This window comes from Oncorhynchus kisutch, linkage group LG11 (assembly GCF_002021735.2).
Source record: "Oncorhynchus kisutch isolate 150728-3 linkage group LG11, Okis_V2, whole genome shotgun sequence".
Lineage (NCBI taxonomy): Eukaryota > Metazoa > Chordata > Actinopteri > Salmoniformes > Salmonidae > Oncorhynchus > Oncorhynchus kisutch.
The window spans coordinates 47,673,347-47,803,862 of NC_034184.2; the positions used below are offsets into that span (position 1 = coordinate 47,673,347).

The 130,516-nt window shown below is 41.3% G+C and overlaps 5 protein-coding genes across 10 annotated transcripts in view; 2 read left to right on the plus strand and 3 right to left on the minus strand.

Annotated features, from left to right (window-relative positions):
- Positions 1-10,727: 10,727 nt before the first annotated feature.
- LOC109899062 (proto-oncogene tyrosine-protein kinase receptor Ret-like) lies at positions 10,728-39,100 on the plus strand. 2 transcript variants are annotated; one of them, XM_031835880.1, is made up of 20 exons: positions 10,728-10,930; positions 29,393-29,638; positions 29,999-30,280; positions 30,543-30,781; positions 30,881-31,076; positions 31,280-31,479; positions 31,574-31,865; positions 32,251-32,382; positions 32,516-32,626; positions 32,740-32,853; positions 33,044-33,300; positions 33,402-33,549; positions 33,735-33,842; positions 34,295-34,512; positions 34,758-34,880; positions 35,629-35,699; positions 35,895-36,032; positions 36,295-36,394; positions 36,819-36,966; positions 38,130-39,100. In XM_031835880.1, exons 1-20 carry the CDS (start codon positions 10,867-10,869, stop codon positions 38,285-38,287), a joined length of 3,345 nt encoding a protein of 1,114 aa, XP_031691740.1. In that variant the 5' UTR covers positions 10,728-10,866; the 3' UTR covers positions 38,288-39,100. The 2 variants fall into 2 exon arrangements, with proteins under 2 accessions (XP_031691740.1, XP_031691741.1); XM_031835881.1 differs by having other exon boundaries at positions 36,819-38,244.
- A 2,058-nt stretch (positions 39,101-41,158) lies between these two features.
- Positions 41,159-58,208, plus strand: LOC109899584 (chondroitin sulfate N-acetylgalactosaminyltransferase 2-like). 2 transcript variants are annotated; one of them, XM_020494944.2, is made up of 9 exons: positions 41,159-41,287; positions 46,713-46,791; positions 46,959-47,672; positions 48,372-48,588; positions 48,679-48,780; positions 48,991-49,169; positions 49,351-49,445; positions 55,798-55,879; positions 55,973-58,208. In XM_020494944.2, exons 3-9 carry the CDS (start codon positions 47,021-47,023, stop codon positions 56,263-56,265), a joined length of 1,620 nt encoding a protein of 539 aa, XP_020350533.1. In that variant the 5' UTR covers positions 41,159-41,287; positions 46,713-46,791; positions 46,959-47,020; the 3' UTR covers positions 56,266-58,208. The 2 variants fall into 2 exon arrangements, with proteins under 2 accessions (XP_020350533.1, XP_031691742.1); XM_031835882.1 differs by having other exon boundaries at positions 46,962-47,672.
- A 2,396-nt stretch (positions 58,209-60,604) lies between these two features.
- LOC109899583 (SEC23-interacting protein) lies at positions 60,605-74,661 on the minus strand. 2 transcript variants are annotated; one of them, XM_020494939.2, is made up of 17 exons: positions 74,318-74,661; positions 69,218-69,738; positions 68,902-69,112; positions 68,321-68,514; positions 67,935-68,024; positions 67,449-67,659; positions 67,065-67,206; positions 66,524-66,732; positions 65,932-66,032; positions 65,664-65,825; positions 65,113-65,208; positions 64,716-64,883; positions 62,619-62,774; positions 62,220-62,322; positions 61,889-62,077; positions 61,617-61,785; positions 60,605-61,223 (listed from the first exon to the last, which is right to left on the minus strand). In XM_020494939.2, the coding sequence occupies exons 1-17, from the start codon at positions 74,448-74,450 to the stop codon at positions 61,142-61,144; spliced, it is 2,937 nt and encodes a 978-aa protein (XP_020350528.1). In that variant the 5' UTR covers positions 74,451-74,661; the 3' UTR covers positions 60,605-61,141. The 2 variants fall into 2 exon arrangements, with proteins under 2 accessions (XP_020350528.1, XP_020350530.1); XM_020494941.2 differs by having other exon boundaries at positions 65,664-65,822; positions 74,318-74,658.
- A 7,612-nt stretch (positions 74,662-82,273) lies between these two features.
- LOC109899582 (phosphatidylinositide phosphatase SAC2-like) lies at positions 82,274-121,258 on the minus strand. Of its 2 annotated transcripts, none has more exons than XM_020494937.2 (20): positions 120,899-121,258; positions 117,470-117,550; positions 106,698-106,834; positions 105,080-105,208; positions 104,705-104,872; positions 104,432-104,488; positions 101,070-101,268; positions 100,750-100,929; positions 100,466-100,533; positions 100,207-100,331; positions 99,200-99,277; positions 98,915-99,035; positions 98,573-98,701; positions 95,149-95,266; positions 94,289-94,487; positions 92,692-92,763; positions 92,527-92,600; positions 92,150-92,278; positions 91,933-92,020; positions 82,274-91,733 (listed from the first exon to the last, which is right to left on the minus strand). In XM_020494937.2, the coding sequence occupies exons 1-20, from the start codon at positions 120,993-120,995 to the stop codon at positions 90,623-90,625; spliced, it is 3,360 nt and encodes a 1,119-aa protein (XP_020350526.1). In that variant the 5' UTR covers positions 120,996-121,258; the 3' UTR covers positions 82,274-90,622. The 2 variants fall into 2 exon arrangements, with proteins under 2 accessions (XP_020350526.1, XP_020350527.1); XM_020494938.2 differs by having other exon boundaries at positions 106,698-107,348; positions 120,899-120,929.
- A 3,333-nt stretch (positions 121,259-124,591) lies between these two features.
- The window catches only part of LOC109899581 (BAG family molecular chaperone regulator 3), a 6,724-nt gene continuing 799 nt past the window's right edge, over positions 124,592-130,516 (minus strand). The window contains exons 2-4 of one of the 2 annotated variants that reach the window (XM_020494936.2): positions 127,656-127,994; positions 127,086-127,451; positions 124,592-126,684 (exon numbers count right to left, since the gene is read on the minus strand). In XM_020494936.2, the coding sequence (XP_020350525.2) occupies positions 125,827-126,684; positions 127,086-127,451; positions 127,656-127,994 (1,563 nt within the window). In that variant the 3' untranslated portion in view covers positions 124,592-125,826. The remainder of the gene's footprint in view (positions 126,685-127,085; positions 127,452-127,655; positions 127,995-130,516) is intronic. The other variant, XM_031835883.1, reaches the window with a different exon arrangement.

Sequence of the window (130,516 nt, forward strand, 5' to 3'; positions counted from 1 at the left end):
GTCAAGTTCTTCCACACCGATCTCAACAAAGCATTTCCGTATGGACCTCTCTTTATGCACAGGGGCATTGTCAGCAAAGTTGCACAGAATCATCTAGATTTCCATTGTATGCTGTAGCATTAAGATTTCCCTTCACTGGAACTAAGGGTTCTATCCCGAACCATGAAAAGCAGCCCCAGACCATTTTTCCTACTCCACCAAAATGTACAGTTGGCACTATACATTCAGGCAGGTAGCGTTCTCCTGAAATCCGCCAAACCCAGATTAGTCCGTCGGACTACCAGATAGTGAAGCGTGATTCATCACTCCGAAGAACACATTTCCACTGCTCCAGAGATCAATGGCAGCAAATTTTACACCTCTCCAGCTGTTTGGCATTGCATATGGTGATCTTAGGCTTGTGTGCGCGGCTGCTGGGAAAACCCATTTCATGAAGCTCCCAACTAACAGTTATTTTGCTGATGTTGCTTCTAGAGGCAATTTTGGATCTTGGCGCTACAGCACTCAGCAGTCCCATTCTGTGAGCTTGTGTGGCCTACCACTTTGGGGATGAGCCATTGTGGATCCTAGACGTTGCCACTTCACAATAACAGCACTTACAGTTAACCGGGGCAGCTCTAGCAGGGCAGAAATTTAACAAACTGATTTGTTGGAATCATCCTATGACGTTGCCACGTTGAAAGGCACTGAGCTCTTCAGTAAGGCCATTCTATTGCCAATGTTTGTCTATGTAGATTCCATGGCTGTGTCCTCAATTTTATACACCTGTCAGCAACAGTTGAGGCTGAAATAGCCGAATCCACTAATTTGAAGGGGTATCCACATACCATTGTATATATAGTGTATTACTAAGGCCAGGTTAATGTTTCATGCATGAGTTACTAGCCATTCATTTACTGTAATGTGTAGCCGATAGCCAATTGGGTTATCAAATCAAATCAAATCTTATTAGTCAGATGCGCCAAATACAACACAATACCTTACAGTGAAATGCTTACTTATGAGCCCCTAACCAACAATGCCGTTTCAAAAAAAAATAAACGGATAAGAATAAGAGATAAAAATACCAAATAGTTAAAGAGCAGCGGTAAAATAACAATAGTGAGACTATATACAGGGGGGTTCCAGTACAGAGTCAATGTGCAGGGGCACCGGTTAGTGAGGTAGTATGTACATATATGTAGAGTTATTAAAGTGACTATGCATAGATGATAACAGCTAGGGGGGTGGGGGCAATGCAAATAGTCTGGTAGCCATTTGATTAGATGTTCAGGAGTCTTATGGCTTGGGGGTAGAAGCTGTTTAGAAGACACTTGGACCTAGTCTTGGCACTACGGTACAGCATGCCGTGCGGTAGCAGAAAGAACAGTCTATGACTAAGGTGGCTGGAGTCTTTGACAATTTTTAGGGCCTTCCTCTGACACCGCCTGGTATAGAGGTCCTGGATGGCAGGAAGCTTAGCCACAGTGATGTACTGGGCCGTTCACACTACCCTCTGTAGTGCCTTGCGGTCAGAAGCCTGAGCAATTGCCGTACCAGGCAGTGATGCAACCAGTCATGCTCTCAATGGTGTAGCTGTAGAGCCTTTTGAGGATCTGATGTCCCATGCCAAATCTTTTCAGTCTCCTGAGGGGTAATAGGGTTTGTCGTGCCCTCTTCACGACTGTCTTGGTGTGCTTGGACCATGTTAGTTTGTTGGTTTCTTGAAGCTCTCAACCTGCTCCACTGCAGCCCCGTCGATGAGAATGGGGGCATGCTCGGTCCTCTTTTTCCTGTAGTCCACAATCATCTCCTTTGTCTTGATCACATTGAGGGAGAGGTTGTTGTCCTTGCAAGAGGTCTCTGACCTCCTCCCTATAGGCTGTCTCGTCGTTGTTGGTGATCAGGCATACCACTTTTGTGTCATCAGCAAATGTAATGATGGTGTTGGAGTCGTGCCTAGCCATGCAGTCATGAGTGAACAGGGAGTGCAGGAGGGGACTGAGCACGCACCCCTAAGCGGCCCCTGTGTTGAGGATCAGCGTGGCGTATGTGTTGTTACCTACCCTTACCACCTGGGGGCACCCATCAGGAAGTCCAGGATATAGTTGCAGAGGGAGGTGTTTAGTCCCAGGGTCCTTAGCTTATTGATGAGCTTTGAGGGCACTATGGTGTTGAACGCTGAGCTGTAGTCAAGGAATAGCATTCTCACATAGGTGTTCCTTTTGTCCAGGTGGGAAAGGGCAGTGTGGAGTGCAATAGAGATTGCATCATCTGTGGATCTTTTGGGGTGGTATGCAAATTGGAGTGGGTCTAGGGTTTCTGGGATAATGGTGTTGATGTGAGCCATGACCAGCCTTTCAAAGCACTTCATGGCTACTGACGTGAGTGCTACGGGTCGGTAGTCATTTAGGCAGATTACCTTAGTGTTCTTGGGCACAAGCGCTATGGTGGTCTGCTTAAACAGGTTGGTATTACAGTCTCGGACAGGAAAAGGTTGAAAATGTCAGTAAAGACACTTGCCAGTTGGTCAGCGCATGCTCGCGGTACACGTCCTGGCAATCCATCTGGCCCTGCAGCCTTGTGAATGTTGACCTGTTTAAAGGTCTTACTCACATTGGCTGCGGAGAGCGTGATCACACAGTTTTCCGGAACAGCTGGTGCTCTCATGCATGTTTCAGTGTTATTTGCCTCGAAGTGTGCATAGAAGTAGTTTATCTTGTCTGGTAGGCTCGTGTCACTTTGCAGCTCTTGGCTGTGCATCCCTTTGTAGTCTGTAATGGTTTGCCTTGCCTGGTTTGCCAGCTCAAGCCTTTAGCTCAGTGAGGATGCTGCCTGTAATCCATGGCTTCTGGTTGGCGTATGTACGTATAGTCACTGTAGGGAAGACGTCATCGATGCACTTATTGATGAAGCCAATTACCAATGTGGTGTATTCCTCAATGCCATCGGAGGAATCCCGGAACTTATTCCAGTCTGTGCTAGCAAAAACAGTCCTGTAGCTTAGCATCTGCTTCATCTGACCATTTTTTTTTATTTACAGTGCCTTGCGAAAGTATTCGGCCCCCTTGAACTTTGCGACCTTTTGCCACATTTCAGGCTTCAAACATAAAGATATAAAACTGTATTTTTTTGTGAAGAATCAACAACAAGTGGGACACAATCATGAAGTGGAACGACATTTATTGGATATTTCAAACTTTTTTAACAAATCAAAAACTGAAAAATTGGGCGTGCAAAATTATTCAGCCCCTTTACTTTCAGTGCAGCAAACTCTCTCCAGAAGTTCAGTGAGGATCTCTGAATGATCCAATGTTGACCTAAATGTCTAATGATGATAAATACAATCCACCTGTGTGTAATCAAGTCTTCGTATAAATGCACCTGCACTGTGATAGTCTCAGAGGTCCGTTAAAAGCGCAGAGAGCATCATGAAGAACAAGGAACACACCAGGCAGGTCCGAGATACTGTTGTGAAGAAGTTTAAAGCCGGATTTGGATACAAAAAGATTTCCCAACCTTTAAACATCCCAAGGAGCACTGTGCAAGCGATAATATTGAAATGGAAGGAGTATCATACCACTGCAAATCTACCAAGACCTGGCCGTCCCTCTAAACTTTCAGCTCATACAAGGAGAAGACTGATCAGAGATGCAGCCAAGAGGCCCATGATCACTCTGGATGAACTGCAGAGATCTACAGCTGAGGTGGGAGACTCTGTCCATAGGACAACAATCAGTCGTATATTGCACAAATCTGGCCTTTATGGAAGAGTGGCAAGAAGAAAGCCATTTCTTAAAGATATCCATAAAAAGTGTCGTTTAAAGTTTGCCACAAGCCACCTGGGAGACGTGGAAGAAGGTGCTCTGGTCAGATGAAACCAAAATTGAACTTTTTTGGCAACAATGCAAAACGTTATGTTTGGCGTAAAAGCAACACAGCTCATCACCCTGAACACACCCCATCCCCACTGTCAAACATGGTGGTGGCAGCATCATGGTTTGGGCCTGATTTTCTTCAGCAGGGACAGGGAAGATGGTTCAAATTGATGGGAAGATGGATGGGCCAAATACAGGACCATTCTGGAAGAAAACCTGATGGAGTCTGCAAAAGACCTGAGACTGGGACGGAGATTTGTCTTCCAACAAGACAATGATCCAAAACATAAAGCAAAATCTACAATGGAATGGTTCAAAAATAAACATATCCAGGTGTTAGAATGGCCAAGTCAAAGTCCAGACCTGAATCCAATCGAGAATCTGTGGAAAGAACTGAAAACTGCTGTTCACAAATGCTCTCCATCCAACCTCACTGAGCTCGAGCTGTTTTGCAAGGAGGAATGGGAAAACATTTCAGTCTCTCGATGTGCAAAACTGATAGAGACATACCCCAGGCGACTTACAGCTGTAATCGCAGCAAAAGGTGGCGCTACAAAGTATTAACTTAAGGGGGCTGAATAATTTTGCATGCCCAATTTTTCAGTTTTTGATTTGTTAAAAAAGTTTGAAATATCCAATAAATGTCGTTCCACTTCATGATTGTGTCCCACTTGTTGTTGATTCTTCACAAAAAAATACAGTTTTATATCTTTATGTTTGAAGCCTGAAATGTGGCAAAAGGTCGCAAAGTTCAAGGGGGCCGAATACTTTCGCAAGGCACTGTATCTAGTCACTGGTGCTTCCTGCTTTAATTTTTACTTGGAAGCAGGAATCAGGAGTATAGAATTATGGTCAGATTTGCCAAATGGAGGGCGAGGGAGAGCTTTATATGCGTCTCTATGTGTGGAGTAAAGGTGGTCCAGAGTTATTTTTCCTCTGGTTGCACATGTAACATGCTGATAGAAATGTGATAAAAACGGATTTAAGTTTCCCTGCATTAAAGTCCCCGGCCACTAGATGTGCCGCCTCTGAGTGAGCGTTTTCTTGTTCGCTTATGGCGGAATACAGCTCATTCAATGCTGTCTTAGTTCCAGCCTTTGACTGTGGTGGTATGTAAACAGCTCTACTACAGATGAAAACTCTCTCGGTAGATAGTGTGGTCTACAGCTTATCATGAGATATTCTACCTCAGTCGAGCAATAGCTCGAGACCTCTTTATATATCGTGCACCAGCTCATATTTACAAAAATACATAGTCCGCCGCCCCTTGTCTTACCAGACGCCGCTGTTCTATCCTGCGTATAACCAGCCAGCTGTATGTTGATGGTGTCGTCGTTCAGCCACGACTCCGTGAAGCATAAGATGTTACAGTTTTTAATGTCCCGTTGGTAATGTTCCATGTAGCTCATCGACTTTATTCTCCAAAGATTGCACGTTTGCTAGCAGAATGGAGGGAAGTTAGGGTTTATTCGATTACCTACGAATTCTCAGAAGGCAGCCCGCCCTTCGGTCCCTCTTTCTCCGCCTCATCATCAGCAGATCATGAGGATCAGGGCCAGTTCCCGAGAAAGCAGTATATCCTTCGCATCGGGCTCGTCAGAGTCGTGAAAGGAAAAAAGGATTCTGCTAGTCCGTGGTGAGTAATTGCAGTTCTGATGTCTAGAACTTATTTTCAGTCATAAGAGATGGTAGCGGCAACATTATGTACAAAATGAGTTAAGAAAGTAAGTTACAAACAAACAAACAAACAAACCAAAAAACACAATCGGTAAGGGGCACTGAGGACGTCTGCTTTCTTCTCCGGCACCAGGCCATTCAGGCTGGTCTGATGGTATTAGATTGTACTGTATTCTAAGGTATAACTTGACTCTCTAGAAGATGTATTTTCAACATTGGGTGCATGTACTGTTAAGAGGACCACATGTTAGGGTCTCCTTCCATTTGAAGCACTTGCTTCAAACTATTATATGCACTGGAGAGCAGCACAAAGTATATTTGTTATGTTCATGTGGTGGGTAATATTTGATCTATATGCATATTACATACATGTGACTCGTAATAAGACTAGTCAATTAGCCTGTTCAAATGTTTATCTGACCCCATGTAAACCATGTGCAATTAAGTATTATGCGTTTAGCTCACTAAGCTCAAGGAATGGTCATAAGGAGTGAATATCAAAGCAAGTATTATTTAATGAATGGATTCACATTCAAGGCATAAAGCATAAGTCACGAGGCAATACTGACATTAACATTTCATAATTCTAGGCATGGATCATAGCCTCGACAGCACCCCCTCCACAAACATCTTCCCACAGCCATAGACTGGATACAGGATAAGAGAGAGAACAAAACCATTTAATTCCATTTAGAATATTTGAAGGTGTAACTCCTTCAACCCAAAACCAACCACCACTGACCAATCAAACGATACCAAGTTTACAGAAACCTGACCACCAGGCCCAATCTCCACAGGGTGTCACAGCATCTAAAGGCTTGAGTAGGGGATAAGACCAATGTAAATAAGACAGGAATTCTGAGAGGAACATAAAACCCCTTTGAATAGAGTAATTTAGAGTACACCCTGTACTGAGATACAAGTCACCACAGAGATCATACATACATCCATACGTACATACATATAGCTTCAGAGTCCTCTTTAGGAGACAAGTTTCAGATAGATACTAGACATGGATTCTGTAGTATTATTCTACCACACAGTCAGTAGTCAGTCCTCTAGATACTTTAACAGATACATTTTGTCCCCTCAGAGGAGGAATGGCTGACTAGACCTGGGGCATTATGCTTTGTGCTTTCCTTGTGTTTCTGGATCATTTGCCATGCAGCTCCAGGTGACAAGGAGCACATAAATGAATGCCGAGCCTACATTAACAATACACAAATAATGTGATTTAAATGACTGTGATATTGAACATGTTGCGTTGCTTTTTTGAAAGTCTTGCAGAAATTACTTCTTGTAGTGTGTGTGTGCATGTGTGCGTGTGTGCGTTTGTGCGTGTGGTTGGGCATGCGGGCATGTGTGATTCTCTCTGTGTGTGCATTTGTCTCTGTGCCTTTCTCTCTCTCTGGTGTTTGGCTGTACAGGCGTTGATTGAAGTGATTGTTGTGTGATTGACTGGTGTGCTGCCCTGGGGCAGAGTAATGCATCACTCCACAGAAACCAACCGAAAACAAGATAATCCGCCAGCCTGAGAGTAATCCTAGACTAAGACAAAAAGTTTTTAAATTCAGAAACACCCCCCAGTCTTAGGTTAACAAGGGCCAGCTCTCACTATAACCCTTGGTTAGGGCCTGAGCTACACAAAGCACAGCTCCCATTCACAGGCTTGAATGCTTTGTGTAAGAAATGCCTGTTGGTTTAAAACAATTATAATTGTTCTGTAATGCCACCAGGGGAAATGTCCTAATAGATTAAATCAAGGTAATCATCACCATCACTGCCTAGCACACCTCATATAAAATATCCTTGAAGCAAATGGGAGTCTTTTTTTATTGGGCCCCCAGTGGAATGGATACATCAACGGAGGACTAGGCGCCTTGGCACAGCATCCAGCTAAACCCTGCCATCCACATGTTGGCAGAAGTTCAGTAAGTGTGCACACTCACAGAGATGACTGGTTATCAATCTATGGTGAACAGATGGTTTGAAATGCTCAGATATATAACTTTCAAGGTATTTTATGATGGCAATACAGTATTTTCAACAGACCTACTTATCTTTTCAACAAATTCTGCCATGGGGCAGAGAGAACAAAGTGCAGTTTTATGTTATTCTACTCATTTTGTCATGAGTCTTGAAATGTTGATGCAAGGAGTCAGGAAGCAGGTGGAGCGTTTAATATAAACAAACACGTAACGATACAAAACCAAGGAATGCATCTGAACATGGAAACAGAGACAATACCACCTGATGGGAAATAACAACTGAGTGCTATATATAGGGGGAGTAATCAAGGAAGTGATAAGGTCCAGGTGTTCCTGATGATGAGGCACAGGTGTGCGTAATGAAGGGTTGCCAGGACCAGTGGTTAGTAAACCAGCGAGGTCGAACGCCGGAGGGGAGGAGCAGACGTGACAAGTCTGAGAGAAAATGTTGCCATTTTAAAGCTAATTTCCTACAATTCTACACATTTTGCCATGGGGCAGTCAGAAACATTTCCTGTTTTATAGCTCCTCTCATGCTATTCTTCACATTTTCCTATGAGGATGAGAGAAAAGGTTGCAGTTTTAAGTAACTGTCCAGTGAAAATAGAACTTTTAAATGTTTGTCTTCTGGTAACTCATACACAAATACTCGCATTTGGAGAGAAAAACACTTCATCCTCTATGAGGAAATAGCAAGCATTGTTTAAATGGTCTGTTTGAGATATAAGTTTGAGATGCGGTTTTTAATGTCATCCTCCTGAGGAGGATGAGCTGGCCAATCAATGTTCTACTCGCATTCATATTTTTTATGACCGTTATACACCCACACCATTCTGTTGTTGGGGTAACGCCCACACCATTCTGTTGTTGGGGTAACGCCCACACCATTCCAAAACAGAAAATCTGCTTTTAAACATACTTAATTCAAAACATTTGGAAGGAAAACTATTTCACTCATATTGTAACTAATTATAGGGAATATTTCACAGAAATCTGGAAACACTGGACAGTTACTTCAAAGGTCGACTTTGGGCAAAACACAAAACAATTGCTTTAAACTTTGTAACCGATCAATGCACCATCCTACCGGGTAATGTAACGCTTAAAAACTGACTGGATTAATAAGATATTTAGCTACAGAAGTGCCATTTCTTTTATTTATTTACATTTTGGGGGGTTCTAACCACCAACCCCCTCTTCGGAGGATAAAAATAAACTATATGTCACTTTTTTACTTTTTTTACAGTAGTTACATAGCAAGAATAAATGAATTTGACATTTTATATACAGTACGAGTCAAAAGTTTGGACACACCTACTCATTCAAGGGTTTTTCTTAATTTGGACTATTTTCTACATTGTAGAATAATAGTGAAGACATCAAAACTATAAAATAACACATATGGAATCATGTAGTAACCAAAAAGTGCTAAACAAATAGATTTTAGATTCTTGAAAGTAGCCTTCCTTTGCACACTCTTGGCATTCTCTCAACCAGCTTCATGAGGAATGCTTTTCCAACAGTCTTGAAGGAGTTCCCATATATTCTGAGCACTTGTTGGCTGCTTTTCCTTCACTCTGCAGTCCAGATACAAAACCATCTCAGTTGGGTTGAGGTCAGGTGATTGTGGAAGCCAGGTCATCTGATGCAGCACTCCATCACTCTCCTTCTTGGTCAAATAGCCCTTAACACAGCCTGGAGGTGAGTTGGGTCGTTGTCCTGTTGAAAAGCAAATGATACTCCCACTAAGTGCAAACCAGATGGGATGGCATATCGCTGTAGAATGCTGTGGTAGCCATGCTGGTTAAGTGTGCCTTGAGTTCTAAAAATATCACTGACAGTGTCACCAGGAAAGCACCCTCACACCATCACACCTCCTCCTCCATGCTTCACAGTGGGAAACACACATGCAGAGATTCACCTATTCTGCGTCTCACAAAGACAAGTCAGTTGGAACCAAAAATCTCAAATTTAGACTCATCAGACCAAAGGACAGATTTCCACTGGTCTAATGTCCATTGCTAGTGTTTCTTGGCCCAAGCAACTCTTCTTCTTAATGGTGTCCTTTAGTGGTGGTTTCTTTGCAGCAATACGACCATGGAGGCCTGATTCACGCAGTCTCCTCTGAACAGTTGATGTTGAGATTTGTCTGTTACTTGAACTCTGTGAAGCATTTATTTGAGCTGCAATTTCTGAGGATTGTAACTCTAATGATCTTATCCTCTGCAGCAGAGGTAACTCTGTGGCGGTCCTCACGAGAGCCAGTTTCATCATAGCGCTTGATGGTTTTTGCAACGGCACTTGAAGAAACTTTCAAAGCTCTTGAAATGTTCCGGATTGACTGACCTTCATGTCTTAAAGTAATGATGGACTGTCATTTCTCTTTGCTTATTTGAGCTTTTCTTGACATAATATGGACTTGGTCTTACCTAAATAGGGCTATCTTCTGTATACCACCTCTACCTTGTCACAACACATCTGATTGGCTCAAACGGATTAAGCAGGAAAGAAATCCCACAAATTAACTTTTAACATAGCACACTTGTTAATTGAAATGCATTCCAGGTGACTACCTAATGAAGCTGTTTGAAATAATGCCAACTGTGTGCAAAGCTGCCATCAAAGCAAAGGATGGCTAATTTGAAGAATCTAAAATATAAAGTTGAATACTTTTTGGGTTACTACATGAGGGGCTCTACTGTAATTTTTGCTTATTCATCCTGAAACTTTCACTTATGATTGGCGATTATGGGGCCAACGTGTGGTTTCTCTCTGGGAAACATCGTTCTGGTCCTCCTGCTGTTGTGTGAAGGTAAGGGTCAACCTCAATTAACCTTTGTGTTATTTCATAGTTTTGATGTCTTCACTATTATTCTACAATGTAGAAAATAGTCAAAACAAAGAAAAACCCTTGAATGAGTAGGTGTGTTCAAACTTTTGACTGGTACTGCACATATCACATATATATAACTTATAATATATAAGGGGGGGGGGGGGGGTCGACCTTTTCTGAATATTGGGGAGGAGACATATCCCCCCACCCCGGTGGCAATTTCGCCTATGCCAGAGATGGTATTGGTTTATGCTGCTCTGGCTGGACAAGAAAATACATCGCTGCATATTAGCTTGATTTGAACCTCCCCCTGCTACCGCCGGCAAGCAGCAAAAGCTGCAGAGACCAGCCTATCAATGGGACAGGGACGCCGTCAGTGAGTGAGGACTTCATTGTTTGCCCGGAGGAGCTGCGTGCGGGAAAACTGATTCTTTAATCTGGTTTATCCATAAGGTCTCTACGTGTGATTTTTGCTTATTCATCCTGAAACTTTCACTTATGATTGGCGATTATGGGGCCAACGTGTGGTTTATCTCTGGGAAACATCGTTCTGGTCCTCCTGCTGTTGTGTGAAGGTAAGGGTCAACCTCAATTAGCCTCTATCGCATTTCATGGTTTTCTGGAAATAAAGTTGAAATCTAAATAACCATATCTGAATGATTAACATAGCCTAGTTTGCATGTAGCAACATGTAGTTTACACCTTTGTTATTACTCAAATGAGTTTCACTTTACAGAATAGGTGGATTTATTGTTTTTCCAGATGAAATCAAATGGAAATGTACGTAGTCAACCGAAACGTTATTGTCGCGGTGTATTCTATGAATAACCGTGCGTAAAACGTGCGTAAACGCTCTTTGAGGCTGAAAGTTTAACTATAGGGACGCAAACAAACCTGTTCTAGGTGGGGTGTAGCCTATCATTGTTTGTCCTCTCCTCAGCATCAATCTCATGGCATCTTTTTGAGTTAATGGTCCAGATGATATTTGTCCTACTGAAATGTATGTGACGAATGGCAATTCGACTAAATGTGCACAAAATTCAAAATCTCTTTCTGCTAATTCAAATACAGGACGCTAGTTCCTAAAACATTACAAAGTTGTGAGGTCATATGACTTAATACTCAAAGCAAATTCAGATAGCATATTTATGGACTAGAACGAATATTCAATTTGGTTAGTTTGGGGATTTGAATGGAATTCAGTCAGTAAGTAGCCTATTTATAACAGTAAATTGTTATAAGATGCTATAGAAATGCTGCTGGCATACAATATACATACATTGTCCTTTAGATCGTGATATGCATGGCATGGTACATGGTGTCTGTGAGTATAATGCATACAGCTATATATCATAATAGTATAATCCCATTCACAATCCCACTGCCCAACTGTACTAACACTCTCCCCAACCAGACTATATTTATAGTCTATGGCTCAAGGTTTTGTAAATCGCAGTGTGTGACCAGGTCTCTAACGGAATGGTAGTTCAAAGGAAGACCATTGTGTAGAAGTAGGCCTTTTGATTGAATGAAAAATATATTTCTGCTAATTTAGAGCACATAAAATGGAAGGGGGTGGTGGGATATCAGCAATATGAGACAGGATAACCAGTTTTAGCTCTATTTAATTTACTTTTGAGAGAAATGAATACATGTGCTACGATATCTCCCTTTGGAGAGTTGAGTACGATAATTAAATACTTTAAGTTGTCATAGTTGTGTAAATGTTGTTTGGTTATTTTTCATGGTGGCAGCAGTAGGCATCTATTAACGCTCTTTACGTAATTTACCACTCTGCCTTTATGTTATTTTCAGTCCGCAGGGGATATCTGTGAAGTAAACTCGCAATAAGCCACGCCCAAATGGTTTTGAGGGCCTGGAGTAACGATAAGTGGCGTATATGACCGATTGGAGTGTCATAAAATGTGCAGATTGTAACAGAAATGGCCCTATAGACTCCATTGTTTTGAACCAACGTCCCCACGTTTTTTAGGCCTATGAAATGATGTGTTGTTTATCAAGTTGAGTAGGCCTAACCTAGATTTCGAGAGTCATTTATCAGTTATTTTGTAGGCCCTAGTCCTAATTACAGAGGCGCTGAAAAGACCATCCAATGCTACGCGCGCATTGGTTGGATTCTAGACATTGCCAGGTTGTCAGAACAAAGGCGGGTGCCGGTCTGACGGCAGGTGTGCGGCAAGTGCTCCCGTCTCTGGGTAAACAGTACATGTTTGTTTTCCGAATAGAGAATATAGCCAGTTAAACAACTGAATTCCACCATTCTAATAGCAAATTATGCCTAAAACCCAAACTGAAGACAGGGCAGCAAAATATTTTTTTTTTCATGATGGGGTTTTTTCTTTCAAATGTATGGTGGTCAATGGCTAGGATATGCCTCTCTCTGGTGGTCACAACAATAAGGTGAGGTGAGGCCCTTAATTAAGAGAGCATGACTGTAACTTGGCAAACAGTGGAGAGATGGAACTACAATGTCTTTTGACTGAGTTTGCCTGTATTTATTTGTAATGTAACCCCTGAAATAGGCCTTTATCCAACTTGTAAATTAGATTACATTTTATACAGGTAGAAAGTTATCTTTCAAATGCAGATAGCAACTATTTTAGATCATAATGAAATAAAGACAATTCAACAATTAACTAGCCACAGCAATAATAGCTTTAATTGAAAATAAATATATTTATATAACTTCTTTTGATCAATGCATCTGTACAGGGACTCTGCTTTAAAGGTGCAATATGTAGAAATCGTTCTGCCATTTCCTGTTAGCTACATTTCTAATAGTTTGCCTAATTTTAGAATGTGACAAAACAAGCAATGTATAGAAAATCATTGTACCTTCGAAACCACTGTGAAATATCTTTTCAATAACCAAAAATATTGTATTTTCAGCTGTTTGAAGCAAAATCGAAAATAAAAGACGAAAAAAACTCTTAGGAACAGGAAGCAGAGAAATAGTGGACATAGAATCGACCTAACACTTCTTAGACATGCTTCCAATGAGAATGACAGAGCTATAACTCACATTTCTATGTGAATTTGGTCAAGTCACCCAAAAAGTTAGATATTGCAGCTTTAAATCAAGAGCCATTGAAGAGTTTAATAGTTTGACATTAAACAGTTATGTTCTTATTTTTGTAATGATACCCTGGACAATATGGCCACCCCAAGTAACCAATTACTGCTAATCTACATGCATGTTTTCAGTTTATTAAATCAAACAAAGGAAACTGGCGATCAGTGCTGCTGCAATGGCTATCAGTGTGTTGAAATGGTGGCTGGTTGGAGAGTTTGTGCACACATGTACCACAGGAGGTGTGCAGGAGAAGCCTGTTCGAAATAAATATTTTTTTTAACACAAGTTACATGGTTTGAAGAAGGTTAAAATGGTATTTCTATTCAGTCACTGGCAGAAAAAAAATTTTTTCTCTCTTTGTTCATATGTATATTTCCATGTGCGTTAGGAAAGCAGTCAATGTACAGGTTGCCGAAAGATCAACACCATTTGATTTATCAGGCAGACCAGTTCTGACATGGTTGTGGTCATATAATATATAATTTAGATCAACTGACTCATTTCCATGTGTCACGATCTTGGAAATGAGCGGACCACATATTTTTTTAAGTGAAACTAACAAACAAAATAGCAACACTTACAAAGACCGTGAGGACGTAGTGCCCAAACACACTAACAAACAATAAATATCCCACAAAACCCAGGTGGGGAAATAGCTACCTAAATATGATCCCCAATCAGAGGCAACGACAAACAGCTGCCTCTAATTGGGAACCATATTAGCACCGACATAGAAATAGATATACTAGATCACCCCCTAGTCACGCCCTGACCTACTACACCATAAAGAACCAAGGGCTCTTTATGGTCAGGGCGTGACACCATTTTTGCTAGCATTACTGTGTTCTCTCTCTTGTGTACACTTAGCTACCAGAAAGCCTATTAAATATGTTATTCTTCTCAATTTAAAAATGTACTGTATTTCCTGAACAAACAGCTCCTATACTATGGGAAATATGATATACCTAGATATAATTTCAAATGTTTTCAAGTTCAAGTTACCAAGATCAGCAAAATTGAGAATGTTGGAGCTTCATCTTTAATGAAAGCCAGGAAGTGTAAAGTGATCTGGAGAATTGCCAAACCCTTTCCATATCGTCCTGAGACCCAGATATTAATTTTTGTCCTCTCTAGTGGTCCATATCTCTGAGGCCATGCAAGCCAGTGTATTAAATCCTGTTGTCCCTTTGAGAGGACATTCTGGGCTTTTCAATGATATCACATGTGGGGGTGTGACCTTGACAACTTTATCTTCCTAGTTATTAAAAAAATGTATGCAAATATCAGGGTAGTTTGAAAAGAAGTGTGTGTAATTGTTAATTATAATTTTTGTGAGTTTAATATTAATATGGTTTCTAGTAAGTGAATAATATTTTTTTAAATTTTTACATTAAATAAGAACTTATCAAGAAATGTCTTACTGTACTCATTGACTGTAATGGAATTGTTTTCCTATTAACGTCCGAATGACCACTACAGGGGACAATTTTGCACTAAAAGATCAATATGTATTTTTTATATATTTTTTATAACATATTTTACTTTCACCCCAAACAATTATGTAAAGTGTCTCAGGAGAATAATTTGACAACAATTCTCTGGGAACTGAAGGTAGCCTGTTATGACCAAAGGGTGGATCTCTCTCTCTCTCTCTCTCTCTCTCTCTCTCTCTCTCTCTCTCTCTCTCTCTCTCTCTCTCTCTCTCTCTCTCTCTCTCTCTCTCTCTCTCTCTCTCTCTCTCTCTCTGCCACATATTGTTATGTTACAGCCTGAATTTAAAATGGATCACATTTATATGTGTTTGTCTCTGGCCTACACACAATACCACATAATGTCAAAGTGGAATTATGTTCTTCAACATTTCTACAAATTAATTAAAAGTCAATAAGTAGTTGAGTCAATAAGTATTTTTTATGGCAAAGTTGCTTAACAACTGACACTGTTGGTATCAGACCTCATAACATTTTTGTCATTTACAGATGCTCTTATACAGAGTGGCTTACAGTAGTGAGTGCATACATTTTAATATTGTGTTTGTACTAGTTGTTGCCCATGGGATTCAAACCCACAACACTAGCATTGCAAGTGCCATGCTCTACCAACTGAGCTACACAGGACAACACCGTCTGCCTGACGGCAAGGGAGTCAACAGCTCGTGGCTGGGGTGTGTGGGATCCTTGATGATGCTGCGGGCCTTCCTCAGGCACCGTTTTGAGTAGAGATGTCCTGGATGGGTGGAAGCACGGTCCCAGTGATGTACTGGGCCGTCTTCACCACCCGCTGGAGGGTCTTGCGTTTGTGGACAGTGCAATTCCCATACCAGGCCGTGATGCAACGCTCTCGATGGTGCAGCGGTAGTATTTGGAGAGGAACTTGGGTGGCATGCCGAATTTCTTCAGCCGCATTAGATAGTAGAGACACTGTTGCGCCCTCATAAAAAGAGTGGTGGTGTTGTTGGTCCATGTCAAGTCCTCGGTGATGTGGACCCGAGGAACTTAAACTGCTGACTCTCTCAACTGAAGTCCCATTGATGTGGATCGAGGCATGTTCCCTCGTCTGCTTCCTGAAGTCAACAATCAACTCATTTGTTTTGCTGACGTTGCGGGAGAGGTTGTTGCTCCAACTTGATGATGGAGCTGGTGTAGTGCAAAGCCACGCTGTCGTGGGTGAACAGGGAGTATAGCAGAACGCTGAGGACATACCCCTGGGGAGGCCCTGTGTTAAGAGCCAGTGTGGAGTAGGTTTTGTTGCCAATCCTCACAGCCTGTGGTCTGACCATCCGGAAGTCCAGGATCCAGTCACATGTGAGCACATGTGAAAGCAATACATGAACACAACAGCAGCATGGGGACGACTAAGGTAGAAAAGCATCGATCTGTGGATCTGCTGTTCTGAAGGTATTACCCTTTTTGTCGCCCTGGGATGACCTCTGACCCTTGTAACCCTAACCCAAGTGGTAGTGATCAGCCCCCTCCACCTCCCACAGGACATTTTGTTAGCAGCTGGTTAACCAGCCTCTCCTCCTTGCATTAGCGCCAGTATTTTCATCAGCATCCACCACTTTTGAGAAGGACCAGACCAATAAATCTAATTTGATACATGACACTATTTGATTTAGGCCCTTATTACATTTTATGATTTAGTTAAGCTTGTGTCTTGGGTTCCTTATGCAGACATAAATGTTCTAAATGTTTCACTCTTGCTGTTTTCTTTTAGTATAATTGGAAAAACATGAAGTTATTTGCTGGAGTGTTACCCCATTTCTTTCTTTTTATTCCAGTCATAGCTTGGTTTATGTCTATTTTTCTTTGGTGAAACTCTACAGTACTGTACGTACACTAGGAGAAAAACACAAAACGTTCAATGTCAGTTCGCCACATCAACAAACGAGTTTGAGACGAAAGCTCAGCTGTGCTCTACTCTTGGGTCAGTAACGACTTTGCCCATAGGCAGTAGGTCGCATGTGTCATAGGAGTTGATACACTGTCCTCAATCTCAGTGTTAACACTGTTATTTCATCACATTTGCACATGGCGGCAACACACAATTTAGAGATTACCTAAATGTGATGTTCTATTGACATTTTTGGTTTGGCCATAGGAATTGTTTATAAGCATAGATCATTTTTAAGGGGTGGCGGTGTTTTTCCCAAATTCTCTGGAAGTCTCTTCCCGATAGCAGAAAATCTGAAGCTTCTGCACATGTGCAGGATTTTCTACTTTAAGCACAGTCTCCGCTCTACTTGTTCGGCTGCCCAGAGAACAGGCTACTCCGGCGACTTTCAATGATGAATGGAGAATAGCGCTTGTTTCAAAAATGGTATTACTTTCAGAACCGCAGTCTTTGTTTTTCTATAGACTCCAGCTTTAAGATGTGATCATCCACATCATATTTACTGTATTAATATTGTGTAAGTGAACTGTTTTTGTCATGGGTAAAGTCATACAATTGGTCACCCAAAAAACACCATAATGATTTAAATGTGCTTCTCTCTCGAAGACAGAGGTACACATTGGATTATACTTAATTGGTTTATTGCCATATGTCTACATTATGAGAGACCAAGCCCAGTGTCTATGTATGTTTAAGGTAGTCTACTGCTACAACTACCTTTCCCTACTCTGGCACTGTCTCTGATCCTTCAGAGAGTTACGGGTCACATTTCCAACCCATTGCACGGGCACAATCTAATTTGCTTTGGTTGAAGGACAAGAAGACATTGATTGAAATTGTGTCCTCGGGGCATTTAGTGCTCTTTTTTTTCACATGGGTCTTGACAAGTTATTTTCCTCTGGTCGGTGATGCGTGCTGTGTTTAACCAATCATTTACAACAATGAACACCACAAAGACTAAAGCTGGGTTCGTGTTAAGCCTCTTTCTCACCATCTCTTTGACAAGCCAGGGTAGAGATGGGTGTAGGAGTGGCTCAGCGCTGCGACGTCTTTGGCAGTGGCATTTTGACCCTTTGGACTAATAAGATTTTGTATTTGTTTGATGAAATTATGGATCCTCTCTTTATGTTCAGGGGAATTATGATGACATAAATGACATAGATAGCATGCCAACTCGATTGAATATGCAAGGCAAGCCTGCATGTAAGGCATTTTTTAAACAATAGTATGGAACACATTGATATATATTTTGACATGTAAATATTTAGCAATATAATTGCCCCATAGAATATCAACTGACTGTTATTTTAAAATACAACATACCAGGTATTTAATAGCCTGGTTGTCAAAATCAGTGACCCATCGATAAGGAAGTTGCTGTTGCTGTGACCAAGCAAGCATGAATCTTGAGAGGTGGTAAATTGTGAGAAAATGCCAAGCGGAGGCAGAGCAGTCATTGCTTATGATGTTGACACAGACAATGTGGAGGCTACTATGCAGATATCAATAAAACAATCAATAATCAATAAAACATTTGTATTTGTATTTATTTGAGTCATTCAGCAGACACTCTTATCCAGAACGACTTACAGTAGTGAGTGAATACATTTTCATACTTTTTTCGTACTCAGTCAATAAAATGTATTTATAAAGCCATATTTTACGTCAGCTGTTGTCACAAAGTGCTTATACAGTAACCCAACCTATAGACCCCAAAGAGCAAGCAGAAGCAGAGGCACATTGGCCTGGAAAAACTCCACAGAAGGAACAAACCTGGAGGTTACTGTAACATAAGGTTATTATATGTCAAAACAGCATAATTGCATAACAGTATATTTTTGAAACTGGCTTTTCAACAAGCCACGGTGGTGATACTGTATCTGGACATTTCACGTAAGTGGCCTGATGATAATGAAGACATCACAAGAGATGTTCTGCTGCATCATGTATCCTCTGTTTACCTTCTAATGTCCTAGTCATTCCCAGAGGAATCCTTCAACTGAATTTGTAGTTGTAGCGAGGCTAGCTAATCCCTAAGGAGAGGTTATATTAGATTTATTGATGACTTATGAACATGGAACATTGCATTTCGGTTCTTGTAATCTTTGAGGCTAATTGGGCTACGTTATGAGGATAATTGGTTATTATATTACGATACAAGTTAATCTACCTGCATATAGTTTATCTATGTGCGTCAAGCAAAGAAATTGGCTAAAATAGTCAAATATCCCCTTGCTCCTTACTAACTCAATTTCTTATTAAATTGCAAAGCCATCACAGAGAGAGGCCACAGAAAGCAGTTCCAGAACACAATAGCATTTTTGCATATTTGGTCTACAGAAATCATGTATCTGTGCTTACTGGACACACTGCCTCATGATGTGGTTATACTGCTTGTAATGGATGCATATTAATCCATTAATTAGCTCCATGGACAAAACAAATTCGGTCTCAAATTCAATCCAATATCCAGTAACTTGAACCCAAAACACTCATGGAACCAAAAACAGCACTGTGTCTGTGTCATGCTCATTCTCATGTGTATCAAATGATCACTTTACATTGTTATGGTTCTTGAATTGTTTCTCAGTTTGAGGTAGGCCTATCCTTATCACTAGTATGTTGCTTCATAGTGAGATTTAGCTTATTTGTGTTTTTTTTATGTTCAGTGGCATTGCTGTCTCAAATCATATAAAGTAAAATATTATCATTGTTCATTACTTTTGAATTACACTAAAACAATAAATAATCAATAAAACATTTGTATTTGTATTTATTTGAGTCATTCAGCAGACACTCTTATCCAGAACGACTTACAGTAGTGAGTGAATACATTTTCATACTTTTTTCGTACTCAGTCAATAAAATGTATTTATAAAGCCATATTTTACGTCAGCTGTTGTCACAAAGTGCTTATACAGTAACCCGACCTATAGACCCCAAAGAGCAAGCAGAAGCAGAGGCACAAGCTGGACTCCACAGTATTCTGAAACAATTCTGTATTTTGACAATGCAAACCAAAACCATTATAATCAATTATAACATTAATCAATTAAGTTATTGCATGATTTGTTTTGCCTTTTACTTAATTGGATCTTGCATAGTCCTTAGTAATTATTCTCATTACTGTTTTATATTTGGAAACAGAGTGATCACGACAGCTTTCAGAGTCTTTATGACAGATTCATTTGAACTTTGAATTGGATTTATATTCTATCATTGTTGATTTCTATGCTTACTCTGCATGGAATGATGGGTTATACACAAGCAGATCTGTGAGCATGATGAGTATGATCCATATGACTCTATTATAACAGACTTTCAGATTCCACAGTTGTAGTTTTGGTTTGGACAAAAATATACAGTGTATTGTATATAGTATGAGGCAAAGAGCCCTATTTTATGTCGTTGGAAATGGGTTGATTATGTTTCCACTTGCAACTACATGTATTCAATGCTTATGTATTCCTATTGGTTGGTTGAATTTGCATATGGTATGCCATTGGTAATGCTTGCAGATAGGGGGAGATCTCGAACGTCCATTTTTGCCAGTCTGATATTTCTATGCAAGTGGTAGGTCACGTTCTGAAATACTATTTTCTATTTTCATATTTACAATGTGTACGAGTTCAGTATGTATATTTGATGTGTATATATAGTAGGCTATGTGTACGGTACCTGTTAGCTTTGGGACACAACATCGATTCGGGAGTCTGTGTATTGGTTGGACACCCTGAGTTGTGCATCGTTCTGGTGGGTTGTGATGGAAAAAAAAAAACTATAACACCCCAAAAAAGGTTTCCCGTCATATGTATAAGAGGAACTGTACTTACCAGACATAATGTGAAATGTGTCCCTCGCTATCAAATTAACATCTGAATCCAACTTTTGTCCATATTGCACCATATTCCTACTATGTAAGCAGTGAGTTAAGAACAAATTCTTATTTGCAATGACAGCCTACCCCGGCCAAACCCGGACGACGCAGGGCCAATTGTGCGCTGCCCTATGGTACTTCCAATCACAGCCAGATGTGATACAGCCTGGATTTGAACCAGGTACTGTAGTGAGACCTCTTGTACTGAGATGCAGTGCCTTAGACCACTGCCCCGCTGCCTAACTTGGTTAGTTATTTCCATTCTAACAGGCTAATGATGAATCTACAGCCATCAACATACTGTTGTCCTGCACATCTAATGTGCTTCCTTCTGTCAATCGTTAGGTACATACAGTATATTTATTGTATTTTGTACTATTTTTGTCAGTTTGACTACAAAATGTTTTGTCTGATAATTCTATGCAAACGACAAATCACAAATATACAGCCATCAATGTACTGTTTTTATTTTATTTAACTAGGCACGTCCGTTAAGAACAAATTCTTATTTACCCCGGCAAAACCCTAACCCGGACAACACTGGGCCAATTATGCGCCGCCCTACGGGACTCCCAATCATGGCTGGTTGGGATACAGCCTGGAGGCGAATCAGGGTCTGTAGTGATGCTTCTAGCACTGAGATGCAGTGCCTTAGACCGCTGTGCCACTTGTCCTGTACCTCTAATGTGCTTTCTTGTGTCTGTCGTCAGAATAAACAAAAATCAACTGGGATCGCTGGCTGGGCATTCCTTTCTTTAAAAACACAACATAAGATAGTTACGATGTACGATCACATCTGTTACACTGGTGCCGAGATCTGTCTTCTTGTCTTCGTGGGACATCTGTTACACATGCAATGCTAAGCTTTTCTGTAGCTCATTAGTTAAAGCAATGAGCATTTTGATTAGTATTGCTATTGATTGGCCCGCTGCCAGATGCTTGACTTTCCAATGGGTCATTTCTCGGGTACAGATTTACGAATTAATGTTGACCTTGGTAGAAAGGGCATGGGCTTTGCTCATGTCACAGTCATACAACAAACGTATTGCCCAGTCTCAAGACCCCTGCTAGACCCACATATCTTCAGACCTGGATTCAAATAGTATTTTAAATCTTTCAAATACTTTAGCTGTTTAAACTGCCAACCCCTCCAATCTGGAATTCCATGCAGGCTCAAGCAAATGCTTAAAATACTGTTTGAACCCTGGTCTGCTTCTATTGCCGAGGCTATCCCCAAGGTCAGATCTCATCATCTGCACAGAGTTTGTGGAGAATTTTCAACGTGGAGCTCTGGGTGGTAGATAGATGCCCCCCCCCCCCCCCCCCAAGCCTCCCTGTGCTTGCCTCCTGTTCAGTTTTGTCCTCACTCCTCAGGCAGATTAGTAAACAGAGAACTGTTGGGGCTGGGGCTCTTTCTCTAGTTTAGCAAATGAGCTCATAGATGGTAAATCTCTCTGGCGATGTGCGTCGTTAGATAATTGAGTTTCTGTCTTTGTCCTGGACGTCCCCAGTCTGTCTGTATGTCAGACTGGTCCAATCCTAAGCATCTTTCTTATCTGTCACTGGTGATCTGAGCATGCAGACATGTTTACAGTTTTTTGTTTATGTCCTGCAATGGATTATTGTCTTTGTCTAGGCTTCGATTAAAGGAGGAGACAAGAGAACCAATTCATTCATGCCCATAGCATGTCATGGTTATGAAGGCAATATAAATAAAAAAGTTTACCATAATGATAGTGCAATTGTAGTGTTCTTAAAAACCTTTAAGGAATGGATGAAAATGAGAGGGAAAAAAACAATTCTGAGGAATTTCTAATTGATAATGCTTTACATTTATGGTGTATTTTATATGGTGTTTAGTTCTGTGCATTTACATGGGGTAACTCACCCCATCCAACACAAATGTATAGCACCCACCAGTTTCTGGGGGTTATGAGACCAAAGTGTTGTTTTCTAAAAGTCAGACCTTCTGGCCGTAAGTCTTAGCTACGCCTTTGAGCTGGAATCAATATGTCCCTATTGCATCTCTGCGTTTGCAGTCATAATCCTTGTCGTGGTTATGAGAGGTCAAAGCAGTGAGCACATCTGCTGGAGTGACTGTGGCTAACATTGAATTTCTCTGGGTTTTTGATCATCACAGTGTAGCATTTAGGGGTCCCGAGTCACTCCAGTAGAAAACTGTCATGGTATCACTGAACAAAGAAACCTATTTGCTCCGAAGTGTGCTTGATGCATTCAATTAATTAGCTTTGATATAAACTGCTTACTTTTCTGTTGGCTTCCATCCTGGAAATAAATCGAATTTTGACTGATATAAACCAATTGAGTAGCCAGCATATGGTTCACCCACCATGGCCAGTCTCGGGCCACAGTCAGCCCTCACTACTGAATTCTGTTTTCACAATGATGTTGTTCCTTTGTGTAAACATCGCTCAAGCATTAAGGATCAGATTTTTTTTTAAGGATGTTCTAACACTTTATTTTGCAGTGTTATCTACACCGTTATCATGTTCCTTATTGCCTTGGATTTCAGGGCAGGGTAACTGATTTAGTTGTTGGATCTGAAAAAGGGAAATGTCTCCCTCTGATGGTCATTGGATAATGCTTGGATTTGGATGCTGGACGCTGCAGGATGACACGTCACATTTCTTACTATGCTGTCCACCTGAATGATATGATCAGTGGTACTTGTTTTCTTACTACTTGATATTTTAAGAATATAGTTTATGATTATGTTGCTTTGCAAAAACTGGAACCTCTTCACTTTCTTAATCCATGACCGAATTCATGTCCAAATTCATGTCCAAATATTGTGGGTTCTACCTTTTTCAAGCACATGCTATGACTGGCTTTTATTTGAATTGATCTTTGTGTTGGATAACGTTCCCCACTAAACTTTGAGATGTGGAGTGAAATCAAGCCCTATAGCAGAATTGTATGAAGGGATATCCAGGCCAATATGAAAATGCAATATGAAAATGCTTTTGGGCAGAATTTGGCCAGGATTTTTCAGACAAGTGGACCACTTAGCACTGCTGTTTGTTTTTGTTTCAGCAAGACTTTTAATAAAGAGGGTTGTAGCTAGGCTGACTGTATCTCCATCCTTCAGGAAGACTGGCAACATTTTATCTATCAATCTGACCTCCTGTCATCCAAACACAGTGAAATTAAATTAATGTCTGAAACCAGAACCAAGGCCTCAACTGCACCAACAGAAATAGAAAATCTAGTTTCGCTGTCTGCTGATGACATTAGTGCGTTCCCTAAATGGCCACCCCCACCAACGTGGGACAGGAACGCAACAGGAGATATAATTACAGGCCGAACACTCACATCTCCATTTTCCTGTAAAATATGCATAGCCTGCTATTGCGCTTTATAGATTAGCCAACATTGGCCCCAACCCCCCCTCTCGGCTGGCAGGTAATGATTTATGATTCATTTCTTCACGGTATCATGTTAGTCCCTGTAATTAACCTTCCCAAGGTGAAACCAAGGAGAAACGGAAACCACATCCTTATTAACCATGTGAGAAATTCATTAGACAAGCTGCGTGGGTGACATTTGAGACATCCTTTTCAATTTCCATTGACGTAGGAATAAAAGATATACAATATATGTATTGTATGCATACAGTCTCATTAGGTAGCTTAAATACATGGATGTTATTTTCATTTGACATGTATAGTGGCATAATTTAAATAGGCCTATCAGGGAGGAGATGTCTGATAGTTGATAATGCTTTATGTGCAGGCACACCCTCAAATTAGGCAGTTAAAGAAAATGTCACAGCATTGCAAAATTCACTGACATGGTAGGTTTAAAGGCTACATTCAGAATATGTTTATCATGGTATGTTAGTATCGGGAAAGTGAGAAATAGCCTATTACATTGAGCATATGACATCAGGGGTCATGGTATACTTCAACCCAACCAAAGCAAAACACTGTCCTGATAAATATATCTATTGGCTCTTGGATTGTACAAAAACTGTTAAGTTACAGGTCTTGGGGCGACGCACAATTGGCCTAGTGTTGTCCGGTTTAGGAAGGGTTTGACCGGTAGGGATATCCTTGTCTCATCGCGCACTAGCGACTCCTGTGATGGGCCGGGCGCAGTACACCTTAACCAGGTCGCCAGGTGCACGGTGTTTCCTCCGACACATTGGTGCGGCTGGCTTCCGGGTTGGATGAGCGCTGTGTTAAGAAGCAGTGCAGCTTGGTTGGGTTGTGTTTCGGAGGACGCATGGCTTTCGACCTTCATCTCTCCCGAGCCCGTTCGGTGGTTGTAGCGATGAGACAAGATAGTAACTACTAACAATTGGATACCACGAAATTGGAGAGAATTTGTTTTTACAAAAAAAGTTACAGGTCTTGGCTGCCACTGACAAAGAATATCCCTAGAACACTGAAAAATCTGGGAAACCAGGCCTGGTATTCACAGCTGACTTTGAAAAGCCTTTTGATAAAGTATGACTGCAATTTATATATTTTATAATGGAGAATCTCTTATACAATGGGTTAAAGTTATGTAAAATAACCCTAGGTGTAAAATAGTAAATAGTTTGGCACAAAGTATTAAACTGTCAAGAGGAGTAAAACAAGGTTGTCCACTATCGGCATATCTATTTATTAGGGCCATCAAAATGCTAGCTATTAAAATCAGATCCAACAATAATACCAAGGGGATAGAAATCCAGGGCTTAAAAACAAAGGTGTCTTTGTATGCTGATGATTCATGCTTTCTTTTAAATCCACAACTTGGATCCCTCCACAGCCTCATAGAGGATCTAGATCATTTTAAAATATAAATATACTAATTGATCATTTAAAAAAAACATTGTTTGAGAAAAAAATATATAAAAGGGTATAATCTTTGTAAATCATATCATAAATAGGACTGGTGGAATTATGTCACACATGCAGTTTACAAAAATACATGCAAATGTATGCTCTATCCAAACTAATTGCAGCATAACTGCAAAGATGGAAGAGGCAAGTGGAAGTGAAAGAAAGTAAGGAACTTGTCTGTTGGCCCTGCATTTAAGACCGGACTTGGTTAAAGAAAATCATGATCAATAAAAAAGTATACCAGTTTAATTTAAGGACCCAAAAAATTGACTGCCGTGCAATACAGATGACAAAAAAGTTGGGAAGAGATTTTCAATGTACCGATTCCATGGCACATGGTTTACACGAAACGACACCGGATTTAAAACATATAATTTGTCTATGTAAATTATTATACAAACTTCTTGCAACCAGTAGAATGTTACATATATGGGGGATACAACCACCCCAGCTCTGCAGATTTTGCTGCAAAGAGACAGAATCATTAGATAATTTGTTTTGGTACAGGCCATATGTAGCATGTTTTTGGTTGCAGGTTCAGGAATGGCTGAAGAATTGCAACATTTACCTGGAGCTAACTCTGCAAATAGCACTGCTGGCTGATTTGAAAAGTCTTAGTCAATCAATCAATAACACTCTTAGAAAGAAAATGTATCTTTCATTTACAATCTGTAGAAACAATGAGAATAAAAAAGATTCAGAACTTTTGTGGAACATCACAGCACAGTTGAAAAATATATGGCAAATAGAAATCAAAACTGGATGGTCTTCAGAGATAGATGAGATGGGTTAAGGGTAGCTGAAGGATGGGACTAAAAACAAACAAAACATAACTAATGTAAAATATACTGTTTCCGTAAAATGTATATAGTATGTACAGTGCCGTGCGAAAGTATTCAGCCCCCTTGAACTTTGCGACCTTTTGCCACATCTCAGGCTTCAAACATAAAGATATAAAACTGTATTTTTTTGTGAAGAATCAACAACAAGTGGGACACAATCATGAAGTGGAATGACATTTATTGGATATTTCAAACTTTTTTAACAAATCAAAAACTGAAAAATTGGGCGTGCAAAATTATTCAGCCCCTTTACTTTCAGTGCAGCAAACTCTCTCCAGAAGTTCAGTGATGATCTCTGAATGATCCAATGTTGATCTAAATGACTAATGATGATAAATACAATCCACCTGTGTGTATTCAAGTCTCCGTATAAATGCACCTGCACTGTGATAGTCTCAGAGGTCCGTTAAAAGCGCAGAGAGCATCATGAAGAACAAGGAACACACCAGGCAGGTCCGAGATACTGTTGTGAAGAAGTTTAAAGCCGGATTTGGATACAAAAAGATTTCCCTGCTTTTCTTCAGCAGGGACAGGGAAGATGGTTAAAATTGATGGGAAGATAGATGGAGCCAAATACAGGACCATTCTGGAAGAAAACCTGATGGAGTCTGCAAAAGACCTGAGACTGGGACGGAGATTTGTCTTCCAACAAGACAATGATCCAAAACATAAAGCAAAATCTACAATGGAATGGTTCAAAAATAAACATATCCAGGTGTTAGAATGGCCAAGTCAAAGTCCAGACCTGAATCCAAGCAAGAATCTGTGGAAAGAACTGAAAACTGCTGTTCACAAATGCTCTCCATCCAACCTCACTGAGCTCGAGCTGTTTTGCAAGGAGGAATGGGAAAAAAAATTCAGTCTCTCGATGTGCAAAACGGATAGAGACATACCCCAAGCGACTTACAGCTGTAATCGCAGCAAAAGGTGGCGCTACAAAGTATTAACTTAAGGGGGCTGAATAATTTTGCACGCCCAATTTTTCAGTTTTTGATTTGTTAAAAAAGTTTGAAATATCAAATAAATGTTGTTCCACTTCATGATTGTGTCCCACTTGTTGTTGATTCTTCACAAAAAAATACAGTTTTATATCTTTATGTTTGAAGCCTGAAATGTGGCAAAAGGTTGCAAAGTTCAAGGGGGCCGAATACTTTCTCAAGGCACTGTATAAACTGGAATTAGAAGCCTAAGTGTTGTTGTCCATTTGTTTAAAATAATATATATATGTAGAGTACCAGTCAAACGTTTGGACACGCCTACTAATTCAAGGGTTTTTCTTTATTTTTACTATTTTCTACCTTGAAGAATAACAGCGAAGATATCAAAACTACGAAATAACAGAATTGGCATTATTTTAACCAGTTTCATGAGGTAGTCACCAGGAATGCATTTCAATGAACATGTGTGCCTTGTTAATTGTGGAATTTCTTTCCTGCTTAATGCATCTGAGCCATGAACAGCTCAAATAAGCAACGAGAAACGACAGAACATCACATGAATGTCAGTCAATCCGGAAAATTTCAAGAACTTTGAAAGCTTCTTCAAGTGCAGTCGCAAAAACCATCAAGTGCTATGATGAAACTGGCTCTCATGAGGACCACCACAGGAAAGGAAGATCCAGAGTCTGCAGAGGATAAGTTCATTAGAGAGTTACCAGCCTCAAATTGCAGTTCAAATAAATGCTTCACAGAGATCAAGTAATAGACACATCTCAACATCAACTGTTCAGAGGAGACTGTGTAAATCAGGCCTTTATGGTCAAATTGCTGCAAAGAAACCACTACTAAAGGACACCAATAAAAATAAGAGACTTGCTTGGGCCAAGAAACACGACCAATGGACATTACATTTGAGAATTTTGGTTCCAACCTCTGTGTCTTTGTGAGACGCAGAGTAGGTGAATGGATGATCTCCGCATGTGTGGTTCCCACCGTGAAGATAGGAGGAGGAGGTGTAATGGTGTGGGGGTGCTTTGCTGGTGACACTGTCTGGGAATTATTTAGAATTCAAAGCACACTTAATCAGCATTCTGCAGCGATACGCCATCCTATCTGGTTTGTGCTTAGTGGGACTATAATTCCTTTTTCAACAGGACAATGACCCAAAACACATCCCCAGGCTGTGTAAGGGCTATTTGACCAAGAAGGAGAGTGATGGAGTGCTGCATGAAATGACCTGGCCTCCACAATCACCTGACCTCAACCCAATTGAGATGATTTTGGATGAGTTGGACCTCAGAGTGAAGGAAAAGCAGCCAACAAGTGCTCATCATATGTGGGAACTCCTTCAAGACTGTTGGAAAATCATTCCTCGTGAAGCTGGTTGAGAGAATGCCAAGAGTGTGCAAAGCTATCAACAAGGCCAAGGGTGGTTACTTTCAAGAATATAAAATATAAAATATATTTCTTTAACGCTTTTTTAGTTACAACATGATTCCATATGTGTTATTTCATAGTTTTGATGTCTTCACTATTATTCTTCAATGTAGAAAATAGTAAAAAATTAAGAAAAACCGTTGAATGAGTAGGTGTGTCCAAACTTTTGACTCGTACTGTATATTTACCCCCCAAAATATATGGGGGATTGGAAATGATCCCGACAATTACATTGATAGAAACTACAATCTATCTGCAATATTAAAGCTGATCTACCCTCTAAACAAGATAAAAACAATTTAAAAAATATCCCTGTCTGTTTTTGCCAACACTGTTTATTTGTTTTTTTCTGCAATCGATACACCAGTTTGTTTATAAATGTTCAATTGTTAGTGACAAAAACAAAAATGAACAAAAGGTCATGCGAAAACAAAAAGATATTCAAACAAACGCAGGATGACCTCATCGAGCATTCCATGCACTCTCAGCATCTGCCCCAGTTGCTGCTGCCCTCTAGAGATGAGATGTGGAAGTGTGCTGTCTGCCTGTGCGCCTAAGCTCGAGCTACCTCTATTCCTAACACATGGTATTTCTTTCTTTTCGCAGGGTCAGTTGGGCTCTACTTCCCCCAGAATCAATACAAGGAGACTGTGTATGTTGGGCAGTATGCAGGCACACCCGTGCTCCAGGTTCACGCCATGGTGGAGAGCGACTCTCAACAACCCCACTTCTACCTGTGGTGGAACACCCTCCTGAAGCCTCCAACCTATGCCCCATGGTTCCACCTAGATGAGACCACAGGGATACTCTCCATGAATAAGACCCTGGAGTGGAGTGACTTTGACTCTCGATGTGAGTTAAATAGAGACAGAAATATGTATTTAATGAAGTTGACTGTGCAGTCTATTTACTTTGCATATACCAATTGTCAATTGAACACAACACTCCAACATGTTTCCAATATAAAGGTATATTTAATATTATAAAATGTGTGTGGGGAAATTATTTAAGTTGCTCAGCTTGCACGCTTTGTGCATACCAATAATGTTGAGCTTCACAGTGATACGTCATGTTCAGGGATCTGCTTTCAGAATCAGGACAGTAATGTAATTGCATAATAGCCCAGAAAGTGCCCAGTCATCAAGAACAAAATGCACTGTGGGAGATTAAAATGGGGGCCTTTGTTTCTGCTTTGGTTCTCTTGCTGATCAGATAAGCTTTGGATACTGCCGCTGACTGTCAAGGCGGCGACCAGACCCGTGAAGAGTTTCCTCCATGGCCTCCCTACCGTACGGGTCAGCCTGACCTTCATCAATGACACAGTGCCACCGTGTGGCCAGACCAGACCAGAGCTGGAGAATCTGTGTTTCCCTGACAAGGACCTGAACTCCCGCATTAAGGAGAACAGGTTCCCCGGGGCCATCCGCCAGCTCAGACAGCTCACCAGGTTAAATGTCTGCCCCAACTACACCATCTCCTACAGTGTGGAATCAGGTTAGTCATGCTACACTCCCATCCACCCACACTGTGTCTGTGCTTGATATTATGAGAAACATCAGACTCTTGGCAGGTCCCTACTAACCTTGTATGGTGAGGTTACCCCATGTTCTTACTCTTACAGAAATGTTTCTATTTTCAATTACCTTTTTCCTTGCTGCTCCAGTAGCTCAGTGAATATGAGACTACAAAGTCTGGCAACATGAGATTAACACGGTATGTTGTTTACATCCCCTCTTTGTGTTCCTTTTGGCTCTAGATGTTCCAGCCCCATTTGCTATAAATGACAACACCACTGAGTTGATAGTGACCGCTCCTTTGGACCGCGAGGAGAGAGAGACGTACAGTCCCGTGCTGGTCTGCACAGTGCAGACTGACACAATGATAGACAAGTTCTTTGTTACACTACATATCAACATCTACGACGAAGACGACAATGCACCTTATGTCAATGAAACAGACACAGAGGATGTGGTGCTTGAGTTTGATCGCATGGAGGTGACTTTATTTAACTTTACTTTGCTTTACTACCATACTGTATATCAATAAATTACTATAAAATGTATAATTGATACCACTGTTGTTGTTGTTTTTCAGGGAAGTTCTTTTGGCAATTTATTTGTCTATGATAGAGACACAACACCCAGGTATCCCATAAACCAGAGTCAGAACAGATTTGTCGGATATATGATGACCAATGACTCATGGATAAATGAAATGTTCACCATAGAACACTCTTTCAAAGAAGAGAAGGCCATTTTTGGCAACGTCCGAGGCACTGTTCATGAGTTCTGTGAGTTGTCCAGTTACACAATCATTCTTAGGGCTGGTTTTCCGGACATAGATTAAGCCTAGTCGGTTTTCAGTCTGCGACCATGTTTAATAAGTGTCCAGGAAACTAGACCTTAATGTGACAAACATTCACAAAATCTTTTGATCGATTCATTAAATAAACAACCCCCCCCCCCCCCCCCCCCCCCTTTGTGTGGTATCTAGGGCTTGCACTAAAGAAGCATTTGTCTGTAACCGAGAATAGGACCCTCCAGCTGGATTACCTGGTCAATGACACCACATACCCCGGTCCAGAGGGAACTGTGATGCTGCACTACAATATCACCATCTTACCTGTCCCCATCCGCTTCACCAATGTGACATATCTCTTCACCACAACACGTAGAGCTAACGTCTTTGCCCAGGTACCTATTGTTGACATAGCCCTCTTTGCATGAGAACAGGGATACTGCTAATAAAATGCAGTACCCGTATGATCAATGTTCCTTCTCATTTTAGGTTGGTAGAATCTGTGTGGACAACTGCCTGAAGTTCCGGGGCATCAATGTCATATACCGGCTAGCGGTAACAGACAAGACAGACAAAAATGTGTCCGGCGACATACAGTCATGCTTCACGGCGATTAGCATCGCACAGAGCCTCAAGGACATGGCGGGGGTGCTGTATGTGAACGACACAGAGGCTCTCCGCAGGTCAGAGTGCCAGGACCTGCAGTACGTGGTCATTGCTCAAGAGCAGCAGAATCAGCTGCAGGCTAGCACTCAGATCCTCATTGTGCTCGATAGCAATAGTAAGTACACTCCTGAGATAGTATGTACTTTCCCAGCAATGCTCAAGACTGATGCTGATTTGGCCACAGAGATTACCAATGAATGAGGAATATGGCATCCATGTTTGGAAGTCGTCAGTTCTGTCTGACCTCCTGATATGGATGTCGTAGTGTTGCCCCTTTTTCAAGGCTCATTCCTCATAATATGAGACATGTTGTTGTATACTTCTCTAGAATTATGAAAAAGTAGCAGTGTAGGGAATACATGTCAAATTATGTTAGCCTTATCCATAGCTTTTTTTCCAAGTCTGAGACTGGTATGACCTTGCTTGACAATTGCATCATAGTGAAGGATACAGTGAAAAATGTGTGTTGTCTTCATGAACTTTGTGTTTATGTTGTGTAGTTGATAAACAGGATACAGAGAACCATTGGTTCCTCTCCTGTGCAGAGGGGCGACAGCGTGGGGACTGTGAGAACATCAGAGGCCTAGGGGCTACCACAGGGAGGTGCCAATGGAGACAGGGCTCTGAAAAAGGTATCCACGCTGTACATAATTAGGGGTATTTGATGGGCACAGGAAATAATGCTATCCATATATTGTTGGTTTCTTCTATCAATTAACTATTTTTTATTTGAACTGACTGTAATATTTCTCCTCTATCTTTCAGGAATATCAGAAAGCTATTCCACCTGCTCCCCTGACCTCCGCACGTGCCCTGATGGCTTTTGTGATGCAGTCGAAAGCAAGGACGCGTCAATATGTCCTCAGGATTGCACAAGTAAGAAATGTCTCAATCATTTGCAGCCAATTATATTTGTATTTTTGTTTGTTTCATTGACAAACTTTTGTATTGTTGAATTCAAGAAATTCGCATGTGTTTGTCTCTCTCAGTTGAACCCATTATCGGAGGTCATGAGAAGGGCATCATGTCTGGCATTAGAGCTGGCTATGGAACCTGCTACTGCTACTCTGAAAAATGCTTCTGTGAGAAGGATGATATAGAGGGTGAGTTGTTTCCATGTATTGACCCATAATACCATCCATATACGTAGGTAATGAAACAGCATTCCAAGAGATATTTCAAGATATGATATGTCAATCAAAGGTGAAATTACAGTTTGCCCTTTGTTGTCTAAGGATGGTTTACATGGTGTCTCTTTTTGACCCCTGACCCCTTCTACCCTGTCTGATCCAGAGGCCATGTGTGACGACGTCTGCAAAACCATCATTGCCACCGCGGTGCTGCTCTCCTTCATCGTCTCCATCCTCCTGTCCTCCTACTTCATCCATCGCTACCACAAGAACTCCCCCAAGCCCCCCATCGCCTCGGCTGAAATGACCTTCCGGCGGCCCGCACAGTCCTACCCCATCAGCTACTCTGCTAACAATGTGCGCCGTGGCTCGTTGGACTCTATGGAGAACCAAGTGGCCATTGACACCTTCAAAATACCTGTAAGGCCTTAGCTAATACGACGTTTGCCAAATTCCTGAAACTTTCCCCAAATTCCCAGCAACTTTATGCTTTTTAAAGTGTTACTTAATTGCTTTAACAGGAGGATCCCAAATGGGAATTTCCACGCAAAAACCTGGTGCTTGGTAAAACCTTAGGAGAAGGGGAATTTGGGAAGGTTGTCAAGGCGACTGCATTCCGGCTGAAAGGAAAGGCTGGCTACACCACAGTAGCTGTGAAAATGCTTAAAGGTAAGACTAGAGCAAACAATAGGAAAAATTATTGTCATGCAGTAAGTCAGTCCCTAGGTGTGTGCATACTGAATATACAGTAGAAGAGCTATTTTTATGATGTGACTTTTGGCCAGACCATGATCGATATAAGGTGAAGTATTTTATGAAAGTATTTCATAATTCCCTCTTTTATTTTGCAACAGACCATGCCTCACACAGTGAACTGCGTGACCTCCTGTCCGAATTCACCTTACTGAAGCAAGTCAACCATCCACACGTCATCAAGATGTTCGGAGCTTGCAGCCAGGATGGTAAGGCTTTTTAACCATCCACTCTGAGCCACTCTGGGGTCACGGACTAAAAAAGTTTGGGAACCCCTGCTCTACAGACTATCTACAGAATATCAGTAACATTTCAACTAACTATCTACTAACCCTAACCCACCATAGGAGGGTATCAATGTTGCTGAGTAACGGTACCTTCACCAATGGAGAAGTGTGTGACATGAGAATATTGCCTTCAGATCACGTCCTTTATGATAGCAAAGCCTCGGAGGCCCAGTCTGATGAAATTATACTCAAAGTCATCATGAAGTTGTTGTACAATTAATTGTGGACCCAGTTATTAATGAAAACATGATGTCCTTGCAATGCTTCACCTTCCGGTGTTATACCTGGTATACTTCTGATGCATCTTTCATTCAAAACCGCCAGACACTGTAGGCCCAAGTGTGTGTTCTAAAGTGGTGTGTCTCTCCATCTAGGTCCAATGTACCTGATTGTAGAATATGCCAAATTTGGGTCACTGCGCAACTTCCTGCGTGAGAGCCGAAAGGTAGGACCCAGCTACATGTCGGGCAACGATGCCAACCGCAACTCGAGCTACCTGGAGAACCCAGATGAGAGGGCACTCACCATGGGCGACCTGATCTCCTTCGCCTGGCAGATCTCCAGGGGTATGCAGTACCTGGCTGAAATGAAGGTGCCTGTATAGCAATTACCTTCAAAATATTCGCTATTGGGCGTATCCTCACTTACACTTAAGTCAAATGTTCAATTAGTCTCCAGTTGACATCAATGCATGACTCATTGAAAATGTGACTGAACTGGAAGTTAGAATTCCATGCTACACTTAGCTGAAGTTCAATGTGACTCAGTGTTTTGTAAAGAAAGGAGCTGAGCTTGAGTGGCTGTAAGAAGCTTGTATTGACTAATGTATTCCAATAGCTTGTTCACAGGGACCTCGCTGCAAGAAATGTCCTAGTTGCAGAGGGGCGTAAGATGAAGATTTCAGACTTTGGTTTGTCCCGGGACGTGTATGAGGAAGACTCTTATGTGAAGAGGAGCAAGGTAGGGGTCCCAAATGTCAAATACACTATTAATAAAAAAATTGTCTCAATTATATTGTTTTCGAAATTGTCTCAATTATTATAATTTTGGTAACACTTTATTTGGATAATCGATCTCGTAGATGAGCATCTACGATAATCGTAGATGCTCAACAGCAGTGTTTCCCAAACTAGGGGTCGCAAAATTAGAAAATGGGGTCGTGAGAGAAACACATTTGAAATAAATGTGAAAATAAACTTTTTTAAATACATTTTTAAAAATCGCGGTTGGTCCATAGAACCGGGGTTACGTCAGTAACCTCCAGTAGCCATTAGATGTGGTTGTAATAAACTGAGTGGTTTCTGTTAAACATTGTCTGTTGCTCACTTTGTTTTACATGATGGGGTCGCAACCATTGTTGGATATCAAAATGGGGTCAAGGACCAAAATAATTTGGGAACCCCTGCTCTACAGACTATCAGTGACATTTCAACTAACTATCTACTAACCCTAACCCTATCGCCAACCCTTACCTTAACCCTTATCCTAACCCTAAACTTAACCCTTACACTAACCCTTATTCTAAACCTAACCTTAACCCGAACCGTAACATTAGAAAGCAGTTGCTTATCAACAGATAGTTTGTTGATAGTATGAACATCTACAGATGGATAATCCCAGGCTATCCAGAAAAAGTGTGGCCATACATTTCTTTAACAGAACTGACATCACAATTTCAATTCTCTTCTTTTTTGTCTCCTCTTTTCAGGGTCGAATCCCAGTGAAATGGATGGCAATAGAGTCCTTGTTTGATCACATTTACACAACACAAAGTGATGTGTGAGTACCTTTCACAATCAGCTTAAAACTTCTGTCATACATATGTCCATATCCAGAACCAACAATGCTTGCATGATCAAAAACCTACCTACTCAATTTCACTTGGATAGAACACACAGCAAACATCAGAGTCACTATTTCATCCATGCATTAGGTGGTGCTATTAATGTGGTGTTCTACTCTGTCTCCTGACAGCTGGTCCTTTGGTGTGCTGTTGTGGGAGATTGTGACACTGGGCGGAAACCCGTACCCAGGCATCGCCCCTGAACGCCTCTTTAACCTCCTCAAGACTGGCTACAGGATGGAGAAACCAGAGAACTGCACGGAAGAAATGTACGATTGCCACTTTACTTTACCCCAGCGTCATTGTACCCACAGTAAAACTCACTGCTACTCTATTACACACTGATAATGACATCCATGACTTGACCTACCAGCAGAAAATCCACCCCTATTCATTCTGATGTTGTAGGCATCTATTGTAAATTGTAGGCGAGCCATCCCATTAGTTTATTATAATTATATATTCTAAATTGTAGGTAAACCACCCCTTTAGTTGTTTTACCTCTGGTGGTGTATGAATGTGTTTCTGCAGGTATAATCTGATGCTTCGATGCTGGAAACAGGAGTCAGACAAAAGGCCCATATTCGCAGACATCAGTAAAGAACTGGAGAAGATGATGGTGAAAAACCGGGTAGGATCAAGCAAAACAACCAACACTCGTTCTCTGTCTAAAGTGGTCATTACACTGTTCACTGGTAGTTACAGTACACACACTGTTATAAATGGAGTAAACAGAACAAGATTAGTTTTACGTCCAACAATAACTTTAACCAAATATCTGGTGAACACCCCCAAAATATGGCCCCGGGCAACATGTGCACAAGTTATAATTACAATAGATAGCAGTTAGTCTTGTGTTGAGGTAAAGAGGCCAAATATACTGTAATGTTGAGGATGCCAAATACAGTGCAAACATGATCCTACAAACCTACGATCCTAACTATGAGGTTATGTTAGGTCTTAGCTACATGGTAGGATGTGAATGTATTAGCATTATGATCCACATTCCTGATGTTAGTGATTAGCCATATTAGGTGTTCCTCTCCTGTTGTCAGGATTACCTGGACCTGGCGGCATCCACGCCAGCCGATGCCCTGCTGTACGACGACGCCCTCTCCGAAGAGGACACACCCCTAGTGGATTGTAATAACGCCCCTCTCCCACGAACCATTCCCTCCACATGGATTGAAAACAAGCTTTATGGTAGAATTTCCCATGCATTTACTCGATTTTAGAGACAGGATACACAAACTCTTTTTTTTGACATGTTGTGATTGGCTTCCTGTAGACCGTGTGTGACTGTGATCTAGGCATGCTTCCTGAAAAAGTCTCCCATTTCTTAGAAAATGAGAGTCAGTGGAAAAAGATCATCTTGTGTCTGATGATTACTATTTGGACCTGCTTCTGATGTACATGAAACCTGACCAAAGTAATGACATATCTGTAAATAGTAAACATTTCTATAATAACATTCCCTTATATGACATATTGTAATCCACATTCATACCCACATATGTATAGGATTGTTAGGACACTCATACATTTTGGATGACATAAACATTCAGAACACATTCCAACATTCCACATTGTCTGTATAAATTTGGAAAATACTATTCAAAAACAGTTTGACATTTGAAACAGGTCCTTGCTGAATCAATCATTATCTATTTAGTTTGGATTCCAAACTGTTTTAAGTTATCTGAATTGTTTGTGTGTATATAGGCTACCTATTAAGCATATAGATTGTTTCTACAATGCTGAATAGAGAAACAGTAAGGCTTTTGAAATAAACTCTTGGCTAACATAGATAAACAATACTTTCTAAAAGTATTTCATAACAAATTCCCAAACAAATCCCACTGATCCTAGGCATTTCCAGTTGATAGTTCATAAAAGTATTTAGCAATAAGATGGCTGCCAGTGACATAGTTACCATGACTAACTTGGTGTCCATGTATTCTGTTACAGTGATGCAATTATTGTGTCTGCTTTATATTGAGAAAACAATTATCAATGGTGCATGAGCCAAGGAAAACATTTAGAGATCATGACATACATTATCAATAATGTACCAATAATTGTTGTGTTCTTTTTCTTTGAAATCATATTTAATCAATCCAGTACATTATCTCAGTTAAACTGTACAGGAACTATGGACATCATTATTGTCTGTGAAGTGATTTCTTCATAGAATTCTAAATTGATAGCCTTATCATGTTCTTATGTCATAGTCAAACATCAGTCTATAATTCACTTCTGTCAAAAATGTAAAAGGGAAAAAAATGAGTTTCTTTTTGAGAGCCTTACTGTCTGCATTCTACTTTTTCTTTACTCAGTGCAGAAAAATGATATGTTCTCGTTTTTAGGCATGTCATACCCGAACTGGCCTGAGAAGAGCCCGGTACTGCTCAACAGACTTGATGCCACTAACCCAGTCTTTACAAGATATGCCAATGATAGTGTTTATGCAAACTGGATGGCTTTGCCTTCACCCGCAAAAATTGTGGACAACCTTGATAGTTAAAAGCAAAAACTATTGTAGAAAATAAAGATTCCTAATTGGGTAGATGTGTATATTTATATAAAAACTGTACATATACAATCTAAAGTTGGTTCCCTTTTATTTCTGTTGCACGAGTATTCCAAGTTAAAACTGGGGGATTTAAAAAGTATATTTGCTGTAAAATGGCTGGAATTTCATAAACCATGCTTCAAGCAGCTCTTCGGTATGTTAATCATTACCTCAAGGTCATGTTGGTCAAGTATCATTGCATGACCGTATACCAGGTTGTATGTCAATGTTAATGTCTTTCAAGTGCCTGTGCCGCTTCTACGATAGTCTCTAATTAGTAGTATGCGACTGTGAAGATCTTGTTTCCAGCCGATGAATTAAAGGGGAGTTCTGTACCATCACCTGTCCTCTATCGTAGACCTGTGAGGTTAAGGTGGACAAAGTGTGGACACTGAGTTCATCCAGAAAAGCTGCAAAGTTTCTACTTGATAGAATCATGTTCTTTGAAATGTAAAAGCTGCTTTTGTCTTTCCCCTTTAACGTTTCCAAGTATACTTGCCAAAGAAAAATAAGAGAACCACGTTTAGTTGAAGACGTTCTTTCTTTTACACCAAAAGTATCAAAAGTGAGTGCTACTGTGTCGTTAGGACGTGAGACTATAAAATATAAAATGTGGGAATGTCAAAACTGCAGCTTGCCATTTGATTCCTCGTAATGGCAATCTTTGTGCAACAGTTATCTATGATTTTGAAAACAAATGAATGTTATTAATTGTTATGTTGTTATTACATGATTATGTTGCAATCAATAAAAAGTTCAAATATGTGCAGTCTATTTATATTTGACAGCCTCCCCTTCTCTCATCAGCTGTAATAATGTTATAAATAATGGAAGCACATTGTGAATTAACCTTCTTTATGTCTAACAGGTAGATCATGACCTTTTTCAGTAACACATGCTTGGCAGAATTAGATTACCTTGTTATTTAATACAAATATTTTGTGTGTGTATGTTACTCTTTAAGATCGGTTTAATGTAGTTGTCATTGGAGGAGGGCAGGGAGGGAAGTCTAACCTGAACCTCAACTTTCCATGTCTACTTCCTTGACAGACTATTGTTGTGAGGCCAAATAATTGTTAACCAGAACATGTGTGCAGCAGAACTGTATTATCATGATGGTAACTCAAAGATTGCACAATATAACATTATTTTAGGGGATGGAAAATGGCTTCTGTGCCATAATGAACTCCTTGATTTGCCCTGACAGAATGAGATTGTGCTTTTAATGACAAAGTCCTATCCAAGCATTTAATTAAAGATATTTACCACTGCCATTCAGCCATTGTCTAAATAGAATATACGTGACCTAACATACTGAACTTGCTGCCCAGTGTTAGAGGTTATAGCCATCCCGTCATGCAAAAGCTATATTTGTTTGCAGTAAATTAATTCCAAGAAATTGAATTTCTTGCCTTGCAAGAAATGATTGTATTTGTCACATGCACTGAGTACAACAGGTGTAGACGTTACTGTCAAATAATTACTTCGACTACACAGATTTACACATTTGAAAATAAAAATAGTAACCCAAGAGGAAGAAAATACACAAGAATTAAGCTATATAAAGGGAGTACCAATGCCAGTACAAGATCACTGTGCAGGGGTTTGAGGTATTTGAGGTAGATACAGTTGAAGTCGGAAGTTCACATACACTTAGGATGGAGTCATTAAAACTTGTTTTTCAACCACTCCACAAATTTCTTGTTAACAAACTATAGTTTCGGGCAAGTTGGTTAGGACATCTACTTTGTGTGTTGACACAAGTCATTTTTCCAACAATTGTTTACAGACAGATTATTTCACTTATAATTCCCTGTAATCACAATTCCAGTGGGTCAGAAGTTTACATACACTAAGTTGACTGTGCCTTTAAAACAGTTTAGGAAATTCCAGAAAATTATGTCATGGCTTTAGAAGCTTCTGATTGACATCATTTGAGTCAATTGGAGGTGTACCTGTGGATGTATTTCAAGGCCTACTTTCAAACTCATTGCCTAATATTGAAACTTCTGACCCACTGGAATTGTGATACAGTGACATATAAATAAAAAGAATCTGTCTGTAAACAATTGTTGGAAAAATGACTTGTGTCATCCAAAATTTCCAAAACTATAGTTTGTTAACAAGAAATTTGTGTAGTGGTTGAAAAATGAGTTTTAATGACTCCATCCTAAGTGTATATAAACGTCCAACTTCAGCTGTACATAAAGGCATCATGTGCTACTGCCAGCTGAGTGAAAAATAATTTTCCTTATTTATTCTTAATAAGTTATCACTCAAATCAAAGTTTGTCTTTTCAGATGTTAAAAGCAGCCTGGATGGGAAATAAGGCACCATTGTATTTGTATTTATCCTTTATTTAACTGGGCAAGCCCGTTTAAGAACAGATTATTATTTACAATGGCCTAGGAACAGTGGGTTTGTTCAGGGTACTGGCCCAACGCTCTAACCACAAGGCTACCTGCCGCCCCTTTAGTTAAGAACAAATTCTTATTTACAATGACGACCTAAGAACAGTGGGTGAACTGCCTTGTTCAGGAGCAGAACAACAGATTTGTACCTTGTCCGCACGGCGATTCAATCTAGCAACCTTTCGGTTACTAGTCCAACTCTCTAACCACTAGGCTACCTGCCATCCCTTTAAATGCACTTGCATTTATTATACTTTTAATTAACTTTAATAATTGATTGATTAACTTGAGTTGTCTTTTTTAATTGCTGGCTGTGTCATACGTCTTTCACTTGTTTAACATTTCATTTAGTTTTTTATGAACATTTCGCCTATTGCTATCTGCAAATGTATGAACTTTTATTTTGAAGTAGCTACAGAAACGCCTTGGCCGCCCGGAAGTATAGTTTTTTCGATCAGTCCACTTTCCCTCTGTGGCGTTGTTTAGCATACCTTTTGATGTTACTGCGTTTTATTCCTTGAAAGGAGGTCTGACTATATGAGTAAGTATTTGCTAAAAATATTATTTTACTGTTCGACGCAAATATTTGTTGATATATAGCTAGCTAACTAGCTAAACAACACTACCAGCTCCAATCAAGCCGTTGTTTACACGTATCTAGGTGTTAGCTAGCTTCCCAGCTAGCCAACTCTGGTTCCCTTTGTAGTTTGGTTGTTATCTATCTAGCCACAAGCTCATATAGGCTCGGCTAACGTTGTAGTGTAGCTGGTTAGCTAGCTATTTTCCTAGAGGTAGCAGTTACATAAGCAGACATTGCATTAACGTTCTCCTGTCAGCAGGATCGCGGAATTATCTTTCAAAATAATAGGCCCACTACAAAGACATCCTACACTTTGGGAAGGTAGATATTTTTTGTCACTCCGGTGCGGTACAACTGTTTTTCATAGTATTGCAACCACCTTTGAAAAAAATTAATGGATAATTTGACGTACTTTTAATATTCATACAAATATTTCTTTAGAAGGTTTACACCAATACTGATGTCTTGAAAGCTATTGTGTAGTAGGCTATATGTAAAGAAATACACTTTTAATCAAATACAAATATATTGTAATGAAACAGGCAGGGAGCAGGTCTCGAACCCTCGACCTTCGAGCCCGAGGTCCGGCGCGCTATCGACTGTGCCTAAAAAGCATGTTCGTGTGGCAGGGTCGATTTCCGCGCATATAAACCCAGGGTCGTTACAATATGTAATTGGAATTATTCAATCTACAAATTTGAAATCGGTCTATTGTGCAGGACAACTGGTTTAATACAGAGTGCTGGTGACTCATTACTCCACCCACTCCATTCACTGTATAATAAATACATATTGGCTTATAGTGAAAAAACTATTATTTGTGCCGATGTAAATGTGGGTTGGGAGTACTCAGTAGGGTCTGTAGAGTTATATGATGTCATTTCATGGGGCACTGAATAATACGGAGTGCTGCTACAGCAGAACAGATAGAACAATGAGACAGATATTTCCCCGGATGTATAAAGGTGAAGCGTCGGGTTTCCACTCACTACCAAATGCAGTAGTGAGAGGAAGCCCAGTGGCCGGCAGTGGGGAAAGATGGAACCAGATGGATTATGGCCTACATTATACTAATTTTCTCATCAATGAAACATTTGATCTCAAAGTTCTCTTTTCCCAAAATTAGAATATGTTACGAACAGAGTGGACAATGTTTTGTAGACTTTACTCTTTTCCAAAGTAAAAAAAAAAGAGACATTGTTCAGAAGGAACGCAAAGGCGAATTGAGTTATTGCACAAGCGCACTTCACAGAGTAGGCATTCCCTAACGGAAATATGCAAATGTATGTTCGAACGGGCCAGTAGGATCTCGCTAGCTCGTGCTTGGCTCTGCCCACATCATTCCTTGTTCTGTCCACTATGACTCACTTGTTCCCATTGGAAAAGACAGGCTGTGGTCTATCTTGGGTTAGTTATCGAAATCTTTGGCTGCAGTGTAGCCATCTGATCATTAGCATGTTCTAGTTGTATGTTAATTGCTTTGGTAGCTCCTGTCACGCCAAACTTGATTCCTCACCATCATTGGGTGTGGTGAGACCTTCTCCAAGTGAATTACTTCATATCACAATCTGTTTGGATTTATTCCATGAATCTAAATCTTACACAGTTCACAGATAGGGTCTTTCAGGAGGTGTGTTTTGGTCTAAAAAGAGCCTAAAATGTCCACTTTCAACTTCTCAAAAATTGAGATAGAAATGTAAAAAGCATGTCAAACATCCTTCCTCCCGATGAAATTTCAATGTGAGAATTACCAGAACAATGTGAGATACAAAAAATATTTGAGTTTAAATGCATTTGGCTACTGTAGCCGCAACTGTAGCCGCAAAACATGGTTAAAACTATAACTTTGATATCATGGATGGTTAGTCATTGCATCCATAGCTCTGTCTGAATTTGAGTGGTACATTTCTCCAGCACCATCCCTCAGCTTTTTACTGAAAGTGTTTCTACTTATGATTGTTGCTTAAAATAAGACAGGATTTCTAATAAGACAAAGGCAAAGTAATAGTAACTTGTATTTTCTCACAAATGACAATTGGGAGACATGGGCTGTATGATCCATGAGTTTAGGCATTTCATAGTGAGCACATATTTTATGAGGAGGCAAATAAAATGTTCACACAATTGCCAAAAAACAACACAGATTCCTGTGACTTTCAATCCAGAACCTAAGCCCTAGCGGCAAACTATTTATTTGTCAGGCCAAGCAATTGTCCTGATGCAATTTTTTGGCACATGTTAAGGCTGGCCTTGGGCTGATTTAAATGTATAAAGCCAAGATGCAGCCGGCTCATCAGCATTAGGTTAATCTAGGTTGTTAAGAGGTATGCCAGTCCATCATTGTTTTCATTGTGTCTTTGAAGCAGTTGGCTTCTCAACTAATCACCTACTTATAATCAGTAATTGGCACCTCAGTGTGCATGGAAGTCGGTAGCATGGAATGGCATTTTATTACACACTGGAAGTGAACAGGGTAAGCTAAAAAGTACTCCCAACACCACATTTACATCATCGCAAATAATATATATTTATTTATATTTTTATATAAGCCAATATATAGTTCAAATACAGTGATTTGCTTTGTCTATCAAATGGGTGTAGTAAAAGACCAGCAACACTCCGTATTATTCACTGCCCCATGAAATTACACCGTATATAGATTGTACAGACCCTACTGAGTACCCAACCCCTCTTTTACATCAGCACAAATAATAGATTTTTCACTATAAGCCAATATGTATTTAATATACAGTGATTTGTGTTGTGGCCTATGGAATGAGTGTAGTAAAAGGTCAGCAATAATCTGTATTATTTAGTGCCCTCATGAAATGACACTATAAAGTATTCACACCCCTTGACTTTTTCCACATTTTGTTGTTACAAAATTGTATTAATTGTAATTTTCTGTCAGCGATCTACACAAAATACTCTGTAATGTCAAAGTGGAAAAATTCTAACACTTGTAAAACTAAATCATGAAAAATAAAACACTAATATATCTTGATTAGATAGGTATTCAACCCAGAGTCAATACATGTTAGAATCAACTTTGGCAGCGATTACAGTTTTTAGTCTTTCTGGATAAGTCTCTTAAGAGCTTTCCACACCTGGATTGTGCAACATTTTTCCATTCCTTTCAAAATTCTTCAAGCTGGTTGTTGATCATTGCTAGACAACCATTTTCAGGTCTTGCCATATATTTTCAAGCAGATTTAAGACAAAACTGTAACTCGGCCACACAACATTCACACGGTAAACAACTCCAGTGTAGATTTGGCCTTGTGTTTTAGGTTATCGTCCTGCTGAAAGGTGAATTAATCTCCCAGTGTCTAGTGGATAGCAGACTGAACCAGGTTTTCCTCAAAGATTTTGCCTGTGCTTAACACCATCCCGTTTCTTTTTTATCCTGAAAAACTCCCCAGTCCTTATTAACGATTACAATTGGGCTCCCAAGTGGCGCAGCGGTCTAAGGCACTGCATCTCGGTGCTAGATGCGTCACTACAGACTAGAGGTCGACCGACTATGATTTTTCAAAACCAACAAAGCCGATACCGATTAATCGGCCAAATGTTTTTTTCTTTGTAATAATGACAATTACAACAATACTGAATGAACACTTATTTTAACTTAATATAATACATCAATAAAATCAATTTCGCCTAAAGTAAATAATGAAACATGTTCAATTTGGTTTAAATAATGCAAAAACAGTGTTGGAGAAGAAAGTAAAAGTGCAATATGTGCTATGTATGAAAGCTAACGTTTCAGTTCCTTGCTCAGAACATGAGAACATATGAAAGCTGGTGGTTCCTTTTAACATGAGTCTTCAATATTCCCAGGTAAGAATTTTTAGGTTGTAGTTATTATAGGAATTATAGGACTATTTCCCTCTATACCGTTTGTATTTCATTAACCTTTGACTATTGGATGTTCTTATAGGCACTTTAGTATTGCCAGTGTAACAGTATAGCTTCCGTCCCTCTCCTCGCTCCTCCCTGGGCTCAAACCAGCAACACAACGACAACAGCCACCATCGAAGCAGTGTTACCCATGCAGAGCAAGGGGAACAACTACTAGAAGGCTCAGAGGGAGTGATGTTTGAAATGCTATTAGCGAGCGCTAACTAGCTAGCCATTTCACTTCGGTTACACCAGCCTCTTCTCGGGAGTTGATGGGCTTGAAGTCATAAACAGCGCAATGCTTGACGCACAACGAAGAGCTGCTGGCAAAACGCAAAGAAAGTGCTGTTTGAATGAATGTTTACACGCCTGCTTCTGCCTACCACCGCTCAGTCAGATACTTAGATACTTGTATGCTCAGTCAGATTATATGCAACGCAGGACACGCTAGATAATATCTAGTAATATCAACAACCATGTGTAGTTAACTAGTGATTATGATTGATTGTTTTTTATAAGATACATTTAATGCTAGCTTGCAACTTACCTTGGCTTACTGCATTCGCGTAACAGGCGTAATCTTTGTGGAGTGTAACGAGAGAGAGGCAGGTCGTTATTGCGTTGGACTAGTTAACTGTAAGGTTGCAAGATTAGGTCGCCCGAGCTGACAAGGTGAAAATCTCTCGTTCTGCCCCTGAACAAGGCAGTTAACCCACCGTTCCTAGGCCGTCATTGAAAATAAGAATGTGTTCTTAACGGACTTGCCTAGTTAAATAAAAATTAAATAAAGGTGTAAAAAAAAGTTTGGGGGGGCAAATCTGCGCCTAAAAATACCGATTTCCGATTGTTATGAAAACTTTAAATCGGCCCTAATTAATCGGTCGACCTCTACTACAGACACCCTGGTTCGAATCCAGGCTGTATCACAACTGGCCGTGATTGGGAGTCCCATAGGGCAGTGCACAATTGGCCCAGCGTTGTCCGGGTTTGGCCTGTGTAGGCCGTCATTGTAAATAAGAATTTGTTCTTAACTGACTTGCCTAGTTAAATAAAATAAAAAATAGCAATCTGTATTTTTAGATAGTTGTCTTAAATAGACATGTAAGAGAAATCGTCATTGATTAAAATGTAATATCTTTTGAATTAGTTTTCCACCTTGCAATGTTTTGAAATGCAGGCTTTTATTTTGAAGTTTACCACAGGAAAGTGACGTCATCGTTAGTCCTGCTAGCAGAATAGTAGTAGACATTGCTGCTTTGTATGACACAGCCCTGAGATCGAGTCTTAAATAAAAATCACATTGAGGGAAAGTGGTTCAAAGGACAGTCTATTCTAGTTACCTCGTATAACCTAGTAAAATATCATGAAATTCAAGTTCCTCTTGAAATCATACCTAGGTCAACATTGCATTTATTTCACCAGCATTTATTTTCTTGCATAATTTGTTATCAGCATATTGATTACTGATTTGCATTTTCTCCTAAAGGTTCTAAATACACACTGATGGAAGGAATGAAAATGGATACCACTCACAATGTAACTCCCCATCAAACAAGACACACGAGGTGTTCCTGACTTTATCTGAATGATGTGACATGAATGAACAAAATAGCTTTTTATAGCTGCACTCGAACAAACATCCAACTTGAGTTGCTAATATAACTTGTTAATTAAAGGGAACTTTTGAACAATCCTAGAATATGCATTGGGCCTAATTCTGTACATCTTAAAGTAGATTTCCCTGACGTTGAAGGGGAATGCAGACTTGTCACCCATAGACTGCATGCGAGTGTGATGCCCAGGCGAAGCTTGCCGCTGCAGGGCCGGATGCGCTGGATGCTCCTGGGGCTCTTCCTGTTGCTGGTCCTCCTCCTCTTTGCTTACCTGCTGGAGTGCACTCCCCCAGCTGATGTTAGCCTGGTCCTGCCTGGCCTGGGAGGGGAGTCCCATGGAAAGGAGTACTACCAGGCACTGCTGCAAGAGCAGGAGGAGCGGTACCTCAGCCGCTCCGCCAGCCTCAAGCGGCAGATCGCCCAACTCAAGCAGGAGCTCCAGGAGATGAGTGAGAAACTCAAGGTCCTGCAGGACAGAAAGGAAGGTCCCGGGGTCCAGGGGCTTGTTGAAACCAAGGACCAGGAGCCTGGGGATCTTCTTGAATTCCTCCACTCCCAGATCGACAAAGCCGAGGTGAACACGGGAGCACGACTGCCCAGCGAGTATGCCCTGGTCCCCTTCGAGAGCTTCACCTCTAGTAAGGTGTATCAGCTGGAGATGGGGCTGACCAGGCACCCAGAGGAGAAGCCTGTGCGGAAGGACCGCAGGGATGAGCTGGTGGAGGTCATTGAGGCAGCCCTGGACGTCATAAACAACCCAGATGAGGAGGATGGCCAGGAGGATGATGTGCCCATGCAGAGGCAGACCTACACTGAGAGCCACTTTACTGAGGGTAAGAGCGCTAATACTGGGGTAATGTATAACAGTGGTTCTCAACCTGATCCTCGGGGCCCCCCCAGCCACTCCACATATGATTTATTCCACTACCAGCATTGCTGATTTAATTATGGGTCTGATGATAGATTGACTAATTAAATCAGATGTGCTAGTGCTGCCACATACACTGAGTGTACAAAACATTAGGAACACCTGTTCTTTCTATGATAGACTCACCAGGTGAATCCAGGTGACAAAAAATGTAAGTGCCTTTGAATAAGGTATGGTAGTAGGTGCCAGGCACACCAGTTTGAGTGTCAAGAACTTCAACGCTGCTGGGATTTTCAAGCTCAATTGTTTCCCGTTTGTATCAAGAATGATCTACCAACCAAAGGACATCCAACCAACTTCACACCGTGGGAAGCATTGGAGTCAACATGGGCCAGCTTCCCCATGGAACGCTTTTGACACCTTGTAGTGTCCATGCCCCCAACAAATTGAGGCTGTTCTGAGGGCAAAGGGGGATGCAACTCAAAATTAGGAAGGTGTTCCTAGTGTTTTGTACACTCGGTGTATGTGGAGTGGCTGAGGGCCAGCATGGGAACCCCACTATCTGCTTGTTTCATGCAAGCAAAAATGTAATCTAGCCTGTAAAGTTGAACAATATTTGTTCCCTATGTTTGACAAAACTGATGTTTCCCCTTTATGTGGGCAGGGCTGTACAGAACAGAACGGGACAAGGGCACACTCTACGAACTCTTCTTTGCAAAAGAGGACTCCGACAACTTCCGCCATGTCACTCTTTTCCGTCCTTTTGGTCCTTTAATGAAAGTCAGAAGCACGTCTGTAGAAACAACTGGAGTCATCATTAATATCATTGTGCCGTTGGCAGGCAGAACAGAGGCATTCTCACAGTTCCTACACAACTTCAGGTTAGTGGTGGTGAGTCACGTGAAAAGGGCAATATGCAGCCTATGCCTAGTATTTGTGAAGATTGTGGTAACAGTTATTTTTGTTTGCAGGGAAGTGTGCATAGAACACGATAGGCGAGTGCATCTTACAGTGGTCTACTTTGGACAAGAGGGCTTACAAGAGGTGAAGTCTTACTTGGAAAAAATGTCCAGGTTTGTTGTCTTTTAATATGAAAGAAAGGATTTATGTGATTTTACTGCTCGTACATTTCTCACTTGTCCATATGTTATGTTATTTTCTAGTCAAGACATCAAGGAAGGAATCTACCCAATGTTTTGAGTTGCTTGGTTGAGTGTGATTGACTGATGTTAAGTTTCGGGCTCAAACAACACCTCTATTTAAATGGCATTGTTGGTTTTTAGGGAGGCAAGCTTTTCCAACTACACACTTATCCCAGTGGACGAGGAGTTTTCCAGAGGCAGGGGTCTAGACATCGGTGCCCATACCTGGAAGAAGGGTGACGTATTGATGTTCTTCTGTGATGTGGATATCTACTTCACACTGGACTATCTCAACACCTGCCGTCTTCACACCGCTCCAAGTAGGTGACTTCTACCAAAACATTAGCCTACACATCCATGTTTCCTAATTTCTAATTATGAGTACTTAATGCAGGTGGTGTGACTTTTTTCTAAACATGTACTATATGCATTTTGGTGTAATTTATACTAAAATATACTATATGTAAAACCCATCCCTTTTTGTGTTTTTTTTTCTTGTAGACAAGAGAGTCTTTTATCCGGTGGTTTTCAGTTTGTATAATCCTGCCATAGTCTATGGAAATCTGGAGCTGGCTCCCCCCATTGAAAGTCAACTTGTAAGTACCTCAAAAAATAGTGTATGTATGTACAGTTGAAGTCGGAAGTTTACATACACTTTAGCCAAATACATTTAAACTCAGTTTTTCTCAATTCCTGACATTTAATCTGAGTGGTTAGTTAGGATCACCACTTTATTTTAAAAAATTTAAATGTCAGAATAATAGTAGATTTATTTCAGCTTTTATTTCTTTCATCACATTCCCAGTGGGTCAGAAGTTTACATACTCAATTAGTATTTGGTAGCATTGCCTTTAAATTGTTTAACTTGGGTCAAATGTGTCGGGTAGCCTTCCACAAGCCTCCCACAATAAATTGGGTGAATTTTGTCCCATTCCTCCTGACAGAGCTGATGTAATTGAGTCAGGTTTGTAGGCCTCCTTGCTCACACATGCTTTTTCAGTTCTCCCCACAAAGTTTCTATAGGATTGAGGTCAGGGCTTTGTGATGGCCTATCCAATACCATGACTATGTTGTCCTTAAGCCACATAATTTCCCTTCCTCATGGAGCCATCTATTTTGTGAAATGCACCAGTCCCTCCTGCAGCAAAGCACCCCCACAACATGATGCTGCCACCCCCGTGCTTCACAGTTGGGATGGTGTTCTTCAGCCTCCCCCTTTTTGCTCCAAACATAACGATGGTCATTATGGCCAAACAGTTCTATTTTTGTTTCATCAGACCAGAGGGCATTTCTCCAAAAAGTACGATCTTTGTCCCCATGTGCAGTTGCAAACCGTAGTCTGGCTTTTTTATGGCCGTTTTGGAGCAGTGGCTTCTTCCTTGCTGAGCGGCCTTTCAGGTTATGTCGATATAGGACTAGTTTTACTGTGGATATAGATACTTTTGTACCTGTTTCGTACAGCATTTTAACAAGGTCCTTTGCTGTTCTGGGATTGATTTTCAATTTTCGCACCAAAGTATGTTCATCTCTAGGAGACGCATCTCCTTTCTGAGTGGTATGACAGCTGCGTGGTCCCATGGTGTTTATAATGGCACACTATTGTTTGTACAGACAAACGTGGTACCCTCAGGCGTTTGGAAATTGCTTCCAGCAGAGCGGGAAAAAATCCCAGTGGCTAGATGTGCCAAGCTTATAGAGACAGACCCTAAGATATTTCCAGCTGTAATTGCTGTAAAAGGTGTCTCTGCAAAGTATTGGCTTTTGGAATAGCATTCATGGAATAGCATTCATTTCTCAGAACAAGAATAGACTTTCAGAAGAAAGTCTTTGTTTCTAACCATTTTGAGCTGTAATCAAAAGCACAAATGCTTACGCTCCACATACTCAACTAGTCTAAAGGACAGTTTTATTGCTTCTTTAATCAGTGCAACTAGTCTAAAGGACAGTTTTATTGCTTATTTAATCAGTGCAACAGTTTTCAGCTGTGCTAACATAATTGCAAAAGGGTTTTCTAATGATCAATTAGCCTTTTAAAATTATAAACTTGGATTAGCTAACACAATGTGCCATTGGAACACAGGAGTGATGGTAATGCTGATAATGGGCCTCTGTACGCCTATGTAGATATTCCATAAAAAATCAGCTGTTTCCAGCTACAAAAGTAATTTACAACATTAGCAACATCTACACTGTATTTCTGATCAATTTTATGTTATTTAAATGGACAGAAAATGTGCTTCTTTCAAAACAAGGACATTTCTAAGTGGCCCCAAACTTACACACACACACACACAATACCAGTCAAAAGTTTGGACACCTACTTATTTTTATTGTTTTCTACATTGTAGAATAATAGTGAAGACATCAAAACTATTAAATAACACATATGGAATCATGTAGTAACCAAAAAAGTGTTACTCATATAAAATATGTTTTGATTTGTTTACAGTGAGGGAAAAAAGTATTTTATCCCCTGCTGATTTTGTACATTTGCCCACTGACAAATAAATGATCAGTCTATAATTTTAATGGTAGGTGTATTTGAACAGTGAGAGACAGAATAACAAAGAAATCCAGAAAAGCACATGTCAAAAATGTTATATATTGAATATGCATTTTAATGAGGGAAATAAGTATTTGACCCCCTCTCAATCAGAAAGATTTCTGGCTCCCAGGTGTCTTTTATACAGGTAACAAGCTGAGATTAGGAGCACACTCTTAAAGGGAGTGCTCCTAATCTCAGTTTGCTTCTGTGGACAGGTGTCTTTTATACAATCAATCAGATTCCAAACTCTCCACCATGGCCAAGACCAAAGAGCTCTCCAAGGATGTCAGGGACAAGATTGTAGACCTACACAAGGCTGGAATGGGCTACAAGACCATCGCCAAGCAGCTTGTTGAGAAGGTGACAACAGTTGGTGCGATTATTCGCAAATGGAAGAAACGCAAAAGAACTGTCAATCTCCCTCTGCCTGGGGCTCCATGCAAGATCTCACCTCGTGGAGTTGCTATGATCATGAGAACAGTGAGGAATCAGCCCAGAACTATACGGGAGGATCTTGTCAATGATCTCAAGGCAGCTGGGACCATAGTCACCAAGAAAACAATTGGTAACACACTACGCTGTGAAAGACGGAAATCCTGCAGCGCCCGCAAGGTCCCCCTGCTCAAGAAAGCACATATACATGCCCTTCTGAAGTTTGCCAATGAACATCTGAATGTTTCAGAGGACAACTGGGTGAAAGTGTTGTGGTCGGATGAGACCAAAATGGAGCTCTTTGGCATCAACTCAACTCGCCGTGTTTGGAGGAGGAGGAATGCTGCCTATGACCCCAAGAACACAATCCCCACCGTCAAACATGGAGGTGGAAACATTATGCTTTGGGGGTGGGACAGGACAACTTCGCCGCATCAAAGGGACGATGGACGGGGCCATGTAGCATCAAATCTTGGGTGAGAACCTCCTTCCCTCAGCCAAGGCATTGAAAATGGGTCGTGGATCTGTATTCCAGCATGACAATGACGCCAAACACACAGCCAAGGCAACAAAATGGTTCAAGAAGAAGCACATTAAGGTCCTGGAGTGGCCTAGCCAGTCTCCAGATCTTAATCCCATAGAAAATCTGTGGAGGGAGCTGAAGGTTCGAGTTGCCAAACATCAGTCTCGAAACCTTAATGACTTGGAGAAGATCTACAAAGAGGAGCGGGACAAAATCCCTCCTGAGATGTGTGCAAACCTGGTGGCCAACTACAAGAAACGTCTAACCTCTGATTGCCACCAAGTACTAAGTCATGTTTTGCTGAGGGGTCAAATACACTGCTTAAAAAAATAAAGGGAACACTAAAATAACACATCCTAGATCTGAATGAATGAAATATTCTTATTAAATACTTTTTTCTTTACATTAGTTGAATGTGCTGACAACAAAATCACACACAAATTATCAATGGAAATCAAATTTATCAACCCATGGAGGTCTGGATTTAGAGTCACACTCAAAATTAAAGTGGAAAACCACACTACAGGCTGATCCAACTTTGATGTAATGTCCTTAAAACAAGTCAAAATGAGGCTCAGTAGTGTGTGTGGCCTCCACGTGCCTGTATGACCTCCCTACAACGCCTGGGCATGCTCCTGATGAGGTGGTGGATGGTCTCCTGAGGGATCTCCTCCTAGACCTGGACTAAAGCATCCGCCAACTCTTGGACAGTCTGTGGTGCAGCATTTCCACCGTTGGTGGATGACATGATGTCCCAGATGTGCTCAATTGGATTCAGGTCTGGGGAACAGGCGGACCAGTCCATAGCATCAATGCCTTTCTCTTGCAGGAACTGCTGACACAGTCCAGCCACATGAGGTCTAGCATTGTCTTGCATTAGGAGGAACCCAGGGCCAACCACACCAGCATATGGTCTCACAAGGGGTCTGAGGATCTCATCTCGGTACCTAATGGCAGTCAGGCTACCTCTGGTGAGCACATGGAGGGCTGTGCGGCCCCCCAAAGAAATGCCACCCCACACCATGACTGACTAACCGCCAAACCGGTCATGCTGGAGGATGTTGCAGGCAGCAGAACGTTCTCCACGGCGTCTCCAGACTGTCACGTCTGTTCATCTGTGAAGAGCACAGGGCGCCAGTGGCGAATTTGCCAATCTTGGTGTTCTCTGGCAAATGCCAAACGTCCTGCACGGTGTTGGGCTGTAAGCACAACCCCCACCTGTGGACGTCGGGCCCTCCTAGAGTCTGTTTCTGACCGTTTGAGCAGACACATGCACATGTGTGGCCTGCTGGAGGTCATTTTGCAGGGCTCTGGCAGTGCTCCTCCTTGCACAAAGGCGGAGGTAGCGGTCCTGCTGCTGGTTTGTTGCCCTCCTACGGCCTCCTCCACGTCTTCTGATGTACTGGCCTGTCTCCTGGTAGCTCCTCCATGCTCTGGACACTACGCTGACAGATACAGCAAACCTTCTTGCCACAGCTCGCATTGATGTTCCATCCTGGATGAGCTGCACTACCTGAGCCACTTGTGTGGGTTGTAGACTCCGTCTCATGCTACCACTAGAGTGAAAGCACCGCCAGCATTCAAAAGTGACCAAAACATCAGCCAGGAAGCATAGGAACTGAGAAGGGGTCTGTGGTCACCACCTGCAAAACCACTCCTTTAGCTAATTGTCTATAATTTCAACCTGTTGTCTATTCCATTTGCACAACAGCATGTGACATTTATTGTCAATCAGTGTTGCTTCCTAAGTGGACAGTTTGATTTCACAGAAGTGTGATTGACTTGGAGTTACATTGTGTTGTTTAAGTGTTCCCTTTATTTTTTTGAGCAGGGTACTTATTTCCCTCATTTTAAATGCAAATCAATTTATAACATTTTTGACGTGTTTTTCTGGATTGTTTTGTTGTTATTCTGTCTCTCACTGTTCAAATAAACCTACCATTAAAATTATAGACTGATCATTTCCTTGTCAGTGGGCAAACGTACAAAATCAGCAGGGGATCAAATACTTTCCCCCCTCTCACAGTATCCTCAAAGTAGCCACACTTTGCATTGATGACAGCTTTTCACACAGTTTGCATTCTCTCAACCAGATTCATGAGGTAGTCACCTGGAATGTTTTTCAATTAACAGGTGTACCTTGTTAAAAGTTTGTATGTGGAATTTATTTCCTTAATGCGTTTCAGCCAATCAGTTGTGTTGTGACAATGTAGGGGTGGTTTACAGAAGTAGCCCTATTTGATAAAATACCAAGTCCATATTATGGCAAGAACAGCTCAAATAAGCAAAGAGAAACAACAGTCCATAATTACTTTAAGACATGAAGGTCAATCAATCTGGAAAATTTCAAGAACATTGAAAGGTTCTTCAAGTGCAGTTACAAAAACCATCCAGCGCTATGATGAAACTGGCTCTCATGAGGACCACCACAGGAAAGGAAGACCCAGAGTTACCTCTGCAGTAGAGGATAAGTTCATTAGAGTTACCAGCCTCAGAAATAACTGCACCTCAGATTGCAGCCCAAATAAATGCTTCACGGAGTTCAAGTAACAGACACATCTCAACATCAACTGTTCACAGGAGACTGTGTGTATCAAGCCTTCATGGTCGAATTGCTGCAAAGAAAGCACTACTAAAGGACACCAATAAGAAGAAGATACTTGCTTGGGCCAAGAAACACAACCAATGGACATTAGACCGGTGGATATCTGTCCTTTGGTGTGATGAGTCCAAATTTTAGATTTTTGGTTCCAACCACCGTGTCTTTGTGAGACACAGAGTAGGTGAACGGATGATCTCTGCATGTGTAGTTCCCAACGTGAAGCATGGAGGAGGTGGTGTGATGGTGCTTTGCTGGTGACACTGTCTGGGATTTATTTAGAATTCAAGGCACACTTAACCAACATGGCTACCACAGCATTTTGCAGCGATACGCCATCCCATCTGATTTGCGCTTAGTGGGACTAGCATTTGTGTTTCAACAGGACTATGACCCAAAACACACCTCCAAGCTGTGTAAGGGCTATTTGACCAAGGAGAGTGATGGAGTGCTGCATCAGATGACCTCAACCCAATTGAGATGGATTGGGATGAGTTGGGCCAGAGAGTGAAGGAAAAGCAGCCAACAAGTGTTCAGCATATGTGGGAGCTCCTTTAAGACGGTTGGAAAAGCATTCCAGGTGACTACCTCATGAAGCTGGTTTAGAGAATGCCAAGAGTATGCAAAGCTGTCATTTGTTTAACACTTTTAGTTACTACATGATATTTCATAGTTTTTATGTCTTCACTAGTATTCAATCATGTAGAAAATAGTACAAATAAAGAAACTCTGGAATGAGTAGGTGTGTGCAAACCTTTGACTGGTACTGTCTATATATATTTTGTATTTAATTGTTACTTAATGTTGACATTAGTCAACTCGCCAATGACAAGTGTACTTTCCGTATAGATTCACAAGAAAGATGCTGGATTCTGGAGAGATTTTGGCTTTGGAATGACATGTCAGTACCGCTCGGACTTCCTCAATATAGGTAAGCAGTGTTGACTGATAAGTATTGTTATGTGTGCTTGCTACATATTTTTACTGTGACAATTATATTCTACCCCTCAATTGTACTTTCTAGGAGGTTTTGACCTGGAAGTGAAAGGTTGGGGTGTGGAAGATGTCCACTTGTACAGGAAGTACCTGCGGAGCGACCTGATTGTGACGCGTACGCCGGTATCTGGCCTCTTCCACCTGTGGCACGAGAAGCAGTGTGCAGACGAGCTGACTCCAGAACAGTATCGCATGTGCATCCAGTCCAAAGCCATGAACGAGGCTTCCCATTCCCACCTGGGCATGCTGGTGTTCCGCGAGGAGATCGAGAATCACCTCCGCAAGCAGGCCTACAAGACCCAGAGCAATACTGAAAACTGAATGTCTTTTCGTTAGGCGGCCATCTTGGGTACTCTAAATCAGAACTCCTCGCATTTTTTTATTTTTATTTTTAAATATAAATACAAGAACTGCGGTACACATGTCGTTACTAACATGATTAAAACCAGTTTACACAAAATCTTGTTACATTTCACAGCTCAGCTAAAGACACCTATGAATGTACAAAAATGGATGTTAGTAAATGTGAAGTGTCAACTTAAACATTTCAAGAGACTGAGAATGGCACTACCTGTGTCAACAACACAAAAAGGCTAATGGAACATCTTTGAAGCTGGGGAAACTTGCATAACCTATCATTAGCAAGTCAAGGCAATGTTCTTGCCTGTGAGGTCAAGCAATCAATGGACAAGTGTTTTTTTTTTTTTTTAAATCGCTACTATAACCTGTTCTCTCTATAGCCATATTGTTTAATTTGTGTAAAAATGTCAAGCTTGGTTTAAAGTTGTACAGTGACTAAAAAAAGGGACCCTTTTATGTTAGAATATGATTTGTTCAAAGGAACCATCAGTCAGAGGCAGAGCTCGTCAATGTCGAAGAAGGTTTATCCTATCAGCGTTTATTTGGAAATGTACCAAAATCTACAGATCGGACTGGATTGAAGAAGCAATTGAAACAAAGCTTTGCAAAAAAGCATGCAGCACATTCATAATTTGCACAAGTGTCATTCTTATGACATTTCTTGATTTATTCTCTGAGGATGATTCACAGTATTATTTCATTAAATTGAGCCTTGAAGCCAATCAATGCCAGTTAGATCTTGAATGGAATAATGTATAAATAATTATTTTTTGCAGCCAGGGATGTCATACTTGTCTGAATATGTGCCTATTAACTGGAGATGAGGATATTAAAGATATATATATATAGTGTATGTGGACACCCCTTCAAATTAGTGGATTTGGCTATTTCAGCCACACCCATTGCTGACAGGTGTATAAAATCGAGCACACCGCCATGCAATCTCCATAGAGAAACATTGGCAGTAGAATGGCCTTAAAGAAGAGCTCAGTGACTTTCAAAGTGGCACCGTCATCGGATGCGACCTTTTCAGAGAGTCGTTTCGTAAAATTTCTACCCTGCTAGAGCTGCCCCGGTCAACTGTAAGTGATGTTATTGTGAAGTGGCAACGTCTAGGATCAACAACGGCTCAGCTGCAAAGTGGTAGGCCACACAAACTCAGAACGGGACCGCCGAGTGCTGAAGCATGTAAAAAAATAAATCCACTCTACCGAGTTCCAAACTGCCTTTGGAAGCAACGTCAGCACAAGAACTGTTCGTCGGGAGCTTTATGAAATGGGTTTCCATGGCCGAGCAGCCATACACAAGCCTAAGATCACCGTTCGCAATGCCAAGCGTCGGCTGGCGTGGTGTAAAGCTTGCCACCATTGGACTCTGGAGTAGACAAATCTGGATTTAGTGGATGCAAGGAGAGCGCTACCTGCACCGTTCATGGAGGAGGAATAGAGGTCTGGTGCTGTATTTCATTGGTTTCATTAGACGATTCTGTGCTTCCAACTTTGTAGCAACAGTTTGGGGAAGGCCCTTTCCTGTTTTAGCATGACAATGCCCCCAGGCACAAGGCCTCACTAATGCTCGTGGCTGAATGGAAGAACGTCTCCGCAGCAATATTCCAACATCTAATGGAAATCCTTGCCAGAAGAGTGGTGGCTGTTATAGCAGTGAAGGGTGGACCAACTCCATATTAATGTCCATGACTTTGGAATGAGATGTTTGACAAGGTGTCCACATACTTTTGGTAATGTAGAATACTAAATATTCCTCCTGAGGCTATCGATACAGTTAGGAGACTGAATGTTTGCAGCCATTAGTACGTTATCATTGCCATACTTGTATGTTTTGAAATGGTCTGATCTTTATTAATAAAAAAAACATAAATGGTAGCTTAGGCTTTTATATGCAGAGCAAGCAAAATGTTTGACTTATTTTTGTGATTTCAAATGGATAGCAGGTAACAGGGTTGCAAACGTACTTTATTGAACGACCAATTGGAACCCATTATGATTATGCTGGCCCAAAGGGCAGTTATATATTTTTATTTAATTTCACCTTTAACCAGGTAGGCAAGTTGAGAACAAGTTCTCATTTACAACTACGACCTGGGCAAGATAAAGCAAAGCAGTTCGACACATAAGAGTTATACATGGAGTAAAACAAACATACAGTCAATAATACAGTAGAAAAATAAGTCTATATACAATGTGAGCAAATGAGGTGAGAAGGGAGGTAAAGGCAATAAATAGGCCATGGTGGCGACGTAAATACAATATAGCAATTAAAACACTGGAATGGTAAATTTGACAGATGAGTGTGCAAAGTAGAAATACTGGGGTGCAAAGGAGCTAAATAAATAAATAAATACAGTAGGGGAAGAGGTAGTTGTTTGGGCTATTTATAGATGGGCTATGTACAGGTGCAGTGATCTATGAGCTGATCTGACAGCTGGTGCTTAAAGCTAGTGAGGGAGATAAGTGTTTCCAGTTTGAGATTTTTGTAGTTCGTTCCAGTCATTGGCAGCAGAGAACTGGAAGGAGGTGGCTAAAGGAGGAATTGGCTTTGGGGGTGACAAGTGAGATATACCTGCTGGAACGCGTGCACCTGGTGGGTGCAGCTATGGTGACCAGCGAGCAGAGATAAAACGGGACTTTACCTAGCAGGGTCTTGTAGATGACATGGAACCAGTGGGTTTGGCGACAAGTATGAAGCGAGGGCCAGCCAACGAGAGCGTACAGGTCGCAGTGGTGGGTAGTATATGGGGCTTTGGTGACAAAACGGATGGCACTGTGATAGGCCGAATCCAATTTGCTGAGTAGAGTGTTGGCAGGCTATTTTGTAAACTTTGGATTGGAGATGTTTTATGCGAGTCTGGAAGGAGAGTTTAGTCTAACCAGACACCTAGGTATTTGTAGTTGTCCACATATTCTAAGTCAGAACCGTCCAGAGTAGTAATGCTGGACGGGCGGGCAGGTACAGGAGGCAGCAATCGGTTGAAGAGCATGCATTTAGTTTTACTTGTATTTAAGAGCAGTTGGAGGCCACTGAAGGAGAGTTGTATATATGGGTTATGGTTTGCAATTTTAAATTGTCACACACATTGATCAGGTCACATCCACCAAACGGGAGCAAACGTCTGTCAAAGGCTGAGGAATCGTGTAATTCAGTACAAACCGTCACGCAATGTTGAAGCGAACTGAATTGCAACCCAGGTTACACAGTAACTTTTTTTTGTATCACACGAGTCCTCATGACAGCCTTTGAATAAAAAAAAAAAAAGGGTATTTCCTCATTAAAACATTGCTGTCTCCTCTCTCTATATAAAAAAAATTGGTTTCCAGTCTTTTGGTTCTTGAAAGCCTCGGAGCTCAATCATTTCCTGAAAACCTTAACCGACCCTCTTTTCACTCCAATCCATTCAAGTAGTAGTGCTGCCTGATTTGTGCTTTTTGAGGTCGGTTCGGTTGTAGTTCGTTTAAAAAAATATTCACGTTTTTCGATTTCAATATTTTTGAAATAATGACAAATTATTATTTCATTTTAATACAAATTACAACGCCTAAAATAGAGTTCTCTATTCGCCCCATACTGTAACGTTGCTGTCTTTAGTCATCGTATTTAGCTAAGCTAGCCTGCCCAAGTATGCAGCAGCGCTGTCGGGCAATAATTTTGCTAGTTAATAAATACATTTAGCTAGTTTTTCAAAGTAGATCACGCATACTTTCACGAACCGTCTCTGCCTCGTTCCCATCGTGTTGTGTACATTTCTCTCACCCGGTGGCTTATGCGGTCGGTGTGTATCTAACTGAACATAGCAGGCATAAAAGTGTATCCATCTCTGTACGAGCCGGAAAAGAACCGGCACAGTGGATAATGGTCGTTGCTGTTAATTATCACGTTTGTACGCTGAACTATGTTGAATATTTGCTTAATGAAAACTATAACTCCCTTCAGCCCAGTGTCCCATCTTAACTTCTCTCGTGAATGATTTACAGAAACAGCGAGTTGGGCTCACCAATTTAAAAAATATAGAGATTCAAATCATTGAAATGACGTCTGTCAATTAGTTGTTTAATAACCGGTTAAATCGCTCATCACCAAAGTAGTTACACAAACCTTTGTATATTTAAGCACACTAAGGTAATGGAGGAACCCTGGTTTTTGAAGCACAAAAAGCCGTCTTCTATTACGACCCAGATTTAAGGAGGATATGTGGAAGTCTACTTGTGCAATTTAATACGGTTTTTAACAATCAGCAATAAAAATACAACATAAAAGCTCTGAAGACTGAAAATAAGTCAAGTAATGTGAAAGTAAAATGGTTTATTGCACAACTATTTTTAAACAAAATAAAAAACTGAGGTAAATATTTAATTTGCAGTTTTTATGTGATTTCTCTTGTATATGTTCCATTTGGTGATTCCATATTGTTCAGCAAGCAAACTCCATCCAAACCTCACCAGTTCTAGAATTTAGGCTATAAAAATGTAATTTCAAACAAGTGGTTTTGGAATCCACTAATTTGATCTAGTTAATTTAAGACAAATGGTATATAACAAGCGTATTCATTTTCATACAATAGACTATGAGAATATACAAAAGGAAAATTAATATTAACAAGAAGCATAGAAGCATATATAAAATTAAAAAGCATTTACATGGCCAAACCTGATGGGGAGATAAACAGTATGAGGGTTTTAGAAAGGTGTATTATTCACTCTAAATCAACCTGTTGGAACCAGCCTGATAGCTGTGTTCACCATTCCATGTAACTTACGTGCAGTGAAAGAGAATGGTAAACGTAGCAACCAGGCTGGTTCCACCAGGCTACCAATCTATTGCATCAGTGTAGAATCTGTTCTGGGTATATCCCCATGGTCATGTAAATCTCTTTTAGGAGTAGTAGGGCTGTGTCTTCAGACTCCCTGCAAAAAGAAAGGCACAAGTAAATCACTACAGACTGAATTATTTGTCAAACAGAATACATCAACTTAAAATAGATCAGCTGTGTAGAGAAGACAAACAATCCAAGCCATGGAGTGAGTTTCAGCCACAGATTCAAAACTCTTCAGCAGTAGACTCAAAATCGGCATTAGTGGCTATTTAGAATAAAACATTATATGGCTAAATCTTGGCTAACTTTTAATCATACAGAACCTACAAACAACCACACACAAGTATAACCTCGTGTGGAGCGCCCAAGAAGCAGAATGATACGAGTGGCTGATCCAGCCAAGGCCCACATTAAAAGTATTCAACAGTGCACATTAGTCACCATTTCCACCTTGATGTAAAAGTGCCACAACCGATTTTCATACCAGTAGCACAGGTGACTCTGCAGGGCGAAAAGGTACTCGTTGAAGCTCTCGATGGGCTTCTCCTGTAAGACGTAGTCGATGCGGTTTCCCCCGTTCAACATTCCTATTTTCATCTGGGCCTCCTCTTCTCTCAGCAGCTCAGGACTCTCCATTATCCTTTGTTCTGCAACTAACCACATTTTTTACAAGTTAACATTTTTACCCCCCTATACAAATAAACCAAAATACCAATATTTCATTACTTATTTAAATCACTGTGCCCTTATGTTCACCATCGCTGTGTGCATGCTTCTCCTCCTCCTCCTTGATCTGATTGGCCACCATGGCGAGCTCGGCCGCCAGCTGGGCGTTGGTGGTGTGAGCGCGGGCAAAGTCGTTGAGGGTCTGCCAGGCACTCCTCAGGGAGCTGATGAAGCCGTGCTTGAGGTCCGAACCCATGCGGGACAGACTCTCCTTCAGCTCTGCCATACACAAACAATCCATCATGTAAACCCCTCACAGTCATTATTCTAAAACAAATTACACTTGGGAACCAATGGTTGACAATGATAGGCTAAGAAATAGAAAATAAATCTGAGGATAAAATAGATAGTAGTTCCATACCAAGATGCAGCCTCTTCCTCCCTTTGTGATGTGGAATCAGAACAGGTTTCAGGTCCAAGTCTGGCAAGATCATGGGCTCAATCCTGTAAGCAACTGGGTCCAGCTAAAACAAACAGAAAGAGCAATCAGATATTTTAACATTTAGAAGTAAAAATAAAACTATTTGATTACACCCTTGCATATGAATGAATGTACAGTATTTGCTACCCTGATGTACTTTAATGAAACACATTGGCATTAACCATGTCACAGCTCAAATGTATTTATGAAGTAATTTATGTAAACAGTTGTCACAAAGTGCTTTTTATAGCTGACAGTGACAATCCTATCACATACAGTATGTCATCTGCATGCACACCCATACTCCAGGAAAGATATGTCTGAGAAAGACTGGCTAACCGGATGGTAAATGTTGAAGAATCCCTTGCAGGTGGGTAGCTGGTAGTTCTCCTCGATCTTCTTCAGCCCTCGCACTGTGAGGAACATCCCTAAGGGAGATCCCAGGGCAAAGAAATTCACCGGTTCAAAGTCCAGAGTGTGGTACACAACAGACACCTATGGAGAAGAACACCAACACCAGACAAGACAGTGCTTTTAGATAACTACACTGAACAAAAATATAAATCCGACATCCAACTATTTCAAAGATTCTACTGAGTTAGTTCATATAAGGAAATCAATAAATGTAAATAAATGAATTAGGCCCTAATCTATGGATTTTACATGACTATGAATACAGATATGCATTTATTGGTCACAGATAACTTAAAAAAAAAAAAAGTAGGGGCGTGGATCAGAAAACCAGTCTGTATCTGGTGACCACCATTTGCCTCATGCAGCGCAACATCTCCTTCGCATAGAGTTGATCAGGCTGTTGATTGTGGCCTCTGCAATGTTCTCCCACTCTTCATCAATGGCTGTGCGAAGTTGCAGGTTATTGGCGGGAACTGGAACACGCTGTCGTACATGTTGATCAAGAGCATCCCAAATATGCTCAATGGGTGACATGTCTGGTGAGCATGCTGACCATGGAAGAACTGGGACATTTTCAGCTTCCAGGTTGTTGGATCGAATCCCCGAGCTGACAAGGTAAAAATCTGCCTTTCTGCCCCTGATAAAGGCAGTTAACCCACTGTTCCATGGGCGCCGAAGACGTGGATGTTGATTAAGGAAGCCCCCCGCACCTGTCTGATTCAGAGTTAAATGCAGAAGACATTTCAGTTGAAGGCATTCAGTTGTACAACTGACTATGTATCCCCCCTTTCCCTTTTCATTATCATATTGAAACATGAGGTGATGGCAGCAGATGAATGGCACGACAATGGACTTAGGATCCCGTCATGGTACCGCTGTGCATTTAAATTGCCATCGATAAAATGCAATTGTGTTCGTTGTCCGTAGCTTATGCATGCCCATTCCATAACCCCACCGCCACAATGTTGACATCAGCAAACTGCTCGCCCACATGACATCCTCAGTTTCATCAGCTGTCCGGGTGGCTGGTCTCAGACGATCCTGCCGGTGAAGAAGCCGGAGGTCCTGGGCTGCTGTGGTTAGAGGTTGTGAGGCCGATTGGCCGTACTGCCAAATTCTCTAAAACAACGTTGGAGGCAGCTTATGGTAGAGAAATGAACATTCAATTATCTGGCAACAGCCCTGGTGGACATTCCTGCAGTTAGCATGCCAATTGCACACCCCCTCAATGTAATGCTGTTTAATCAGCTTCTTGATATGCCACATGGGTCAGGTGGATGGATTATCTTGGCAAAGGAGAAACGCTCATTAACAGGGATGTAAACAAATGTATGCACAAAATTTGAGAAAATTATATTTTTGTGGGTATGGAACATTTCTGGGATCTTTTATTTTAGTTAATGAAACACGTATCATGTTGCGTTCATATTTTTGTTCAGTGTACTTTAGATCCACACACCACCATTTTTTTTTATGGCCAGGTATCCCTTGGGAAAGAGGTCTTCTGACCTCAATGGGACTTCCTGGATAAATAAGGGTTAAATAAAAAATGTAATGCTTTGAGGGAAAAAGATGTGTCCTAATGAAAATGTATGCTTATGCATGACATTTCAGAAAGGCTGTAGACTAGGATTCTGATCAACGGAGGTGTAACCTCATTAGAGCTGTCAAATCGGTGAGCAGCTTCTCTTGTGGTCACTGTTACGAAATCACATCTGTCCTTATATCCCACCCGCGTTAGAAGTTCAGAACGAGAAAGTGTAGGCTATATAGAAATAATAACACTGATCATTAAATGAAAGCGATTTATATTAGCCTAATCGAGGTGTAGATTACATTACACATTCCAGTGTTCGAACGTGCAACGCGGCTGCATGGGATTTCTATTAATGCATCTTGGTGCATCCAATGGCAATGTCTGCAATACGTAACACCAGGAGCCGCTTGAGGATTTGACAGCTCTAACGCAGTTACAGCTTCGACACCGCTGATCTGATTGAATCCTGAGAGGTTTAGGTTTACCTGCCCAGTGCCAACATCAAAGTAGTTGTAATCCACATGGACAGAGGAGTAAGCCCCGCCAACAGGAAGCTTCGTGGTGCCTGGCCCTGGGAGGGGCTCGATTGATTGGGCAGGGACAACCTCTTGATTGGCCACTTTAACTTCTGCTGCCTTCTTCTCTTGTGCTACCTGACAAAAGGAGTCCGAAGTTGAAGGCACATGAACACACGATTATGTTAAGTTGTCACTGTTTTAACCATCACTGGATTGTGTTCAGTAGGCACACTGTAGCGAAACATTTAGCAATAGAAAACAGAACTTTGTATTCTAAGTTCAGGTAGCACCGCCCCGTTTCAAAACATTTTCTTCCTATTGAACACAACACTGGTGTCTGAGCGAAAAAGAATTAAATGATCACCTGCTTAATTGCTCTTTCTTTGACAAACTTGGCTATTTTCTTCCTTGGCCCCAATGGAATGCTCATCTCTTTCAGGTCCTCAACTGTGCACATAAGCTAACAGAATATAGGAGAGAGGAAATTAGATTGCAACCACTGACTCTATGATATGGTCTAGGGAGTCATTGCAATATAATTGAATCCTTTAATTTCAGTTCCTGGGACATGTCACTCAAAAGTCAGTTATTTTCAGACCTCATCTGTGGTTATGTTCAGATAAGGCCATACCAATTTGTTTTGTAGATCCAACTATATCCCATATAGCTATATCCTTATAGCCACAATCAAAAATGAAAAGATAAGCATAGTAAATTATATTTTCCATTCATTTGTGGGGTAGGAATCATGATTGATTTAGGCATAAAGCTGGATCTACACAACCAATGGCGTGACTCACCTAGACTGTCGAGATCTGAAAACATCTGTCAAAAATTGTATTTTGGAGTGTAATGTCTCTTTAATAGTGTGATCAATAACTGTATGGGTTCATGACAAGCAAGGAGGGTTCTTACGAAAGATTCAAGGTCAATCTTCTCCTGTTCTAAAGTGCTCTGGTACTCAGACAGGCCCAGATGTTCCAAAGCAGAAGAAAGATCGACAAACTCCTTCCCTTCCTCTTTAGGCTCCTCCTCTACAGCAGCAGGTGAAGTAGCAACAGCGGGGGATGCCACCTGCTTTAAAGAGAAGTGGGAAACTCCAGGTTATATTACTATTGTTACACTCTCTGGTGTCACCTAAATAATGAAATAAACAATGTTTGGATAGTTATGGACCCACTACCTGTTTGGTGTCTGCAGGGTGGGCCCCATTAGCAGTTGGCATGGTTTGCAAAGGTAAGCCATTCTTCTGGTTTGACAGCAAGTCAAAAAGTATGAGAGATCCTGCAAACAAACATTCAGAGAGACCGGTTTGTCCAAATCTTTCTCACATGACTAAGCTAAAAGTAGGAACACTTGGGGATGCTTTTCTCAATGCTGTGTTTAGATGGTACGAGGCAGACGGCAAACCGGATGTCATTGTTTTCAATGAGGGCACAATGGTAAATTCCATCAGCTGCCACGGTAGATGGGACTTGCCGCCAGAGTTCAAATCTTTCAACTTTTGTCGTCTGCCTCGGCTTTGTTTTCTACCAGATGTTGATTTGCACTGATTGCTTACTGAAATCCCCATAGCAATGCATACCCTTGTGCTAGCTTGCTTTTGCAGTCACCCTCTTTCTTGTCCTGCTATGTCGACTGGTATGACGGTTTTTGCGTCCCCCTAAACACAGCATAAACCTAGTCCTGATATAAAAAGCACAAAAGGTTTTTAATCCAGGACTAGGCTTTATCTGGGTCTGGAAAAGTGTCCCTTGATGTTTGGGTGTTTGTACCTAAACTATGTCCGGATACTGAAATGCCTCCTTTGAAGTCTGGGTTCCGCTGCAAGAACAGGGCATAGATCCTGTTAATCTCAAGGGCGACTGTGTCCATGATGGTCTGGCAGTAGGTGGGGCTGTTGTAGAACAGCACATCTAGGAGGGTCTCGTTAGTGAAGTGACGCAGACGACCTGTGCTGGGCAGGGTGATCTTCTTTATCCTCCTAAAACATTAGGAAATTGATTGACACCAAATCCTTGCTTCCTCCATACTTGTTTCCTCAATTCCTCTCAAGGCACATTGGAGGAGAGGATCTAAGGTCCCTCCCTTGGACCTCTTCCTCCAATGAACTTTGAGAGAAATTGAGGAAATGAGGATAAAGGAAGCATTAGCAAGGTTTTGACAGCTAGTAACATTCTGTGACACAGCCATTTGTACAAGCTTGCCACTCAGCAAAGATGTTTTGTGTTACAATATAAATTTCCCTATCCCACAAAGAACAGGCCCTATTCCCAAGTGTATGAACATCCTCAAAATCTATTAGTGTCTCCTCACTTGTCCACCCCTGTGGCATCCCCATGCAGGGCCGTGTGCCACTGAACAGGAAGGAACTCCACTCGGCTGATGACACGCTCGTCCTGCGCCTTCTTAAAGTGACTCTGCAGCAGCTTCAGCGATACACTCCGGAAGTCATCCACTGTGAACACAAGGAACACACATTTTTAATACTCTATCTGGGTTAGTATGGAGTACTAAATGGATATTCAACACAATGACATTCAATAAACGCTATTCATTATTGCTGGGCATAGTAAACAACAACATAACGGAAGAACATACCATGACATATACCATTCAGGACATAAACAAGCACATCCATTTTACAATATTATTATAGCTCTGGGAAATATAGAGGCTATATGGAGAAATCACACATACCACACTCCACCATGCTCCTGAACCTCAGATCACAGACTGGACCGATGCCATGCACCATGAACACCAAGTGATCCACCTGAGGGAGCTCCCCATCAGGAACTTCGTCATGGTCATCATCGATGCCCCTCTTGACCACCCTGGGTCTGGTCTGTCCATCCTGGGTCGTACCCCACTCATCTGGCATGTCAGAGGGCTGGAATTGTACTATCACCTGTTGAAAGACATAAAAAGGCCTTTTCACAAACTAGAAACACAGTCATGTCTGGGTCTGCAAACAAAGTCCACTCAAAACCATGATGTTATTTTTCCTTACAGTCTTGATCAGTGTTCACAATTGGTAACTAACTGGTACCTAATGGTGCTTGTTGTAATGAATTCCAAAAAAACAAAAACTAGTTATGGATAAGTTACTACTTTGTGATTACCATGTAATTTTAGTAAACACTTTGTAATTCTGCACCGTAAAATTAAGGCCTACCAACATACCTTTGGATTGTGCATGACAATGGTTTCCCCCGATGGGAACTCCAGCCGACGGTGCCATTGATTGGTTGACACAGCTTTCTTATATTCTCCCTACATAGAGAAGACAGCCAATCAAACAAAGCTCAGACATAACATTCACCTATCAGTCCACTCTCAGGGCTAAAACCCAACACACCACATGGTCAGTTGTATTATAATTTACGTAACAGTGAGACAAAACCTGGGTATTGTTCATTAGGGCACACTGTAGTAAAACATAGGAAAACTTTTGCAATGGAAAACAAACAGGCATTTTCAGAAGTACATCCCTTTTTATGACTATTTTCCTTCATTGCGTGGCCTAATGAACATGACCCTGGTCAATACAAGGTCCTGTTGCGACAAACCTCTAGCTTCTCGCTGAACTCCTCTGAGTAGGGGATGAAGCGGCTGTCTGAGTCTCCCTTGTAGAACCAGGTGCAGCGCCGCACCTCTGTAGGTTCCTCCTCCCAGAATACAGCTGTTCGTATGCGGTCATAGAGCTGCACGTCGTAGCGCCCCCCGTCTGTGCACACAATCACGTTCTCAGGGTCCGGTTGCACTAGAGGAGAATTAAAAAACAGTATTTTTTCTTTATTGTCTGTTTCTCACAGATATTTGCTTTATGTACCAGAAAATGCAGTGCGACAAGAAAAGATTCAGGACAAAAAGAGAGACATGGCATATTCTTGACAACATACAATTTTATGAAAAGCAAAACAAAATGACAGACTCGTGAGATGATCAGGTCTCTGTGAGTGTGCATAAATTAGGGTCGTGTTTATTAGGGCATGCAACGGATAATGTTTCAAAACATTTTGAAATGGTCGCTGCACTGACAGCTTTAACAAATTGCTAGGCCTAAATAAACGAGAGCGATGAAAAGTCAACTTGGATAACGATACTATGAATGGCTCTAATGTAGTAGAAATCAGATCCTTCATCTCACCTGAATTATAGATCTCCTCCAGCTGAATGGAGTCCAGGATACTGAAGGGAAGCCAGGCGCTCTTGGACTCCACTTGTTTGCAGAAGAACCAGTGAGTCTGAACAGCCTCGTACACGTTGTATTGCATCATTTGATTGGCTGGGACCAGTGCTCCAGCCATGGCGGCATGTTGGGCCATAGGGGGAGGCCCTTGAATCTGGGTGGGGGAGGGCTGAAGGGAGAGTAAAGACATATATATTAGCCTGATTGTCAGGCAATAAATAGCAAGAGAAACCAGTGAATACTAACACCCTATCAGAGTGGAGTTGTTGTTTACCTTTGTGAATGTGGAGGGTGCCGTTTGGAATGTTGGAGCTGGAGAGCCCATAGTGTACTGATTTTGCTGCAGCGGTGGATGGAATAGCGACTGGACCTCTGGAGCTGGCACATAGGGTTTGGCTCTGCTGCTGAGGGGTGTGTGACGGTACGGATTATAACTCTGATCGGGGGTTTGTGGAGGGGGTGGGGTCACTGTGCTAGGGGGAGGAGTGTAGCTTCCCATGGGGTTCTGATGAACGCCAGTGCCAAATGGCTGTGGCACAGCAGGGTTGGAGTTGATTAGTGGGATAGGCGGTGTTGGGGCCATGCTGGCAACACTGGGAACAGAGGTTGGTCCCGATGTCGCGAGGGATACTGAGAGTGACGCTGGTGGTGGACATGCCGGCTGATGACCGATGGAGGCAAATGGGTCACTACTGTTCACGGGACTGGAGAAGTAGCTAAACGTGGATGGTGCAGGGGCATTTCCAGAGGCCTGGCCAAGAAAGCTGTCTTCTTCTCCGACATCTGCAGTATCATCTTGGAAAAACAGAACATTAGAGCAACTGAGTTACTGCAGTAGATTTGAACAGTACATTCATTCTAAATGTGCGCAATGTCAACAATCCAATGTGAATCCACCCTTTGAGAAACTCAACTGACTAACTAACTACAGACCAACAAGGGTTCTGTTGATACGACAGGTCTGTTGACCTGACACTGCTATAGATAGCTGAGGAACGCTAAACTAAATTCTGTTATATCGAGGCGGTTTGATAACTGGTCTCACAATTTGCTAGCACCAACAGTCATCATAAATCAATACTGATATATATATATATATATATATATATACACACACATATACACACACACACAGCTCTGAAAAAAATGTATAGACCACTGCAAAATGATCAGTTTCTCTGGTTTTACTATTGAAAGGTATGTGTTTGGGCAAAATGAAAAATTTTGTTTTATAGTATAAAACTACTGACAACATTTCTCCCAAATTCAAAATAAAAACATTGTCATTTTGGTCAAAATAACAAAAAAATTGTGTTTTCAGACCTCAAAAATGCAAAGAAAATAAGTTCATATTCATTTTTAAACAACACAATACTGATGTTTTAACTTAGGAAATGTTCAGAAATCAATATTTGGTGGAATAACCCTGATTTCAATCACAGTTTTCATGCGTCTTGGCATGCCAGTCTTTTCCATTGATGTTGGGTGACTTTACGCCACTCCTGGCGCAGAAATTCAAGCAGCTTGGCTTTGTTTGATGGCTTGTAACCCATCCATCTTTCTCTTGATCACATTCCAGAGGTTTTCAATGGGGTTCAGAGTAGAGGTCGACCGATTAATCGGAATGGCCGAACAATCGGAAATCGGTATTTTTGGACAGCGATTTTGCAGATTATTATTATACATTTTTTACTACACCTTTATTTAACTAGGCAAGTCAGTTAAGAACACATTCTTATTTTCAATGACGGCCTAGGAACGGTGGGTTAACTGCCTGTTCATGGACAGAACGACAGATTTTCCCCTTGTCAGCTGGGGGGATCCAATCTTGCAACCTTACAGTTAACTAGTCCTTGTGCACTCCACAAGGAGACTGCCTGTTACGCGAATGCAGTAAGCCAAGGCAAGTTGCTAGCTAGCATTAAACTTATCTTATAAAAAACTAATCGATCATAATCACTAGTTAACTACACATGGTTTCTGATATTACTAGATATTATCTAGCGTGTCCTGCGTTGCATATAATCTGACTGAGCGGTGGTAGGCAGAAGCAGGCGAGTAAACATTCATTCAAACAGCACTTTCTTTGCGTTTTGCCAGCAGCTCTTCGTTGTGCGTCAAGCATTGTATGGTTTATGACTTCAAGCCCATCAACTCCCGAGATGAGGCTGGTGTAACCGAAGTGAAATTTCTAGCTAGTTAGTGCGCGCTAATAGCGTTTCAAACATCACTCGTTCTGAGCCTTGGAGTAGTTGTTTCCCTTGCTCTGCATGTGTAACGCTGCTTCGAGGGTGGCTGTTGTAGTTGTGTTCCTGGTTCGAGCCCAGGTAGGGGCGAGAAGAGGGACGGAAGCTATACTGTTACACTGGCAATACTAAAGTGCCTATAAGAACATCCAATAGTCAAAGGTTCATGAAATACAAATGGTATAGAGGGAAATAGTCCTATAATAACTACAACCGAAAACTTCTAACCTGGGAATATTGAAGACTCATGTTAAAAGGAACCACCAGCTTTCATATGTTCTCATGTTCTGAGCAAGGAACTTAAACGTTAGCTTTCTTACATGGCACATATTGCACTTTTACTTTCTTCTCCAACACTTTGTTTTTGCATTATTTAAACCAAATTGAACATGTTTCATTATTTATTTGAGGCTAAATTGATTTTATTGATGTATTATATTAAACAAAATAAGTGTTCATTCAGTATTGTTGTAATTGTCATTATTGGTCCTCCAATAATCGGTATCGGCGTTGAATAATCATAATCGGTCGACCTCTAGTTCAGATCTGGAGACTGGGCTGGCCATGACAGGGTCTTGATTTGGTGGTCCTCCATCCACACCTTGATTGACCTGGCTGTGTGGCATGGAGCATTGTGCTGCTGGAAAAAACAATCCTCCGAGTTCGGGAACATTGCCAGAGCAGAAGGAAGCAAGATTTCTTCCAGGACAACCTTGTATGTGGCTTGATTCATGCGTCCTTCACAAATCTGCCTGATTCCCGCCCTGCTGAAACACCCCCAGATCATCACTGATCCTCTACCAAATTTCACAGTGGGTGCGAGACCTGGAGAGGCCTACAAAGCCACACAGTGTCTCGCACCCACTGTGAAATTTGGTGGATGATCGTTTACACATTTTTTTTTGTATGTTGGCTATTTAGAATTGTAGAAGATTAGCCAAGTCAGTTGAATGAGAGAGAGAGAGAGAGAGACAACTGAAAACTTTATTGAAGATGCACCAGATAAACTTTTAAATCTTCAAGGTTTCAGACTCCATTCTTCTCACCCTACCCAGGTCCCAAGGTTTAAGAGGGTGCACTACATCATGTGTGTTGGGGTTTTTCAGTTTGAACTAAAAGGGGTTTAAGAGGGTACTAGGCCTATACTTTAACATTGCAGAGCAAGTAGTCAACGTTGCATTATGAGTACCATAAATTACTATGCTTTTGGTCACTTTACCCAAAAAACAGTGGGACACAGGCCCTCATCATACAATGTAAACAACTACCATGCTTACATGTTTTACTACATGCTGCTATAGTTGGCATCCAACCATGGTATTTTTCTTCTTTGTACTACCATGGTAGCTAGTACAATAAAAAAATGGCCTGATTTTTTAGCAGGTAAATACCATGGTACTGGTGTAAATAAAGGTCACCACTGTTCCATAAGGAAAAATAAAAATAAAAACAAATGAATATTTACTAGACAACAAGCATTAGAGGATACAAAACTAAAGAATAACAATAAAAACTGAATGACTAAAAAGCAACCTATGGAAAGAAAGCTAAAAAGGTGTGTTTTAAGATAAGTCCACAGTTTCAGCTCACCATAGGTTTTTCTGGTAGGCTATTCCAGATGCTGGGGGCATAGTACCTAAAGGTTGCCTCTCTATGCCTCAGTTCAAGCCATGAACAGACCCTCTCCATCTTCGGAGGATGCAGCTTTCAAAGATTTGGCCACAACTGGTTGACCCGTCATGACATATTGCTTGTTTGTTTTTTTGCTCTTGAAGCACTTTGAGATTCTACAAAAAGTGCTATAGAAATGTAATAAACTATTGTGCAACATGTCAATACGTTTCACAAATACATGTAGAGATGAAAACAATCTCTCCTTTGAGAGCTAAGCGTCCCTCAGCTAAACTGTAGCAACTGTTATTCTACTTATTTACCAAGCTGTTAAAACAATTCCCAAAGAAATGTCCTGATATCTAATACATTGCAGAGATTTATCTACAAGTTTAAAATGTGTAATGGGCTTGTGGACAGCTAGCTCTCAAACTCTAGTCGGCATTCTACCAAGTTCTCAGCCAGCTTCGCAGCCGACTACTGCCACATGTGAACTACTACTTCTTCGATGAGGTTTAACAGCAGTTGGCATCCAATAAATGTTGCATTACCACCACCTACTAGACTGGAGTACAACTCCCTTATATTTTGTTTATTTTTCAAGCAAATACCCTACTATCTAACACTACGCTCATTTATTGTTATAATAATAAAAAATAACCACTATTTACATCTATTTAGTCCTACCTCAGGTCAACCTGAAAGGATGGAACACCACCACACCCAAATACCTCTCTGCAGCTGCCTCAGTTTTCTACAACTTAGGTTCCATCTCTGCAGTACAGTTGATAACCATTTCTATAAATGCAAAAAATCCAATCTTACTGAAACATATCACTTGTTGGCCTATCCCTCTGTAGTGGTACATATTTACACCACTCCTCTCAAGACCCCCCCCCCCCCCCCTTTTTTTAACCTTTATTTAACTAGGCAAGTCAGTTAAGAACAAATTCTTATTTTCAATGACAGCCTAGGAACAGCTACACCAGGGTTAAGGTTACACACAGGTGTTCAGAACATGCTTGATAGCTAATTAGCACAGGTGTTCTCCTCTTTTTCCGTAAACAAGCGTTGTAACATGGAGATATGGCCGTGTGGGAACACTACCCCCAACCCTATCAAGGTGTGTATCAACTTTTTTTAAATATATATATATCGATTATTTGAACGATACCCCCAACCCTATCAAGGTGTGTATCAACTTTTTTTAAATATATATATATATATATATATATATATCGATTATTTGAACGATAAAGCTCCAAAACTATACCGCCAGCGATGCATGTTCAGAGCAAGCGTCGGGGATCTTAACCTCTTCCTTCCTTCCTTAGGTTAAACCATTCCTGCAAAAGACACCTTTGTCCAATGACTCTTATGAGTAATGTAACTGAGAGTCACGCATGATCAAGGGCTAGTTGACAGCTAACTAACCAGTAGTTAGTTGGCTAGCTAGCTGTCATGTTAGTCATTGAATTCCTAGGGGCCCTTCTGTGCCTGGCTTAGCGTTATCTTACCTCCCGATAACACCGCTGGACCACTGGCCTGGCTGACAGGTATGACAGGTAAATTGAAGTTGAACTCCGGTGCCGCAGAAAACAGTAGATTTGCGCTGGAATTCGGCACATTATTGGTTTTCCTATCAGCCATTTTCACCCCAAATTACACGTAGCAAAAGCTTATTTTACTGCCGGAGCAGCATCATTTCACAACCCGGATGTCAGACGTAGTTCTCAGTGCTGGCATTTGCACAAATTCACTGATCTGTTATACAAGTGATAAACTCAAGCCAAAAACAGTACAACTACGTGGTCAAGTGTTCCGCGTTAAGTAGGCGCTGAATCTCCGCAAGTTCTTTGCCGTCTTGATGGTACGGGAATAAATATATGAGTAAGATTCAGTGCTGCCATCTACTGCTATGGCTGAGGTACTGTAAAAAAAAAATTATATATATATATTTTAAAAAAGGTTAACAATGTTTCTGATTGACTTTACTCTCTATTAACAGAATACTTATTTAAAATGCAATAATATTACATATATTCTCGAAAATATCCCAAAAAGAGTCTAATATCTAGTGACGCAGTTTTCCCGCCAATGTGAACCAGTGAGGTACAACCCGGGCCAAGAGAGAGCAAGTCGAGTGATAAAGTTATTGAGGCATAATTATTTATATTTTCTGTACTTTGTTTCATCAGCCCTCCAAAGGATGTACTGGTAAACAATGCCTTCATCTCATGATTGGATAAACAACCCCTTGAGCGTTGTCAAAGGGATGTTTGGTAAGCAAACAAATCCAGTGGAGGTGGTGCTAACGAGAATATGTTTGTTCGGGAATTTAGCTAGTTAGCTAGCCACCTCAATAGCTAACTAATATTAGCTAGCTTCTTAAGGGTTGGACACTTTAAATTTTCACCTAAAATTACAAACCCAAATCTAACTACCTGTAGTTCTGGACCTGAAGCAAGGATATGCATATTCTTGATACCATTTGAAAGGAAACACTTGGATGTTTGTGGGAATGTGAAATTAATGTAGGAGAATATAACACATTAGATCTGGTAAAAGATCATACAAACAAAAAAAAACATGCATTTTCTATAAAAAATGTTGTTCCATCTTTGAAATGTAAGAGAAAGGCCATACTTTAAGATATGAGTCTGTGTAATTTAGAATTACATTCCTGCACAATATTTTGTAATAAGTCTTTCAGGAGTTTGCCCAAATATGCCAAATTGGTCATTTGATACATTAAGTACATAACTATAGAGATTGAGAACATACAAAAATGCTATGGTAATTAAAAAAAGTTTACACACTCCCAGGAATGACATACATGATGGATCATTAGCATACACTCACTGTCACACATCTAGATGGCGGGGTGGGTGTGGAGCCAGAGACCGCAGTGGGGTCAAACGGTAGACCCCAGATCCTACATTTGAACATACAATTTATCAAACAAAATGATGCTACATTTTTATCTCTGAGACCCTCAGGATGACAAATCAGAGCAAGATTACTGAATGTAAGTACATTATTTACCTTCAGAGATGAATGTATCAAACCAGTTTTCTGTTGTTGTGCACTCTCCTCAAACAATAGTTTGCTATTTTGTCACTGTAATAGCTACTGTTAATTGCAGTTAGATACAAGCTACTGTTAATTGCAGTTAGAGAAACAAGAACTTAAGTTTTCTGCCCATATTAGACATGTCTATGTCCTGGAAAGGTGGCTGTTGTATACAACTTAATTCTAGTCTCATTAGCACACGTTAGCAACAACCGTCCAGGTTTAGGGACAACGATCCCGCAGAGGCTAGCTAGCGAGTGCAAACCACAGTAAGCTAGCTATGTGTTTGAAAAAAACTGATTTCTCTAGGTAAACAGACCAATAAGGCTTATCAGAGTAAACAAACGTATCAGACTGGAATGAGTTACTAAGCTTGCTTACATAGAACTGCTTTAGTCGTGTTTCAATAAACACTGGTTAATTGGGAGTTAATTCATATTTAGTGGGGAATTATCTTTTTATTGTGATAGTTGCTGTTGTTTGTGTCTTATGATTAGTCAATACACATTGTTTACATCTCGTCTTTACAACCATAACAGCCATGTGAATTTATCCTGATCAGCATGCATAATGAGGATGTGGTTTGTCTGACCCGACCCTCTGTCCTGCAGCCCAGAGCAACTCTAACCCAGAATGGGAAGCAAAAGTGTTGGAATACTTCAAAGACCCCACAGAGTAAGGCGACTCCAGAGGAACAGAGAGCGCACAACTTTCTGAATGCATTGTATTACTCCATATCTGTAGCGTATAGTGAGTACCCCCACTAGGGATGGGCACGGTTATTTGAATATGTGAATGGAAGTTAGTATTCAATTACTTGCCAAGAGTGTTCATTTTTGCGAAAATTTTATATTTTAAAAACAATATGTAACATTGCTACAAAGCCGACAAGGATAAACCATTACATTAGACAGTTATGAGTTCACCCCATAGAAATCCGTAGCCTAGTACTTGTAGTAGGCTACAATGATCAACCATCAGGTAGGGTGTTTCATATGAACAGGGTTGTTGTAGTCAAGGACGGGGAGCGCAGCAAATTAGCCTGGCAACTCCAGCTAGCTGGTTAACTTTTTCATGTAAATTTTCATGTAAGGAATAAAAGTAAAATGTGTTTCCATCACATTTTCAACTCTACTAGTTTTGTCACTAAAACAGTTAATTTAAAGGGAAAATGTGCCTACTCTGGTCTTGGCTAGTGTGCTCTAGCCAACAGCTATTGGTAAACTGCGGGTAGACTAGTCTACTTGAGATTATTATGGATAATATTTTTATTTGTCAAGCATCAATCATGTCACCAGAATAAAACCCTCGATATTAGAAAGGAGCATCAAGCAGACTTTACTTGCATAAAAACTGGATGGAAACATGGTTATAGATTGTTAGGGTTGCGTCAATTCGAATCTGGTATCAGAACAAGTTATGACACTGAGTCACTGATTGTATACTATGTACTTTTATTAGCTAAGCAATAAATGGTAAATGCAATTTTCGTATATACGGGTTCGCTGTAATCCCACGCAGGGCAGAACAGAGAACTGACTTGTTCCTGACAATGTTATTCTAATATACTCTGACAGAAGTAGTTCCTGCTTCCGAGCTGGCCTGTCAGAGTAGAGGCCAAGTATGGTTTAAATTTACTCAACCTATCGTTGATTGTTGGCGCACGAGCTGGTCCCAGCCCCTAGGCGCTCCAGTTGATAGATGTAACTGTTGCTGTGTAGAATATCTATGCGCTCATACTCTCGATACAGTTATCACACATCTGGCTCCTGTTATCTAACAAAAGACAGTTTGTTCTCGCAACACTATGTTCTGTATGTGCCCCCAACAACTCATGATAACTGCCTACACCCAAGAACAGCCACCCAAGAACAGCCTTGCCGCTAGTCACACCATATGTTGCAAAATGTTACATCTAACATACACAGATACCCTCATGATAGGCCAAGCATATTTTAAATCCTCACAAGATGACCAATGGTAGCAAAAAGTTTGTCTCGCGCGAGTCGGTTTCAGTGATGCCAATTTAGCAATCTTGCTGCTAGATTTAGCAACTTTTCAGGACTACCCTGGCAACTTTATTTTCAAACAGCACCTAGCAACAAATGTAGCTACTTTTGAAAAGTGACTCAAACACTAAAATGCACACAATTTCCCTCTAAATGACACAAAAACGATGCTCTCTGTCACACACTGTCACAACACACGTGCCTGGCTGCAAAAGTGCATTGTGAGTGACGTCAGCAGCAATTTCAGATCATTGTTGGCTGACTGCAGCAGTAGTAGTACGGGTTCGACGAGCCAAACCCAATGAACATAGTTGGTCACGAATGTTTGATCTTGAACAGAACTTACAACATCAATCAAAACTGTACAAAAAAAAGTGGGAGTCTGTACCTGAACAAATGTCAAATTGAGTAACGTTATTGTATATTTTACGTAATGACGCAGTTTTACGCTATTACGCAATGAAACCACAACGTCTTTTAGCAACAAATCAACCTGCCTCGAGCAACTTACCTTGAAAACTATTTGGCAACACTCGTCTGTTTAGCTACTTTCTCTCTTCGTGCCACACTGCTCCTGCTCCTCTCCGTAAAAAAAACATTTTTTTTTAAAGAGTGCAGCGCAACTGATCTCTCCGGGGTCGAACGAAAGAGTCCCCATTTGGAAGTAAAAATAAATAAAAATACAAGTGGTTCCTGATAGTGATTGTGTGGGTCTCTCATCACAGGTATACATACATCAGATGTCCTGCCTCTGGGTAAATTCAGTGGCTGTCTGCTCAACTCATACACAGATCGACTTGTGTCAGATCATCCAACTGCTGGTGCCTTGTGTGTGTTTAATATATTGTATCATGCTCCATATCAAATCAAAATTGAGTTGACTGTTATTTGAGATTTGAATTGAGGGTTAACAGCATATGTGGGTGCCACTTTAGTAATTGAGATAAATTGAATAGAACACTAATATGCAACTCTGGCCTGCAGTACAGTTTCTTCATTGTCATGACTAAATTAATTTTGCCCTCCACTTAAGGTCAGTATTAGATTTGTTTCTGACAATACTGAAAGAATGCATACTTTGTAGATATCTATACTGAACAAAAATATTAACAACAATTTGAAAGATTTTACTGAGTTCATGTAAGGAAATCAGTCAATTGAAATTAGTTCATTAGGCCCTAATCTATGGATTTCACGTGATTGGGCAGGGGTGCAGTCAATTTGTTTTTCCCCAAAAAGGGGATTTTATTATAGACAGAAATACTCCTCAGCACACCCCTCTGTTGAAGAAGCTGGATATGGATGTCCTGGGCTGGTGCGGTTACATGTGGTCTGTGGTTGTGAGGCCGGTTGGATGTACTGCCAAATTCTCTAAAAGGAGGCAGTTTATGGTAAACATTCCTGCAGTTAGCATGCAAATTACACACTCCCTCAAAACTTGATACATCTGTTGCATTGTGTAGTTTTGTCACACAACACATTTTAAAGTGACCTTTTATTGTCTCCAGCACAAGGAGCACCTGTGTAATGATGTGTTTAATCAACTTCTTGAAATGCTCACTAACAGGGATGTAAACAAATTTGTGCAAAAACTTTGAGAAATAAGATTTTTGTGCGTATGGATTAGGGAATCATGGGTTTGAGAGTAACATTGGGTGTTACAAATCTGAGTGGAGTGGCTTTGAAGATTGACAGTTTAATTGTGTTGCACAACATACATCACAAGACTTCATTGTACAGACAGTTTATCAAAGTATGTTAAAGTAACTGTGGTTACTGTTTTTTTCTTCTCTCCGGTAGTCTTACCATCTCAGTATGAGCCTCCACACCAACACCATGAACAGCCTGCATCTGGTGCCCAAGAAGGACTCCGTGGCTAACCAGCTGGTGAGTGGAGCCTTGCAGCTGGCCAGGGACACTGCCCTCTTCCTGGATGAGATGCAGCTGGAGCAGGGTCAACTGGACACCTCAGGTAAGAGGGGGCTCTGGGAACCACAGGGCACATTGAGGAGCAACTAGGGCCAGAGTTTGGCCCAGAGACGAGGCCCTACCCAGAAACAACCTCGATCTACACAAGTGTCTTAGGTTAGAGTATTTGATAGGTGTACACATTGGGGTAGTTGCACCACCTTGCTCTCTGATAGGCTGGGTAGAATTTTAGACATTGCTTATACCTGTCTTATTTACTCATATCTCCAAGTGGGGGGGTTGGGAGAAGGGTTGTTTCTGGGCATGCTGAAAGATGTACTGTACTGCAGGGATTGGGAACTAGTTTAATATACCCACAGAAGTGCCTCTAGCTTTTTTGTGCAACAGCCATGGTATATTCATTCATTTAGTATACCAATTGCTGTAGTGCAATGTCATTTAATAGCCTTGTGTTGTGGTAATATGTTCATAGAAATGTGTCCTGTTGTAGGTGTCTGGAACATCCCAGCTCTGGGGAACCTGATTTCCTGGCAGATGGTTGATTATGACTTCAACTACCACAAGGTGGAATTCCCCTGCAATATTAATGTGCTCATCACATCTGAGGGCAGATCCCTGCTACCAGTGAGGACAAAGGCGTCAAATAAAATTTTATTGGCCACATCCGCAATACCGTCTGATAAGTATGTGTGTGTAGTGAAATGCTTGTGTTCCTAGCTCCATATCTAACAATTCACACAAATCTAAAAGTAAAAGAATGGAATTAAGAAATATATAAATATTAGATTGAGCAATGTCAGAGTGGCATTGACTAAAATATAGTATATACTTATGAGATGACTAAAGCAGTATTTAAACATGATCAAAGTGACCAGTGATTCCAAGTCTGTATATAGGGTAGCAGCCTCTAAGGTGCAGGAGGAGTAACCGGATGGAAGATGGCTAGTGATGTCTGATGGCCTTGAGATAAAGCTGTTTTTTAGTCTCGGTCCCAGCTTTGATGCACCTGTACTGACCTCGCCTTCTGGATGATAGCGGGGTGAACAGGCTGTGGAGAGGGTGGTTGTCCTTGATCTTTTTGGCCTTCCTATGATATCGGGTCCTGGAGGGCAGGTAGTTTGCCCCCGGTGATGGGTTGGGCAGACCGCACCACCCTCTGGAGAACCTTGCGGACGGTGCTGTACCAGGCGATGATACAGCCCGACAGGTTGCTCTCAATTGAGCATCTAACAGTTTGAGGGTTTTAGGGGCCAAGCCAAATTTCTTCAGCCTCCTGACCTCTTCACCACACTGTCTGTAGACCATTTCAGATCGTCAGTGATGTGTATGCAGAGGAACTTGAAGCTTTCTGCGTTCCCGTCGATGTGGATAGGGGTGTGCACCCTCTGCTGTTTCCTGAAGTCCACGATAAGCGCCTTTGTTTTGTTGACATTGAGTGAGAGGTTATTTACCTGGCACCACTCTCCCAGGGCCCTCACCTCCTCCCTGTTGGCTGTCTCGTCATTGATGGTAATCAGGCCTACTACAGTTGTTGTCTGCAAACTTGATTCGTGAGTTGGAGGCATGGGTGAACAGGAAGTGGCTGAGCACGCACGTTTGTGGGGCCCCTGTATTGAGGATCAGTGAAGTGGGGCGGCAGGGTAGCCTAGTGGTTAGAGCGTTGGACTAGTAACTGGAAGGTTGCAAGTTCAAACCCCCCTACCTGACAAGGCACAAAGCTGTCGTTCTGCCCCTGAACAGGCAGTTAACCCACTGTTCCTAGGCCATCATTGAACATACGAATTTGTTCTTAACTGACTTGCCTAGTTAAATAAAGGTAAAAAAAAAAAAAAGTGTTTCCTACCTTCACTACTGGGGATGGCCCGTCAGGAAGTCCAGGACCCAGTTGCACAGGAAAGGGTTCAGACCAAGGGCCCCGAGCTTAATGAGGAGCATGGAAAGTACTATGGTGTTGAATGCTGAGCTATAGTTAATGAACAGCATTCTTACATGGGTATTCCTCTTGTCCAGATGGGGTAGGACAGTGCAATTGCAACATCTGTGGATCTATTAGGCGGGTAAGCAAATTGAAGTGAGTCTAGGGTGTCAGGTAAGCTAGAGGTGATATGATCCTTAACTTGTGACTCAAAGCATTCATGATGACACAATTGAGTGCTACGGGGCGATAGCAAAGGTAACTGAACTAAATGACTTAATTTGTTGCATGTAGCATTTATATTTTTTTTTCGGGGTATAATTCCAAGGAAGAGAGGCATGCATGAGAATGACTAGAGGTGGGGGGCCACTATGGATTTGGTCCCAAATGTATAACCAATATAATTTAAAAGAGCTGGGTGAAAATGTTCATGCTTCAACTCATTAAACAGATGAACATGTAAAATAAATTGTCATATCTTCAGATCTTTAATTAACTGAAATTCTTTGTGTAGATACAGTATTTTTCATAGACCCAGGACAAAGAACTTACAGTAGAAATAAGAAATATATTTTAATATTCAATCAAATTTGAGTACAACATAAAAAAATGACAAGTCAGTTGTTTGAGAGGTGAAGTACAACCACAGACATTCAGACATGGGATTATCGCTGGAAAATGTGTTTAATTGCAGTGCAATCGTGTTTAGTCTAGTCACTCACAATGACGTAAATGTAACTTCGTAATCTCGGTTACGTAAGTAACCCCAAGTTCTATTTCAAATATATCGCTTCACTTTCTCACAATGGGGATATAGATTGCCCACTTGCTCTCCGAAGCCAGACTAGTCCCAACAATATCACCCCTATGGCACCAACACGGAGGACAGTATGCACCAACGAAGGAACAGAAACATCCAGCTGTTAAAACCTCAAATGTATGCGGGGTGGCCCAACGTGCAGTATTGCAAACAAATGCCCTTAATCAGTGCCCAAGAGCTAGTGGAATGAGCCTTCAAGCCCCCAGGGGGCTGCAAACCCTTGCTATTATAATAGCCTCCACTATGGGAGTCGTTGACAAGAGAGGGGCCCTTTTGCAGGGGGGGCACCTAGGAGATGGAGAGTTGGTCACTCTTACCATGCTCTCGTTCTATCCAAGTATACTGAACAAAAATATAAATCCAACATATAAAGTGTTGGTTTCATGAGCTGAAATAAAAGATCCCATAAACATTAAATATGCACAAAAAGCTTTTTCATTTAAAATTGTACACATTTGTTTACATCCTTGTTAGTGAGCATTTCTCCTTAGCCAAGATAATCCATCCACCGGACAGGTGTGGCATATCAAGAAGCTGATTAAACAGCATGAGGTCTATGCCCTCCCAGGCCCACCAATGGCTGCGCCCCTGCCCAGTCATGTAAAATCCATAGATTAGGGCCTAGTTAATTCATTTAAATGGACCGATTTCCTTACATTTTTAGCATGTTGCGCTTTATATTTCTGTTCAGAATAGATGTTCAAAGCTCGTACTGGACACAAACAGTGGAGATGCTCTTCTTCCATAGAAGTGAAGGGCGGCGGGTGGAAAGCCATAAACTCCAAGACTAGACAATTGTAATTGCCGCTGACCTTAGGCATGAAAGCAGGGTTGAGTTACAGTGTTACCTTGGATAACCCTGGGGCAAACTGTCGGCATGAATGTTGAACTGACAGTGCATGCAACTCACTCACTCGTTTTGGGCAGAGATATTTCATCTCCACACTTTCCAGCAACTGCTGGGAAATTGCCTCAAGCAAAGTACCAAGACTGAGTTAAAGGCTTGGCGATGGCGTAAACGACGCACTCTCTTCATAAAACATAAGAGGGCATTTCCCTACTGTGTGATTGTTGAAGTCTATACGACAGGCAGATATGACGGCTAAATAAACCTTAACAGTGGAGAATGCCTCCCCTCTGTCTAAAATCCTGCAAGAAGCATAAAACCTTGGATACAGAGCATTGGTAAGGAATTCTGTCTGGTCACGCCACCTCTCAAATATGCACCACTTGTTCCCATACAGTGAGGGTCATGGTTTCCGGGTAAGGGTGGAAAATCTCTCTGTTCGCTTGGGTCAGTAGATCCCTTGCGTAATGGTAGCTGCCGGGGCTCGTCGTAAAGCGAGCTTTGCTACCCAGAGCTTTCCTGGCCATCGAGGGGCTATCAAGATCAGGGATAAGCCTTGTTCCCTCACTCTGTTCAGAGAGGGGAGGATCAAGCATAGAAGAGAAAGCATAGAGCAACATTCTTGGCCAAGGGACAACGTGTCTTTCTGTGAAGCGATCTACGGTAACTCTCCCCCAGATCTGGGATTCCCCCTGGACAACAAGTCCGCTCCCACATTCAGTACACCCGGGACATGTGTCACGCATAATGAGAGATGTGCACTGCTCCACAGAATACTCTTGGCAGTCTGTGTAAGCGCAGCGAGAAAGTGCCATCCTGGTGGTTGATGTATGCCTCCAGTAATATTGTCTGTTCTGACCAGGATGTGACAATTTCAAATGAAACACTCAGCAGTTTGAGGTCATTTATACGAGCGTGGCGGAACTTATGGGGATCGCAGTCTGTTTATTGCTCTTCCCTCATGAACTGCGCCCCATCCTTTGACTGATGCATCTGTCGTCACCTCCTTCCTCGATGACACTACCCCTAAGGGGGTGCCTGAAAAGAAGATTGAGGGGATCTTCCAGTGACGGAGAGCTGAGAGACAGTCCGTGGAAACCTTCATCTTTCGATTGAGGTGCCAACGTTGACAGTTTTTACCCAACTCTGGAAGTGTCATTCTCAGTAGTCCTAGTGGTCCAATAGTGTTGCCCGATAAGAGAGAATCCAGCTTGACGCCAAGGTATTCTATTCTCTGAGTGGGCACCAAACAGCTCTTTTTCTGGTTGACCTTGAACCCTAGCTCGGTGAAGTGCTATACAAGAGAAGCCATGTCTAGTACTGCTTGCTTCTGTGTAGGGGAGCAAAGCAGGTAATGGTCTATGTAAGAGGATACTTTTAACCCCTCTGGGGTGCTAGCGCCGCCTCTACACACTTGAACGTTCAGGGAGCCAACGCTAGCCCGAAGAAAACAGTGAGGTATTCGGAAGCTTTGCCTTGAAAGGCGAACCTGAGAAACCTCCTGTGTGTCGGCAGAATACTTATGTGAAAATAAGCGTCCTGCGACAGCCTAGCAGTTAGGGCCGCTGGCGTGGGTTCGAATCCGGTACAAACAGATCTGTCTTTCTCTTACGGTCTCTACGGAAATGAACCAGTCGCCTCAACAGAGCGAGACAGCACGTTAAGCGTAAGCATACAGAATATGGACTTTCTCAGAAATCTGTTGAGGATCCGTAGATACAGAATAGGGCGGGCATTGACTGCACATGCTCGCCAGTTTCCTGCAGCGAGTTGCTCACCAGTCAGATGACTCTTGCTCACCAGTGGTGGTCCCTGTGAGCAGATGCATAGAAGTGCACCACTGCACGAGTGGTAGGGTTTTAGGAGTGGAGATGTGCCTCTGCCCCATAGTGATCTGTTGGCTGCCTCTACTGCCGGGCACGTACCCCTAGGTCAGACGCCTCTCCTTCCCTCCAGGTGGTCGGGACCTCGATGCGGTCGCAGCGACGGACCGCGTCCCCCACTGTCGGCCTCTGGGAAAGGCCGAAATGTGGGTTGACAGCCTGCTGCGTAGCTGGGGGTTTTGCGTAGCAGCGGCAGCAGGCTCAATAGCTCTGCTGTGATTGGTTCTTCCATTAGAGAATCCATCTAAGACAACGGCCATTGTGAGATATCGAAACAATATATTTGAAATAGAACTGTACTTTGTCTATGGGCAGAATCCTTAATTGTACATATCTGGCAAGTGACATCAGCCATTGATTACAAATAAAAGGTTGTTTCAAAAGCACTTGGTGTAAAAAAAAAAACTTTAAAAAATAAACTCCCATCTGGCAAATGTAAGGACTATACCCGCTCCTAACATTAAAACTCCATATGAAAGGAGTGATTACACTATAAAAGAATCATGTTTTACAAATCGGTACCTAATTCAGATAAGAACGGTTTCTTCTCCGATTTAACTGCTCCAGTGTAGTGCATGCATTCCTAAATACAATATGAAATACAACCCTTAGCCCTGCTTAAAGCCTTTATATTCCTATTGCATTGCAGCTGTCATAAAGCTTTGGCAGTGCCAAACAATATCAGCAGGCTACTAGGAAATCATTCGGCACCCACAATTCCAAGGACAGTTTCTTGGTTTTCTGATCCATATCTGTATTCCCATTTGAAATCCTAATCCTAATAGATTAGGGCCTAATGAATATATTTCAATTGGACTGATTTCCTTATAACAACTGTAACTCATTAAAATCTTTGAAATTATTGCATGTTGCGTTTATACACGATGTGGCCAATGTGGACACCTGCTCATTGAACATCTCATTCCAAAATCATGGGCATTAATATGGAGTCAAGTTCTTCCACACCAATCTCAACAAACCATTTCTGTATTGACCTTCCCCAAACTGTTGCCACAAAGTTGAAAACACACCAATGGAGCTCATGCCCTGAGCATTGAACACCATTTAAAAACATAGGCCAGAGGATGGAATATCCCAAGATAAAGCTGACATTACCCTGAACATGATCTAATATACAGTACCAATATCAAACAAATTATGCAACATCATGATGGAATAAACTTAACTCTAAAGGTAGATTTGCCATAAATACCTGATACAATCTCCCACTTTCATGTCCTTTTAAGGCTTACACTTTAGATTCAGGAGTGCATAAAGCATCGAAGTGTGTTTTTAATAAGCTTTGGACGGACCACATTGCATATATTCTATATGCTACTGTACAGTATTTGTCAAACATGTGACGGACTTAGGGCTCATAGACCTAATGCAGATATTAGGTACAACCATTTGTATGAAAATTCAATTAAATCCTATCAATCCACCAATGCTTACGGAATCTCAAATGATTTTGGTAAGCTGTCAGTTAATAGTGACTTTTGGGTATTCTCAAAGAAAAATGCTCAAACCCCTTCGGAAATGTTCAGCAGCAGTGCATCTAACTCTAGCATCAACATGATCAAAAGCCAAAGTGTACGGAGATATAGTTATATGTCCATAAATACATGTTGGTCAATGAAAAGGTTATAACTTAGGGAACAGATATACATACAGTACAATACTTGCATATCAAACAGTATACTCTTACCGGAATTCTTGTACGTTGCTAAATGTCCTATATTGATGGGGAATAAACTGGACAACAGTAACCAGGATTCCAACTAACTTTTTTATGAGAGTAAAGTGGGATAGAAAAATAAAATAATTCACGACAGAATCTGCTTGACAAGGTGGGATCTTTTTGTGTCAGTAAAATTAATTATACGCAAATATTGATATAATAATGATCATATCGAACTTGGAGTCACACAATGACATGTGTGGTCCACCCACTACGACTCGGAAAAGCATGGAGTGTATTATGCTACAGATGGAATAAGTTATGAGGGTGGAGAAAGTGCACGGTGATAAGCTTAATGCTGTTTTCCAATAAATATCGAGAGTCTTATTCTGGTGACATGATGATCGATGCTTGGCTTCCGTTTGACAAGTAAAAATAAATCTTGCTCTTTTGTCCATAATAGGAAATTCATCATGTCGGTAGCCTACCTGCACTCTATCTGCAAGCTTTTGGCTAGAGAGCACGTGCAAAGACCAGTGTGGGCACATAGGTTACAGTGGGGTCCAAAATTATTGACACCCTTGATAAATATGAGCAATAATGAATGCAATTATTATTTTATACTAATACAATTTCTCAGTGAACGAGATTTTGTTAGAGACGGGGCAGTATTTCCACTTTGGATGAATTGCGTGCCCATAGTGAACTGCATCAAAATCTGTCCTAAATTGCTAATATATGCATATTATTATTAATATTGGATAGAAAACACTCTGAAGTTTCTAAAACCGTTTGAATTATGTCTGTGAGTATAACATAACTCACAGGGCAGGCAATCTTCCAAACAAGTTTTGAAATCCTGAAAGTTGGGGCAACTTTGACGTCATCGCCCCCTCCCTTCCCAACAAGTTATGGATCTGTAAACACTTCCTACGTCTTCCACTAGATGTCCTCATTCAGTAGAAAGTGTAATGGAGCATTTGCTGTGAACTTTGACCTAATGGGAAGGAAAGTAGTTGGTGTCGCAAAAGGATTCCATTTTGTTGAGGCGCGTTTGCCTTTGAGTGCTTTGGCTGTTCCAATCAGCCCCAGATGAAAACGAATGATCCGGTTGGAATGCTATTGGATCTATATGATTATAACATCCTGAAGATTGATTCTGCACCTAGTTTGACCAGTTTCTTCGACCTGTAATATGTCATTTGGAAGTTTTGATGCAAAGTTATCCTGGACCAGAAGTAATTTTTTGGGCATTTGAGCTGAAAGTGGTAGCAAATGCTGCTACTTGGACACTAGAATTGAACATAATGAAACAAAACGATTTATTGTTGAACTAGGACTCCTTGCACTACATTCTGATGAAAGATCATCAAAGGTAAGGGAATATTTATGTTGTAATTTTGTATTTCTGTTGACTCCAACATGGCGGAGAAATATTGTTACGTCTTTGCGCTGTCTCAGATTATTGCAATGTTAGGCTTTTTCCGTAACGTAAAAAAAAAGAATGTGACACAGCGGTTGCATTAAGAACCAGTGTATCTTTAATTATATGTAGAACATGTATCTTTAGTCAAAGTTTATGATGAGTATTTCTGTTATCTGGCGTAGCTTTCTATAATTCCTCCAGATATTGGAGGATTTTCTGAACATGGTGTCAATGTAAACCGAGATTTATGGATATAAAATGCATATTATCGAACAAAACATAAATGTACTGTGTAACATGTCATATGACTGTCATCTGATGAAGATTTTCAAGAGGTTAGTGATTTAAAAATTTAAAAAATCCTGCTTTTGTGATTTTTATCTTTTGCTGAAAAAAATGGCTACGTTTTTTCTTTGGTTTGGTGGTGGTCTAACATAAATATATGTTGTGTTTTCGCCGTAAAACATTTAAAAAATCTGACACGCTGGGTAGATGAACAAGGTGTTTATCTTTCATTTGAGGTATTGGACTTGTTAATGTGTGGAGGTTAAATATTTCTAAAGAATATTTTTGCATTCCCTGCGCCACCTTTTCAGCTGAACGGGGTGCGGGGTGGAGTTCCCGTAGGGGAACCCCTCGCCTCAACAGGTCAAGTCATTTTAAAAAATCTCGAAGTTAGGGGTCAAAATTGTCATCCGTAAAGATAAAGTAGTCAAAAGTGTTGTATTTGGTCCCATATTCCTAGCACGCAATGACAACATTAAGCTTGTGACTCAAACTTGTTGGGGGGGGGGGTATGATCCTATGTCAAACTTTCTCACTCAAGATTCATTTCAGGATTAGCTGTAATCATGGTATCAAGTGATGTTTAGAGACATATTCTATTCTTATTTACAAAAGTGACTCCAAAATAACACAATACATTATTTACCATTAATGATATGGGACCAAATACTAAACTTGACTACTTTATTTACAATAATCTTTAGTGGAGTCAATTTTGAACCCCACCTTCTTTAGATCTTTTTATATTACTTGTTTAAACAATCTATTTTCTGAGTAATTGTATTAATATAATTTTCCCCAAAAAATTGAGAATATAATATAGCTCAGTATTTTAATTATTTCAGTCATTGCTCATCTTTATTAAAGTTGTCAATAATTTCTGACCCCACTGTATAACAATTTGTTTTGTGACAAAACAGAGTTAAATGTTAAAAGTTAAATGCAATTTAGTTTCGTTTTTTTTTCGGAACAGGAATGTAACCGCAAAAGTAATTTTTATGTGCACTACGTTATCATGCACAGCTTTTTATCCACAACAAGTCAATTTGATGGAAACATCTCTGGTGGGAAAATGAGAATATTGTTTTTAATGCAGATTTTTGAATATTCACATGAATATTCCCATTTATATTCCCATTGATCCCCATTTATCTAGAAGTTGTATGTTTGTTTTCTTACTAGCCTAGGGTAGGTCTAATATCTAACATTGAGCTGCCCTTTGAAAATCAATAGGGACATTTGGTCGGATACTTCTACTAATGTTTTTGAAACAGAGCTATGAACTAGGCCTATATCACAAACGCCAATAGGTGCACTGCACCTATGGAATCACAAAAGTAATCAATTCAGAGCTCATCTCTCAACATGCACTGGATATTGCCTACCTTATCTAATTCAGTTATCAACAATAGCCTGACATGCAAATGTCAACTGAAAGGAATGCTTCAGTCTTTGTTGAGCAAAACACGTCAACGAAGGTACTACGCTGCGTACAGAGTACAGACCCACTTGCGCACTCAACACATTGAAATATGTAGAGTTTCCCTGTATTTGGGTGGGAAATTGAAACGAGGTGTAGCTATTGCCTTTTTCTGTTTGAGTCTTATTAAAGAATGTTGTCTGTTTGCTGCTTTTCATGAAATAATTTTCTTTAGGCTATGGTTAGTTCAATTAGTTCATATTGGCAGAATATAATGCTTTGCGGTAGTCGGAAAGGAATTGCATTAGGATTAAGTACGCCGTGTATTGAGCTGGGGTATTATATACTACACAACACTGGCTGTAAACATGGTCAGGTCAACTACAAGGGGAATTGAAGAGCAGGGTTCTTAGTCAAGTCAGTGTGGGTCCCTTCTTGTGCAAGCTTATGCTACTGCTAGCTACTGTACTGGAAGTCACAATACTATACTACTAACTGTACAAAAACCTGCTTAGAGGCTGCAACTTTAGAAGTGCTAGATCTGTATGATCCTCGTCTGGCACTGTGTAAACATTGCCTTCAGCTCTTTCTCTTGTGTCTCATTGAGACCACCCATTTCTGGCTCTGGGCTTTTCTGCACCTTTGCCACGGCAAAGTTGATGCCTTGGGTAAGTCCGGCCTGGGTCAGGCTGGCCACCTGCACCATTGAGCTCTTGATCTTGGCAAAGGGGGAGACCACTCGGCTGCTGTTGCCGTCGGCGGGCAAGGGGCCCAGGCTGCCCTCCATGTGAGAGCCCAGACTCCTCTGGGAGCTGCCAGAAGCTGCCGAGCTGAGCTTCTGGGCAGTCAGGAGATTGGGTCTGGAGGTAACATCTAGCTGGGATGGCCTGGAAGGGAGCTGGAGCTCTTTCGCCTGCATCTTCTGATCTGAACCTGGGTGCTCGTCTGGGGCCAGGGGACCTTTAGCATGTGAAGGGACATGTGGGTTCTGTGTTAGGACGCCACCAGTCATCTGCTCCCCGAATACCTCCACAGGTTTGGTCTGCGCATCTTGGATGAATTGGTGGCAATAGGCATCAATGGGCGTTCCAAAGTCTATCAGGATGGCCTCCTCACCCTCTGAGGTAGCGTCGGGAGACTGGTCTTCAGGACCGGCTAGAGCCGGAGCCCCCTGTTTACTGTCACAGCCAGTGACTCTGATGTTAAGCTCCACGCTGCCTAGCCGAGGAGCTGATGCCACGATGCCGCAGCTGGGCAGCACATAGTCCACATTTTCCAAGGAGCCGGCGCGCAGGTGTTCATCCGAGTTGTACGAATCTGAGTCGGACGACATCTCTGAGTGGTTGTCACAGAGGTCCTTCAGAGCCGGGCCGGTGTTTGCCCCCTCGGAGGTCTCCAAGCTGCTGTCAGACTTCCAGAGGGTGATCCCAATGGTGGGCTTCAGGAAGTTCACGTCGGGCTTAGTGGAGAAGGTGTTGCCCAGCCTCCCCTTGAAGGAGCCCATGTTGACATTGGACTTCTTCACCCTCTGGTTGAGAGAGGAGAACTTGTTGAGGAGGAAGCTCTTTCCCTGAGCCAGACCAGAGCTGCCAAGGACCTGGTCAGGGTGTCTGCCCATGATGTCCTCGTGAGGTTTACTGTGCCTTCTGAAACAAATGGATTGACAATATAGTCTAGTATTTTATCCAGGGCTTCTATTCATAGTGCCAATGTCATGTCAATGAGATTTTGTTCTAGAACTGTAAAAGGGCTAGTATAGGCATACTGCACAAGTGTAAAATACAGTAACTATGAGAGAAGAATATTCTGAAAATCTAGAAAGAGTGATAATGAATTCCAACTCACCTCTCCAGTTTCTTTTCAATCACCTGCATGTCAAGTCCCATGGCTTGCTTTGTTATGCAAAGCATCTCAGCTATGCACTGTAACGTGTCTGAAATATAATGAATCATTCCCACAATGGGAGGTCAGGACAAGGAATTAAAGTAATTTTGTGGCTATACGGGCAGTGTGCTTCCAGTCTATTTATTTCAAAAAATAAAATCTGGTAATCTTCCCATACCTTTACCGTCATCCTCAGGATTCCTTGTGACAGCCCTCAGTGTGTGAAAATACCCACTTGTCTCCTCATTCTTGTAGTGTAGACGCATACAGCAGAATTTGGGCTTCCCGAACAGAGTAGGTTCTGGGCCTAAAAAAGAACAGGACATGTTGTGAGCTTTATTGATGCATTACTTAGATGTTTGTGGTAAATCAAAAACAGTAGTTGCATCATTCAGAATTTGTTTACAATGAATGAAAACCATGCCCAAAGTGTGTGCTTAGTAGATTTACAGTGTAAAATAAATCTTGAAGCTGTGAAGGACTGATTTCGACTCTGTCTACACTTTGGAATTTTCACTTTGTGGAGCTATATTCCTCTTAAGGGAAAACACTCACCTATTTCAATCTTTTCCAAACCCTCCAAGTTGAGGCGCTGGTACTGATTGACTTTGTCAGCTTCCTCATCATAGCTGTAAAAACAAAAGCAAAAAAAAAATACGATGATATAATGAACAGCTAAAACATGTAATTGACTCTTCTGTAATAAATGTAGGCACTTACTATGCAATGTAATATGCACTGTTGGATAACAGCAGGAGAACATCCACGTCTTTGCTGGTTGCATCAATAAGGCTGATGAGTAGAAAAAAATGTGACAATGAGCTTTCTACATGAACAATTTGTTGAGGAACAAACACTTTCAAGGTGTTGATTTTGAAGTGCATCTTAATTTCCCCTGAGGAAATAAATAAAGCTGCATTTAATTGATGCACACTAACAGTGTTGGGAGAACAAACACTGAGAGCCAACTCATGAAAGGATTCAGTCAATGAAAAAAAATTGCTAAATGCAATTTCTCAAGCAAGAATTTTGCTAGGACTGTCTGGGAGTGGGACCTTTTTTATTTTATTTTTATTTCACCTTTATTTAACCAGGTAGGCTAGTTGAGAACAAGTTCTCATTTGCAACTGCGACCTGGCCAAGATAAAGCATAGCAGTGTGAGCATACAACAAAGAGTTACACATGGAGTAAACAATTAACAAGTCAATAACACAGTAGAAAACGAAGGGGGGGTCTATATACAATGTGTGCAAAAGGCATGAGGAGGTAGGCAAATAATTACAATTTTGCAGATTAACACTGGAGTGATAAAAGATCAGATGGTCATGTACAGGTAGAGATATTGGTGTGCAGAAGAGCAGAGAAGTAAATAAATAGAAACAGTACGGGGATGAGGTAGGTGAAAAGGGTGGGCTATTTACCAATAGACTATGTACAGCTGCAGCGATCGGTTAGCTGCTCAGATAGCTGATGTTTGAAGTTGGTGAGGGAGATAAAAGTCTCCAACTTCAGCGATTTTTGCAATTCGTTCCAGTCACAGGCAGCAGAGTACTGGAACGAAAGGCGGCCAAATGAGGTGTTGGCTTTAGGGATGATCAGTGAGATACACCTGCTGGAGCGCGTGCTACGGATGGGTGTTGCCATCGTGACCAGTGAGCTGAGATAAGGCGGAGCTTTACCTAGCATAGACTTGTAGATGACCTGGAGCCAGTGGGTCTGGCGACGAATATGTAGCGAGGGCCAGCCGACTAGAGCATACAAGTCGCAGTGGTGGGTAGTATAAGGTGCTTTAGTGACAAAACGGATGGCACTGTGATAGACTGCATCCAGTTTGCTGAGTAGAGTGTTGGAAGCCATTTTGTAGATGACATCGCCGAAGTCGAGGATCGGTAGGATAGTCAGTTTTACTAGGGTAAGCTTGGCGGCTTGAGTGAAGGAGGCTTTGTTGCGGAATAGAAAGCCGACTCTTGATTTGATTTTCGATTGGAGATGTTTGATATGAGTCTGGAAGGAGAGTTTGCAGTCTAGCCAGACACCTAGGTACTCCTCCTAATTGGAGGAGCCTAATAGGAGGGATGTGTAACCTGAAAATTAGCTGTTATTGACAGAGAGGAGTGCAAACTCTCTTTGTTATATGTCTATTAACTTAAAAACCCCACCCAACCAAATAAGCTGAAATTACAGGCGATCTTTTCAAATAGCTCTTACACAAAAAGTGTATTATCATGATGTGGAAATATATAAAAAACACAGGCAAATCATGTTTTTGAGTACGCAAGTTTAGAGTTGTGATTTGTGGATGGTTCCAGCACCAACCTCATGTCACAGTCGATGAGGGCCCAGCCACCATGGAACTTCTCGTCGTCGGGCAGCAGTAGCTGCATGTAAGTCTGTAGCAGGAGGCTGACCTGCTCCTGGGTTACTCTCTGGCTCTCCTGCTCCTTCTCCTCATGCTCCTTCTCCTTACTGAAAATGGAGTACAGGTCCTCTGTCACAGGATGGCCCATCATCAGGTCTAGAGAGAGAGGTGGGAGGGAAGAACGATTGAGTCACGGTTTTAAGACTAAACAAATGAAGGTGGAACCCATTTTTATAACACTTTACTTAGAGCCTGCAGGTATAATGCTATTTAACTTGTTATAAGCATACACTACCATTTAAAAGTTTGGGGTCACTTAGAAATGTCCTTGTTTTTGAAAGAAAATATTTTTTTGGGGTCCATTTAAAATAACATAAAATTGATCAGAAATACAGTGTAGACATTGTTAATGTTGTAAATGACTATTGTAGCTGGAAACAGCAGATTTTGTTACGGAATATCTACAGAGGTCCATTAGAACACAGGAGCGATGGTTGCTGATAATGGACCTCTGTAGACCTCTGTAGATATTCCATTAAAAATCTGCCGTTTCCAGCTACAATAGTCATTTACAACATTAACAATGTCTACACTGTATGTCTGATCAATTTGATGTTATTTTAATGGACAAGGACATTTCTAAGTGACCCCAAACTTTTGAACGGTAGTGTATATATTTTGTTTTCCTGACACACAATGATATGATATGATTAATAACACATAAGGGGATCATGCATGCTCATTACACGTCTTAGAATGAATTATAACTTCATCATACCTGCAGGCTTTAAGTAAAGTATTACAGGTCACTTCTTACCAATGACTGCTTGTCTGTATGCGTCCCTGAAGCGGTTCAGATAGTAGCGGTTGGCTGAGTTCACGCCATCTTTCATCACCCCAGCCAGTTTTCTCTCCCCCGTTCTGGTGAAGTCTCCCTGTATATGGGATTACAGACAGAGGATGTCAAAAACAAGCAAGATATTGCACAGTCAATGTCTGATCCATTCCACAAAAGTAGTAGGCTGGAAAAAGATTTTATACTCTTCATGATTTAGGACTATGTAGTGTAAACACTTGGCTGTTATTGGCTTTATTGAGGAAAAGTTTTATTTCCTCTAACCAGATTTCCATCCAACATTTTGATGTGAATAAAGTACATGCCAAATAAAAATCTAACATCAGGCCTGATGGAAACAGCTAATTTGATCGGTAAACTTTCCAAATGTCAACTAGATTCAGCCATGGGCCAATTTTTTTATTGAGCGGATGGTTGGGGGCCGCAAGAAGCATGAACAGATGTAATATTTGACTAAAACAATCATTTCAAACCTTGATTACGTTTGGGGACATTGCCCTGCGTAGGGTGCCGTCTTTCAGATGGGACGTTAAAACAGTCCTGACTCTCTGTGGTCATTCAAAATCCCATGGAACTTATTGTAAGATTAGGGGTATTCACCCCTGTATCATGGCTAAATTCCCAACCTGACCACATTCCATCATTGTCACCTAATCATCCCACTCATTCCTAATTGGCATATATCCCTCACCTCTCCACCTGATAGCTGATGTGTGGTGAGCATTCTGGCACAAGATTTGTTGCCATGCATCACAGAGGTGGGTGCTACACATTGATGGTGGATGAGGTGAGTTTCCCCCACCTATGTAAAGCACTCTGAGTACCTCAGTTGCTAGAAAAGCGTTATATAAATCCAGTCAATTATTATTTATATTCGGTCACATCTCTTATGCGTGGGAATAATTGGAAACAGATTTCCGAAATTACAATCACTTGGAGCTGATTTCCTGGTATTTTTACAGTAATATGCACAACAATAAATTCCAAATACAATTAATATATAACAAAATGTTGCTCAGAAAACTTGGGGGCCAATTAAAACCTACCCCGGGGGCCGCCAGTTGGGGAACCCTGCAATATACGCTAGAAAAAGGAGGGATATTTTTGTGTCTGTAAAATCAATTATGCCATGATATCGAAGTAATGATGGCTATTATATTGTGTGGCCCTCCCAGTATGACTCAGAAAAGCATAACATTTATAGGCTACAGATGAAATAAGTTATGATGAATTTTACAGGCTGGTGAAAATGCAAGGTGATGAGAGCTTGATGCTCCTTTCCAATAAATATCGAGGGTCTTATTCTGGTGACATGATGATCGATGCTTGGTTGCCGTTTGACAAATAAAAATAATCTTCCTCTTTTGTCCATAATAATTTCATGTAGGCTATACCTGCACTGTACATGCTCGCTGCTCGCTAGAGCGCACTTGCCAATACCAGAGTGGGCACAATCGCTGTACAATGCAATTTTTTGTAACAAAACATCATCAGAGTTGAAAATATGATGGAAAAACATTTTACTTATGTATTATTCTGTACATGGGAATTTAACTGCAAAAGTTATTTTTATGTGCACTACGTCATCACGCACAGCATTTTATCCGCAACAAGACAATTTGACGTAAACATCGCCAGTGGGAAAATGCACATATCATTTTTATGCAGATTTTTGACTCTTTGCATGAAAATCTGTAACCAATTGACTGTGATATGTGGTTGTCTTACCTAGCTCCTAGATGACTGCACTAATTAAGTCGCTCAGTATAAGAGTCTGCTAGATTACAAAAAATATCAAATGTAATGCCATGGTTGAGGCATATCTTTTTATTTATCTAACCTTTATTTAACTAGGCAAGTCAGTTAAGAACAAACTCTTATTTACAATGACAGCCTACACCAGCCAAACCTGGACCAATTGTGCGCCGCCCTATGGGACTTTCAATCACGGCAGGTTGTGATACAGCCTGCACTAATCTAAAATAAAGTGGGGGAAAAAAGTTGTAGGACTCTTCTTTACTTTCTCCATCCTCCTGGTGTACTTTTCTTCCTGGATATTTCCAAGTCGACATACACCGAGTGTACAAAACATTAGGAACAACTTCCTAAAATATACACTACCGTTCAAAACTTTGGGGTTACTTAGATATTTCTTTGTTTTTGAAAGAAAAGCATTTTTTTTTGTTCATTAAAATAGCATCAAATTGGTCAAAAATACAGTGTAGACATTGTTAATGTTTTAAATGACTATTATAGCTGGAAACGGCAGATTTTTTTATGGACAATCTACATAGGCGTACAGAAGCCCATTGTCAGCAATCATCACTCCTGTGTTCCAATGGCACATTGTGTTAGCTAATCCAAGTGTATCATTTTAAAAGGCTAATTGATCATTAGAAAACCCTTTTGCAAATATGTTAGCACAGCTGAAAAATGTTGTCCTTGATTAGAGGAGCAATAAAACTGTCCCTCTTTAGAATAGTTGAGTATCTGGAGCATCAGCATTTATGGGTTCAATTTCAGGCTCAAAATAGCCAGAAACAAAGAACTTTCTGAAACTTGTCAGTCTATTTTTGTTCTGAGAAATAGATGGCATCATGAGGTAGGACAATTATGTGGATATATTGAAGAAAAGTCTCAAGACATCAGTCAGGAAGTTAAAGCTTGGTCGCAAATGGGTCTTCCAAATGGACAATTGACCCCAAGCATACTTCCAAAGTTGTGACAAAATGGCTTGAGGACAACCATGTCAAGATATTGGCGTGGCCATCACTAAGCCCTGACCTCAAGCCTATAGAAAATTTGTGGGCAAAACTGAAAAAGTGTGTGTGAGCAAGGAGGCTTACAAACCTGACTTGGTTACACCAGCTCTGTCAGGAGGAATGGGCTAAAATTCACCCAACTTATAGTGGGGAGCTTGTGGAAGCCTACCCAAAACGTTTGACCCAAGTTAAACAATTTAAAGGCAATGCTACCAAATATGAATTGAGTGTATGTAAACTTCTGACCCACTGGGAATGTGATGAAAGACATAAAAGATTAAATAAATCATTCTGACATTTCACATTCTTAAAATAAAGTGGTGATCCTAACTGACCTAAAACAGGGAATTTTTACTGGGATTAGATGTCAGGAATTGTGAAGAATTGAGTTTAAATGTATTTGGCTAAGGTGTATGTAAACTTCCAACTGTAGTTGGCTACTGGCCCAATGCTCTTAACCACTAGGCTGTCTGCCTCCCTCATTTCTAGTTTAATTACTTGATCAGTTTGCAGTGGAGGCCTACTAACTGAGGGGTAACAGGACAGTATCCTGTTGGCAGATGCAAACCGAATATAGCAAACCTAATATTAGCTTAAAACTTTACACATGCTAATGATTTTACCTTGAGGGCGGCTGTGCCGGCGTACTGTCTGCTGATGGTGTCGCCGTTGTTGGCCCACATGACCTGGTAGATCCTGTAGCACTTGAGCGGCAGAGGCTGCTCAGGGGGCATCACACCTAGTTTCTTCAGCTGAGTGACGCAGAGACATAAAGCTAGGCATCAGTCACCATCGAACGTTTGCCAGAAAACTACACTTACAGGAGAATTCCACTGAAAAAGTTTAAATTTGATGTTTTATTCTTTACCTTTTCATATGTAATATGCCATCCATTACCACATTACTATGTCTACCATTACATCATCAGCTTTAAGTTGACATGTTCGAAGTAGGGTGAATCTCACCTGTGCCTCCATTACTGCACGAGCTATGGCAGCCTGGACTACATTGGTCCTGTCCAGACAGTCCATGCAGTTGACCCGGAAAATGCCCTCCTGATGGCAGATGACTCCTGCCTGGTCCACCCTGACAGAGGAACATTCACTGTGTGATGCACTGCATGTAGATATGGAGCTTCTGATCAACATGTGCAATCAATTACTGATTCATTCAAGATTTTTACTTGCCATAAAAAAAGTCTGTTAAGGTTGGCAATAACACACTCCCACACGCACCACACACACACTTACCAGCCCCATCTCATGTCTGCGATAATATCAGAGATGGCATCTGTCAGCGTTTGCACATTCTCAAACTTCATACCTCGACTGAGAAGACAAAATACCAATTAAAATACAGGGGAAGTGCATACTATAATAAACAAATAAATACAATAATTGTAGTTCAGGTTATTCTTTGCTTATTAGAGTTACTTATTATACTGAACAAAAACATAAAATGCGACAATTTCCCCAAAAATTGTGAGTTACAGTTCAAACAAGGAAATCAGACAATTGAAATAAATGAATAAGTCCCTATGAATTTTACATGAATGGGCAGGGGCACAGCAATGGGTGGACCTGGGAGGACATAGGCCCACCCACTGGGGGGCCAGGCCCAGCCAGTCAGAATTAGTTTTCCCCCATAAAAGAGCTTTATTACAGACAGAAATAATCCTCAGTTTCATCAGCTGTCCGGGTGGCTGGTCTCAGATGATCCCGCGGGTGAAGAAGCCGGCGGGGTTACACGCGGTTGTATGACTGGTTGGACGTACTGCCAAATTCTCTAAAATGGCGTTGGAGGTGGCTTATCATAGAGAAATGAACATTCCATTCTGGCAAGAGCTCTGGTGGACATTCCTACCGTCCGCATGCATATTGCACTCTCCCTCAAAACTTGAGACATCTGTGCCATTGTGTTGTGTGATAAAACATTTTAGAGAGTGGCCTTTTATTGTTCCCAGCACCTGTGGTGCACCTGTGTAATGACCAGGATGTTTAATCATCTTCTTGATATGCCAAACCTGTCAGGTGGATGGATTATCTTGGCAAAGAAGAAAAGCTCACAAACACAGATGTAAACAAATTCGTGCACAAAATTTGAGGGAAATAAGCTTTTTGTGCATGTGGGAAAATGTCTGGGATTCAGCTCATGAAACATGGGATCAACACTTTACATGTTGTGTTTATATTTTTGTTCAGTATTAAATGACCTGTGCAGCCAAGAGCTGATTGTTTCTGTGTATCAATTTTCTTACCAGTGCTCATGGAAGTCAAAAGAGACATATGTAAGGTTAGGATTGTTGTACAGAAGGACTTGTTTGAGATATGCGTCGCCAATTATCTTCTCACGCCCACTTTGGTCCACTAAGTTTATGATGACCTGTCAAAACAACATATGCATCAACTTTACTATAATGATAAGTCTTTACGTAGATAAGTCTAAGTTAAACAAAAACTCAAGCTTTGGTAGTGATATCAAAGTAATGCCAATGCTGTCTGGCATACGATTCTCACCTGCTTCTTGTAAAGGTTGAGCTGCTCGTCAAAGTGAGCCGCAAAGTAAGGAATGGTCTCCTTTTCTCCTGAAAAGATGATTATAACATAACGGGAAAAAGTATATGATGGGGTCGTATTCATTTTAGCTTGCCCAGTGTCCTGGGTGGGTGGAGTATTCATATTTAAGCCCATTGCATTAGTCATAAAAATACATTTCGGCCCACCCAGGGCACTGGACATGCTTAAACAAATGCACCCATTATTCCCAAGGCAGTATTTTGGATTGTAAATATCCCACTGACCTTTCTCCAGCCGAGGCCTGGGGTTGTAGCGGTAGCCTGCTTGGCTCCAGAAGACAGGCACCGAACCGCGGCTCTGCACAAAGGACAGTGAGTGGTTGTGCACGTGTATCAGCTGCTCTGTCTCCACAAAGTTAGCCACGTGTCCATCTGTGTCTACCCCTCTGCGTTTGTACCGCATCCCTTTGGGGAGAAGAAAACTATGATCATTAAATTCACCCTCCAATAATGATCAGAATTTAACTATGACTTAATCAAAGTGTTGCAAATAGACCCTAGCAATTTGGCCTGGGTGTCCATGACCTCTGACCTCTGCACTGTACCTGCACGGTGGCGACTGCGGCGGGAGATGAGGGCCACGGTGAAGCGCGGGTGGATGTCGTCCACGCAGGTGAGCTCCTGGAGCGGCGTATCGGGGCTGCTCTTCTCCTCCTCTGGGCTCTCGTTGTAATTCACTACCAGCTCCTGCACCTGCACAAAGCCCTGAATGATGGGTGTCACCCAGAAGTCCACCTCTGGAACCTGCAACACAACAAGAAAAGTTACAACTCTGTACAGTGATGCTAACTTGAGATGTATAAAGATGGAATGCAGTAGTTCAGTATACAGTACCAGTCAAAAGTTGACACACCTACTCATTCAAGGTTTTTTCTTTATTTTTACTATTTTCTACATTGTAGAATAATAGTGGAGACATCAAAACTATGAAATAACACATATGGAATCATGTAGTAACCACAAAATAAGTGTTACACATATTAAAATATATTTTATATTTGAGATTCTTCAAAGTAGTCACCCTTTGCCTTGATGACAGCTTTGAACACTTGTAATTATCTCAACCAGCTTCATGGAATGGTATGGAATGCATTTCAATTAACTGGTGTGCCTTGTTAAAAGTTAATTTGTGGAATTTCTTTCCTTAATGTGTTTGAGCCAATCAGTTGTGTTCTGACAAGGTAGGGGTGGTTTACAGAAGATAGCCCTATTTGGTAAAAGACGAAGTCCATATAATGGCAAGATCAGCTCAAATAAGCAAAGAGAAATGACAGTCCATCAAGTTCATTAGAGTTAACTGCACCTCAGATTGCAGCCCAAATAAATGATTCAGAGTTCAAGTAATAGACACATCTCAACATCAACTGTTCAGAGGACACTGCATGAATCAGGCTTTCATTGTCAAATTGCTGCAAAGAAACCACTACTAAAGGACACCAATAAGAAGAAGAGAATTGCTTGGGCCAAGTATTCTGTCCTTTGGTCTGATTCCAAATTTGAGACTTTCGGTTTCAACCATTGTGTCTTTGTGATACGCAGAGTAGGTGAAGAGGACCTCCGCATGTGTGGTTCACACCGTGACGCATGGAGAAGGAGTGATGGTGCTTTTTTGCTGGTAACACGGTCTGGGATTTATTTAGAATTCAAGGCACACTTAACCAGCATGGATACCACAGCATTCTGCAGCTATACACCATCCCATCTCATTTGCGCTTAGTGGGACTATCATTTGTTTTTCAACAGGACAATGACCCAAAACACACCTTCAGGCTGTGTAAGGGCTATTTGACCAAGGATAGTGATGAGTGCTGCATCAGATGACCTGGCCTCCACAATCACCCGACGTCAACCCAACAGATGGTTTGGGTTGAGTTGGACCGCAGAGTGAAGGAAAAGCAGCCACATGCTCAGCATATGTGGAAACTCATTCAAGACTGTTGGAAAATCATTCCTCATGAAGCTGGTTGAGAGAATGCCAAGAGTGTGCAAAGCTGTAATCAAGGCAAAGGGTGGCTACTTTGAAGAATCTAAAACATATTTTGATTTGTTTAACACTTTTTGGGTTACAATATGATTCCATGTGTTATTTCATAGTTTTGATGTCTTCATTATTATTCTAGAAAATAGTAGAAGAAAAAAAGAAAAAGGAAAAATAAAGAAAAACCTTAAATAAGTAGGTGTGTCCAAACCTTTGGCTGGTACTGTATATTTAACATCGATTAAAAGGAGTATGATTGCTATCCGTTCAAATCACTCCAATAATAACTGCCACTAAGTGTTTCCTTGCTAGAACATTTCCCTATTGTTCAGATAGGGTTCTGCAGAAGCGTTCAGTGTCACACCAGTGCACCATGACCGTCTGTACTCTTATACAGATCCTTCGGAAAGTATTCAGATCCCTTGACTTTTTCAGAATTTTGTGACGTTACAGCCTTACTCTGAAACTGATTTATTTTATTTTATTGCCCTCACTTTGTACTTTGTTGAAGCACCTTAAGCAGCGATTACAGACTAGAGTCTTGGGTATGACACTACAAGCTTGGCACACCTATATTTCGGGAGTTTCTCCCATTCTTCTCTGCAGATCCTCTCAAGCTCTGTCAGATTGGATGTGGAGCTTCGCTGCACAGCTATTTTCAGGTCTCGCTAGAGATGTTCCATCGATCGGGTTCAAGTCCGGGCTCTGGCTGGGCCAGTCAAGGACATTCAGAGACTTGTCCCGAAGCCACTCCTTCATTGCCTTGGCTGTGTGCTTAGGATCGTTGTCCTGTTGGAACGTGAAACTTTGTCTGAGGTCCTGAGCACCCTGGAGCAGGTTTTCATCAAGGATCTCTCTGTACTTTGCTCCGTTCATCTTTCCCTTGATCCTGACTAGTATCAAAGTCCCTGCCGCTGAAAAACATGCCCACAGCATGATGCTGCCACCACGCTTCACAGTAGGGATGGTATTGGCCAGGTGATGAGCGGCGCCTGGTTTCCTCCAGACGTGCCTCTTGGCATTCAGGCCAAAGAGTTCAATCTTGGTTTCATCAGACCAGAACATCTTGTTTCTTATGGTCTGAGTGTCCTTTAGTTGCCTTTTGGCAAACCCCAAGCGGGTTTTCATGTGCCTTTTACTGAGGAGTTGTTTCCGTTGGGCCACTCTACTATAAAGGCCTGATTTGTGGAGTGCTGCAAAGATGGTAGGGTCTCCCCAGGGTATCTCTGGAGCTCTGTCACATTGGCCATCGGGTTCTTGGTCATCTCTCTTACCAAGGCCCTTCTCCCCCGGTTGCTCAGTTTGGCCGGGCGGACTGCTCTAAGAGTCAAACTTCTTCCGTTTAAGAATAGTGGAGGCCACTGTGTTCTTGGGGACCTTCAATGCTGCAGACATTATTTGGTACCCTTCAGATCTGTACCTCGAAACTATCCTGTCTCGGAGCTCTATGGACAATTCCTTTACCTCGTGGTTTGGTTTTTGCTCTGACATGCACTGTCAACTGTGGGACCTTATATGGACAGGTATGTGCCATTCCAAATCATGTCCAATCAATTAAATTTACCACAGGTGGACTCCAATCAAGTTGTAGAAACATCAAGGATGATTAATGGGAACAGGATGCACCTGAGCTCAATTTCAAGTCTCATAGCAAAGGGTCTGAATACTTATGTAACTAAGGTATTTCTGTTTAAAAATATATATACCTTTGCCAACATTTCTAAAAACCTGTTTTCGCTTTGTCATTATGGGTTGTTATCCCGAAGCTAGTCCTGCTTTGGGGATTTTTTTATTTTAATAAGGCTGTAATGTAACAAAATGTGTAAAAAGATAAGGGGTATGAATACTTTCCGAATGCACTGTATCTGACAATTCACAAATTAATACCTAGTCTATCCATTCCTGTCAAACCAGTCTTGAAATACTTACCTGCAGATCAATTAGCTCCTGGACCATGTGTTTGTTCCAGAAGAATCTGTCATCCACCTTGAAGAGGAAAATAACTTATCAGTCAAACACAATTACTTTATTTTAATTATTTAAGCTTGGTTAAACTTATCTTAAAAGACAGGAAATGTGTGGTAAAATACTACTGTACTTAAACCAGGCATCTCAAACCGGCGAACCCCAGGCCAAAAGTGACCAGCAATCTGATTTAGCAAATGCGACCTGTGTGCTTTGACTGTAGTAATAACCACTTACCTGTTTCCATTGGGGTAAGTTGGACTTTTCTGTGTCTCCCTGCCGCTGCACAGTGTTGGTGAGGTCATAAGTCATGCTGTAGTAGAAGGAATCGGAGTCCATGAATATCTTGTACAGCTCGTCGAGCAGCCGCCTCTCGAGACGTTCCTTCTCTTTGTTTTCCTTGACCTGAAAGGCAGGGGAATACTTGGTGGTGGACATGGACAGGGATGGTATTAAATTGTCAAAATAATATAGAAAAATAACTAACAAATAAACTATAAATGAAAAATATTATAATAATAAAAGCAAATGTACCAATTTAAAAAATGTACAAGAGGCATGTAAGATGATAATACATGGGATATCTGAGCACAGAACTACAAATTCTATAACCTTTTTCTTAGTGGGAGCCCCAACATTGGACTTGATCTGACTCAGAGTTTTCATCAGGTACTTCGACTCATCTGGAGACGGTGCAAGCTTCTCTGGCTTGTCGATCCCAAAGTGATGCTTCTTACAAAGCTAAAAAGAAAAAAGGACAGACTTTCTTTTCCACTTTCTATCAAAATTGTACATTGCTAACATACCAGCGTCATCATCCCCTGTAGTGATGTGTAAGAGGAATTAAAAAATTAACTCTGAGAAATACGCTCACTTTTCCAACCCATCTGAAGGCAGAATTTGAATAAAATTGTTCTTAACTGACTTGCCTATTTAAATAAATGTTCAATTAAACATTTAAAAATGACCCTTAATTCAGATCAGCTTAGGCTAATTGAGTATACCAAAGCATTCTGAATTGACTCCAACTCTATAAGACTTCCTCATAATTTAGTTAATGATTAAAGTTTTCCAAATATATTTACAGGGAATGACAGACAATTGGGATCATACTGGTAGAAATGTCTACGAGGTTGATTGACAGCTAATCACTATGGTGTCTTTGAGTTAATTGGTTCAGTCTCAATGTGATTGCTAGCTAATTACATCAATTCAAAGCTACTCCCTACCAACAGTCAAAAACATCCAAAACAAGTGGTTCAGAAAACTCTAAAACAACTTCACAGGGCTACTGAATTCCTAGACGGGATGGAATAATAATTCTGTGGTATGGACAGTATGTAGGGCTAGGTTCTAGAAACATACCAGAGACATGATTATCCAACACATCCTGTTTACTGGAAATGTTTCACTTACTTTCTCATGATCAGTATCATCTGTATCATCATCATGGCTCACCTGTAAGACTGGCATCTAAGCAAAATCCCGATTTCTCTGAGATCATTTAGCAAAATCACATTACTTTGGTTTCTAATTAAACAATTCTGATTAACATTGGCAATGCAGAAAAATAACACTAATGTAGTGTACCTTGGATGTTCATCTTACAAGGTGATTAATTGGACTCATCAAGGTGTCAATCAAAACAGGGCAATTGAGATACTTACTAGAAACATTGAAATGAAATCATAAAATTTAAAAACACTAAGGGTAGCCTAGATTATAGCGGCAAGCTATGGTTTTCATCTCATCATGGCTGCATCCTAGATTAAAGAAAGATGCACTATGCAGAAATCTCTACGCATTTCCTGGTTGCTAAAATTCTAATAGTTTGACTAATTTTAGTTTGTGACAAAACAAGAAAGTATAGTGTAGAGAAGCATTGTACCATCTATTGTATTTTCAGCTGTTTGAAGCTGGTGTACATAACCAAAGGTAAAAGCCATAAAAACGAAACTTAAGAACAGGAAGCATAGAAATAGAGCACATAGAGCATATCTACTGTTTCATTCAATGAGAATGACAGCTCTGTAAGACATTTCGATATGAATTTGGTCGGGTCGCCAAAAAAGCTCCATATTGCAGCTTTAAAAAAGGAGACAATAGCACATCAGTGGCTACTTTAAAGTGATTACCGCTGCATTTTCACACTTAACGTCACAGTACTGCTTGAATGCTCAGAGCTCCATTAACCTCAAAGATAAAACATGCCTCGCAGACAATCTCTCACCTCCAGCTCTAGATCCAGTGGCTCTTCCTCAGACAGAGGAATGACAGCTATCTTGGTGATCTTGTAGACTTTGTGGTCACCTGGCATCTGGCCAACCAGCGCTTTTTGGCGGATCAGTATGAGACCCAGAGGAAGATCTACCAAGAAGAAGGGGTAAGGGGGACATCATCACAGGCACAGAATTCCACACATTCCATAAGGTTTGACTTCTAGGGTTGGGCGGTATCCAGACTTTCATATTGTCATATCATCCTCTCACAGGAATTTACAGTATTACCGGTTTAGTATCCAAGGGTGCGCCAAATTCCCCCCCCCCAAAAAACAGCCCACTTGGCATTTATTACCATTATTATAGCACAAGTTATGGCGAAATTCCATGGAGGTTGCTAGCTAAATATGCTAACGAGCGTAAACTACAATAAACGAATTGCAATGACAGGCAATCCAAATCATAAAGTTACACATATATAGGTAGGAGCTACCTAATATCAATTTTGGCGAGTTTGGACATTTACAAGCGAATGTGAACGAGAGACATTGTGCAAAATAATTAAGTTGAGGCATGCTTATCTGATGGAAAAACAGTACTGGCTCTGTAGCAGCATGTGTATGTACAGGCTGTGTCTGTGTGAAGTCGCTAGGGCAACGGGCCTGCTCAAAGAACATGGGGGAGTAGCAAACAGGCAGAGTATGGAGAGGAGAAAAAAACAAGAAAATGAAGTTAGCAGTGGCAACTGTACAGATAAAGCCCTTTGGATGAGTTGACTTTTCAAACATGGCAGAAAGCTAACACAATATGATGCCACGTCATTAACTGAGCCACTTAGATAACTAGCAAGTGAAACTTGGGTGTTGCATTAACACAGAATTCAGTGTTTTTCAAGCAAAAAAAAAAGATAACAAATATTTTATCAGCAGACAGTGCTCTGACTAATGTGTAGCTACTTCTCCTGTGCTTTTCTCAGTGTAGCCAGCCTACTTCTCTCTAGGTAAAATGAAAGATTAACTTCAAACAAAAAATTAGGAAATGGAGCTACATTCTTTCTGTGATAAACATTAGAAATATGATGGCCATGCATCGTTTCAACCTGGTCTCAGAGCATTTCATATTATTCTGCATATAAATCCGAGACACTCGTATGGTTACATAAGACAGATGGTTAGTTAAGGCAAAAACTAAAGTCGGGATGGATGGATGGGCGTATAATGCGAACGTCTAGCAACCCAAAGGTTGCGAGTTTGAATCTCATCACGGACACCTTTAGCAACTTTTGAACTACTTACTACTTTTTAGCTACTTTGCAACTACTTAGTATGTTAGCTAACCATTCCCCTAAACATAACCTTAAACATAGCTAGGCAAGGAGTTAACATTAAACGAGCTAGCTAACGTTAGTCACCAAGCTAGAATTTAACATATTATTCGTCATGCAAATTCATAACATACAATACGAATCGTAATTCATAGCATACGAAATGGGTGATGGCCATCTACAAATTAATACATCAGATGAAGTCGGAAGTTTACATACACATAGGTTGGAGTCATTAAAGCTCATTTTTCAACCACTCCACAAATTTATTGTTAACAAACTATAGTTTTGAAAAGTTGGTTAGGACATCTACTTTGTGCATGACACAGGTAAGTTTTCCAACAATTGTTTAGACAGATTATTTCACTTATAATTCACTGTATCACAATTGGGTCAGAAGTTTATATACACTAAGTTCACTGTGCCTTTAAACAGCTTGGAAAATTCCAGAAAATGTCATGGCTTTAGAAGCTTCTGATAGGCTAATTGACATCATTTGAATCAATTGGAGGTGTACCTGAGGATGTATTTAAAGGCCTACCTTCAAACTAATTTGCCTCTGCTTGACGTGATGGGAAAATCAAAAGAAATCAGCTAAGACCGCAGAATTGTGTTTTTTTTTAATCACAAGTCTGGTTCATCCTTGGGAGCAATTTCCAAATGTCTGAAGGTACCACGTTCATCTGTACAAACAATAGTACGCAAGTACAAACACCATGGAACCACGCAGCCATCATACCGCTCAGGAAGGAGATGCGTTCTGTATCCTAGAGATGAACGTACTTTGAATGCGAAAAGTGCAAATCAATCCCAGAACAACAGCAAAGGACCTTGTGAAGATGCTGGAGGAAACGGGTACAAAAGTATCTATACCCACAGTAAAACAAGTCCTTTATCAACATAACCTGAAAGGCTGCTCAGTAAGGAAGAAGCCACTGCTCCAAAACTGCCATAAAAAAAGCCAGACTACAGTTTACAACTGCACATGGGGACAAAGATCGTACTTTTTGGCGAAATGTCCTCTGGTCTGATAAAACAAAAATAGAATTGTTTGGCCATAATGACCATCGTTATGTTTGTAGGGAAAAGGGGGAGACTTGCAAGCCAAAAGAACCCATCCCAACCATGAAGCACGGCGGTGGCAGCATAATCTTGTGGGGGTGCTTTGCTGCAGGAGGGACTGGTGCACTTCACAAAATAGATGGCATCATGAGGTAGGACAATTATGTGGATATATTGATGCAACATCTCAAGACATCCGTCAGGAAGTTAAAGCTTGGTCGCAAATGGGTCCTTCAAATGGAAAATGACCCCAAGCATACTTCCAAAGTTGTGGCAAAATGGCTTAAGGACAACAAAGTCAAGGTATTGGAGTGGCCATCACAAAGCCCTGACCTCAATCCTATAGAAAATGTGTGGGCAGAACTGAAAAAGCATGTACGAGCAAGGAGGCCTTTAAACCTGACTCAGATACATCAGCTCTTTCAGGAGGAATGGGTCAAAACTCACCCAACTTATTGTAGGAAGCTTGTGGAAGGCTACCCAAAACATTTGACCCAAGTTAAACAATTTAAAAGACAATGCTACCAACTACTAATTGAGTGTAGTTGCACGTGCCTGTCCCTGATCACTCTATTGAAGAAAAGACTTGAATACACTTCAATATAAAACGTGACCTCAGTCAATACACAGCTGAACTCAACCTGCTCTCGCTTTCTCCTGTTGTGCTATTTACAAACAAACAAACAAGTGACTGGCTCAAATGTTCTGGGGAACTACAGTGAGCTTCACAATATAAAATAATGGAACAGGTGAAATGAAGCGGATCGCCTAACATATTGCACAAGTTGACTGAAGGTATTTACTTAATGTAGCTAATATTAACATGATATTGGAAAAACCCTCCCAGGGCCATTTCAAAATGGCCGTATATGGTATATAAACCACCCAAGTCTAGTGACTTATTCACCTTTTCTCTCTCTCACCGTCTGTCTGTGGTGAAACACAGCATCTGGCTAAGCATTCAAATTCAATTGATTCGTTAGAATCAGAGGTATATACATGCTCTTCTCTTGTATAACCAATGTATTATTCATGGAATACAGCTCTGCTTTCAACACCATAGTGACCTCAAAGCTCATCACTAAGCTAAGAACCCGGGGACTAAACACCTCCCTCTGCAACTGGATCGAGGACTTCTTGACGGGCCGCCCCCAGGTGGTAAGGGTAGGTAACAACACATCCGGCACGCTGATCCTCAACACGGGAGCCCCTCAGGGGTGCGTGCTCAGTCCCATCCTGTACTCCCTGTTCACTCATGACTGCACGGCTGTCATTGAAAATAAGAATGTTCTAAACTGACTTGCCTAGTTAAATAAAGGTTTTTAAAAAGTGACAATTTCACCTGGTTAATAGTACCTGCTAACCTGGATTTCTAGTAACTAAATATATACTTCTGTGTATTGATTTTAAGAAAGGCATTGGTGTTTATGGTTAGGTACACGTTGGAGCAACGACAGTCCTTTCACGTGAATGCGCACTGCATCGATTATATGCCACGCAGGACACGCTAGATAAACTAGTAATATCATCAACCATGTGTAGCTATAACTAGTGATTATGATTGATTAAGTTTAATGCTAGCTAGCAACTTACCTTGGCTTCTTACTGCATTCGTGTAACAGGCGGGCTCCTCGTGAGGCAGGTGGTTAGAGCTTTGGACTAGTTAACTGTAAGGTTGCAAGTTTGAATCCCTGAGCTGACAAGGTAAAAATCTGTCGTTCTGCCCCTTAACAAGGCAGTTAACCCACCGTTCCTAGGCCTTCATTGAAAATAAAAATGTGTTAACTGACTTGCCTAGTTAAATAAAGATTAAATGAAAAGGTGGCATTTTTTTAAATATATATATATAAAATAAATAATAATAAATAAATAGGCAAAATCGGACCTCTAGTACGTATAGCCCAGTACATCACTGGGGCCAAGCTTCCTGCCATCCAGGACCTAAAAATTGTCAAAGACTCCAGCCACCCTAGTCATAGACTGTTCTCTCTGCTACGCGGACGGCAAGCTATACCGGAGCGCCAAGTCTAGGTCCAAGAAGGTTCTAAACAGCTTCTACCCCCAAGACATAAGACTCCTGAACATCTAATCAAATGGCTACCCAGACTATGTGCATATAGATGTGTAAAGACAGTTGGACAAGACGTGGTAGGTAACTATCTTGTTAATTGTTTACAAACAAATTAGTGAACGTGCAAGAAAGCTAAACAGCAACCTAGCTAACTTGATGAATGCTGTAGCTAGCCAAAAAGGACTTGTTTTGAAAGTTGGATCATGTTATCCTTTGAGGGTTTAAAAAGTGTTCTTACACTATGAACATTCAAAGCAACTTGGACATTTCCATGGCAGGCATTGTCACCTTAGCTTGCTACATAACTGCATGAGCACCACAAATCAGTCTACACCACTGCACACACACCCGCCGTTACAATGACAACTAGCGTAGCCATATCAGCAAATGACTGCTTTCTGAACACACACACACAAATCCAATTTGGTCACTTGTAACTTACTGTTTGGACAGTCAGTATTCAAAAACTGATTTGAGCGTTATGGCCTGCAGTGTGAACATAGCTTTAGAGACCAACACAAAGGACCAGGTACAAAACATTTAATCAATTAAGGCATGTTTTCATCAGTTCATATTTTCAGTACTGTCATGGTTTTGACCCAAGAACACAAATAAACCATGCGAATATAAAACATACCAAATAACACAACAGAAACAAAAAGGCACAGGAGATGGTGCAGCCCAACGTATCAGACCTCTGGCCACACCTCACAAGTGTGACTAATTGCTCATTACCTCCCCAAAGACATTTCATTGGTTAATTGTGTTTACCTGTATTGTATTTAGAAAGGGTAGGTGGCATAAACTGAACCACATGTAACATATGGAATTGCTTTAGTATACGCATTAAAATTCTCAATGCAAAGTTACACCCCACTTACCTATTTTTTGAGTTATTACATAAAACTGAAGTCAATTGGAAAATGTTTTTCCAGAAATAACTTCAAATGTATAACTTCAAATCATTTGCACTCATGACTACTGGTCTCAATAGCATTTTCAGCCAACGTACAAGTAAATGATTTATAACAATCAATTCATAAAGTAACTTGCAAGGTTGCTAGCCAACTAGCCTGTTAACGTTACATTAGCGCTACATGAGTTAACCAGTTGCTATCAACAACTAGCTTACAGCTACATTAAAGTAAACCAAAGTTTTGGAAATACATAACACCATCTTTCAAAGACCTTTAATACTGTTGATCACTCACTGCTAATTCAGAGGCTGTCCTTAAAGGCTGCATGTAACTGGTTTAAACATTACTTGACATAATTCAATGTGTATCTACAGATGGTGTCAAATCAGGTTATGCAGGGGTCAATTCTAGGTCCTGTACTTTTTACATTAACAATACTGACTGTCAAAAAAAATGTCCTGCACTTGTATGCCGATGATACTGTAGTGTATGCTATTGAACCCACGGTTGATCAGGCTCTATCTTAACTTCAATCTGCCTTCATTGTGTTGCAGAAAAACTTTATTGACCTCAAATTGGTATTGAATGCAGGTAAAACCTTGTATGTTGGACTCGCATAAACATAACTCTGATGATTTAAACATACAGTGGGGCAAAAAAGTATTTAGTCAGCCACCAATTGTGCAAGTTCTCCCACTTAAAAAGATGAGAGGCCTGTAATTTCCATCATAGGCACACTTCAACTATGACAGACAAAATGAGAAGAAAAAAATCCGGAAAAATCACATTGTAGGTTTTTTAATGAATTTATTTGCAAATTATGGTGGAAAATAAGTATTTGGTCAATAACAAAAGTTTCTCTCAATACTTTGTTATATACCCTTTGTTGGCAATGACAGAGGTCAAACGTTTTCTGTAAGTCTTCACAAGGTTTTCACACACTGTTGCTGGTATTTTGGCCCATTCCTCCATGCAGATCTCCTCTAGAGCAGTCATGTTTTGGGGCTGTTGCTGGGCAACACGGACTTTCAACTCCCTCCAAAGATTTTCTATGGGGTTGAGATCTGGAGACTGGCTAGGCCTCTCCAGGACCTTGAAATGCTTCTTACGATGCCACTCCTTCGTTGCCCGTGCGGTGTGTTTGGGATCATTGTCATGCTAAAAGACCCAGCCACATTTCATCTTCAATGCCTTTGCTGATCTCACGATACATGGCCCCATTCATTCTTTCCTTTACACGGATCAGTCGACCTGGTCCCTTTGCAGAAAAACAGCCCCAAAGCATGATGTTTCCACCCCCATGCTTCACAGTAGGTATGGTGTTCTTTGGATGCAACTCAGCATCCTTTGTCCTCCAAACACGGTGAGTAAAATTTTTACCAAAAAGTTCTGTTTTGGTTTCATCTGACCATATGACATTCTCCCAATCTTCTTCTGGATCATCCAAATGCTCTCTAGTAAACTTCAGACAGGCCTGGACATGTACTGGCATAAGCAAGGGGACACGTCTGGCACTGCAGGATTTGAGTCCCTGGCGGCGTAGTGTGTTACTGATGGTAGGCTTTGTTACTTTGGTCCCAGCTCTCTGCAGGTCATTCACTAGGTCCCCCCGTGTGGTTCTGGGATTTTTGCTCACCGTTCTTGTGATAATTTTGACCCCACGGGGTGAGATCTTGCGTGGAGCCCCAGATCGAGGGAGATTATCAGTGGTCTTGTATGTCTTCCATTTCCTAATAATTTCTCCCACAGTTGATTTCTTCAAACCAAGCTGCTTACCTATTGCAGATTCAGTCTTCCCAGCCTGGTGCAGGTCTACAATTTTGTTTCTGGTGTCCTTTGACAGCTCTTTGGTCTTGGCCATAGTGGAGTTTGGAGTGTGACTGTTTGAGGTTGTGGACAGGTGTCTTTTATACTGACAACAAGTTCAAACAGGTGCCATTAATACAGGTAACGAGTGGAGGACAGAGGAGCCTCTTAAAGAAGAAGTTACAGGTCTGTGAGAGACAGAAATATTGCTTGTTTGTAGGTGACCAAATACTTATTTTCCACCATAATTTGAAAATAAATTCATTAAAAATCCTACAATGTGATTTTCTGGATTTTTTAAAATCATGATAGTGTCCCTGCTTACAAATACCTGGGAATCTTTTAAAAAGCATATTAATGAGTTAGTTAAGAAGCTGAGAATAACATTTTAAAAACTGGCTTCTTCTATAGAAATAGGTCCTGCCTCTCACTAAATAGCAGAAAGCAGATTATTCAGTCGAGGTCGTTCCTAGACTATGGAGATTTGAATGCAGCTGCCACTTCATTAAAGATGCTCGATGCAGTTCATCATCAATGCACTGTGCTTTATTATGGGCGACAGTTTTAATACTCATCACGGCATTCTCTACCAATAAGTTGGTTGGCCCTCTGATGTCCCGTAGGTCAAATCAAAATGAAATAACATTTTATTGGTCGCATACACATATTTAGCAATGTTGTTGCGGGTGTAGGGAAATGCGCGTGTTCCTAGCTCCAACAGTGCAGGAATATCTAACAATAGACACATCTAAAAAGTAAAAGAATGGAATTAAGAAATATTAGGTTCAGAAATGTAGGAGTCCAGAGTATGAATATATTTATAAAACTCTGTGATTCGAGCCCTTAATGCGGATTGGCTGAAATCCGTGGTATATCAGACCGTATAGCACAGGCATGAATAAACATTAATTTTTATTTTGGTAACCAGTCTATAATAGCAATCAGGCACCTAGGAGGTTCAAAACTGCCTCTGGAAGCAACATCAGCACAAGAACTGTTCGTCAGGAGTTTCCTGAAATGGGTTTCCATGGCCCGAGCAGCTGCACACAAGCCTAAGATATCGTTGCACAATGCTAAGCATCGGCTGGTGTGGTTTAATGCTCACTGCCATTGGACTCTGGAACAGTGGAAACGCTACCGGCCGAATGCATTGTGCCAACTGTAAAGTTTGTTGGAGAAGGAATAAATGGTCTGGAGCGGTTTTTCATAGGTTCGGGCTGGCCCCTTAGTTTCAGTTGGATTCTAGCTTGAAATATACTTGTTCATGTTACCATACTAGAAGTTATTGATTACTTTACATGTATAAGGAAAGTATGTTGGGGTCAATGAAGGGTGGATATGAACTTGATGTATGGAAAGTTACTGAGTGAGACGAGGTGAAGTGCAGAAAGTTCATATTCTGTTCAAACATGTTATTGTTGAATATCAATGTTCCTAAGGAGGGAGGCAAAGGGCAACAGTCTAGTTTCAGTTCCTGATAAGGCAGGCGAGCTGCGGAACTAGGGAGGATTTTGGCTCGAGGTCAAGTCAGATGAAGTGAGAAGAAACCTCCGGGGTGGGGCCAGAGGGACCCACCCCAACGACCATCCTACTAGTCTTATGTCAAATGCATACACTTCCACGCCTATGAAGGGTCTAGCATCAGGCAGGGCCATGACTACATCAGTGAGAGAAACCAATGAAGTTCCTGCCTAACAACAGAGATGTATTGGCTGTCTAGATGTGTAAGGAGTTAACCCTGCTTAGTAGGAGGTTATAAATATATATCCTTGTGTAATCATACCTTGTCTTTGCAGCTGTATGACCCAGGGGGTGAATAAAAACTTGGTTTGAGCTTTTTCTAGTCGTCCGTTAGAGAGTTTTTACTCTGTTCAGAACCTAACACAGTGAAGGAAAATCTTAACACTACAGCATACCCTGATGTTCTAGACGATTCTGTGCTTCCAACTTTGTAGCAACAGTTCGGGGAAGGCCCTTTCCTGTTTCAGCAAGACAATACCCCTGTGCACAAAGTGAGGTCCATAAAGAAATGGTTTGTCGAGATCGGTGTGGAAGAAATTGACTGGCCTTCAGAGGCCTGACCTCAAACCCATTGAACACCTTTGGGATGAATTGGAACAATGACTGCGAGGCAGTGCCTGACCTCAATAATGCTCTTGTGGCTAAATGGAAGAAAGTCCCCGCAGCAATGTTCCAACATCTAGTGAAAAGCCTTCCCAGAAGAGTGGAGGCTGTTATAGCAGCAAAGGTGGGACGAACTCCATATTAAAACCCATGATTTTGGAATGGGATGTTCAACGAGCAGGTAGGTGTCCACATACTTTTGACCTTGTAGTGTACATAAGTGCAATACATCCGGCAGAAAATAGTTTAACAGACTTGCAAAGCTATTTGGCTAGCAGCCACACAACTACATTAGCTTACAATGAAAAAGCAAGGTATTTTTTGCAAAAATTAAGCATTGCCATCATATTGTTTCATACGTAGATCATAGAAAGAATGTAGCTAGCTACATTTCTTAATGTTTTGTTTTAAGTTAATCTTGCCTTTTAACTTGCTACCGGAGGAAAGTACAGGGGGAAAAGTAGCCTACGCATAAGTCAGAGCACTATCTGGTGATTCAATGACCTGAGCAAATATATTTCATCCAAGTGGAAAAGTGCAACTGAAACAAATATTTTACAGTCATGATTTGGAGCAAACACTGACTGAAGCTGAGCGGGATTTACAATAAGAAGCATTTTAGATCTGCGTTTACAAAACGCAGCAAGATAGTTATTTCCTTTTCGGTGTGAGAAATGCAGAATCCAGAGTTAAAATGACCAGCGACCTAGGGTAACTAATTCTAAATCAGTTCGCAAAGTAGCTTAAGCAGAAAATAGACGGGACGCAATTATTCTGAAACTGCAGATGGTTGTTAGAACACTTATTTTCCTACTTCAATCAACCAGTCCATTTTGAATTTGTGATAAACTGTCGTCATTTAGCTTGTGTATCCAATCATTGAGATACCTTTTTAACAGGACTTTGTTTGCACACTGCGTGTGTGGAGGGAGCGGTCAGAACACAATTGAGTGAATGAGACAAGGAGGGGAAAAGGAATTTAGGGAGATAAACATTGTGATGCTTGGCTTCTTTTTTGTGGTGCCCCGCAAATCATATGTACAAATGGAACACTAGAGTCAAAGCAAATTAATGTTGTCGTCAAGAGAAAGTTTTACTTTCCCATTTGAGCAGCCACAAAGCGCATTCCTCCGAATACAGATTTTTTTTGTTATCTCTGGTTAAAGATAGAGCTTTGACGTCTGTTTGAGTACTCATGCCCATCCCTATTTGGTGCTGTGCAAAGGCCAGAAACCAGACTGGAAACCCTTTTACAACTGATTAGATGATAGATGGGATTGAGGCTGGTTGCAAACACTTTTCCCCGTACATTTGATAGGAAGGGGAGGTTGGAGATGGGCCTGTAGTTGGATAGGATGTCCTGGTCAAGGTTGTGTTTCTCAGTAAGGAAGACTGCAGCTGTTTTGAAGATCGATGGTACCTCTCCAGTCAGCCAATAAGCCAGTACTTGTAGCACAAGGCCTACACCATTTCACTTACCTGTATGAAGTTGTATTTTCCCGATGAGACCCTCAACCAGGCCCAAGCACACTGGGTTCCAAGCTAACAGAAGGTCTGTTGCTGAAATAAAAAGAGAGAAGAGACAAATCAGAGAAAATAAAGACCTATGGAGTGGACACAAAGTAAAAACATTTAAGAAAATCACCCCACAAACTAAGAGCAATTAAGTTATTTAATGATAAACAGCACATGCATATAAGCCTATTTTCCAAACAGAGCACCAAGTTGATGGATTGTAGGCTATCCCTGGTTGTGCCAGTCTTATGCCATCCCAATAATATTTACATTGTGGACCATTTGCTGCACATAACCGATCGCTGCAGCTGTACATAGTCTATTGGTAAATAGCCCATCCTTTTCACCTACCTCATCCCCATACTGTTTGTATTTATTTACTTTTCTGCTCTTCTGCACACCAATATCTCTACCTGTACATGACCATCTGATCATTTATCACTCCAGTGTTAATCTGCAAAATTGTAATTATTTGCCTACCTCCTCATGCCTTTTGCACACATTGTATATAGACCCTCCCTTTGTTTTCTACTGTGTTATTGACTTGTTAATTGTTTACTCCATGTGTAACTCTTTGTTGTATGCTCACACTGCTATGCTTTATCTTGGCCAGGTCGCAGTTGCAAATGAGAACTTGTTCTCAACTAGCCTACCTGGTTAAATAAAGGTGAAATAAAAAAAATAAAAAAACATTCCATGCAAGGTTTGGACTGAGGGTTTCTGATTATACTGTTAGGGATCATCATGAAGCATTACATTACAGTAGTATCTAGATACCAAGCAGCCAAGTTCAGAAGTATTTAATGCGTCCAGTGCTTAAAACATCAAGAGATTCTTCTCACAGTTCAAATAGACAAGTGTTATCACTTGGGAAGAATACATGTAGAGGTGGAGTATTCAACTCTTACCCTACGAGGTCCGGAGCCTGCTGGTTTTCTTTTCTACTTGATAATTAATTTCACCCACCTGGAGTCCCATTCAGTCCCCGATTAGAGGTGCTGCTGCTCTAGTTTCAACTGTTCTGCCTTATTATTATTCGACCATGCTGGTCATTTATGAACATTGAACATCTTGACCATGTTCTGTTATAATCTCCACCCGGCACAGCCAGAAGAGGACTGGCCACCCCACATAGCCTGGTTCCTCTCTAGGTTTCTTCCTAGGTATTGGCCTTTCTAGGGAGTTTTTCCTAGCCACTGTGCTTCTCCACCTGCATTGCTTGCTGTTTGGGGTTTTAGGCTGGGTTTCTGTACAGCACTTTGAGATATCAGCTGATGTACGAAGGGCTATATAAATAAATTTGATTTGATTTGATTTGATTTGAATAATGAAAAAACACAGTGTAACTGGTTTGTGGTCCAGAGTTGAGTTTGAGGAATGTAAAGAATACATGATGACAATTTCTTTGACTGAAGCAGAGGTACAAAAACCAGGTCAGAGGGTCACAGACAGTAGCCATGTTTCTGGCAACACTTTTTATGGCAAACCCATCATCGATAGAGTTTAGAATGAGAAAAAAAACACATGGAACTTTCAGGATGTGACATCATTACACTTTTTTTATTCAACAAGTAGATGGAAACCTAGCTTATGTCAGTTTTCATTCTTAAAAAATTGTGTAGTAACATGATGCACTGAGGCATGACTACATCACTGCCAAATTACTACATCACAACTAGCTAACTGATGCTGATAACTAAAACAACTTTGGTATAACAGAAAACTAGACGTGAAGGGTATGTCAAGCAGTTGAAGAGTTGAGTCATGAATGGGCAACAAAGAGGGTGGAGATTGGAGAACATCTAGGTAGCTGAGACAATAACTCTTCCTGTTCCATGGAGCCAGAGAACTCTGTACCGACCTCAGCGCTGGAGCCCGGGCAGGGAGGTGGAAAATAGGGGCTGCCCCTATACACACACACACACACACACACACACACATCTCTCTGTTTGTCCATGATACAAACTCAACCATAGATTTGTTCAGAAATGTGAAATATTGTGGAAATTCGTATCTGTGCTAGTGTCAACAAGTCCTATGAGGAATGGAAACCCTTTTCCAATTAAATAATGGAAGAGCAGTGCAACCCAAACCTGTTCAGGCTGGCTGCACACCCGTGTGACCTCAGCTAGCCCACAAGGTAGTCATTTACATCCATACAGTGGCTGCTCCCTCTCAACAGCTTTTTGGTTACAACAGAAAGGCAAGGTTCATCGGCTCAGCTACTGGCTTTGCTGTGAATTGTCCCGGCTTAGCTCGCCACTCTGTTACAGAGAAGGGGGAGGTGTTTTGCCAAGACACGGGTGCAGGTCAGACAGGAGCACAAGAGCTAACGATCTAGCCTAAGGTAGCTACAGATTGTTACACCAGATCATTTGATTTAACCAAAGATTTTTGGTATCCATTACTGGGACTTACAAGGTGCGGTGCATTTGAATTTAGAAAATGCTCTGTTATTAAATTAATTATTTGTTCTCCATTAAGTAATCCAACAATGTGTACACCGCTATCTTGTCTATTTAAAATCTTCTCATTGTTCGAGACAGGTATCATTATGACATTTGGTACTTTGGGGTGGACCCATCTGTCTCAATTAATCTGGCCTAAGTATGCTCGTCTCCCAAGAAGCAGAACAAGTCACGCAAGGTAGTGTGTTGTGTAGCAGAGAGCCCGTAACTAGTCTGTAAATATGTGGAATTCAGTGTAAGGAAATAAGGAACCACAACAGATGCTTGAGTGGCATTTCAGGAAATGAACAGTTAACCATGTAGCCAAAGGAATCCAATAAAGCAAGCTCATGTAAGAAGAAAAATGGATGGAGAATGCAGGAATTATGAAACCTAATAACTGTTTTGTTCAATACAAAACAATTTAAAGTCAATTAAACATGGAAACATATGGAGCAATGTCACAGTCTGTTTTCTGGCTCATTGTTTGAATGGAACCCTGCTACATAATTTGTACTGTGCCCCTCGAGCATCGCAGTCTGTTTATTCCAAATATCACTATCAGGTCAACTGGGCAGTGCCACACTGGACATGACAGTATGGTAATACACATTTAATGGACTGGCAGTTAACATGAAGATGTTTGTTTAGATAGCTAAATTATTGCAACCAAAAATGGAATGGCACTCGAATTTTAGGAAGGTGCGCTGTTGTTGGATCCACAGCGTCCTATATAGTTGTCATTGTCAACGTGTAAAACAATACTTGCTTGGATAATGAAGACATAGCTAAGACAAGAGGAAATGCTCATGCTATGGGCTTGACGTCATTATAGCGAGCCATTTAGTTATGGGTTTGATGTCCGAGCATACTGATGTTACGTTAGCTAGCTAATTGATGGCTATGAGAAACTGAATTTTAAAAATGACAAATGTATTTTGCCTACCAGGTCTGGCGATCATGGTCCCATCTATTCGGCTACACCAAAGAGCATGGTCGCCACTCTGGAGAATATAATGGTCTTTGGCTTGAAACAGCTCCATGTTATCGGTGTACAGTATGTCAAACCATGTAAATATTTCTGTGGTCCAAACCGGTTAGCTAGCTATAGCTAGCACGCCTATCTAACGTTAACGTTACTGACAGGGCGTTGCCCTGGCAAGTTGGCTAACGTTTGCTTTGCTTTATTTTAAATATTATTTATTTTTTCAAAAAGTAGACATAATGAGACACTTATTCAATGTGTGAAAATGTAGCTGGTTATTCATTTCCAGTCGAAAGACCGACTGACTGTCGATTTCCTGCAGAAACAATCACACGTGACTTCTTCTATGGATGTTTGATCGCGGTTGGCAACCAACTTTAATGTGCATTACCGCCACCAACTGGATTGGAGTATGGACCAAAGCCAAAAAGTCAAACTGCACCTGTCCTCCCCACCTGTCCTCCCCTGATCTATTTGTGAATACAACTACTCCTTACCTGCTCAGGCAACCCTAGATCTATCACTGGCTGAGGGAGCAACCAAGGTGGGATAGCAGGAAGAACAACAGAGGGTCGAAACTCCCTCCCAAACAACCCCATCTCTCTCGCCATGCGATTGCCTATCTACCTAAAACTTGTATTCAGATTTTGTTCGTGTTTCCAGCTCTCTAGGAGTACCTTTTTTGTAGGATGTGCAACCTTATGTCCTTTTAGATTTACCCATTATATCATGGTTAGCTGTTGTCTTCTTAATTCTAATGGCATCTCTACCAACTCTACCTGCATCGCTGCCACCGGGGAGCTCCTGATTGCTCCACAACATATTCTTAGGGCTTGGGCATAGATAACATTTAGATTTTTTTTAGCCCAGGGGGATCATACGATCCAGCACAGGGAGATCCCAATCTCGTCTGACCCCACTCATCCTCTTTATCACCTACCATACCTCTCCCACAGGAGTGGTCCTTTTTATGTTTCCACAGAACCGGCACCAACACTCCCTCTTAGCTGTCCTAATGATCCTCCTTACTACTGATTGCGCTTGTTTATACTGAATCAGGTGCTGGTAATTATGGGACCTTTTCAACATTCTGAATGCCCTGTTCCTGCTCTTCACAGCTTCTCCACACTCAACCAGGGGACTGCGTTACTCTTTGTCCTCCCTGTACCCATAGGACTCACCTGCCTTGCTCTTTGTCCCCCCTGTACCCATAGGAATATCCTGCCCTGCGGCCCCTACTATTGCTCCTCTTACTTCATCATTGACTGTTTCTATATCTGAATTGAGATCAACCTGAGACAGCTCTTGTTCACTCAACTCCTGAAACTGACCCCTCTCTGCTTTCTCAAATATCTCCTCAATCCATTTCCTACTGAATCTTCCACCCTCCGGTTCCCCGGATATCATGAAGTCTCACAAGACTTTTCTCATCAAGTAGTTCCTCCAACACATGTCCATTTACATCAGTCCGTAACCCTCCACAGAGTGTATTATGAGCATTAAAAACCCCACACCACATTAGCTGTCTCCTATCTTGACCTTCTACATTCCCAAAGGCCATCAACTCTAGTCTCTTACACATGTTGTAAAAGTTCACTATTACCATATTCCCCTTCCCAACCACACCTCTACCACTACATACTCCTGTTCAACTCCATCTCTCACACACCTATATGGGATCCCCGGCATTATAAAGGTAGCACACCCGCCTCCTTCACCTGCCACCCTATCTCTACAGACTGGTTTAAGCCATATCTCCTGGAGACATATCACAATAGGTTTGACCGGTAACTCCTCAAGAAACTGTATGAACTATTGCCCATTAAGCCATCAAACTTCTGTCATTCCATTGAATGATTAACACCATTATGAAAATTAACCAACACATGATTCCTGGCTGGACTGATTCTCAATCTTATTGAGGTCATCCTGTACATTTTCCCATGTCAGTCCTGCGATCTCAAGACACTTCACTGCCTGATCCACTATGATCAGTATCTTCTTAGTCTTAGATTGTAATTCTTCTGTGCAATTGATTGCTGTGGTCACAAATGTAACAACCTTCCTCATATCTACTACCAGTGTCACGACTTCTGCCGAATTCGTTGCCTCTCCTTGTTCAGGCGGTGCTCGGCGGTCGACGTCACGGGCCTTCTAGCCATCATTGATCCATTTTTCATTTTCCATTGGTTTTGTCTTGTCTTCCCACATACCTGTTTTCAATCCCGTCCAACCTGCATCCCAACCTGCCCTGGAATACTTGCTCTACTGGGTGCCCCGTTCGTTTTTGCATTAACTACCTTCACTGCTTCTGCATACGAGATTTTACGCTCACTCCACACCTGCTGCACATCCACCTGTCTTTTCATCAATGCACAACCCCCATATGGCACACTATAGGCGCCCCCAGAGTTACAGCACCTTAACTGGACCCCGTCTCCACATTCCCCATATGCATGTTCTCCCCCACACTTCGCACACCTCCTTTTGCCTTTACGCACCGCCGCCACATGCCCAAACCTTTGACATTTACAGCAACACAATGGTTTAGGAACGTAAGCTCAAACATAGTAACTCATATACCCAATCCTAACTGTTTCTGTCAGTACCAGATCCTAAAAGTTTAGTAGCACTGACAAGCTATTCACCTTCTTCCCATCTGGAGGCGCTGTGCTTCAATAAGAGACCCTCCCTTCACAAGACCTGCAAAGGTGCCTCAGGCTTCCTCTTTTTCTTAACCTTTAATCTCACTATTCTACCTACACATTTTTACACTCCACCACTAACTACACTCCATCCCGTCCTCCTCAACACCTCACCCCCTGCCTTTCCATCCATCTCTGCCCCAGTCACAGCCAAGTCAGTGTTGCTCAACCGCCTCCACAGGATTTCCAAAACAAAACAATCACACGTGACCTTACTCTTCATTCTATATCGAGCTCCACCAGGTGCACTCGATTTACCTTGCCCAGTGCACCGATTGGTGGACGTCTCTTTTCTGGGACTGTTCAATAGGAGCTCCGCCTAGGCTAGAGCAAAATCCAACGTACAGCAAGTTTAAGGTATTCAAATGCTCAGCTGTTTGAGCTGATTGAGTCTGAATTAGTGACACGTCTCTCATCAAAATTCGACATTCAATTCAAATAATGTTTTATTGATATACTGGTATTTGGGTGATTACACATTTAGGCTACCAGTTATTATCAACGTTGATAGGATGGTTATGAATGTTGAAGGTCGATCATATCAAACTTTCACTTTCCCCTTATGTTTGTATGTTGAAATTGTAGTAGTTCATTATGATATTTATTTCAGGTGGCACTTACAGCAGGGTTATATGCTCTCTTAGTGAAAAAAAAACAAGTTTGGTGGTGAATGGAATGTATTATTGAATGGAATATATTAAACCTAAAAAAATAAACACCCCATGCCAAGTTAATAGAGTGCTTATTCAATACTGTGCATTCTCCTAAAATGTGTAATTTTTTCCTGGATCTGCCATGTGTTGCTTGTCTCACACAAGGTGTTAAGTGATGGAGAGGATACAAGGTGAGGTTTAGATTTGTGTAAACCATATAGAACCACTTGATAGCAAGGATGGCAACATATCACAATACTGTAACCTACTATAAAATCACTCAATTATAGACAACGTCAAAATAAATCATTTTATTTGCAACCATGCCAACGTGACTCCAAGCTGTCAACACTGCAACAACCTGCAATGCACAAGCTGTGATAAACAATGCCTACTTTTACATTGACCCTTTGAATTGTTATTCTTGATTAGCAGCTGATGCTAATAGTCTCACATCTCATGAGGTTATGCAGCTCACATCCAACATTTCTAAATGCATTCTTAAATTCATCAATAATTCCTTTCTTAAATAACATTACAAGTGAAACTACAAATGTAAAAATGTTGTAAAACATTCTACCAATTTTAAATCTTACTTGAATCAAAGGTGACTAGATGTAATTGTGTAACATATCAAGTTCCCTAATCATTACAAATTAAATATAAACATATTATTAAGGTGAAATAAGTGTCAAGAACCCAAAATAGGCAATGCACCTACAGGCTGAAACTAATGAAACCCGAAGAAACTCTATCAACCATATAATTTGTTGGGTGTGTGTTAAATAACCCAGAGGAACCGAGAAGAAGAGGAAGATTCTGAGAGGAATCTCTGAGAGGAAGAAAAGGAAGATTCTTCCCTTTAAGTGGCTCTTTGTCACCTGAGGCCCAAAAATAAATACTTTTCTCTGACTGAATCATTATCATTCACTAACATTTATCCCATTTCTTCATATGGAATCTGAGGTAAATATTGTTTCTAGAAGTAGTGGATTAGAACTAAGAGGGAAATATTAGGCATCTCTAACAATAGCAACTGAAGCCCTTTCTTAGATAGAGAGATGTAGCCTTCTCTATACATACCAACCAGTGTTCTCTTATTGAATATGTACTGAACAACTTTACAACAACCACGTCACATGGTCCAAAGGCAACAACATATATGTACTGTTTAAAATTTAAATAAGCTATTTTCATAGTATTTTCCTATATGGATGGATAAAGGCCTCTTAGATCATCTCCATTCTGCATGTGTCTTTAACACACTGAACATGACAATGTTCTTGCAAAAAGACATTGGCACGGCAAAAGGCAACAACAGTGGCTAAACATAATTGCACTCAGATACCACCATCACATATGTGGTGAATACCAGAAAATACCAACACTGGAAATTAAGCAAACATGCATCTTATAGTTCATATGTGATATCTGCCGTAGAAAGGGGGGTATAGGGAACATTGGGAGCAGCCTATTTCCACGTCATATTTGATGACGTTTCTCTTCACTCTTCGCCATAATAAAGCAGTCATTATGAAATCTCCCTGGCCATCTCCACATTCGCTTGGCTGATCGTACTAGGCTGCTCTCCACTCTGTGGCGGGGTCTCGCCCTCCATCGAGGACGCACTGACTGGCTCCGATGGCCGCTCATCCAGCATCTCCAGTGCATCCAGTATGGTCTGGACCCTCCGGACTCCGTCACGTCGCGCCTGTCGCACATCCACACGCCCCTCTGGGTCCACTGAGTCCAATGCCAAAAGCTCTTTGGTCAACAGCTCCTCCAGCAGCAAGTACCTCTTATCGTTCTTCTTTCCATCAAAGCTTTTCACCTTTTGCTCCAGTTTCATCACTCTCTCCACTATCTTTTGTACTTTAGCCAAGCCTGGGTGACACTGAGCGGCGGACTCGTTTTCTGCTGTTGTGGACGGGACCTCCTGTGGAGCAGGAGCATCCACTGGCTCCTGGGCTTCTGGTTTTGGGGGCATCTGGACTGTGATGTTTGCTGTCTGTATCGGCTGCGGTTGTGGCTGTGGTTGTTGTGGATGTTGTGGTTGTTGTTGGTACTGTTCAGGTTGTTGGTATTTTTCTGGCTTTTGATACTGTTGTGGCTGTTGTGGTTGTTGGTACTGTTCAGATTGTTGGTATTGTTGTGGTTGTTGTGGCTGTTGGTACTGTTGTGGCTGCTGTGGTTGTGGTTGTTGGTATTGTTGTGGTTGTTGGTATTGTTGTGGCTGCTGTGGCTGTTGTTGTGGTCGTTGTGACATCTGTGGCTGTTGAAGCTGCTGTGTGTCAGCCTCTCTCTGCACTGTTTGGGGATACTGAGAGATCTCCTGCTCTATTCTGTGGGGTGATTCTCTCTGTGGGACATGGTGGTGGTGGACCTGGACCTGGGGAAGAAAGAAGGAATTATTTGCATGTTGCCATTTATTGTCATGAATCTTGACCTGGAGGTAGCTCTGCAGAGTGGTCACTAACTAGCACAGCTACAAAGTTATATCATCTGATTTTATACCTAACCTTAAAACCACATTGCTAACCCTAACCTTAAATGTTTACGATATAGACAATTTCGACATTGCAGCTGGCCTATCTAGCAGAAATCACTCAGTTCTACCTCTTGGGCAAGATTCATGACAATAAATGTCAACCTGCTAATTATTCATCAGGAATAATGTCAAATTTGTTATTCTGGCATTTATGGCTATGTACATATATTATACTTTTTATATAGATGAATCCTAATGATATTGGACTGGCAATAGGTGAAGCGATGATGGAAAAAAGGTACCTGTGGTCTCTCTGTAATGACCTGTGCACTGAGGGGAGACTGGCTCCTCATATGCAGAGGGATATGGATGCCGGCAGTCTCACGGTGCTGGGGAAGCACGCTCGGGGAGGGGGAGGCACGGTCCCGGGAAGAAGGCGTGGGCCCATGATGACCGCTCCAGTCCTCTGGTTGTAGGTGGTGGAAGGAGGGCTGGAGCTCTGAGTAAGCCGGAAAGCGCTGGGTGTAGAGAGTGGAGTTGACAGGGGCTTGTAGTGGGTGACCTCCGGCCCTCTCGTGGATCACTGGGATGGGGATGTAACCTGCCTGGAGGCCTGTGCTGCTGGGTCGTGGGGGCTGGTGGAGGGGGTGGCCCAAAGGAATGAAAGTCTAGCATGAATCAGAGGAAGTACAATTGTATATTCAATATTACAAGTAGCTCTAGAAGTAGCTGGAGGTTTAGTTTGATTCCGACATCAAACACCTGCATTTAACTACAACTTTCTCTGCAAATCCTCCAATGACATCAATCTATGATTAAAGCAAATGGTAAGAGTTAATGCGTAGTAATCTCATTAGCTAAATCAATCTCACCTCAGGTCCTTGTGAACTAGGCGAACAGGACATGTAGGGCTCAGGGGTAGTGCTCTCGGAGGGATCCTGCAAAGGAGATCTAGGCCTGCAGTGGAGCGTCGGGGTGGGGGAGGGTGTCCGCCCGTCTGCTCGTACATTTTGCAGAGCAGTCGGCTGAATGTACGGGAAACATTGGTGTTGCTGTTGCTGACGGATGTCTCCGCCTTCATGGCAGACTGGGATTGGGATGTAACCCTGACGGAGGGTGGGGTGCTTCATGTCTCTCACGAAGGCCTTCTGCATCTCCTGAGGACTCGGCTCTGGGGGCACACTGGGGCCATTTTGAGACAGCTGGCTGACCTGAAGAAGAAAAAAAGTCTGAATTAATACATATCTAAGACATGCAAATAAGTATGTGAGTGAAACCCTAGCCCCAGAGGCAAGCAATTACTGCCAATCCATCATAAAATGTGTTTTCTATGAGGGAATTATGTCCAACATCCCGGAAAGATTTGCTATTTTTTACAAACTAAGACCATTGGGCTATTAAAATTAAATTGAGATTGATTGAAATGTGCCATTTTCTAGAGGCTGAAACAAATATGTCTGCTCTGGAATCTGCTCTGGTATCTATAAGCAAAAAGCATTCGGTACATTGTGAAATATCCCTGGGAGATAAAAAGAAAAGTATCACTTCTCTGACCACTTGGAAGAGGAAACTACCCTCTTAGGGGGGAAAAAGGTGCTATTTAGAACCAAAAAGGGTTCTTCAGCTGTGCCCATAAGAGAACCCTTTGAATAACCCTTTTTGGTACCAGGAAGAACCATTTTGGATTCCATGTAGAACCCTTTCCACAGAGGGTTCTCTTCTAAATGAAACCCAAAAAGGTTCTACCTGGAACCAAAAAGGATTCTGCTATGGGGACAGCCGAAGAACCCTTTTGGAACCGTTTTTTCTAAGAGTGTAGTTCTTATCCAATTACAAGTATGTGCCTGTCAGAAGAAGCAAGCCATCACTACATGTGGGTATGTAGGCTCTGCATTTGTTGGTTTGCTAGGCAGTGTTTACTATCATAAAACATAACAAATCATAGATGTCTCATGTCCTCACATGCATGTTGATCCTAATTCACAGTGGAGACAAAAAAAACTCCATGATGCTGTCTTGGTGATCACCAGGACAACCAATTAAGCAGTCAACTGTCAGAGTGAGACACCTGACTGTGACAGCAGGGAACAGTATCTCTGTGATATCACTACATGATCAGTTTTGGGATTAATCCTAGAAGCGTGCCAGTGGCCATCGAAGGTGAGCATTTGCCCACTGACGTCGGTTACGATTCCGAATTGCAGTCAGGTCAACACCCTGGTGAGGATGACGAGCACGCAGTTGAGCTTCCCTAAGACGGTTTCTGACAGTTTGTGCAGAAATTCTTCAGTTGTGCAAACCCACAGTTTCATGGCTAGTCTCAGACGATCCCGCAGGTGAAGAAGCCAGAGGTGGAGGTCCTGGGCTGGTGTGGTTACACGTGGTCTGCGGTTGTGAGGCCGGTTGGACGTACTGCCAAATTCTCAAAAACGACATTGGAGGCATGCCAATTGCACGCTCCCTCAAAACTTGGAGATATCTGTGGCATTGTGTTGTGTGACAAAACTGCACATTTTAGAGTGGTCTTTTATTGTCCTCAGCACAAGGTGCACCTTTGTAATGATCATGCTGTTTAATCCACTTCTTGATATGCCACCACTGTCATGTGGATGGATTATCTTGGCAAAGGAGAAATTCTCACTAACAGGCATGTAAAAAAATGTGTGCATAAAATTGGAGAGAAATAAGCTTTTTGTGCGTATGGAACACTTCTGGGATCTTTTATTTCAGCTCATGAAACATGGGACCAACACTACATCTTCCGTTTATATATTTGTTCAGTGTAAGTCCACACAGTTTGATACGACAAAGACAAAAGTTTGTCCACAAGACTGTCGGCCCATTGGACTCACTGTATTGGAACAGTCTCAAGCTGCCATGACTATGTAATAACAAAATTGCTGTATATTGCATGGTAATAAGAATTACAATTAAATATGACTTAAGAGTGATGTGTGGGGTATATTCTACCTTTTCTTTACATCGTTCCTTGACTTTTTTTTATACAACAAAAGTAGTTATGACACAGCCAATAGCTCTGAACGACCCTTTGCCCTCTGCCATTTTGGCAGGGTCTCTGTGCACTGCCAGCATTGCACCAATTTTATCCCCTGACAGCTGTGTCTTTCCAGCAGATTCTTAGTGACACTAACTTCGGACAGCAGAATGTGTTGATCTTCCTAATGCAAGACGCCAACTGGCAGCCTAGGGTCTGCTCCTCCAACCCTTCAACATTTAAAGTTGACACATAGTACTTCTGCACAGTTCAATGGTGTAAAAACATGTCAACAAATTCAGCGATTTGTTAATTTAATGTAGGCTATTGTAGGTTTCTTGGAGCTGTTATATATGGGTGGGTGATGAACACCTTCAAATCCCTTGTAAGGAAAAGTTTTAGTAAAAAAAGGTGCTATCTAAAAACCTAAATGGGTTCTTTGGCTGTCCTGGTAGAAGAACCCTTTGAAGAACCCCTTTTGATCCCAGGTAGATCCCATTTGAGTTCAATATTGAACCCTACACACAACCCTTTTCTACATGGAACCCAAAATAATTCTACCTGGAACCAAAAAGGGTTATCCTATGTGGGGACAGCCAAATAACCCCTTTGGAACCCCTATTTTCTAAGAGTGTAAGAAATATGAACAAATGCAGTCTGTAGTCTGCTTGGCCTAATAGGCTTTAAATAAACATTATGGAAATGATCAAACACTCAAAGGCATGGCTTTACATATGA

Excerpts from the sequence above, each read along its gene's own strand:
- LOC109899062 (XM_031835880.1), top strand. The coding sequence starts at position 10,867 with ATGGGGCCAACGTGTGGTTTATCTCTGGGAAACATCGTTCTGGTCCTC. Across the intron at positions 30,782-30,880 it reads TTGAGTTTGATCGCATGGAG|GGAAGTTCTTTTGGCAATTT; the intron begins GTGACTTTATTT and ends GTTGTTTTTCAG. Across the intron at positions 33,550-33,734 it reads AGCTGTGAAAATGCTTAAAG|ACCATGCCTCACACAGTGAA; the intron begins GTAAGACTAGAG and ends ATTTTGCAACAG.
- LOC109899582 (XM_020494937.2), bottom strand. The coding sequence starts at position 120,995 with ATGGAGCTGTTTCAAGCCAAAGACCATTATATTCTCCAGAGTGGCGAC. Across the intron at positions 104,873-105,079 it reads GGGCTCCCACTAAGAAAAAG|GTCAAGGAAAACAAAGAGAA; the intron begins GTTATAGAATTT and ends CCTGCCTTTCAG. Across the intron at positions 92,021-92,149 it reads TCCTGAGGATGACGGTAAAG|ACACGTTACAGTGCATAGCT; the intron begins GTATGGGAAGAT and ends ATTATATTTCAG.
- LOC109899583 (XM_020494939.2), bottom strand. The coding sequence starts at position 74,450 with ATGGCTGATAGGAAAACCAATAATGTGCCGAATTCCAGCGCAAATCTA. Across the intron at positions 67,207-67,448 it reads CAGGAGCATGGTGGAGTGTG|TGGATGACTTCCGGAGTGTA; the intron begins GTATGTGTGATT and ends TTGTGTTCACAG. Across the intron at positions 64,884-65,112 it reads AAGAAAGAGCAATTAAGCAG|GTAGCACAAGAGAAGAAGGC; the intron begins GTGATCATTTAA and ends TCCTTTTGTCAG.
- LOC109899584 (XM_020494944.2), top strand. The coding sequence starts at position 47,021 with ATGCCCAGGCGAAGCTTGCCGCTGCAGGGCCGGATGCGCTGGATGCTC. Across the intron at positions 48,781-48,990 it reads TACTTGGAAAAAATGTCCAG|GGAGGCAAGCTTTTCCAACT; the intron begins GTTTGTTGTCTT and ends GTTGGTTTTTAG. Across the intron at positions 49,170-49,350 it reads CCGTCTTCACACCGCTCCAA|ACAAGAGAGTCTTTTATCCG; the intron begins GTAGGTGACTTC and ends TTTTTCTTGTAG.